This window comes from Anthonomus grandis, chromosome 15 (genome assembly GCF_022605725.1).
Source record: "Anthonomus grandis grandis chromosome 15, icAntGran1.3, whole genome shotgun sequence".
Classification (NCBI taxonomy): domain Eukaryota; kingdom Metazoa; phylum Arthropoda; class Insecta; order Coleoptera; family Curculionidae; genus Anthonomus; species Anthonomus grandis.
Window position 1 is genome coordinate 6,812,191 of NC_065560.1, and position 144,179 is coordinate 6,956,369.

Sequence of the window (144,179 nt, forward strand, 5' to 3'; positions counted from 1 at the left end):
CATTTAAAATAATAGATACTAAATTTACGCTATACGGTCTTTATAGCTAGTAGACTGCATTTTTAATATGCTGACTCGAACCGTATGTCAACATACGGTTTTTTTGCCTAGTATAAAAACATTTTACACAAGAATAAATTCACGTATCTATCATGTTTTTTTCGAATAATTTCAAAAATACATATCCCATACACAAAATTTTGGTCATTTTGAATAGAACAACTAAAAATACTTATAGTTACGGACAACATAATTGCTATAAAGCTTTTAAAACTACAAAATAACTCGAATTAAAAGCCTAAAATTTCAAACGTCATTTTTTCGAAAGTAACTTTTTTGGAGATACGGTGTTTTTAACAAGGACGGCAGTATAGTTCAGTGTTTTGTGTGTCAATAGCTGTGATTAGTTTTCATTTGTGTGTGAACATATGGGATACGGGAAATTTCTAAAAAAAACAGTTAATTATATAATAATAACTGAGATATAAGCAGTAAAAACCCAAATCCAAATGTAAACAACAAAAGTGAGAAATGGGTTCTAACAAGAAGCTGTTGTGTTAAATTTGTGGCATCAAATGACACAGATTGCCTGGTTTTTTAACAGACCCTATATGATTAATATTTCGGTTTACATTATTAGGCCTTAAAACCATGAAAATCTTAGTTATAAACAATTCTATGCAAGTTAAAATTATTTTACTGCACATTCATTCAAGCCCAATCCAACGAGGGGGTTTGAACCAGTCAACCAGATGCCATACCTTTGGTTAACCTCCCAGGTTTAATACATGGTAACTTAGAATAGGCTTCATAACCACCAAAAGTGTAAGCTGAAATTTAAATGAATTAATTAAAATCCATTGGTAAAACTAAGCTCTTTAATTAATAATTTAGTTTTTCATATTAAAAAAATATTCTACTTAACTAAGTATTATGTGTCTTAGACTGACACCAAATGTATGGCCAAATATTTTGTATTATTATTTTGAAATTAATGAGATAATATTTTTTTATTTATTTGAGTCCAAGATATATAGTACATTCCATTTAAAAATGTCTTTGTTAAGATCACAACAATAAAGAACTTTTTTGATCACATAGAGCCAACAGAACTGACGGATTAAAGGTTAAAAACTGCATAAATAGTATTATCATTAGGATCCTAGGCGGACAATATGGCAAAATAGGGTAAGATTTTATTTTTTTATATGATTTTAAAAGTTAATACTTCAAAATATGATTTCCATTTCTAGACATTGGAGTCCAAAATAAATGGCCTAGTGAAGCTCAATATGGAGCACAATTCATCTTGTTTCTGTTTATTTTTTTCAGTCTAAATGTCAAAACTTACTTAAAATGTGATGTGAGAAGAGCAATTTTAGTAAGGAATTATTTAGTAAGGAACACTACTAGTGAATTGAGTAGGGCTAATTTCTTGGTGATTTTATAAACATTTTATGAAAGTTTGTTTGTCATACAATAAAGTTCCTAATTAAAGTTATAAGCTTATACATTAAGGAATTTGGGCGAACCTTTATATTTTATTTTACCTTATAATACCTTATAATTTTATTAAGAACTTATTAAGAACTTAAGAACCTTATAATTTTATAAGTTGTGAATTTTTTTCTATATTTTTCTCTTATAATATAGTAGTACATTTTGTAAACGTTTCTTGTTTAATTTCTGAAACCCATGTGTCTAGTAGGAAATGTGAGTCTTTCAGAAATGCAAACAGAAAAAGGAATAAATCGAGAACAGAAAAAAGAGACAAAAGAAATCCAAATTTAACACTTTCAATCTGCCTGCAAATGTGTTAAATTTTGAATTTTTTGTCCCCATATTAAAAATACTCCTCAATTTGTCAATTTTTCTATTTTCGTACTATAATTTAAAAAAAAAACCTCGAATTGCCCACTAATTTTAAGCGCACGGTATAGTAAAGCAAAATTCAAATTTAGCGCCATAGTAAGCATTTAAATTATCTACCTTTTATGACCTCACAAACAAATTTTCACTTTCGGTTAGCATCATTTCTTGAAATACAGTGGGGCAACAGTAATTGACCTTAGTAGTGTTATATTGCCTTTATTGGGAGTTTCCTATCTAAGTAGTATTAATCTATGGTTCCTAACGCTGTTGTGACTGAAATGTTCTGCATTTTCCAGTTCCTTTTAAATTTTAGAAAATTTTATCCCTAGCGGTAACTTATTTTTTATAATAAATAACTGACTTTTGTCAGATTGGTACCTAATTTATGTTTAAAATGCGTATAGATGCAAAATCTTTTCATAAAAAAAAAACTATTCAAAAATCAAAGCTAACGCCCATGCAAGTAATATTTTTTTTATTTTAGGAAGACTAATAATTAACCAAAAAATGACACCAGTTACATGAACAGATATTAAGATTGAGGTTCTCATGGTTGTTGTTAAAACTTGAAAAACTAAAATCGCCTGCCTTATAATATTAAAATAAAAGTTATTTTTTCTATTCCTTTGTATAGTTTTTCTACCATCCCTTTTATATCCTGTTAATAATTCTTATCTAATGTTAATGTGTGTAATGTCTAATATTCTTATCTTATCTATGTTAATAATCTTATATAAATTCAAGCACATAAGCCAATAAATCTCCCTTACTTTAATGTATTATCTAAAGGACGTTTATGGGATCAAATTGGGATGATTCTATTTGTGGCCCATACTGTTCCAAAAGCACCTCCCTTGGATGTTCCTGGGACTCATATCACAGGGACGTGTAAGGGATGTCGACTAAGACTTAACTACTTGTTTATTAACTGTATGGATATTACTTGTAATTATTACTTTGTTGTATGGTTGAGTAGAGCAGTCTATGACTAGACTTCGCCATATAGCATACCCTGCTTAATTTTTTAAGTACAATAAATACTTAATAAAGGCTACATTTATTAATTTATTTGAAGAGAAGACTAACAATTGCATGTAGAAAACTTTAGGCAGAAGTTATGGTGGAGAAGATTTTGAGAGTAAATTTCCAATAATGAACCGACGTAGCCAAAAATTTCTTCTGCTTCAAAAAAGATATCGATACGATTTCTTAATCTGGACCGCCACCGTTGCAAGGCCTACCCTAACCGATGTTGGTGTCCTCTCTTGTCGCATATTAATAAAATATAAAAAATTAACGCCAGCAGCGAGGCCCTTAGTCATAGGTGTCACGACATAAATAATCCCGACGGGTCAGGTCCGGCGGGTAACGAACGCAACCCCCCGCGGCTCGCTACCAGCTACTTGTATTTTATCTCCAGTTTCTGAATTCCGATGTGCTGCTTTATTTAATTAATTACCCCCATATCTAGCCCATTATTATTTTGTGTCGCTTCGGATAAACATTCGTGCTTGCTCGGCAAATGTTTTTTGTCCCTTTCTTTTAATAGGCTGCTAAATAACAAATACCAAACCGGAAACCAGTTTTCAACATATATTTTGTCATAAATAATTTATATTACTTGAAAGTTTAAGTCGCATCAAAGCAATACAGCGGGCGTGACGTCACTTGTTAGTTACCCGATATTTTTGGTGCACGCATCAAGCGAAAACGCTCGGTAATCGTAAGATCTTTACGACAACTCAAGTGTTTTATTTATTTAAAAATTATTTTAATGATTTATTGTTTAAACTTTGCGATTAATATGCAATCAAAAATGGTTTATCTTAGGTGCATAGGGCCTCAACGTCGCATAAGGTACACAGTGGTAAATAAAAGAACATTTGCGTGAAGATTTGAATAGTTTTTTGAATCCAAAGGAAAGTAAATTTTGACCGGGTGGTGCGTCGCCGAGCGGAACATAGGAAAACCCATGTAAATTTTAAGGGGGTCAATTATTGGCTTCCCTGTACATCTTATAGAAAAAATGTAAGATAACTTTTTGAAGAGACCAATCTGGCAAACCCTTGTGCAAAGTTTCAAAAAATCTTAATAAGCGAATCTTGAATTATTCAATTAAATATAATTGCAAAATTAGCAAATTTTTGATTCTGAAAGGAAAAAATTGGACGAGAGTGTCATACAAAAAGCAAAAAGCCTTTTATAATACGTACATATAAACGTATATTAACAATTAGTAAATTTTGCTGAACTTTATGCTATTATTAGACTCGAATATTATTTTATGCCTGAAAAACGTCTAATTTATTATTATTTTTACTTTAAAAGTTCGCGTCAAAGCGGTACAGGGCGTGACCTCACTTAGTAGTGACCACATATTTTAGTTGCGGCAATCAAGCGTAAACCCTCGTTATTTGTGGTGTTTTTATGATAATTTATATGTTTTATTTTAAAAAAATATTTATAATATGCCATCAAAAAATGGTCCATTTAAAATGAATAGGTGCAACCACTTGCATCTTCCAATACCTACATTCACACGTAGGAAGTGATTGGAACTTCGGCGAGAACCAGAACAATGAAAATAACAATTTTTCACAGATAGTGCTTTCCTTTCAAAACAAATCACCCTTAATAACTTCTTAAAACAAAAAAAAACACGTCAATTTAGATATATAGTAGGACTCAATATACATGTATAGTAACTTCAGCTATCCTCAAATATGTCAAATGAGAACCCCCATTGTGGGACACATCTTTGAAAGCAGCATTAAAATGTCTATTGAATAGTGCCCAAAAATGTAAATCAATTGATGTACCAGCGAACCAGTGAGCTAAAATGTCTGGTAAAAATGAATATTTTATCGGTGTCATACGTTGGTATGTCATATGGGCATCCTATAGTATAATACATCATTTTAAAGCGCATACAATTTACCAACAAATGGTGTATAAAAATTGTAAGTTTATAGACTTACTAACAGAAAGGGTGTAAGAAAGTATTTAAAAATTAAGCATTTAATCAGTTCATATTAAAATGTGCTCCGGTATTCGCGAGACAATAATAAAGTCTGTTTTTAAATTCCTTACGAACATTGGCAAGTGTTGGTCCGCCAATATTTCTACATTCGCGTCTAATTCTATTCTTTAAATCATTAATATTTTCAGGTAAAGTTTTATAAACTTTGCTTTTTAAATACTCCTAAAGGAAACAATCTAGTGGTGTTAGGTCTGGCGACCGTGCGGGCCAATCGATTGCACCACGCCTGCTAATCCTCATCCCTGGAAACTGTTCATTAAGCCACTCTCGAACTGTCAAAGCGTATAAGGCAAGGAAGGTCTATCTTGTTGGAAATATTATTTTCGTTTAGTATACCAACACTATTTTCATCCAGTTGGTTTTCAAAAGATTGGACGATTTTTTGGACTCAATGAACTGTTTATTACCATACATTTTTATTGGTAAATGGCTTCAACTTGCATACATTTTTATTGGAGAAGTAAGTTGGAAAATTGTTGGCCATTTAAAATAATGTGTAACACTATGAGGCAACCATTTGACCAAGCAAAGTTTAAGTTAACTATCGAATGAAGAAATCCGTAATTCCATCGTACAAGGTGTCGCATTTTGGGTGCTTTTGCGGGATATCTTCGTTATTTGTAGAGACAGAGAGTTGCGGTGGTTTTCGCGACACATGTGCTCATAGCCATTTTATTTTTTTTAGATACAGGGCATTTTTCAAATTTTTGCATTTTGGGACCCCAGTCGTATCTCCGTTATTTTTACAGTTTTTGTAAAAGTAAAAAGTCATTCTTATAGATTTTTTTCCGTAGAGTTTAGTGGAGTAGATATGAACGCTAAATAAATTGGGTCTTGAAGTTCTATGAGATTATTGCATTGTCCTTTATACACTTGATCTTGTATTTATTTATTTATTAACGGTATTCACCAGTTTTAAAAAAATAAAATAATACAAAAGATACAAATATTAATTCAACTTAAGCTTAATAACAGAAAGACATAAATCAATGTTACCAATTAATTTAAAGAAACATGTTAATTTAATAAAAAACAATTTATTTGTAATTTTTTTGTTTCTTGTTATAAATAGCCATGGCCTCCCATTAAATTATGAATTTGATCATTTAAATTTAAAAAAATTGTAATTAATCAAAAACTATTGATCAAAAATAATATATCTACACCACTGGATTCAACGGCAAAAAATCTATAAGAATGAGTTTTTACTTTTACAAACACTTTAAAGATAACGGAGATACGACGGGCGTCCCAAAATGCAAACATTTCAAAAATGCCCTGTATCTTAGAAAATAAAAGGGATATGAAAATTTTGTTAACAGCACCTTTAGTTTTACGAAAAAGTAGCACAGTGTCGCGAAAACCGCAACTCTCTATCTCTAAAAAAAACGGAGATATCCCGCAAAAGTACTCAAAATGGGACACCCTGTACATCCTGCATATTTAGGAAACATTTTTGCCCAGAAATAAACATCCTATGTATCTATAAAAATAACCAAGCCAGTCCAGAGTCCAATAGCTTCTCAAGAAAATATATCCACAAGATTCAAGTAAACTAATTATATTTTTTACTAATTGCATTTTTTTCAATGAAATTCCATTAGACAAAGTTAGTTCAAATGTTATTTTTCTTATTTGTTATTTGGTCTCTTAGACTAGTGATCTTTACTAAGCCTCTCTGACAAACTCTGAGTTTTTCAGCATTTTTGTCTGTGATAGTCATGGTTCATCTGATGATAAGGTACAGCTATCATACACTTTTCTCTTCAAGTTTATTGCATCCCATATTAGTGCAATTCTACTTTAAATTTCTGCTATCTTATTTACCTTTCCTATTCTGATCTTATGTTCCAAATACTCTATTTGACTCGCTACGTTCTTTAGTTTTTTCGACAAGTTTGAATCTAATCTACATCGTTAGTAATGAGTACAATAGCATTAGTAAAACGAAGTTGGTTGATGTAACTCCCGTCGACATTAATTCCAAAATGTTCCCATGGGTGCTTATCTTGTGCAAAGTAAGTATCTTAGTTCTTCTCGTACATAACATGTTCTGATTTCGAGGTTGTACATTTTTTAATGTAACAACATAAGTTTGTTGTAAGTCTTGTCTTTCAAAGATCCAGCACGTCTGATTTTATATTTTCTACTTCTTTTTCTAACTTCTATTTCTTTATTAATAATTCTCATTCTACAAGTTGGTTTAAAATAAATTTGGCAACGTTGACCTATTTTATCACTAATCGACCGAATTAACAACGACATTCGATTTGACGCGACCATTAATTCGGCTATAGATCGCTTATCTTTCCCTAAAAAAATGTGGACTTTTTAAGCAAGTCATTACAGTCATGTTTCCTATTACAGACGTGTTAATACGAAACAAATTGCGGGCGTGTAAGCACGGCCGATGATGACAGATGGCGAAGGAAACTCGCGTGCCCATTACTTTTCTTCCTGAACATGCACCGCAGTTTTGTTAAAAGCGACTTGTGCGTGAATAATTTGTTTTTTCGAACGAAACGAAAAAAAAAAGAAAGATTTCGAATCATATGGCGAAGAATCTAGATTTCTGTGTTTTAATTTTAAGGTTTATTTATTAAATCACTTAAATTTACAGAGGCGAAAGAGATAGAGAAAAGAACAGGTTTTTCTAAAGTTTTACCAAAGTTTATGGAATAGAATACTAATAATAATATATATAATTCTGTTCCGTAAACTTTGGTTTTACTCAATTTTCAAAACGCCTACTACTGAAACACGAAAAAATCTGTATAGTGACAGACCGTACATTTGTATGTCTTTATCATAATTAAAACGTGCCCTTATAATAGCACTAACATTAACTAATTAATTATTTTTTTACATACATACCTGCATCCATTATCCTTCTTTTTAGTTTATTTTAATGTAATACTATTTAAATAATTCATATTTGCTCTGAATGCATTTATTTAACACAATAATTTTTAGCAATTTTTAATAAGAAATGTGTTTTTTTAACTACGAAATCTCCAGCTGTCTATACTAAACAGTTTTTTTTAAAGAACATATAATAATAGCAATAGATAGAGTCATAAGAATTAGTTGCGAAATCAGCAAATTAATTATGCACAATGGGTACCATCCATATATTCAATATACATCCTTCAATTTATTAAACCAAAAAATCTTTAAAAATTATTAATTTTTGAAACCAGACACTTTTCGACCTAAGCTAGTTGGTACTCTGATTTGGAGAAGGCTTTTGACAAGATAAGAGCATTCAGTTGTCTAAGGGAGTTATTGATCCTTAATTTTTAATTAGCTTAATCGAATCTTAACTTAATTATTTTAGGTTTTATAAGCAGGTTAATAAGCAATTTGTTACTATTAATAATTTTAAATATTAGCGCCTTTAAAATAATACAAATTGATCTTTGCAATGTTGGTTGCAAATAAGTGTAATACAATGGTTTGGACTCAAATGTTAATAAATATGCATATGTTTGTTAATATAATAAAATAAACACACTTAACAAAATAATAAAGAGCTTCTAAGAAATATATACGAGAAAACGAACTTGAGAGTTTGATCCTAAACTTGCCTCAGAATTTCGAGATAGTAGGAACTTTAAAATTGGAGATTTTAGCTATATTTCGAGCTATTAGAAATATTGGATTCAAAAGGTCGAAAAAGTGGAAAAATTTTGAGTTTTTCCAAAATTGTCCTCCAAAGTTAAACATTTCAGTGTTTTTTGGGTACTTTTGGGCATGAAAATTAAGAAGAAATCTTGTTTTTTCGATCTTTGTATAAAGACAAAGGACCTCAAGGGTTTAATTTTTTCCTATAGATTCTTATATGGAAGTTATTATCAAAGTAGAACTTTATAATTTCACTAGAGGCTTGATATTACCCTATAAATTTTATTTTTTATTTATTTTAAAATGGTGAATTTTTTGAAAATTTCAAAAATGGCCATTAATAATGACGTATTTTCGACTTGAGAATAATTAAAAAATACCACCTTTTCGATGATCTCACTAGATTTAGAAGACCGCAACTATGGGAAAATCGTTAGAATTTTAACCATTAAGACGATAATCTTCTCCAAATGGTCTTCCAAAGTTAAGGTTTTTTATTTTTTTGGTTACCTCTGTAAAAAGTTATAAATGACAAACCGTACACGCGTCTGGCACCATTATAAGCAAAGCCAACCCTTATAACAGCATCAACATTTACAAATTATATTATTATGTACTTTGGTATAGTGGAGATTCTCTCTCTATTTTAGTAGAATCTTTTTGGATCCAAAATTAGCCCCAAACGTGCTCAGATCTTGGAAACTATTGGCAGTACCACATTTTTGATATCGTTGAATTTAAAATGACAAAAATATGAAAAAATCGTCAAAATTTTCAAGATTGAGGTCACAACTTTTCTTAGACCTTCTGCCGAATATAGAATTCTTTTATTGATCTGTTACTCATTGAAATTAATCACGAATGGCCTGATATCTTCACATAATATATCAAAAGCTATTAGACAGTTTTCCAAGATGCGTATGTCTTGATTCTTAACATTAATATAAACGTTATCTTAGTTGCTACTTGACCCAAAAAGTGTTTTCGAAGTAGGTGACACAATAGGTGAAATAGGTATTTGCCGTTAACTTAACAATAGCAAAAAGCTTTATTTTCAAGAAATTCATTTTCATTGTTTTCTTTGTGATTACTATTCCTTAAATTTTCTAACCTCATTTTTAGTCAATATTACACAAACTATATTAATATATTTTATTAATAAATGATCTACAATATTATATCTAATTTAATTAGCGTTACTTAAAAATTGAAAAGTACCTAAAGTTACAAATATGATGGAGAATTTTGCGGCCCTAGAATCCTCAAGCTCAGACGGCGATTTAGATAATGCCCTGTTGTTAGAAATAATTAATTCACTTATTAATAATATAAGCCAAGTCAATATATATGGGAATTTTAATTTAAGCAATTTATCCAACATTGGATGTAAACACAATTAATGCGCATGCGATTCGCTATGTTTATGGCTCTCTATCAGGGGTACCTTTAATGATATATTATAAATAATACTTCAAATAACATACATATCAATTAGTGGTTACCGGTAATACTTTTTAATGGTTTCGAAAGCTGTCTATTGACACCAGAAGTGACTTTTGACAATCTTTTGTTTAATAACGCTAGTGTTTCTATTTCTTTCAGTCAACGTAAAAACATAGTATCTATAAGGGCTATAAATTACATGCGATTTTAAGCAACATCTTCTTTACCTTTCCAGTACATAATCTATTATGACCTTAAAATAACAAAATATATATCTAGTAGTGCTTTTGGCAAAACAAAACTTAAAAATTCTATTCTGCATACTCAAGAAATAATTTACAGGCAAACAATATCAATTCCCAATAATCCAGTCACTAAAAAATAAGTTTTACTCTTAAACTACTCTTATTCGGGCTTAGATCGTTAGCAAATACTTCTTTAGATAATAGGAACGAAACATGTTAAAATCCGTATAGTGACAAACCGTACATACGTATGGCACCAATAGGCAAAACGAACCTCCTCCCTTTTTAGTTTATTTTAATTAAACAGTATATTGTTCAGCATTTAAATGATCTATCTTTGCTTTAAATGCATTTATTTAAAAAAATAATTTTTTAGCAGTCTTTAATAAAAAAAAACGTTTTATTTTAGGTATGAAGCCACCAGCAGAGAGAGTTTTTCTGGGAAAGAAACAAACAATAATAGCAATAAAGAGAGTCACAATAGTTCTATCAGATATCACCAAATTAATTATGCACAATGGCTACCATTTACTCATTCAATTCAGGACCAATCATCCGGCAATTTAATAAGACAAAAAGTGGTTAGAGAGGAAGAGAAAAACATCAACATTTTACTGTCCATTGAAGGATGTAAATTATTATTATAAAGATAATGAATTGAAATTCTAGTCTAGAGAATCCCGAAAGTTTCACTTTTTTTTCCTTAATAGTATCTTTTCAATAAATCACATTGACTAATCCCTAAATAAAAATATTCAAAAAAAATATTCCATGGCTAAATCAATATTTTGCTTTATTATTTTACGAAAAAATAATAAAATTAAGATAGTAAAGTGTCTCAAAAATGCTTAAAAATACATAAGTATGTCGACTTCTAATACTGACCAATTTATCTGCGGTTATTTTGACGAATGTTGATTTGTCGTGTTTTTTATCGTAAACAAAATTAAAAAATAATTTAAAATAGGTAGTGTTGTGTTGTCCAGGTACTGGCTAAGTACATACAATTTTGTATTATTTATACAACTGAACACATAATGCCTTATACCGTCCGTGATGTTGTTCAATATCTGGGCTACTAACTGGTATTAACTAAAAATTCTAGACGAATTGGTAGTAAAGTATCTCCAAGAATGGCATATGGTACACGTCAGGTAGGCAAAAACAACTATATAGGTAAAATCGTGGGTCGATTTTTACGACAGACTTCGAGGAACCGCTCTTCAGGGGGCCAATTCGTCAAGGCGCATATCGACGACCCTTAAACTGTCAACTTGTCATCCGTCTATGGCCGTAGAGAAAACGCGTTTACGACTTCCCGAGAATCGTTGCCGTTTGACAATTAAATCGATTTAGAGAAGTAACAAAAAAAAAAGTGCTGGCTAAGGGTTGGACGATGACATTAAATTTCGCCAAATCGCCTTAAAATATATTCCGTAGGTTAAGGGATACGAGGTTTTCACGCAACGGTGCGGTTATGTTTTTGTGTTATTGTGATTTGCCGCAACGTGAAATAATTGATGGGTTCAAATAGGTATAGTTTGAAAGCTGGTAATTTTTGGACCTCAAAACGCCTTTCTAATTTGGGTCTTTTTTTATGTGGAACAAATCTAAAAAATATGCAGAGGACTGCTTTCTAATGATGGAGACAAATTGCCATCACTGAAAATATTAAGGATAGGAATTCATCATCCATCTTCTCCAAGAGACCAAGCAATTATTTGTGAAAAATACAAAAAAACACACAACAAATCTTTTAGCAGCACTACACAGCTTTATGTGGACCGGTTTTGAAAATCGCAAAGCTCGTATTTCTTTATATTATCATTTTCTGTTACTATACTGAGTCTAGAATATTTAACAAAAATTTTTTTTTATTAATCGACTGACGTGTTTACTCAATTCTGTTTCCAAAATGTTCAGGAAAATTTCAGACATATCTCCAAAGAACTCTTCAATATTTACTATTCTTCAAGACCTACGACCAATAAGTATGTGCAGCTGTTCATAGATTTTATCAGAAATAAAAATTAAGTCACTGCTTTGGTCTGGATGAATTACTCCTTAATCAAACAAGCTTCTAATAATAAATCGCAAAATTATGCTGATGACACCCAGGTTTATTTCTCATGTATTTCATCCAATTTTTACACATCAGTTCTAAATGTGGGAGGATTTTATGAAGGGTCTACGTACAACTAGAAAGACAGTAAGGGAATTAATTCAAGAAACCAACAAAGAAGTCTTTGGAGAGAAATATGATATAAAAAAAGGTTTGATAGTTGATACAGATTGTCACCTTAATGGGGAAATGTATAAAGCAAGAATTAGTGGAAGTAGAAATAAGTTCTATCATTTTAAATACAAAATTCCAACAGCTACATTAAGTGAAAAGAGATAGAACACATGGGAACATAAGAAAATTCTACAAACAAATGGACATACCTACATAAAAAAGGATTTCGCTCAGAAAACTACAATTTTGAGGGTGAAATTATTAACAGAAGATCCTTAATACCTGGAAGCAATACTTTATTAATCTACTTAATATAAAAGATCAAGATCAAGAAGAAGATAAACCACCTATCGCTGAAGTTTGGGTTGACCATCCAGAGAAGAAACACCTAAAACTATTAAAAAGCTAAAAGATAATAAAGCAGCAAAAACAGGTAGCATCTCCATGAAATGCCTAAAGGAAGGTGTACAGAAACTTGCAAATACTATACATCAGCTGATATAAAAGATATAGGAACAAGAAACGATTTGAAATAACTGAAAAGAAGTTAGAATAAATAAATAGAATGTCACGCACAACTATAGATGTATCATATTCCTAAACAAATCATATAAAGCTCTTTCCAACATAAGTAGGACCCAAATAACACCGTATGCCGAAGAAACTTTTGGAGAATACCAAACTGGCTTAAGAAGGAAACGATCCGCCAGTAGATTAGCTATTTCCCTTAAGACAACTGTTAGAAAAAATGCTGGGATTTCAATAGATATTTACACAATTTATTTGTAAACTTTAAACAGGAATATGATAGTATATTCACTAGAAGAACATCCAACAAACGCATAAGAAAAATTTTAACGTATGCGTAAAATTATATAGTGTAAAAGAGAAGCATTTATAAATTTCTAAAAAGGATAAAAAAAGATAGGATTGAGAGTCAACGATGTATACATACAGATTGTGTTTTCGTTCGTCATTTATAGGAAACCGCATAGAGGCGAATTTTGCAACGTCGCGCGTGTACAGAGTGCCTGCGACAGAGCACCGCCCCGGCCGGCCCGAGGACGGGATTCACGGGATTAGTAAACATCGGTTTAACCGACGGTCGGGAATAACAGTTTAAAAACGGAAGTTTTGTTTTGAAATAACAAACTCCCTTACTAAGGTTCTTATATAGATATTCAGGTTCATGATTATTAATGGTCTTATAAAAGAGGATTTAGGTAAACTTCAATTTTTTTCTGTTATATCTGTTATAGGCGGAGGTATTTTTTGTAGTTACCTTGAAATCATTTACATTTTAAGTAGGGTGGATCACCTGTTTTACGAATTCTATAAATGAGACAAAGTATAGACTGGGAGTCATCGGCATATTGTTGAAGATTAGTACAAGTAACCACATTGTGCATATCTGCTACCTACAGAGAATTGACCCAACATTGACAATTGGGATACAACTGATTTCATTGGCAAATACTCTGATTTGTGTCAAGTCAAACTATTTTTTATCGAAACACAATGAGCCCCATTGATTGAAAATGACTCTCCTAAGTTTAGATCATGATTTGGTCTATTTAACTAGTCAGTGAAAAAGGGCTTTTAGTTGCCTAAAAACCTGAAAAACTCAAAACTTCTTTACATAACAAAAATCCAAAATTAGTTAAATTCATCCATACCTATCCTTTCAAACTCATAAAAACCCAATTGACTGCTTCAAAAAACTCTAATAAAAATTCTGCATTGCATTATATAAGAAATTTCATTTATAATAATTCCCCTCGCCTTCAAAAATAAAAATCCATGACGTGACGATATAGCTGATGGTGTATCGTGTTTGCTTAAGGCATTCTTCAAACCTAATTGGTCACATATGATACTTTACCGTAGGTAAATTGCGGTGGCACGTGTCACTTTTAGCTCGCAAACAACCGCAATTTTGTCGCTGGATATGCATATGTTATAAAGGTTTTTGGTCGCCAACAGGTACAATGAGTAACATTTGCAAATTTTATAACGCATGTGATTTATATTAGATTACGGCTGAAAGAAGATATTAGAATATAATAAAACTCTTTACTCTAGATATATTGGATTAATAAAAGGGTATAGCTGTAAAATATTTAGTACAATTTAAAATAATAATGGTTCCTGTAAGAACGAACTTTTTTCTTAAATTAAATAACAAATTGTTTAGCATATTATACTAAACAGCTTATATACAAAAAATATCCAAAAATATTCTACTATACCTGGTATTTCTTAAATTTCAACAAAATATTTAAAACACCTACTCTCAAATGAAAGTTATTTACTTGTAACAATATTTACCCCACGTATTTAACAATATTATTAATAATCTATATTCCTATTCCAGATATTCGTACCTATATCCGTTCACACCAAGTCTCAGTTACGTGAAATTTTTATCGAATATCTCAAATATATAAAGGTCACACGCTTTTCGCCGTAATGGTTTTCTAAAATTTACGGCTTTTATTAATTATTACATAATATTTATTACATAACACTGACATTGGATAAATAAAAAAAAAAAACAAAGGATCATCGACCAGGAAAAAATATATATAAGGATAACAAGAATATTAGAAATAAATATCCTGAAAATCTTTTTACGTTCCGAATTTCCATATTTTCCTTTGTACTTATTTATTATAATCTTGAAGCAGGTATTAAAAATATTTTATTGTCATATAAAAATTGAATTTACGATAAAGTATTAGAATCCTTCATTTAAAATTAAAATAACTTCGTCGTCAGTAATCGTTTTCCAATGTGGTCTTTGTGAGTGAATTTTTTGTTACCAGAGCTTACATATACTCATAAAGATTTTTAATTCATATAGTTTTTTTTGTGAATATCTTTAATATCATTCTTTAAAAAATAATTAGTGCTTCAACGACTGTCTATTGAATCATCATCGCTAAGTTCATGACGCGCCAACTTTAGGAAAACATATTAATTTGATTTAAGTACTTCCATTAAACATGGAAATCTCCATGTAAAATTAACAAAAATGAGAAATAGTAATGTTTTATCTTGCTTAATTGCAGATATATTGATAAAAAACGGATTATATTTTCGTTAACTCTGTACCTACTTTCCCAAAATAATTAACTGAAATACCGCAAACATTGTCTCAGTAATGACTTTTACATAATCTCACATTATCGGCATATCCAATTTTTTTGCAAATAAAAATGTATTTTCATTAAATTTTTTGAAATAACTAGTGGTTCATCAACATAATATTATTACATTCATATTTGGAGTATTAATTGGAAATTTTAGAATTAAAATATTCCCTATTTAAACAAGTTCGTTTAGACAAATTCAAAAAGCATGTTTTGTGGTAACTGCACTTTCATTACTTTTTAACACATAGTTATAAAAACAGCAAAATTAAAAAACAAAATAATAATTGTTAATTTTAAAAACGATTGATGCGATCTATATTGATCCTCCTGACGTTAACATATTGACAGATAAAGAAGAGACTAACGATAATAATTTACAGTCTAGTTAAACCTTTGTGTGGCATATTCTACAGGAAACTGAAAATGATGCATTAGATATAAGTGATGCTAAAGACTCTACAAAGGCACTAGAGTGGGAGTCCCCAGACGGTGAATGATGTGTTTCAAGAAAAGAAGGCTGCTGGATCCTACAAATATAAAATATGTTGTTGATTGACCGAAATGAGAAGAAGGTCAGATAACCTATACACAGAAACATGTATCTACCGAATTTCAGCTTAGGGAGAATTCAAGAAACAGCCTTTTTGTAAATCTTGGAACCACCCATATTCTCAATCAACTGTATTATACCTAAATCTCATTTATTTTGCTTAAGAAGCAAAGAAGTTATACTGTTATATTTAGCAACAAACTGTTGCATTGACTAAAAATGAAAGTCTCTTGCTAGGCGCCAAAAAAATAAAATTTTCTAAATACTTATGACTCAACTGCGCGAATTTGTCTGAAGCTCGACAGTACTAAATCCAACGCGAACCATGTCCGGTATGTACGCCTCTTGAAACCAGGAATCTCGGGCCGTATTTCACAGTGACTAGAAACAGGTAGCAGCAAACTGTTTAATTAATATAAACACGCATCGTACCGGACAGTGCGCTTAATTTTACGGATATATTACTGTACGAAATCCGATATACCGACCGGTCTTGTCAGATTAGGTTGAGAGATACTAAACACGGAAAGAAGGGAGCTTATTAACAGAAACATAATATTTTGAGTGTAGGATTTTTTTTCCTTCCTGTAGTTTGAGCCGTGGGATGGCTTACGATAGGTGGACGGTTCATTGAAATGAACTTGTTAAGTACTGTAAGAAAACTGTGAAAATGTTACCTTTATTCCATGAACATTCTTAAAATGATAATAATAATAGTAATCAGAAAAGCTGATTCGCAATACAAATTAAACAAAGGTAATTGGACGCCCTATTAATATACAATATACCAGATGGTTTAAAGAAAACACTTTAACCTTTATCCTGGGTAGGGATAATCCCTTCCATCGTAAAAGTTCAAATGTGGGGTTTTAGATAATCTGGAACTGGTCCACTAGTCATAATTGATTTGCGTATGGATGCCCAAAAGTATGTTGAGATTATTAAACTTATAAAATATTAGATATATGGTTACTAAAAAATACTTTTATAAAAACAGTTCTCCAAATCATTACCCAGATGATAAAAAAGATGTAAAAAGCGTAAAATTTAATATTTCGACCTACATTTGTTAAAGTTTGTTGAAACGCCCTGTATAATATAAGTGTTTAGTTACTTCTTTTGTTGGGTGTTACCTCAGTATTATTGTAAATTTAGATAATACTAATCTCATACGCTCAAGTATTGAAAAGAAGAAGAAAAGACACTTATTCACCTATTGAAAAGATCTAGATTTTATGGTTATCAAAAATATATGATATAAATGTTCCCTAAAGACCTATAGTTAGTAGCAGAAATTGATCTACTCACCCTCTTGCAAAATATCTTTTAAATATTTTAGCTTCAGACACTAATGATTCTGACTCCCAGTTAACAAAACTTTAAATATTGTTAAAAATAATTTTAGAAATTTTAACCTATTGTGTAAAACTTAATATTAAATATTAAAATATATAATAAAAAAATTATGACGAAACAAAAACAACAAAACAACAAACAACAAAACTTTGCTATGGCTATGGGTGCTCCGCTTTCATCAATTTTAGGTAATATATTTATGGAAAATTTTTTATCTGAAATAATTGATACATTTAATAAAAAACCTAAAATATGGAGGCGACATACTATAAAAATTTACTCTCAAAAAGGCTGACCAGATAAAAAGATTTACAAAATTTAAAAACTAGAATTTATTGTAAATCAACTTATACTACTAGATATTTTTAATTTAATTCAAATTATCAAATAATGGTTAAGAGAGGAGTGATAAAAAGTTTATACGATCATGCAAAAATTATTTGTAATAATCAAAATTTAACAACTGAAAATTAATTTTTGGAAAATTGCTTTAAAGAGTTTGATAATCTGCGTATAAAAATAAATCAACCTCTTTTTCAACTGCTAAAAAAATTAACATCCGAACTATTTTTAAATCGCAAAATAGATTACGATACCTATTAACAAAAACTTAATATTTCAATGAAAATGAATTAAATAAATATGTAATATATTATACTTGTGGTAAATTTTACAGAGAGGTGAAACCTGTAGACCATGAATGACCAAAGAATTAATGAACCTGAATGACTGATTTTCAAAAATCAAAGATTACAAAAGAAGTAATCAATTTCAAAATTTATGGAAAATGCATTTATAATGTTAAATCAAGATAACTGCATTGTTCGGCTAATTTTCATAGTATATTTTTGCTAAACAGAGAAGTAGAATAGGGCATTCTTAAAATTAATTGATAATTTAAAATAAATTTTCTTCATATATCAACTACTAATAAAATAAATAAATAAAATAATAATTTAGTTAGACGATTTTCTTTGTTATTTTTCAAAACAGTTTATCAAAGTCAAACAAGCGGTAAAGAAGTACAAAAAAAATAAATAGTTTTATATTTTTATGTATTTAATGCTTTAATTTACATTCATAACGGTAGTAGACTAAACTACCGAAACGTATTGTTAAAGATTTGAGTTCATATGAGGCGTTCAGAGCTAAAGTGGATCAAGTCTAAAATTTCAAAAAATGGGTTTAGTATACAATAATACCCAATAAAAGTGTATCTTTTCAGTGCCACAGTGAATCAAGTCCCTACTGCCGTAATTTGCCAACAGAAGCCAGTAGTTTTCTTTGGTTCTGAAAAAAATTAATAAAATTTCAGAGCCAAAGTGGACCAAGTCCAAATTCATTAGAATCGTAGCACGTGGTGTTTGTTTGTGTACTTGTTTACGTGTGTTCCTGTGTAAAAAGTGACTATAATGGATTCAGATACATCATTTATGGACTTTTCTGATTCATCCTCTGATTATGAGCCCCCAGAAAACGAATATTCGATGTCAGAATCTGAAGGTATGTATAGTAGAATAATGTAGTTTATTTAGTATAATTACAAATTCTAACCTAACCTTACTTGAATGTATATATTATACATGCCTGTAGGGGTATTAGTAATAATTGGAAAATTCTTCTTTAAAATATACTGTGCGTTAAATATTTGTTGGTAACATTTTCGTTCACGGTATTTTTAAAATTTTTAAGTTTCCAAGTTTAAAATTATTCCAAAATAAGATTAAAATTATTATTCCTTATTTCTGTTAAAAAAAAATGGCAAAAGTGTTTTTTGTTTTTTTTTATTCCATTTGTAACATATAAATAAAACCTTGTTGACCAACTGTTTTATTTATATGTTACAAAAAGTAGAGTGAACCAAAAGTTTATTAAGATAAATTGAACACAGTATATAATGCTTTTCTTTTCTTTCTAGATAACTCTCACTCAAACCAGAGGGAACCAGTGACAGCTTCTGAACCTCTTCCTGAACCAAGTTGACAAAATCATGAAGGCGACCCTGCAAAGAAGGAGAGAGGTACAAAGCGAACAAAAAATGAAAAGGCTTGGAAAAAAAGAAAAAGACAGCCACTAAGAAATAGTGGACTCGCCTATAACTCAGTAAAAGGCAAAGCAATAGCTAAAAAAAACTTTAAAAACTCACCCTGCCATTGCAAAAAAAGATGTAATGAGAAATTCACAGAGGAATAGAGGAAGTGCATATTCGAATCATTTTGGAAGTTAGGGGACTTCAGCAAACAAAATGTATATATCAGGAGTTCTGTTTTGAGTCAAAGAGTGAAGCGTAAGCGAATAAGAGATGGAAGTGCTAGTGAAAAAGGTGTCTGCTACAGTTATGTTTTAAGAGACGGTGCAAATTCTCAAATAGTGTGCAAGAAATATTTTTTGGAAACTCTTCAGCTTAGTCATGGAAGAGTTTACAGGTGCATTTCAAAGCCTGAAGCCTGAAGGAGTTCCAAAGAATAAACTTGATGATACCGATATAGTAGCACATATCAACTCTTTTCCTGCCTATCAGAGCCATTACAGCAAGAAAAAAATCCGGAAAGGAAATATATTCATCCTGATTTAAATATAAGAAAATTATATGACTTGTATGTTGAGAAATGCAATAGCGAAGGGAAGCAAGCTTTGAAACAAACATTTTACTATCACGTTTTTTCTAGTAAATTTAACTTACATGTCAAAGTTCCTGCAAAAGATACCTGCAGTAGATGTGATGAATTTCAATTGAAGATAGAAGCTTCTACTGATGATCCGGAACGGCGTGGTCAATTTGAACTTGAAAAGAAATTGCACTTGGCTAAAGCCCTACAAGCCAGAGTCTCTTAAAACTGATAAAGCCTCTGCATCAAATATCTGTTATGTTGCAACATTCGATCTTCAAAAGGCTCTCCCATATCCAAAATTAACTACACCAATAGCATACTATAAGCGGAATATGTATGTATACAATTTTGGAATCCATTCTTTCAACAAAAATAATGGATACATGCACTTATGGGACGAGACAGAAGGAGGGAGAGGATCACAAGAGGTAGCGTCTATGCTTGCAAAACATATTAGGGAGGAGGCCAAACATCATTTCCATGTAATTCTTTACTCGGATTCGTGTACTCGCCAAAATCGAAATATTAAAGTGGCCTCTACATTATTGAACTTGGTCCTAGATCCCCAGTTAAGCATTAAAACAATTCATCATAAATTTTTGGTTTCTGGTCACTTATTTCCTAATGATCAAAATTTTGGAGTAATTGAATCAGCGTCACGAAAGTGTATCCAAATTTTTACACCTAAGGACTGGCTACAAGTTGTGAAGAAAGCAAAGTCAAAGAAGCCTTTTGTGGTTATCAAAGTAAATACATCCAATATTTTAACAACTAAAAACCTTGAACAAATGTTAGTTAATAAGAAGAAAACTGACGCAGGTGGTCCCGTAAAATGGCTAGAAATGAGGTGGATGAGGTACGAGCGAGAGAAACCTTGGACACTGCAGTTCAAAAATACTTTAAATCCAGATGTTGTTTTCTCAAAAGTAACCATGTCGACGAAAAATTCTAAATTTAGTGAGACCCAAGATCCATTATACAAAACTGCCAGAGTGGTCACCGAGGCAAAAAAAACGATATGTTGTCCCTTTTACCATTTCTTCCACCCAATACCCATGCACATTTTAAAAACCTACGAACAGAGAAACAAACTAGATCACAAACTGGTTTGAATGAGGAAAATATTGCAGAATCAGATGATGATGAACCTATATATTATCCTCAATGAAGTCTGATTAAACTTTCAGTGATATTTTTATATGCTGGCTAAAAAGTAATAATACATTTGATTTTTCATTGTGTTTTTTATTTAATTTATCTTTTGTCAGAAACATTTCAGAGCCAAAGTGGATCAAGTCCAATAATTTCTAATTAAAAGTGTATTATCACCTTTCATTCCTAATTTTGAATTTTCAAACCATGATGAATATTTAAGTTAGTCTTCATAACACAATTCTAAAAAGACAAATCTCATTTAACTCTCACACTTGTGTACTCTAACTTTAACTCAATTTATCTCAAAACTATGAATTATGGACTTGATCCACTTTAGCTCTGAACGCCTCATATATCTTCTAAATACGTGAATAGGTTGATATATTTTCTTCTCCTTTTCAATAATTGACTATATGAGATAGTATTTTTTTAAATTAAGTAACTATAAATAAATAATTATAAATGCGTAACAACAATATAGATTTTACTTATGACAGTGTTTATTATTAATGTAAAAATTAAATTGGAAACGTTATTTTTCTGTCAACATAAGTGATGTTAGTAGGGCCACAGGACTTACATTTTTCTTTGATCTTATTGACCTCTCTAACCACAATGAAACAATTCCATATTTTAGTCGCGGCTTGGTCACCTTCTGTCTAGAATTCATATTTGAAATTTCGATTTAATTATAGGAGATAATTCCAAATTAAGATACTATAACTAATAAATGAAAATGATAATAAAACAAAATATTGAAATCTACATATGATCTTGAAATATAATCAAAAATAACTTAAAACTATGCTTTTATCAAAGTTAAATTATTACCTACCTCCCAATTTGCTCAAAAAAGCGTTAAAAAGTTATAACGGTATTCAACCCAGAAACCGATCCATGCAGACGTTAAAACACCAACGATCGATTACGACCATGTAGACCATTACGCTTGGATCATGTGGATCCTAAACGTACGTTTAAATTAAAAAGTTTTTGACCGATTTTGAGCTGGTCAAAATATCTGTAGCCAAATTGTTGATCAAATAAAACTTAAAATAGTTTATACATTTATTTCTGGATTAATAATATAAATATTTAGGATTTTTCTGTTCTGTATTATTTGTTCAATTTATGGTACGGCTCATGTTTAGTACGAACAATTTCTATTATTAATTTCTCGATCACGTGGTCCATTTTCGGTATACCCACTAGCGCTTAGATCAACACACGATAAAATCAAAGCTCCAAATATCCTTGGCAAAAGATCGCGACAAAATACGTCTGGTCCACCCTGTAAAATGTGCTTAAAAATCAACCGTTTGGCAATGACAATAATAAAATACCAAATCGCCCGTACAACGTTATTTATTGATAACAGAAATATACAGGGGCTATCCGAGTGGTTTGTTTTTTAATAATTATTAGCTCTTACGCCGGAAAACTATTATTTTTTTTTTAATAAGAATAGTAATAGTAATAATAATTAACTATTCTGCGTTTTACGCAAACATCCTAAAAAATCGCAAATAGTAATCGTGATAGTAAGTAGGTATTACTCAAACTCTCAAAAACATAATAAGAATTATATAGTAGTAATAAATATTCCGTAAATATCAATCAATTGATATTATTATCGTCCTATATTATGTATATCATATTATTTAAAAAGAAAAATGCATCGTCGACTGGTGTAACGTAAATACAGGTTTCCTCATATTTTCCGGTGGGGGTGGGTGGGCATGTTAAAGCTTTGCTTATGTCCTGAATGCGGCGACTACCACCAGTCGTCGTGACTGTTGCCTGAGTTGTTGTAGTTGCCTCCGAAGTTGCTACCCCGGTCCATGCCACCACCTAGAACAAAGATTTTTAGCGTGACTAAATGAAGCTAGATAAATTTAACTTTTATTTAACCACAGTATAGACCCTCTTTATTTCAAATAGACCGATCCATTCGGGTAATTTTTTCCCACAACTGAAAGTAGATAGTTGCTTTTCGGCATAGTGACCGATACTTTTTGGTTTAAAAGCAAAATGATTTTTTTTCAAAAGAACGTTTTTACTTATAACAGTCGCATGCAGCTTCACAACTGTAATTGCAAAAATGATTTATAAGAACGAAGATTCGAAAAAATAGCCTTTAAAATTATATATGTTGGTCAACCGTTAATTCTACACATGAATATACTTTCAAAACGTGCAATAAATGGTGGTTAAATAAAGTTGTTTTAATTCCCCTATTCAATAATACAGTGAAAGTCGGATATAACGATGGCGAAGGGACTACTGAACATGGGTCGTTATAAACGGCCGTCGTTATTAAAGGACCTACATACACTACGTCTTTTTTTTTTAAATAAAACTATGTACATACATAATTATATATGTAATAAATATTTTTTAATTTTACAAAACCCTGAAAATACATAAATACAAAGCATAAAACCAAAAATGAAAATCCAATATAAAAAAAACTAAATTTACACTGATACAGGTAACGTAAGGTAAACCTACATAGTACATAAAATACATTTGTATGTATGTACATATAAAAAACATTAAGTAGTTAATTTAGTAAAAAATCTGTTATCTTTGTTTGTTTTTTGCAACGCGAGTTAAAGTAAATTGATTCAATTTTTTTCTCAATAAAACTGGTTGTGTCTAGAAGTTTTTCGTCACTCGCATGATTGTATAGTACAAAACTGTTTAGGGTCTTCACTGCTCGTAAAGCTTCTTCAATAGATGGTGGATTAAACTCTTCTTCGTCCTCAGACCTGCCGTCTTCACGAAGCATTGGATTCTTTAAAATTTACAGTAAATACAGGCTCATCTGCTGAAGAGATCGATTTAGGTTGTAATACACTATCTGATAGTGAATAAAAATATATAATATGTAAAATAATAAAACAAAAATTTAAGCTTATACCAATTTGTTTCTTTACACACGTCGTTTAAAATACCTAATCCTTAAAAAAAATGCGAATAAAGAATAATTTTCAGCTACCTATTTGAAGTTCTGTTTTAAAAATAATTAGCGAACTGCATCCGCCTGTAAAAAAACTATTTTTTATTAGAAATTTTATGGGCACATCACAGTGCTAAAAAATATTATTTTACATTTTTTTAAACAAATCTCGGAGCAATTAAATTCAAATATATGCATTCTTAGTTGGTATTTCAACTAAATCACTTATAATATCGCTTGCTATACCTACTAAAAATCTAGGGCTATTTAAACTCTAGTACCCAAAAATTATAATAATTTCAACAAGTGTGCCGCCTCCACTGTCTTCAGACCTCGACATAGTCATCTGACCCGATCGATAGAATAACGAGATGCGCGGATTTTGCCGCCTGTTGATGTCACCGGTTCTTTATAAACTTTTCTAACTATAAACTAGATATAATATATAATATAAAGTAAGTTTGGATTGAGTCTGGTTACATTGAGCCAAGTATATATGTAGGAAAGGGGTCTGTAGAATATAGTTTTGCTCAAAAAGGGGAATTCGAACAATTTTATTCAACCATTTATTGCACGTTTTAAAAGTATATTTCTATCTTTTTAACATAGAAAGGGTCAAAACAGCCAAATTTCTGTGATTTCTATTTTAACATTATTATTATAACAAACACGGCAACAAAATTCACCGAAAACCGCGTCAGGTGGACGTATGTTAAGATGTGCAAAATTGGCCCAACCCACAAAACTTCAGATTCAAACTCGGACTTCTGAATGTTCGTTCATTCCTCGGATAATCCAATACCATGATTTAAATCAATCAAGTCCAAACCTACGTAACAATCCAAAGTAATATTTACCGTTTCCGTATCCGTTGTTACCGTAACCGGAGTTGGACTTCTGGGAGCGTTGCGCAGACGACTGCTGACGGTAGTCACGGCTACCGAAACTGCTGCCGCCCCCGTTACCGCCTCCGTAGCGGCTCTTGTTGCCGCCCCCGCCCCGTCGCCCGGAGCTCGGCATGCGACTGTCGCACGCGACGCTTTCTAACCACGAAGGATGGTCCTATAAAATAAATATTATAAGTTAAAAATTACGCAACATAAGACACAACTATGATATACATATATTTGTAATCAGAAAGACCAGAATTGCTTAAAAACGACTATTGCCCAGCCACTACATGATATGTCTAGAAAGTTCTAAAAAATATAAAAATTTAGTAACGTGTGTCATTAATTTGCACGACCCTATTTATTTATCTATGAGACTCGCGCTATAATATATCCGTGAAGATGATAGTCGACGTCTATTGAAACGTCGGCACAAAGTGTTCCCAGACTCTTTATTCCACCACAGTTTAAGCTACTTACGAGTTTTTCTACCTCACTCGAAATCGATCACCAGAACCTGACTATTACCCTTATTTGTAAAACAAAAAAATGTGCGAGACAACATTTCCCAAATTTCTTCAACTTAAATAAAATGATTGTTAAACACATATTGTTAAAATTCTTACCTGTTTGGCCTCGACCAACAGATCCAACATTCCGTTAGCTAAGTTCCGGTTTCGGTCGTTAAAGAAAGACGTGGCCAATCCGAGATTACCCATTCTGCCCGTTCGACCGATACGGTGCACGTACTCCTCAATATCCGAAGGTAAGTCAAAATTGATCACGTGTTTTACGTGGGGTATGTCCAAGCCACGAGCCGCCACCGCGGTGGCTACCAAAATGGGGGTGTTGCCCGACCTGCAGGTTAAAATATTTATTATTTATTCGATATAAAACGCCCAATATTATCAAGAATTAATTCAATTTAAAATCACTAAAATGAAGTAAGCTCTGAATGTCAACACAAGACAAGTTATACAATACAACTTAACAACTAGGTATTAAGCTTTTACAAAAAGAAGATAAACTTAGAAAATTAGAAATTTAAAATAACAATTTTTACATGATAACATTATACATATCACCGAAGGGACCTACATCACAGGATTTATTATAACTAATATATTGCCTATTGAGAATGCATCACCAACACAACTAAAATAGATATTCTATTTTTATTCGATTTGATAGTGGTAGAACCTCAAGATTGATAATCTTGGATTTGAATAACCAGATTTCGATCGGGTTGCAGTCAGCAGCCTTCTGAATAGAAATATAGAAAGAGATTGTATTGTCTTGCTATTACATTTGTCTTTTTTTTAGTACATTGAAAAAATTATATAATATATATTTGTCGTTCTTGCGGGAATGACGTTTTTGTAGTAGATTTGAAAAGCAACCAATTCTGTTCATAAAACGATCATTTTCGAGTTTATTATAGGTCATATAGTTTATTCACTCTTATGGACGCCCCAAAAATTATGAAATTCCCAGTAATTATACTAAAGGGAATAAAATGGATTTTATTACTCTATACGGACATTTTTATTAGTTATTTCTAAAAAAAATACAAACATACAAATCAAAGTAAATAAATAGTCAGGCAATTCAAAGACCTCTTAATCAAATATAAATCCATCATAAATATCGCCGTCTTATTGATTATCTTTGTAAGAAAATCTACTTCAAAACGAATAATAAAACTATAAGAAATATTTTCCCTCGGTAAAACGAATACACCAGATAAAAACAGAAACGGTAATAATAATACAATAATAATGTGATAACTTATTACACCTATACATAATAATAACAATAATAAAACGTAGATAAAAATAAAGAATAATAATAACAATTTGTTCCCGGACTTAGGTCGTAGCTACAGGTAATTTTGGTTTTTGACGAGTTCAGTATTATTTTTTTTTTAGGATTTTGGTCATATCTGTATATGTCTTGTTCAGTGTTATTCTATGTATTATTTATTAAATTATTAAATCTTTCTCTGCCCATCTGATGTAACCAATCTCTAACATACATTTTAAAACTTTTATTATTTAATTTATCTCTAATATTTTGGGGAACAAAGTTGAAGATTTGTGAAATGCTTACTGTATCGCTGACCAATAGTTTTTATACTTCGGGGTACTAATGCATTCTGATTCTGAGCTCGAGTTGCATAGGAATTAACTACATTTTTAACAGAGATGTCTCCTTTATATAGGTTCATTAGCAATTTCTGCACATATAATTGCCGCAAATCAAATATGTCAGTATTAGCAAAAAGCTGATTAGAAGGAAACAGTTTATTTTTATCAGGTATAATTTTTATTATCCATTTTTGGACAACTTCAAGAGAATGCATTTGACAATTTCTTATTCCACCCCATCCGTTAAGTCCATAGGTTAAGTAAGCAAAATATAATGTTTTCAAGTGTTCTACATCCAAAATTCTTAAAGTCGTTTAAATTTAGATAATAGACTTCTTATTTTATTTGCCACTTTAGATGTGTGTATATCCTATTTTAAGTGTCTATCTATTGTTACGCCCAAATATTTCATTACTTCAACTTCTGGTAGTAAAATATCTGTGTCTTGCCTTTAAAATGCAATATCGCACTTGCATGTCCGATTACTCCTTCTAGTACTTACCACAAGAACTCAATGGGATTATATCAATGGGATTTGTTAACAAGTTTATCTGGGAAATTATCATCAACTCTGTTTTATATATGAACCAAAGTTATGAAATACCCTGTATTTAATTGATACATTTTCATTGAATGGGTTTAAAAAAAACTATATCAACTACAGAGTATTTTATAGCTTCAGTTTATATAAACTCAATTTATTTGGAAATCCCATTGATATATCTTTCTCTCTTGCACTCATGGAGTTCTTATGGGAAGTACTAGAAGTAGTAATCGGACATGCAACGATACCTCATTTTAAAGGCAATTAAAAATACTTTTTAAAAATGAGAAAATCCAATATGGCGCCAATAAGAAAAAATAAAGTTGATGATGATCAAAAAAAAAAAAAAACGAAACGTCGGATTAATTTTTTTTTGCATCATGTTGTAGGTCATAAAAAGTGGCAATGAAAAAGTGTTTTTAGTTTTCCGATGTCTCTTCATTTTTTTCGGATTACTCCAGAAGTATTCGGAAGGAGTTTTAAAATTTTTTAAACGTTCTTTATTAAGCTCCAAATTGCGCAACTTTGCCTTCATTTAACCGACCCTGTAACTCTTACGGTTTCCGAGATTCCAATGGTCACCCTCGAATTTGGGACACCCTGTACACATTTATTATAATTTTTTTACTGAGTATATTACGTAACTCAAAAAATGTATACATTAGTTTGTTTTGAACATATCCCATGTAACTTTGTATCGTAATTAAACATTTCACCGTTTGAGGTGAAAATGAAACAGAGTATTCCTAAAAGTTGCGTTGTCAAGCCCGCCATATTTCGAACATAAAGATGTTAATTCTTAGAAGTTCAGAATTAAGAGTCTACAAACGTTGTTGCTCAACTAAGAAGTAAACTTGAATAAGCCTAATTTTTGCTGTATTTTAATGCGTGGGGTTTTTAGCACGCAATAAAAAGATTTATCAGTCGTGTACACACAATACGTTTAAAAACTACTTACCTAAATTGTCTCAAAGCGTCCTCCCTTTCCCTCTGGGTTCTATCTCCATGGATAGAAGTTACCGGATAGCCCTCGTGATGCAGAAAATCTTCGAGAGAGTCGGCACCTTTTTTAGTTTCCACGAAAACTAATGTAAGGCTTTCGGCTGAGGGCTGGTGCAGTTCCGCGGCGTTAAGTAAATCAAGTAGGAAGGAGCGTTTGTCGTGCTCTTCCACCCATTCAACCTGAGTGGTAGAAAATATATGTATTATTATATGTGTACGTATAATTTACTTTCTTGTAGATCTACGTATTAAATACATATTTATTTTTATATAATTTATTATTACCAACGATTGACATTGAATCGATTTTTTATTTTTTTTGTATTTGTGAGGTAGAGCCCCATTGTGTATACACTATATTTCTCCTCTTCGTATCAATAGTCATTTTCGTTCTATTTCGGTGGATATCAATATTTAGAAATTCCTCGCTCAAACCTTAAAAAATTAATGAAAACTTCAATTATTGAAAAATACAATAATTTTTTTAAGGTATAATATATTTTTTTATATACCGAAGAGCTAAGGTTTTATCTGAGCTGGGTTCTTGTTTTAATATTTTAACTTTATTTTTTATTGAAATTAAAAAGAAAGAAAAACCTTTAACTTAAAAAACCGAAATTTATTGGGTAAAAAAGCTAATTTGAACCAACGTTTCGGCAGTTAAATCTAATACTATTAGCATGGTATAAAACTTAATAACTTAAATAATAACTTAGTTATAAATTAAATATATGAAAGTTCTTACCTTTTTTGTATCTCTTTGTTTCTTAGAACAATTATTCAAAGACTTTTTTTTTTTAAATTGACACTTATTTGACTTTGAGAAACCGTTTCATGAGAAGTACATAAATAAAATATAAATGCCATGTTGTACCTCTCTCTTTAGTAAAGAAATCCATATATTCTTTAAATCAATCGAACAAGTAGATATGCATTTATCTTCATTTAAAATTATAATTGCGCTTACTTTAATTTGCATAATTTTAAAATTGGTTCATTTGCTAAAATTAAAGAAGCATCTCAGTTTATTCTGTGGTTATTGCAGCATATGTCGTTTGCCAGGAACCTATTCATAGTGCGCGCCCGTTTTTATTTAATCGATATAATGCCCGTATCTCCTGAAATTCCCAAGGAATTTTAATAATTTTTTGTCCAGATATTAACAATCAATAACTAAATCGGTTTATAGTAGTTATAATCCTCTACAAACTAAAGTTTTTGTGTGAAAATGACTTGAAAAGTCGAATGTTAATGAAATGAAAAAAGACTCCCAAAGTATATGACCTTTTTAATATATAATAAATATGTAAACGCATTTAAGATGGTTGCAAAACAAAAGTTTTTTAATAAAAAATTATTGAATTATTAGAAGTTAAAAAATATAAAGGGCTATAACTCCTAATAGGCGGGTGGCGGAGCGCTCTAAAGACGTCGTTTTAATGAGAGACCCAATATTTTGGTATAACTTTATGAGACCTAAAAAATATTTTAATTTGCAATATTTTTTACAACAAATTCTTATATGCCGATTTTTAGTTTTGGTCGAGACAAAAGTTATGCAGCTTAAGCAGGAAAAACCGGTAAGAAATATTTTTTATATTTAAACATTATTTACCAAGGAACTAACTCAGGTAAGGTCGCAATATTTTAACGGGTATAAAGAATACACATTTTTCTTTAATTTAGTAAATCACATTTTAAAAATCTATTATTTTTTGTATTATTCGACATCTAAAATTATGATTAGATCTGATGACGCTGATGTTCTCATATTGTTACTTTATTATTATTGGAATAACGACAACTTAAAATTAAAGGAAATATATATGGAAAAGGGTCACAGCACAAAAGTATTAAATAAAAAAAGATATATTGCAGTTCATGCGATTGCGAATACGTTGGGAAAAAATATATGATGGTTTGCTAGCTCTCCATGCTTTGACGGGCTGTGACACAGTTCCTTTTATAAAATTGGCAAAAATTCTGCTTGGGGCATTTATTTTCGCAATATTAATAAAATTAACTTGTATGAATTTGAAACGGTTTCGTTAAGCGAAAGCTTAGAAAAGGCAAGAACATTTGTCTCGTACTTATATCACAGGGAAAACCGTCAGAACCTCATTAAGGTTGAAATTGACGCAAGAAACAAAAAAATCAGCAAAAGAGATTCCGCCAACTGAAGATGCATTTTGTCTACATATTCAAAGGTATTAACTATATTAATTCTGCATTTTTTAATCCTCTAATTGACATATTTTTCTCTTTAAGGTGTTATTTCCAGGTAAAAATTTGGATTTAAAGCCACATTGGTATGTTGAATAAAATGGATCCTACAAATTATGGCTGGGTGCGAGAAAACAATATCCTTGTGCCAAAATTTTCAAACAAAGCACCTGTTTCTGATGATATCAGATCTGTAAATGTCTAATAAATGTGCCTGTAAAAATGAAGGAATATTTTGCACCCCCGGGTGTAAATGTAACATGAACTGTCAAAATGCAGCTAATAAAACAGATAATATGGACAATGATCCGTTTGAAGATTAGGTAATTTTAGGCTGTATTAGGTAATTTTAGGGTGTTAATAATAATTTGAGCTTTACTAATTTTTTATATTTTTGTTGCAGTATTGTTATAGGTCCAGACTAGACTGTTTTTGGATGGCCCTTGTCTCCTCCATTTTCTGTGCTGGTGGCTTTTAAAAATATATGTTTAGGTTTCAAGTTTTATTCTAATATTTCTTACATAGTTAGAAAAACATAAATACCTAAATTCAAATATTATTAAAACTTTGAGATATTGAAAATATTTGGAAATTAAATTTTTGAACTTCAGTTTTTGTTTTTTGACGTAACTTTTGTCTCGACCAAAACTAAAAGTCGGCATATATAACCTCTAAAAAAATATGGATTAGGTCCCATTAAGTTATACCAAAATATTGGGTTTATGAACGCAAACGGGTCTCGGCCACCCACCTATAAGGGCTATCAAAGGGCTAGGAAAAGTTTTATCCAAATTTTTTGACAATTATAGTCGTTTATAACATCTAACTCAATAAGATTTAATCAAAAACTTGTGTTTGTAGAGGTTTGCAACCATTTCAAATCCGTTTATTATATATTACAGAAAAAACTTTAATTCCAATCTTTTGGAAATTAACCTTTTAATTAATTTTTACAAAAAAACTTTCGCTTGTCGAGGTTTATATTCGCTATAAACCAATTTAGTTATCCATTGTTAATATCTAGACAAAAAATTATTAAAACTTCTTTGGAATTCCAGGATATACGGGCATTTTATTGATTAAATAACAATGGGCGCGGACTATAAATATGTTGCTGGATATCGACCAGATACTACCTTCATTTTTGCGGCATTTCGGGTTCTAGTAAGAAATAAATTTGCTAGATTATAATAATATACTTAATTACAAATTTTCTATTAATATTTTCCTAAAAGAAATAAAGGAATAAAGCTTCATTTTGGTATGCAATACTCAATAGATACTTTCACAAATATGTCGTCTTTTATAATATTATAACCTAGAAGGATCACACCATTGATACCTGTGAAAGGAACGATTTGAAATTCCTTTTTCCCTAATATATTATGTGACTCACTTCAGACTCCTTTATCATTTTTCAGCAAAAAGGGAGTTTTTAGTTTTAATATTATTTAAAAAAACGCACTGGAACCACTCAAAACATATTTAAAATACTAATACTGTAGAAAACTGAAAAGGTGCATCATCTAAAAGAAAACAACGCGCGCAATTGCCAAATACCTTTATCGCGAGAATTATGGGCGAAATCTACAGCGTTGACGCCGTGTGTGGAAATTTGGTGATTTAAAGAATTTAAATTAAAAATATGAATTATTATTAGTGTTTACAAGAGTACAAAATAGTTTTGGTTATTAAACGAATTTCACTCTTTCTTTTGCTTTATACTAAAGAATGCAATTCAGTTTTTGCTAATTATAATAATTTACTTTATCACTTTATTTTCTTTTGTTAAAATTGTGTAATCACTGTCAACATTGAATACCAAGCATTTTTATAAATAAAATATCGCCTCTGCACCTGTGCAGATGTTGCGCTCAATCCAAAGCAGCCAATGTTTATTCTAGTGTATTCAATGTTCTAAGGTCTTTACACATCTTTATTACTTTATTATTTTAAATCCTAAATACTGTATCAAAATCTTTAAATGTCTAAAAAGCTATAAATAAAAACGCACTCCCAACAACTCACGCAAACGCGTAGAATAAATGCCGAGGTAGCTTTTTAACTAGCTAACCGTTAATAAACCTAAAATAATGCGCATCATTTCAAAAAACCTAAACGTTTCTTTGGACATATAACAACCTCCTCGCAAAACTTACCTTCTGCGTAATATTCTCGGAGGTAGATCCCACCCTACCGACGGCCAAGAATATATAATTATCCAAAAAGTCTCGGGCCAACATTTGAATCGGATGAGGGAACGTAGCGGAGAACATGAGGGTCTGTCTTTCGCCGGTACGCGGCATCGATTCCTTCTCGACGATTCTGCGGATCTGGACCTCGAAACCCATGTCCAACATGCGATCCGCCTCGTCCAACACTAAGTAGCGACAATAATCGAGTCCGATTCTGCCGCGATCGATCATGTCCAATAAACGACCGGGCGTCGCGACCAATAAGTGGCAGCCGCGGTCCAGGTCGCGCATTTGGTCGCCAATGTTGGCTCCACCATACCTGCGTATAACAGATTACAATATTTTATTGCTATTTTTTTTACTTCGGCATAACTGATTATGTGTATTTTGTTTAATAACAAAGTGCAGCATAACTGCTTTTAAGTTTACATTTATATTAGTTAAAATTGCCTATTACCATTAGAAAATTCCATCTAAATTCAAACCGACTTTTCAGATAAGGAAGACAACAAAAATTACTTGCTCAAAGAAAAACTCATCCACCTCGCAAACCCGCCCTGAAAGAAGAGTGCTAGAATTTACAAAACTCCATCACCTTAGACACCCAAGCAGCTTGCACACTATGTAAAAGAAAAACTTGGAACTACTGACTTTATTCGGTATTTTCCAAAATTCCTGAAGAATGGGGACGTTCAAATTCAAATTTTAAAATAAAACTGCAACATAAAAACATTTTAAACTGCTAAAAATCTATAAGGCCGCAGTACTGTGATAGATGGCCAAAAAGTAAATCCTGTATCGCATGACCATTGAGCTTCGAGGGTCCAAAAAGCAACACCGCCAAAATCACAGGGATACTTATATACATATAATTTTACATATATTTTTTATACAGGGTGACAATTTCAAGAGTAGCCATGGCTTATAATTTTTAAACCGTAAAAGATATAAAAAAATGCTTAAAACCGTTTCTATAGTAACAAGGGGGAACCAAAATGATGATTTTTTTAGGGATATACTATCATCCCCCTAACCCCCAGAGCCACCCCCTTAAAAATTTTAAATTGGAAGGGTAGTCGAGTGATACCTTGTTTGAAAGGTCTATTAATTCCCTATATTTTGCCGTCTTACTCATTAAAATCAGTGCAACCATTTCCGAGATATGTATGTCCTTTTAAATGTTAGTCAATTCATTTTACTATCAGAATAAAAATATTTATTCTGATACTAAAATGAATTGTTAAAAGCCAAAACAAAACTCCAATAAATAGTACACTTATACCGAAATTATTGAATTGTCGGAATGGTATTTGGCGATGTAAAAAAAAGGAAAATTTTCGATGCCTGCCATTCTCGAAATATTTGTTGTTTTTTGTTTATTTAAATTTTGCCTTAAAATGTTCAATTTTTGGTTTGGTTAGTAATATCGTGGTTCTTTTTGTGATTTAAAGTTCTCTCACTGCTCTAGTTTTATTTTTACAATGGTTTATACGATCGCCGAAAGAGTTGAAATGATATTTATTTATGGTTCTCAAAATCGCTGTTTTCGTAGAAGTGCCACAATATTTAATGAGAGGCACCCAGATAAGCAGGTTGGGCATTATTACATCCAGAAGTTGGTAAGAAAATTTGAAGAAACTGGGTTTGTAGGTAATATAATGAAAAATCAGCCAAGAATACTGGATGAAGCAACTCAGATTGAGGTTCTTGGGCATTTTGCTATGGATCCTGGTATGTCGACTCGTCAAGCAGCAGCTGCCACAGGAGTGTCTCGTGAATCAGTACGAAAGATATTAAAAATTAATAAATTCCATCCTTACAAGCTACAGATTGTTCAAGAACTTGGTGATGACGATCCAGACAGGCGGATCGAATTTTGTGAATTAATGACCCAAAAAATAATAAATGAGCCACGTTTTATAAAAAACATTTGTTTCAGTGACGAGTGCACTTTTTATTTAAACGGTAACGTTAATAAGCAAAACTGCCGTTACTAGAGTGATGAGAATCCCCATATTTTTAGGGAAGGGCACACCCAATATCCCCAAAAAATAAATGTGTGGGCCGGAATTCTAGGGAATAATATAATTGGGCCATTGTTTATTGATGATAATCTAAATGGAGAAATTCATGCTGAAATGTTAGAAACAACTGTTGAGCCTTTAGTAATAACGGAATTGGAAAACCAAAGGGATGAAAATGGAGATCTTGTTCTTGATGAAAATTTATTGCATTTTCAACAAGATGGGGCCCCACCACATTATGTATTGCCTGTTAGAGAGTGGCTAGATAATCATTATCCAGACCAATGGATTGGTAGAAGAGGACCTATTGAGTGGCCGCCAAGATCGCCAGATCTCACCCCTCTCGATTTTTTTCTTTGGGGTCACCTAAAATCGGTCGTTTTCAAAACGCAGCCTGCCACCATTGAGGAGCTAAAACAAAGAATTACACAAGAGTGCCGATTATTAACAACTGAACATTTGTCGCATAAGGAGTTGCCAGGAAAAGCATCTACTTTTAAGCTTTGCATTTCTGTCAGCCGTTTGGCAATTTGTGCTAATGGCCTTTTACCAGTACGAACTAATGATTTTAAACTAAATAAAAAATTTTCAAAAGGATATGCACTTATATCAGTTAGAGAACCAAACTTTTTAACGTTATTCAGAACATGGCACAGATTGTGCACGTTGCTCCCAATAGCATCCTTGCCATATAAATTACTAAATGTTGTAGTAAACTGAAATAACAATTTCTCAGCTACATTAATGTGTTTTAAATAAGCTGAACAACTCAAAATAGTAGTAGCACAAAATAAATAAATATAATGTTGATATACTGGACCAGCTAAAATATCTTTAAGGAGTACTGGTCCCAAGTAAAGTAAAAACGTCCGATATTAAAATCCTTTTCAAAATTTTACATTCTTTAGTGGTCTTATTGCTCTGTGAAGTTCAGTTGGCCTTCTGATGTTACATGATATTAACATTTCTAAGAGATATTCAATATCTCTCCCAGAGAATTTGGTTTTAAAATTGTAATTACCATAAACCCATCCATTAAAGCACTTCTTCATAATACCTAAAAAAATTTAAGATTTTTTAAGAAAAAATTAAAAAATTAAGAGATTATTAAATATTATATACATATTACCTAAGTCAAATAAAGTCAAAGTCAAGTCAAAAAAGTTTATTACCAAAAAAATAGTTATAAATATAATTAGCTACATGAGAAAATAAAATTGACAATTTCTGGTAAAAGGAACTGCTTCGCGATTATATAAAACCGATAGCGCAATTTGCGTGAAACAGGCCTTAAAAACATTATAAATAAACACAAAAAAAATTCCTAATTAACCTAAAAAAGAACAAAACTAAAACTAAAAAGGGTAGAAACAAAAAATGGCAAAGCAATTTGGCTGGCATGCGACGGAAGGTAACAAGAATAGACAAAAAAGAACCATAAAAGAAAAGTTGGATAGGCCAGCTTATCTTTGGTCTTAGTTGATTTTGCAGTTTATACTACTATTTATCTACTACTAGTCATACTACTAGGCATCTCGTTGGGAGTCGAGAAGAATTTGCTTAACCTTGGTGTAAAATTTATTAAATGACAAATCTTTAATATTATTTGGCAAGTTATTCCACATTGTAACTCCGACAACCGAAAATGACTTGTGGAAGTTACTTGTTCTATGTTGAGGTATCCTAAAATTTCCAACATTACGAGTATTGTGTAAATGCGAGAGAGTAGTAAATAACTTATTTAAATAAGGGGGTTGACCCGACTTTATTATTTTATATATAAAGGCATATATGTGTAATTTTCATCTCCTTTCCATATTTAAAATAGAATTGTTTAAATAAGGTGTGATATGCTCCCGATAGGCAGCGCTATAAGAAAATCTTATACAGCTATTTTGCAATTTTTGTATAGATCTAGAAAGCTCAGATGTTATAGAATTAGAATATACGATATCACCGTAGTCGAGTAAGGAGAGAATGAGGCTATTGCAGAGATAATATTTGGTTTTACTCTTTAAGACATTTTTAAATCTGTACAGATTTCTAAGACGCATATAGCCTATATTTAATTTGTTCTTAATGTGTGTCTCAAAACAAAAATTAGAATCTAAAGTCAATCCTAATATTTTCACTTCATTGACAACTGGAATTTTTTCTCCATTAATCTCAATATTTATACTTTCATATAAGTGTCTCAGAATTCCTGACTTACAGCCATATAAAATGATGTTAGATTTAGCAGGGTTAATTTTTAAGTTATGCTCATTGGAAAAATTAACTATGTTTAGTATATCCGATTTAATTTTTTGCTCAGAAATATTAAAATTTAAAAAATTTAATGGCATGTATATTTGAGAATCATCAGCATATTGTTGTAATTTACAATGTTCAATACAGTTAGGCATATCCGCAACATAAATCGAAAATAAAAGAGGTCCCAATATGGAGCCCTGAGGAACACCAACCTCCAAATCAAGATACCCTGAGTGCTCCAAACTTCCATTGTTGGTTTTTAACAACACCGAATGTGATCTATTTTTAAGATAGGAATCAAAAAAAGAAACTGTAGATTCGGAACAACCAAAATATCCCAACTTTGCAAGGAGCATTGAGTGATTTATAGTATCAAATGCTTTGCTAAAATCAAGCACCGCCATGCAAGTACTTTGTTTATGTTCTTCGTTAAGTCTTATATTATCTAACATTCCCACCAGACTAGTAGTTGTACTATAATTCCTCCTAAATCCCGATTGCGTATCTGGAAGTATACCAAATGAGTTAACAAAATTATAAAGTTGTTGGTGAATATGCTTTTCTAGAATTTTAGAAACTACTGATAAAATACTTATAGGCCTTATGTCTTTTAGTTCTTTCGGATTAGAGATTTTTGAAATAGGTCTTATAAGTGCTTTTTTCCAGATATCAGGATATACATTTGTAAGAATGCAAGTATTTAAAATGTTTAGAAGTGGTTTTTTACAAAAAGGTAGGCAAAGCTTGATATCATTTATACAAAGTCCGTCAGCTCCTATAGCATTTGATTTTATGGTCTTAATTATACTGTTAACCCTTTCTTCATCAAGAAGACTTAAATTTAATTCTTGAATACTATTATCCCATTTATTTTCATTGTAAAAATTTAATTTGGTTTGTGATATATTATTGTTAATTTGGTTAACGCATTGAGAAAAATAATTATTTAGGGCTTCTGGATTACTAAAATTACAAGGCAGATCGGTATTCTTTGATTTAGTTAGATGTAGTTTATTAGCATTTATCCAAAAATCACGATTTTTTTTTGTAGAAAGTGTGTTAAAATATGATATTTTTTCCCGCTGAATAGCATGTTTTGTATAGTTTCGCAATTGCCTATAATAGTTTAAATTTAACTCAGTTTTATTTTTTTTATATTTTCGCAGTGCTTTATCTCGGAGCTTCATAAGCAATTTAATATTGTCTGTTATCCAAGGAGTAAATGGTTTATTTTTAATATTTTTAGTCTTAATTGGCGCATGTTTATCAACTAAACAAAGTATATTGTTGTTAAAAGCCACAAGTTTATCGTTAACGGAATTTAGGTAATATATACTATCCCAATTAAGTCTTAAAGCGTCATGCTCAAATAAATCCGTATTAATAACACTATAGTTCCTATATTTCATTTTAAAATGTCCCTCTTTACTTTTAGGAAACTCAAGACAACAGAATACTAAGTTGTGATCACTAATGGTTTGTGGCAAAGACAACGAACCGACACCATTTATTGGGAAATGTTTATTTATAATAATGACATCAAGTAGGGTACTTGTATTGTTAGATATATTCCATCTTGTAGGCTCGGTTATTACTTGATTTAAATCAAATGTATTTAAGAGCGCTAAAAATCTGTCAGAAAGTCTACACTTCTTTAGTAAATTAATATTAATATCCCCCATAAAAACCACATGATCAAATAAAGGAACAATATTTGTAAATAGATCCTCAAGGGAATCAAGAAAACTGTTAATATCAGATGAAGGTGGACGATATATCACGGTAAACAAAATATTTTTGCTAGAAATCTGAGTTTTTATGCTTAAGAATTCGAAGTTCTGTGGCGGGTTTTGAATGTGATAAACTTCAAAATTAACATATTTTTTAACATAAAACCCGACCCCACCGCCACGCCCTAATCGATCTTTCCTGACGAAATTATAACCCTCAATTTGATGTGCCAAGTTATCAGTATAAGCCGTCAACCAGGTCTCAGTCAATCCCAAAATGTCAAAATTATTATCAGTTATGTAATTTACAAATTCATCGAATCCAGTATTAAGGGACCGAATATTGAGATGACCACATAAAAACTTATTATTGGATTTTAATAATTGATGCGTATTAAGACCAACCTGGCCATTTCCGCCATTATCATCCATTACAAAAAACAAGATTGTTCCTATTACCCTCCGTCAGCACTCCACGCCAATGCCATGCCCCCGAAAAATAACTAGCTAACCTAGCCATATCCATATCCAAAATAAAACTAAGAATAACATTAAAAAAAAAAAAAGTTGCCACCACACATAAAACTATGCTAGGCATATGTATATAAAAAAATAAACGAAAATGAAATTAAATCCCTAATAGAGTCGGGTATTCCGAATATAAATTTAGTTTATATATATCCCATTAAAAAATGTTAAGCTTCAACCTTATAGACTAGTAACTGTATTAAATTTTCTTTTCAACAACAGCCTTCTTACTATGCTACTTACTATGCTATTACGGATTGACAAAAAAAAAATTAACCGGTTTCTGCCAAAAAAATAAAAAAAAGTAAATAAACAATAGCATTATTCTATCATACCTGAAATGTCTTTCTACCCTAGAAACAATTAAAAAAAAAGTCACATTATTAATTCATTCTAAAATTTAACAAAAAAGAAAAAACATATCAGACCAAAAATAATGAAATTATAGAAAATTAAATTATAGAAAACTAATCGCAAGAGCACTCTTACACTGTGCCTTTCTTTAGATTAAATTTTCATAGTAGATTAAAAAGGCAAATCAAAACAGATGAGAATTAACAGCGCCTAACCGAATAATGTTTTATATAATAGGTAATGTTTTTCTTAAATTATAATTAGCATAATATGGTGTGAATCAAATAAAATATTCTTGAATAGGGGGTTTCGTTGGTCCACAATAAATAGCAATAGCCATTGGCTTTAATTTAGGGTATTCATGTACTTTGAGTAATATTGGCCAAAATTTTAAAGGAGAACTATTAAACGGAGGCAGTCCATCAATATTAAAATAAGAGAAATAGAAGAAATATCTTTATCCTTATTTAACTCGGTTAAAAATGATTGCTGATACAAGTGTTTTTTGGATCCCGTTATACCAGAAATGACCATCTCCCATTGGTACTATGGAACAGGAGATTGGTGTTGCAATTAAAGTTCTACTGTCTCTAGGTAGTTCTTCAAGCTCAAGTTCATTTTTTAATAAAACTAACAAATCCGTTAAGGCTACGTGGGGAATTGAGTATTTTAAAGCCCATTGAATTAATTCTGATTTAATGTTACTTCCAGGTTTTAAACTAATTTGATCTTCACAGGTAGAGTCACCTGAAGGAAATTCTAAAATCAACGGGATTATGTTGATCTAACAGCATTACAGTTCTTGAAATTCGCTTTCTGGCATATTCCGTTTTTGTTTAACTCTCCGGTAAAAAATACTGGAATGTCTAAACTTTTTTTTATTTACCTTTGGCATTTTACTATACTCTAAAATAATAAAATTTTATAACAAGTGTAACACTATTAGAAAATTTTGATATTTTTGTGGTTCTGATCTATTATTTTGCTCTTTTAGTGGGGTGTATTAAGTAACGGCCACTTTAAAGTACCGATTTTTAATCCGGGCGACTTTTTAGTGGCAAGGTGTATGGGGCAGCCACTTCATAGTATCCTACCATAGTGACAATAACTATCTTGGAACTATATGTGCGACTATGTTTTTAAAGATCCTAATTGTCGTAACCGGAACCACCCTGGAATTTAAATTGCTACCACAAAGTAACAAGAACTATTTCGAGGCATTACAGTAACATTTATAAGTAACTGCTACCATAAAAAGTGACTATAAAGTTTCTGGTCTTTTATCGTGGCATTTGTAAAGATTCGGGTAGTTCCAAGATACTACTTGAAAGTGAACCATTGCCACTTAATATATGGGTGCTTATCTTTCACAAATATTAGTGGCAGGAACCAGACAGCGACTTCTAAATTATACTTTAAAGTAACTATGTTCTATAAAATAACATTTTAAGTAGCAAAGTGGATTCAGGAACTATATTTTAGTAGCGAATACTTTTTAACAAGAATCAGGGCCTATTATTGCTAGTTGGGAAGTGATAATGGAATATCATGTAATTGGTAATGAGCGCGATATAGACGGCGTGCTGTCACGATTGAATTATTGTTTTGGTAAAATGCACGTACAAAAAAGCGCGTTGCTGTCCGGTAAACGACTCTATTGCAACTGAAATTCCTTGATCCCGTTTACATTTTGACTCCCACCGTAAGTGGCGGCGTTGCCACGTCTGAGATTAAATGCACAAATAAAGTGCTGATACCCTATTTCGACATCTTGTATTTGCTGCATATTACCTTGGCACTTTTGCTGTTAAAAAAACGAAATATTTTCCTGAATGCAGTTGAAACAACTACCTATTTTACTGGCCGACTTAAGCAGTTATCCTTCGTACAGCCCTGACTTAGCATCAAATGACACCTTTTTTTCCCACTTATCTTGAAGAAAAATGGTTACGACCGAGCTTATGAAAACTATGTTTTGGAGATGCCTAAATCAGTATAGGAAAAGTGAATACCAATATTCGTACCACTTTTCCTAAATACGTACAAAAACAATAAATCAATTTTTGAAAATAAATTACTGTCATTAGAAGGCATAAAATATAAATATAAACCTTCGTATTAGTCCGATAAGGATCTTTACAAGTGAATTGTTATATTTATTGAATTTTTGAAAAGGTCCTATTTTTTTTTTAAAGGAAAGTTGATTTTTGTTGTCAAAGATAAGAAGGTGTATATCCTACTAATACTTAACAACAAAAAAAGCAAGTTGCTAGCGAAAAATAATGCAGTCAATCTAGGATTCGAATTCTCAAAAAATTCCGAAGTTTTTATATTATTTTGGCTATTGTTTGCAGTTCATGTGACAAGCGTAAAATCAAAAAGAAGAGCTTCCTAGCTTCTGTCGTTTTTTGGAAAACTCAATTTTTTTTGGATAAGAGTTTCTGGCTAAACGATAGAGAATTACATTCTCTATATTTTCTGTTTAGTATATTTTTTGTAGTACTTACCGTTCGACGGACTTAACTCTCAAAGATATCCCAATTTCAAATTAATTTTGAACTGCCTTGATTCTTATATTAGGCAGCTTCATTATTTATAAACCATTTTAAACAAACACTAAGATTACAAATAATAAATTTGTTATACTTACACAACGCATGGTCGAACCCTGGCCCTGTAAGCAAACTTCTTGCTTTCGTCGTAAATCTGGGTGGCCAATTCCCTGGTAGGCGCCAGTACCAAACCTAGCGGGTACTGCTTGCGCCTGCTCCGTGCCTGTTGGATATTCGGGGGTCCACCCTCGTACATCTGGTTCAGGATGGGAACCAAAAAGGCGGCGGTTTTTCCAGAACCGGTCTGCGCGCACGCCATGACGTCGCGTCTGGACAAAATAATCGGAATCGCGTATTTTTGCACCGGGGTCGGGGTGTCGTAACGTGCTGCTGCGATGTTCGCGCGGATTATTTCTGTCAACTGTACTTCTTCAAACTGAAATAAAAATAAAAAGATTTTTTGTGGTTTTAGTTGCGGTATTTTGTAGTCTGGCTGGATCATGAATTTGAAGTAAATAACGTATTCAGTAACGAACTATCTCAGGGACTAAAAAGATTATATCAAAACATCAATTTTGACATTTCTTACAAAGCTGGAAAGCGGTTGAAGTAATGTAATATTCTTTTATGCACAGGAGTTAAAAGGAAAACTTTAAGGATAGTTTAGATTAGTGATGTAAATGAAGGAACGTTCCCTTGGTGCTATGGCGAATATTCGCGCACGTTTGCGCCCGATAAATCGATCGTGCTCGCAAGATAGATCGTTCTCTCGTGCGCGAACGTTGGCCAGAGAATTTTCAGCACGATTCCGTATTCGGCGCGCTTTATTTACAAAAACTACTGTCGGCGTCGGCAACAGCAAACAAATTGTTAAAGAAGTAACAAATTCACATGTTGTACTTGCTACGTTTAATAAATTACAAATAGAGAAAACTGGTAAGGCAGTAGCTTTAAAATTACCTGTGGTAACTCGGTGGGGATCTATCTTAAAGTGTATGGAAAGCCTATGGAGCACCAGACAAATATTAAAAATGCTAGCCATTTCGGAAGACATCAGTGACAAATTAGGCACAGCAGTGAAAAAAAATTGTCTCGATGATGGCATATATTGGATCAATGTTGAGAAGGTAATGAGAGTTTTGTCACCTATTGTTAAATGGATAACAAGGCTGGAAGGAGATAACCTGCAAATGTCTGATATCACAGAAGCCTTTTATGAACTCCATGATGTGTTTCTAAAAGAGGTACCTGGGCTACCAGTCACCAAAAAAGAGGAAGAAACGCTAATCAAAAACCTAAGTGATCGAAAGAGCAAATTCGTTTGCGGGTGCTTTTAGTTGCTAATATTTTAAACCCGAAATATCAAGAAATACATTTGTCACCTGAGGAACACTCCGATGGTAAGACATTTTTTGCAACTACTAGCACGGTATCTAATGTAATAATATGATGTATTTTTATTTTAGGGATACAATTTATTAATACACTGGCTGCCACTAATGAAAATTTTCGTCTTCAAAAAAGTGCAATCGCCGTTGAACTAGCTCAATACATAGCACATACCGAAACATTTGCGAAGCCCTATTTATGGGGCATTGTTGGCAAAATAGATCCTGTATCGTGGTGGCAGGGTTATTGCTCGAAAACAGCTGTCAAGGATTTAGCAGTAAGCATTTTGACGCTTCCGCCTTCGTCAGCCGCGACTGAGCGAACATTTAGTAGGTATTCGTTAGTCCATACTAAACGTCGAAATCGTTTGACGGTAAAGAAAGCGGGAATGCTAACCCATATTGCCTGTAACCTTAATCTGATGGCCGAAGAGTTCCAAAGACAAGGTGAATCAACGTCAATGGAGGTAAACCAACCTCAATCCTTCGTCTACACAGACAGCTCCTTCTCTGGGTGATCAGGTCCATGATTTATTAACATTAGAATCTGAGAATTCAGAGATGACGAAGAGAGCGGGGCCTACAGTGTTCACGATTTCGATTCCAATAGTAGCATTGGGCCAGAAAGTTTTGATGGGCTTGACTACTCTTGATCTTGATATTGATCCACAATTAGAGTACCTGAGTTAGGTTAAAACTGTATTTTTGGTTTATTGCAGATTGCAGTTTATTTTTTTATATAAAGCTTTTTTTCGAGTTACTTTTTACTTCTTACATCATAAAGCCTTTCTCATGTTATTTTCATGTTACTTTACCTACTTTGTATTTGTATTCACATAGCATAGCACACAAACTATGCTCAGTTTTTAAGAATATAATATGAAACCTGATCGGTAACATAAATTCTTGTATATTCTTTAAAAACCCCTTTAGATATAATATTTGGTTATTTATGATGAATATTCTTATTCTATTCGGATTTATGAATATTATGATGTTAGGGTTTTTATAAAGTTAGAACAATAATAATTCAGTGTCCGTATTTTACAAAGCATTAGGAGAATATTGAGCATTTTTCTAGGCATTTTGAGAATTTTGAGCATTTTGAGAAAAAATCATGAAAAATAAGTTTTTGAATACTTAACCACATCCCAAACATAAAGTCTCAGGTTTTTTTCGTTTATGCTTGTTTATTCTCGTTCATGCTCGTTCGTGCTTAGGGAACATTCTTTTAAATTACGTGCTCGAGAATTTTATATCACTAGGAGCATGAATGTCAAATAGGTTTAGAACAAGACAATTAAAATACTTTAGCTTATCGTCGATGTTCGGTGTGTAAAAAATGTCATCCTAAGGGCATATTAAAAGATCATGATTAAAAGCATTAAGTTTATATTTTTTAGTGGTCTGTATTTAATTATCCTAGGTTCAGATAGCGCATTTGGGCTGGTTAGCTCTAGATAAATAGAAAAATGGTCAGCTATTAGAGTGTTGTCAACTCCAGAACATTTTACATTTATTTCATTGCAGAAAATTAAATAAATAAGAGATGTAGAATAGTTTCAATATTTTCCAGTTTTTTAGCACTATTGCTATCCTATGCAGCAAGTTTCTATTAAAATCTCCTAGGCAGATAATATTTTCATACTGCGACTATACACCAGAAAATATTTAATAGAAAATGAGAAAATAATTAAAAGAAAATACAGGACAGAAAAGGCGAATAAAATACTTACAGATGTAATGTGCTTCGGCACCTCGTTACCCGTAGCCTCGACGGGTATGTCCTCGTATTTACTGAAGTTAATGCCGGTGTTGCCGGTGCCAAAAAGTTCCGCCTCGAGACGTTCGTCCCTTGGCAACGGCACCGTCCAATCGTTCTCGTTGCGACGGTTGTCGCGGTCGTTCCATCGACCGCCGCCTCCACCGCCGCCGCCGCCCCCGCCACCGCCACGTTGTTCATTATCATTGTTCCAACGATTGGAGCCGCCCCCTCCGCCGTGAGAAGAACGATCCGGTTCCTGCCAGCGGTCGTTGCGCGGGAGATCGCGTTCACTAAAGAACCAATCGCAAATTTAACTATTTATTGTTTGCTTTATTCGGTGTGTAAATAATATTTTTTTTATACTAGTTTGTTATGGTTTAAAATTTACTCGGATTATATTATAACAGCTGTGTCACCGTTTTATGGTTAAACAAGATAGGGTATTTGAGTTCTTATGACGTCAATTTCAGTGTCTTCCTTCAAATATAGCACAAAAAAAAATTAATCTTTTAAAATTCGACGCTCACTTAGAGTTCGGTAGGGTTTCCAGACCGGGAGCCCGGGGTTCCGAAATCCCGGGACATTTTTAATCTCGAAAATGCCGGGATTGCTGTATGTCCCGAAAATCCCGATTTTTTGTAATATATAAAATTTTAAACAGTTCTGTTGAAAAATGTATTTTTTATTCCCTCCATCGACGTGTTATTTAATTTCAGAGGTTATTTACGTTTACAAACGGGGATTAACCTATCTCCGAACGGGGAATCCTCTATTTGCCGGTCAGCGCCAATCGTTGCTTACTTTGTCGTTTTTGTTTCATTTAATACTTAAATAAATGTGTTGACAGTGTCAGACACTGTGTGGAGATATAGCGCTGATATTCAATTATTGTATTTAAGACCATAAATACGTTTGGTGGACGTTTACAAAGGTGCTAAGCTAACGAATAAAATTTAATAACAGGTAAATATTTACATTTATAGCGATTTATGTGTATAATGTTTTGTGTTTTTATTATTTATAGGCTTACAAAAATGGCCGATTGTCAAATTACATTCATTGTGCATCCTAATAAAAATAACGACACATCATCAATGTGGTCTAATTATTTAATGGCTGTGGATAAACAATCTGCAAAATGTAAAAACTGTGGCCTTATAATAGCAACCAAAGGGGGTTCTACAAAGGCTCTTCATGTGCATTTTAATTCTAAACATGCAAAAAGACAAGAGAAGGTAACTGATGCCTCGTACTCAATACAACCGACACAAATGTTGACAGTAAAGTTAATCAAGGTGAACCCGATGCATCCATTGGATTGCCTCCGCCTATCAAGCAGCTTAAAATATTAGATTACTTTGCTTCCCTAATGAAAATTCACTAGATGCCTTAGACTTTGTCTAGCTAAGGAAAGGTACAGCACGTGTTGTTCGGCTCGGTTGCGCAGTAAATTTGTTTACGCTGCTGCCAAAGCAACGGTATCGATCGCCCCGATTTGCATATAAACAGTGCCGTTGCGTTAATTCTTATATTTGTGTTCTGTGCCTTTAAATTAAATTAAAAAAAGGCGCGCTACTGTCGCTAATCGTGCGTTATTAGGGGAGAAAACTTGGCGCAGCTTTGAAACAGATGGTGTACCTTTCCTTAGCTAGACAAACTCTACTTCCCCGAATGACTGCCCTCGATGGATTACCATTTAGAATTTTTACTACATCGATTAATCTTAGAAAGGCAATAATGGCTAGGGGGTTCCCTGACGTACCAAGTTTCCCCACAACCATACGTGAAAGGGTTTTTGCGTACCAAAATAAAATTCTTACCTGCTATATACTAGTTTGAAAAAATTAAAAAACAAGGAAATTGTTTCAGCTTAACTTTGGATGAGTGGACATCAAACTCTAATAGGAGATACATGAATGTAAACATTCACAGTTGAATGAAAGAGTCTGGAATCTCGGTTTAATAAGAATTTTGGATTCCATGCCAGCAGAAAAATATGTTAGCTTATTAACCGAACGGTTACAAAAATGTAGTCTAAGCTTAGATAATGACATTGTCTCTATAACAACAGATGGAGCCAGTGTAATGAAAAAATTAGGAAGTTTGATAAAATGTTACCAGCAGCCGTGTTTTGCACATGGAATTCATTTAGCCGTATTGGATCTATTATACGTTGTTAAAAAAATAGGAAAAGGGCTACAAAGTCAAGACGAAGAATCACTTACTGAGGGGGAGGAACTTAAAACTAATGATACTGACAGTGAAAAGGATGAAAACAGAAGAAGGAGGAATGGAAGTTATGAATGAATTACCACCAAATAAGCAGCTTCAAATGACCACAAAGCACGATATTTATTCTATTGTCAAAAAAGTCCGCAAAGTAGTTATTTTTTATAAACAAAACTATCTGTTTAATTTAAAAGTTATTTTGTTTTTTTTTTTTTTTGAAGGACGTGTTTCTGTCTCAAGTTTGTTTTTAGACTTTTTAGTTAGGTTGTTAGGTACCTAGGTATGTAATATGTAATACGTAATGTACAAATGTACTGAAAATGTTTTTAGTTCTGAATTTTTAAATAATTTGTTTTCAGTTAATTGCATTTTTATTTGCTCGAGATACTGTTATTACTGTTAAATATTTTATTCAAAATATAATTAGGATCAGTCCCGGGATCCTGGGATTTGGATTTTTATCCCGGGATTTCAAAACGGGATCGCGATCTCGAAAACTGGAATTTCTAGAGTTTGGCGATTTAATAATTTTTGGAAAGAGAAAAATATATTAGGTGAATAATTGGCAAAAATTTTAGAACATTGAATACCTAGAATAAGCCTATTTGAGTTCACCAGAGTTCTAAGGCAATGATGTCAAATCGATTAGCCAATTTTTACAATACAATATATTTTTTTTTTAATCTACAGAACTTTTTCTTTATTGTAATATATTTTTTACCAGCCAAAAAAATTACTCCTTAAAATGTCCTTTAATTTGCGGTCTAATAATATATACTTTGAGGTAAATCAACAAACTTTTTAGAATGAAAAAATATTCTACACATAAAAAATTATAGAAAAAAAGCAACTTGGCAATGACGAATACTTAATATGTTTACAACGCAATTATCCATTGTTGCCACTTTTTATTTTCTTTCTTGAAATTGTTGCAGTGTTAACTGGTTCGAATAAGCGGAAAATATGTCAGATTATAATAATATAATTATTTACAAAATTCTATTAATATTTTCCTAAAAAAAGCAAAAAAGCCTGATTTTTGTATGCAATACCCAATAAATATTTCACAAATATTTTCTTTGCCTTTTATAAAATTATAACGTATATGATGACGGCTAACTCTCCTATGAAAGTAACGATGTAAACCTCCTTTCTCCCAATATATGTGATACACTTCACACTTCTTTACAATTTTTCCGTAAAAAAAAAAATTAATTACATATATTATTATTCAAAAGAAAATTATATAATTTTATTAATAATAAAAGGATCACACTGAAATCACTCAAAATATTCTTTTAATACCAATAATATAAAAAAGGTATGACACCATTCAGACGTAACAACAAGCGCAGTTTATCGAGAGACTGTCTCCAGGCAAAATTTAAGATGTTGCCGTTCTGTGTGGAAATTTGACGATCTTAAGAAGCCAAATATTAGTATTAGAACTATATTTATACTAATATTAATATAAATATAGTACAAAATGGTTAATAAAAGTGCTTTCATGGCAACATGCAATACTAAGGATATTTATCAACAAAATATCCAATTTGCCCACTGTGTAGATGGTGCGCTCAACCCAAAACAGCCAACGTTTATCCTAGTATAAAATAATTTTTAGGCATAATAAATATCATCCTACAAAGAAATTGTATTTTTAAAATTATATTATAATATTCTCGAGGAAGACGATAATTTTCTTACATAACTAGTCACGTCACATACTAAATGAAAATCAATACCGAAGATCATTTATTTTCTGAAGAAATATGATCAAGAACAACCTAATGGCCAAAATACTGAATGAATTCGACCCTGAATTAGTTACTAAATCATTTTAAATTCAAAATTTATTCCATATTAAGATGTTTTACAGGGTGTCCTACAATGAACTGCAGGGATCAAAACTCGAAAAATAGGCATTATTGAACTTTTTTTGAACATTTGGCAACTGGCCTCAAGTTATGTTTAGTTTCTGATAAAACATTTTTCAAAAATAATTTAATCAAATAGGAGAACAACCCTTGGACTAAATAAATCTATTCTGTAGATTTTTCAACTGAAAATAGCAAAGCTGTATATTTAACTTTAAATTGGGTACTGTAACCACATAAAAGCAAATTTCTTTTATAGCACACTTAAAGTTAGAAAATTAATTGCTAATTTATTACCGATCATCTCGATTTCCACCGCGAGACCGTCCGCCCCACTCCTCGTTCCTCTCGTAATCGCCGTTCTGATCTCTTCTTCCCCTATTGAAGTTTGAGAAATCTCCTCCGCGACTGTCTCTACTTCCAGAGCTTCTATTATAACCTGCATATAAAAAAACGACTATTCAATGTTTATTTTATTTACTCAGTTATTTATGCTAATGACAATAATTATATAAAGATTAAATGGATGTGATGAAATCAATAGTAACTGTCGAAAATTATAAAAGCAAAAATATTTATAAAAATAAAAGGGAATAATTGTTGTATAATAACAACACATAATTTAAGAATTTTGATAACTCTTTTCTAAAAAAAGTGACTAAATACTATATATTAAAGTAAGAGACCCAATGTAAATAAGTCTTTTTTGTCCAACATACTCAAAATAAAAAAATAAACCGAAAGCAATAAATGAGAACTAATAACAGAAATCACTGAATAATAGTCAGATGAAATAATGTGTCATATAGACTCTAAATTGCAGAAAGCAATTCTTTCTCTTTTGCTCCACATTTGTCACTCTTTCTGTGCATGATATTCTCAGTATTCTACTGTACATCCACATGTCAAATCTTTTTCAACGTCCATGCTTCCATTCCTTAGAAAAGAATGAACAGCACGTAACAGGTAGGGTCCTAGATAATTATATTTTATATATATCGTTTATTTAGTCAAAAACTAATACAAGATACAATTATTTCCTAGCATGTTCAAATTTTTGACCATGAAAGGTTATGTGAGGGCAAGTTTTGTAGTGATTTAGATACCACCATTATTTATGTTTTGTTCAGTGATAACCCGTATTCTTCACTGCATTACACTATACTTCTACTACTAAAAACGTCATTCTCACAATATTCCGAGATTCTTGCCTAGAAATGTTAGGTAAGTAAAAGACACTTTATTCTGTGACACTTGTGCATCCTTATGCCGGGTTATTCATAATAAAATATGTAGCTCCTAGCAAAAATAAATCCTTGTCATCTAGTCAAAAATACAAACTTTTAAAATACAAATAAAAGCTTAATCATAAATGATCTAGGCATATTTTGCTTACATGTGGATTCTTAATATTTGCAGATGAGCTAAAATTATTTATTGCAGTTGAGAATCCAAATGATATATTAAAACTGCAAAGACATATTAACATATATTTTTTTATGCAGAAAAATACAAATTTATGAGATTTAGTTGTCTAATAAGTGAGCTGCCAGTACAATATTTTATCAATAACATCATTCTTAAAGAGGTTAGTGTAATGAATGATTTGGGAGTTTATCTTTATATTTAAGTGAACAATGTCTTATATTGATATATTTTGATATGTGTTTGCATACAAGCCCTGAGTGTCTGGCACTTTTAAAATGCATGTACTGGCTCACCACACTCCCAAAACCATTCCTCTTGCATTTTCCATAAAGTAGTTTATTGATGCTAGTAACCTTACAGGCTTACAACAACTTTACACAAATCACAAAATTAAACCAAGAAAAACTGTGTATACAGAAGTTAATAATACATTTCAATAACAAAAAGGAGATTAAAAGAAAAATTACATACCTATAAGTCATCACACAAATTTAAAATCAAATACAAACAAAAACATATAAATATAGGCAAAAAATATAACAAACATACAAAGTTATGACATCTTAACACGAACATAAATACTGTTGTTAAACAAAGTTATAATAGTAATAAAAAAGTACAATAAAATCTGTCAAGATCTGAGCACATTTGTCATTAATTCAGAGGCGTGGTTATAAACTCATCAACAGAATAAAAGTTGTGTTCTAGAAGAGTATCTCTGATGAGTACTTTGAATTTTTTAGGAGATAGCTGGCGAGTAGAACATTGTAATTTGTTGTAAAGACTAAGGGGCAGTGAATTATTCTTTGATTTTTGTAGTTTTAAATAAGGGGGACATATTTGTTGTGCACCTCTTGTGCTATAAGAGTGACAAATCTACTTTTTTTTTATAATTATCTTGAAGAGTTATCCCATATGAAATGTGTAAATAAAAAAATGCATCATATGCTTTTAAAAGACCGCCTATATCCATAAAGCCTCTAAGCTGTCTCAGAAGAAATATGCTTTTTTGCATTAGCTATCTATATGGGCAAGCCATGTTAGCCCATCATCCACAATCAAACCTAGCAGTTAAACACAGTCTCCACTTTGGACTCGAGGATTACCCTTTTACGAGTATTTATTTCCCTCAAACCATTTCTTGGCCCTTGATATAGCAGAAGTCATATTGGTCTGTAATTCCTCAAAACTCTCAGATGATGAAAGCAATGTTGTATCATCGACAAATAAAAAAGAGGAATTCGGCTTTAGAAAGGTACACAGATCATTAATATAAAGTGAAAATAGTATAGACCCAATGACTGATTCCTGTGAGACTCCAAACCTTACAAGACAAATACTAGACATTACCATAGTTTCCAGTGCATTGACGTCGTAAAGGCATAAAATGCCTCCAACTTTTTCAGAAGGATCTCTGGGTTGACATAGTTGAAGGCCTTACTGAGGTCGCACAAAGTCAGAGCAGTGTGTTTGCCTCCCTCAAAGCCCTCGACTATGCCATTAACCTCGCTGATAACTGCTTGGGTTGTTAATAGACCAGTCCTAAAACCAAACTGGCCAGGGTGCAAGATGTTATGAAGATTTATGTACTTAGTCAATCTGGTCTTAAATAATATCTCAAATACCTTTCCAAAAATGGGTATAATGTATATCGGTCGATAGTTTGACGTGTCCTCTTTATCACCCCTTTTGAAGATCGGTATGACCCTGCTAACCTTGAGATTTTCTGCAAAAAGCCCTTGTTCAAAACATAAGTTGAAAATTGGTCAATGGGACAACTAGAATGTCCTTGGTATGCTTTATTATAGTTACATACAGTTATTATAGTTACACTGTTTAATTGGTAAACATCAACTGCCCTAGAATGTTTGAAACTGTTTATTGCTTCATTAACCTCACTTGGTTTAATGGGACTAAAAAAAAAAGAATTGGGGCATGAAGGCATAGGAAGTGCAAAGAAATTGACATTTAAATCTGGAATTTTTTCAATGATATTGTCAGCAATGGTGGCAAAGAGGTCGTTAAAGGTTTAAGGATCAATACAAGTACAAACCACTGTTGTTACAACCATTATTAGACTCAAAATCAGATAAGCAATTCTTTTGGTTTCCTGTAGACGCTTTCTGTATAATCTTCTGAAGTGCCGATAGGCTTATAGGCTTTCATAGATTCTTCATTACCAAAGAAACCAGCTATTGATTTGAGAGCTTGTAATTTATTCTTCATGCCATGCAGTTCTTGAATAAACCAGTTGATGGGAGCTATTTGTTCCTTGCATACTGCAGATCATCTTATTTAGTTCATCGCCGAGTCAATAGAATCTTATTCACTATTAACATGTATTGTGCAGAGCTTGATTATTTTAATTTTAGATCACTGAATAAATTTAAATCAACAGCTAAGAAAATTGTACTTTCTTGGATTTAAATTGATTATTATTGTAACTTAGATCTAAGCTTAACTCTATAAAATGTATTTTACATAAATAACAATATATAAATTCTATAAATAAGTATCTAAAAATATTCTGGCACTTCTGCGATTACAACCGTGTCGTAAGTTGATTCAAAATCTATATTTTCATATTAAATTTCTCAAAATTCCATATGTTATTTCGTTTAAGAAAAAACGAGATATTTTAGTTGTAAAGATCTTTAAAAAAAGTAGGTATTGTACTGACCTCTTCCACCACCTCCTACACCGCCCCTGGACTCTCCCCTGTTACGGTCCGAACCGTCGTATCCAGAATCTTGGTAGGAGCCGCCGCCACTGCCGCCAGTATTACCACCGGATTCGGGTGCGCTCGATTGTTTGTTACGTAAATGGGGTGGGACGTAGCGGCCGCCGCTAGATGCGCTACGGCTCTGCAAGTCCAGACCAGCAAACTAGAAGGAAATTATGAACAATATTTTAAGAAAAATATAAAGATAGTAAAAATATTATTGGGGGGGTGGAAAGGAGTTTAAGTAATTAAAAAGGGGCATCCGGTAGAAAAAAATTAAAAGGAATGTTGTAAGATAATAACAATAATAATATCCTTTATTTGCCAACAAAATCGTCTACAAGACGACAAAGCAACGTCATACAAAGGAGGATCTAGCTCCCATAGGATACATTAATATTTCTAGCCTAATATAAAGAAAATAACAATGTTTTAAATAAATATTCTAAATACCTAACATAAGTTACAATTATTATCTAAAAGTAAAATTATAAAAACATTTAATCTGCAAGCAGCGGTAAACAGTTTTTTTTAAATTGGACTGTAGATTCAATGCTTCTAATATTAACAGGTAGCATTCTGTAAGCCCTGATGGCCATATAATGAGAACCCCTTTTATAGTAAGCTAAATTATGCAATGGAATGTGGAGATCGCTTTTATGTAGTGTAATCACAGTCACATCCTCAGCGTACATTGCCCTATTCTCAACAAACAAATGATTGTGTTTTTTCGCTTAAGTAGGGCCTACAGGAAGTTCTGTAGGTCAGACCGAATAAGCAACGAATGATACGCTTTTGAATTCTAAATATATCTAGAGCTCCTCTTGCCGATCCCCAGAAACAAGAAGAGATACCTCAGACACTACATCCCTTTCCTTCTAATCAATCTAACAACCTAGCTAATCTGGAATAAAGGTTTATAATATGTTTCTCCCAATTTAAATTTGGGTCAATGTGTATTCCTAAGAATTTAATAGTGTTGGCTACCAGGGATTGACTGCCCACCAGACCACACAAGTAGAGATTCTGAGACAAAAGTGGCCTTTGAAAAATTAATCAACCCCGTTTTACTAGAGTTCAAAGACAACTTACGGTCCAGACAACAGGTTCTCCTCTTGGATAATCATTATGCAAGTCATGTATATTGGAGTTACAGGTTTGTTGATGATCAAGAGTAAAATGAAAATAGATAGAAGGGGTTCCAAAACAACAAGATACAGACGTAAATAAAATTACCAAGAAAATACTAGAATCCATGTAACTAAAATTGGATAACATTATGATAACAGAAATTTTTAGACGAGGTAAAAATGAAAGTGGACCAATACTCGCGATGAATACCATACAAGCAAAAAAGATTCTAGAGATTAAGGGAACCTCAGTAAGAAATTGTGGACTTGACATTACAGACAACAAAATTTATCTAAACAAGGACCTTCCTGTAGGTGAAAGAACTTTATTTAAAAAGGTGAGGGATGACAAGAAGTATAGGGCAGCATTTTGCATAAACGGAAATATTTTTTTGAAAAGAAAGGAGCAGGATCCACCTATAAAAATAAAATTCCAGAGTGACTTATACTAAAACAGCAGTGAATTGTAGTAATGTGAATGAAAGACTGCCCTATGGAAGTGAACAGTATTTTGCATAATTATAAAACAATGGAAACAGATGAATACCAAGACCTGGCTGGTGTAAGTTATTTTGACTATTCATAATATAATGGCTGTTATGCATGTGAATATTCGAGGTACCTATGAGCTAGATGGGATGGTGTTCTGAATAGCTCTGAGGCGAATGAGTGTAGTAATGGGTTGATAAGTAGGATTAGAAACTTTATTGATAGCTGTATATAAACCCAATAAAACTTGAAGTAAATTATTGAAATAAATTTAAAAATGAAAAATAAAGCCATGGATAACCATGGGTATATTGGGTATATAAAGGTATAATGTGCACATAATAACAATAATTTATTTATATTAAATAGATACAGAGAATAAAGGAGTATGTTATCAGGGCTTATAAAAAGTATTAAGCACTCATACTATAATTCATTAACACAAAAAAACAGTAAAGATGCAAAAAAGTTATGAGATATAAAGGAGCTACAAATGAAAGACAAACAACTAATATCAATAATATAGTTAATTCTAGGAGAATTCAATGAAATAACAAAAAAAGATATAGCAAAACAATCTAATGGTTATCTTTCATTAATAGATAGGTAGCAAGTAATATCAGAAGAAAAAGTATAGGGAGACAAAATCATTCTGGCGATGCCCAACTATACTTCAGTTGAGCTAGAAACACACATTAAAAGTTTAAGAAAAAAATGTGAAGGAAAGAATAGATTGTATATCATCAGTTATAATAAAAAAGTATAAGGAAAAGCTTAATATGCCTGTATGTGGTAAATTAATGTTGCTTTTAAGGCTGGAGTTTTCTCGGCAATTTTAGAAATTGGCACAATAACCCCAGTATATAAACAATCTGACCATAAATTTACAAATAACTACAGGTCTATAGCATTGACTAGTACCATAAGTAAAATTATTGAAAAATCCAATTATTGTCCTTTTTAGAAAAGTATAAGCTTATGGGGAAGAATCAATTCCTTTCGGGGACAGCTCGAGTACTGGAAATGCAATATGTCAGGTCACAGAAACCATATTATAGAAACTGGATAAACCAAAAAAGCTTATAGCCATATTTTGGGCTTATTGGAGGCGTTTGACACTGTGGACCACCAATTTTATTGCATCACCTCAACTTAATAATGATATCTGTCCTCTAAATTGTATGTGTTAATCCTTACACACAATTGAAAGAAATCCAACATTAAAATATCAAAGGAGTATATGTAGATACATCATTAAAATTATGTTATTCAAAAGCCAAAGATTTTAAACTCAATTTCTATTCAAAGAAAGTGGATTTTTAAACATTGGACAAATACATATTAAAGCAATAGTCAGATTTATGGTAAAAATACCATACTATAAAGAAACACTAGGACATGGGCTAAATACAATAAATGTTTCTCGCAAAAAAAAATTCTAAATGTTAAAAGCAGCCAAATAAATGAGTAATAAGTAAAGCATTTGCAGGGATTTTTTATAGAGTAGGATGGGAGTATTGTTTTATTTTTCTGATTGTGGGAATATTATTTTTTCGTTTCTGTTATTACACTGAAGAGTACTATCATAAATGAGACTGGTGCACCAACAGCAATAAAAGTACCATTCCGCGCAAGTAATTTAGTCTATTAATTTATAAAGTGTATTTTGGAGAATATATTTATGTTACTAATTATAAATATATGTACTCATATATATCAACATTTTTTAGTTCCAGTCATACATAGTTGATTAACTGAAAATGATTTTTGTTTGCTGAATAATTTGGAAAAAGTAAGTTAATTTAATAAAGTGTTTTCAAATAAAATACATTAAAAAATTTTAGGTTGTGATGTTATCCTGATGTGACGTGTTCAAGGAAATTATAATTGTTCCTCTGGGTAAAGAAGTAAAAATTAAAAACTTGTAGCCATAATTTGGCATGAAGAAGTTGCAGGAATAATAAGAAATATAACATTTTGATTGTAAGATACAATTATTATATACTAAGCTACAATAATTATTCATGGCTAGGAAATCTGAATATCTGAACAAGTATTTTAAATATAAAGCCAATATAGAACCATTGTTTTCTTTTGGTCTAATACATTACGAGTATAATTTTAAATTTATGAAAAACAAGCACATTTATACTTGATAGATTTTTATCAAAGATTAGGAAATTATATACTTGCATGTTTTTATCTAACAAAACAAAAAACAAAACCATATTATTTGAAGAGTACTAAATTATTAAAACACTGATAAGGAAAAGGAAATCAACAATTCTTGCTTCCTGCTTGGATTATTGTGTGGAATTTAATTAAAAATAAATGAGTGTGTATAAGAGTTTAATTCTAGAAGTCACGTTTTGCTTTGTTGCAAAACTTGAATAGGCGGGTGTTCTTATTATTTTCACTATTGATTACATTTTATTGAATGGTCTCCAAAAATTGAATGAAGGATAAAACAAACACATCTGCGCATTTAATTTAATGGCATAATACAATATTACTTTTACAGCAACATAAAACTACTTAAATGAATGCTTTTGAACTTTCTCATTTCTTATTAAATGTTTAAACTACCTCCATAATCCCATTAGTTTGTCAACATCATTCTTATTCAGTTTAAAAATTTTAATAAAAATACAACAAATTTACGCAAAAACATAAACTATCTATGTGGCACTGACATATGTGTTCATTTTTTATGAGCTTTTTATGCAAAATACATAAAATACCAGCATAAATAAAAATGAATATATTACAGTGAAAATTTCCGAAATTGCCATAACAATAATCTATTAACATTTTAACTTGTTTTTTAAACAAATGCATAGTAAGTGCATAATGATAATTTATCAAACAGAAGAAATTTTTACTCGCAGTATTTAATCTAGAGCTTACCCAAAGGATACTTTAATTATGCTTACATTTCTTTTTGATAAGGTTTTCATGTATAAACTATAGCAAATACCTGCAACACAAATATGTTATTGTGAAATGTTCCTAAAATTGACAATAACAAAAAGTTATTTCGCCTTAAGATAAAAATCTCATAAAAATAATTGAATTCCATCAAATTTAGGATAGTGATGTTTAATTGTTGGAAAAACGTATGAAATTATATACATATTATGTAAGTATTTAACAGGACTATATGGTTTATTTAAAATATGGTTATTCTTAAGTTTAATGTCTGAATTTAATATTAACAAGTTAATTTATAACTGTTTTTTAGCTGGGATTTTCACGGAAATGAGTTGCCAACAAGTGGATAGACATTGCACATCAAGTTTATCAAAAATAATTTTTAACTATTAAACATTTTAAATGTTGACAAATGCATTTTATTGTCATTTGTATAATATCAAATTTTTTAAGCAATAGCTTTTGAAATATCTAACTTTTTGGGTAGTAAGGTCCTAGGATGAAGTCCCACTTGATACCGAAAAACTACTCGGAGTATTTTGATGTAATAAAAAGCACAATATTCAGAAAAATATTCTTAACAGATATTGTTTGTATATAGTAAGAAGTACTGCTACTTTAAAAAATTTACTTATTATAGGATCATCCTAAACAAGTTCAAGTAATATAATAATTAACAAAAGATGCAATATAAATAAAGAGATCATTAAAAATAATAAGAAATTATTCTATTCTATAAATGGCCAGATGAAGAAATTACCCTTACTCATCTTTTAGCCTGCATATTAAACTGATACTAAACAGGGCTGCAAACTTTTGGAGTAAGTTGAAAATTCCTGGAGTATGAACTTTTACCATTGATTTCTTTAAAAAAATTTCTTAAAGCAAAATACCTTTTCAAATTCAAATTAGTCTATTCATGCCAAGAATCAAAAGAAATTACTCAAGTTAGTACCAGCAGAACGTGGCAAAAAATAAATACATAGATGGAAAAAAACCAATATTACAATAAATTAACATACATATATGCATTGCAAAATATATTAACAGTCTGTGTTAAATACATTTGTAGTACAAATAGCACAGTCAAAATAAAATGAAAAAAAAAAGATTGATAGTCATGATAGACAAACTTCCAAGATATTCATATTGAAATTATGCACCCTCAAAAACCTAACAGATTTCAAATTTATTTATGCTAATTACACTTGACATAAATGAGATTGTCATATACTCTTTATTGACAAGATAGTAAAAAATGTTTAGATTTATCCAGGGTCATCCTAGTATAAATTTGGATCTAGACAATGGTCATATACACAAGCAAAATCTATTTAAAAAATGTACTGCCCCTAAAGCTTTAGATCAGATCAGTCATGGGATCCTATTAGGGAAATTGAAGACTTTAGATATTGCAGAGCCTCTTCTTCAGTCGAGATGGGCTTTGTTGGAGGAAGAATTCAAGTGGTCAATCTTGTAAGCTCATTATCTGATACAATATCTGTGCCATCAGCGTACCACAAGGTTCCCATTGTGTACCAGTTTTATTTTGCTTATTCTGAATTGATTTGGTGAAAAAATTTTAAAATTCCTGTGTGTGTTTGTGGATGATGTCAAACAGAAGTATTGTGTCTTTCAATGATGCTGCCCTTCTACAAGAGGATTTCTTCTGATTTTTTAGTTGGCATGATTTTAGCAGGATGTCACTTAATATTAATAAATGCCATAAAATTACTTTTTTAAGGCAGAGAAAACCTATAAATTTTATTTACTCAATAGAATGCTTTAATGCTCTTTTCTTAGACCTATGTTGGAGTATGGGTCGGTTGTTTGGTCCCCATCTTACAATTGTTACATTGAGCAGTTCAAGAAAGGCCAGAATACATACTAATGAATTACTGCATTTAGAAGTTGATATTACAAAGATGAATATAACTTAATCTAATAAACTATGATCAGCAGGTGAGGGATTAAATCTAAATTTGTCTACACTGGAGTCAGGAAGAATTCTACTAGATTTGTTTTCAAAATAAAGTAATAAATGCTGTTAGACCTCACTTGTTACTTTTTAAACTAAGAATTCCTTCTTGAAATATTAGACAGTCTGAAACATCCTTGTAAGCAAAACAAATTTTGTAAATTGTTCTTTGTGAGTAATTTGTGACTGCATTAAAAGAGCTACTGTGATTTTTGTGATGTGATATGAGTAATAATATGGAGTGTGATAGTTATCACTAAACATAGAATTACAATGTAAAAGAATTCCATTGATAAATAAAGAAAATAAATAGATATGATAAGACATCTCAACACCTTTCCAGTTTGTGGAAATTTGTTACAAGATCTTCTGTCTCCCTTATGTTGAAATTATGGACTCGCTTATAGACTTGAAATTTATGAAAGTTACACTTGACATATTGTATCATATCAGGCCAATTAGTGTACTCTATATGGCAGGACTGTAACAATTCTTTACAGTCTAAACACATCTCTTGCTCCGGTACTGGTCTTACAAGAATGAATCAAATTAAATGTACTTAATTTGAATGCATTTGTCCTATTCTTATCAGAGTTCAGTAGATTAACATGTATGATAAAGTGGAGGTTTCTGACTCTTACAGAATAGTTATTGTTACTTTGACAGTGTGATATTGTTAAAATATACCATGTAGGTTATTAAATATTATGGTGTATAATGCAATGCTGTTAGAAATTAAATGTGAACATAATTCCAAACACACACAAATGGACAGCACCACTGTCCTTAGTAATGGTCGCCATATACTTGTAAGTCCAAAAAATATGTGAAGACTAGTAATTTCTTCCAATCAATGTTTTGAATTTTTTCAATTTAATTCATTTACTTAACTGAATACTGAAAAATTACATTTAAGAAAAAAAAAATAGTTCTAAAGGATCTATCATATAAATAGGTGCAAGATTCATTGTGAATAAAATAATTGTGTCATTTGTATCCAATGCCAGCAATATCACAAGTATTTTTACAGTTATAAATTGAACCTAGGTCACATCTATAGACGATACATCGGTGAAACTAGACAGAAAATCCCGAAACAAATAGTTCTATTTAAAATACGGCCTGGATCAATATAGACTTCCCTAAACGACCTTCTCGTCTATCACAAAAGACTAGAAACGGAAGCGAGCATTAGCAGGAATGTGTCTTAACATTTTCGAGCTTACCTGCTGTTCTAGACCTGATCCATTTTGATTGGGTGCATTACTCATATTAATACAAATCAGAGCGTAGATTAGAAGTTGTACTTGCACAAACTTCTAAATAAATTCCTATTTTATTTCAAGTTTTTCAAAATGAAACTCGCGAAAAGCTGAGTGCTCAGAGAGCAAAAAAGAAATGACAGAAGACCAAGGTGACAGCACTGACACTAGTGACAGCGAACGCGATGACACTAGTGACATGACATTGACAGCGGAACTGACTCAGGCAACGTCATGTTGCTAATTTGGTAATGCTATTTTGCAACATCTTTAGCGTTTTAAAAGCGTTGAGCACTTAAACTAAACACTGTAATTAATTAAAAATTTATTTATTAAGAGGAGTACTAATTTACAATATAACCTTTAACAATTAACAAAATTATCACTATAAAGAGATATAAACCAAGAAAAAAATTAATTAACATTAAACAGAATAGCTAGACCTATAAATCCTTGATAAATTACACATTCTAATTTTTAACAATACAAATTCTAGAAAAAATTATTTCTCGAGGTAGTCACAGATTTGCATTTAAAAAAAGTCCATATACACTAGATGTAGACTGGATCAACACACTATTCTATATTGATTCATTTATACCATAATTTTTACTACTTAAGTCAATTTGTTAAACCTCTGAAGTACTTGTCAACAATTACGATTCCCACTAATTCTTTTAATTCAACTGAGACTGACTTAAGAATGCTTAAAAGTTTAATATTAGAAAATCAATTGGGTAGCTAATTGGGTGGATAATTGAACCAAATTAAGACAACTAATTTGGTTACGATGTATTCTCCAATAATCTGGAAGAGAAGCACTTTTTTAAGAGCAGCTTAAATTATGAAAAGAGAGTCGAGAAAGCAAAAGCATTTAATAAAGATTGATGAAAGACCTTCAGGGCCTGGACTCTTCGTAACGTTCAGGTTGAATAGGTTTTCACAATGAATTTGTTATTAAATTCTGAGAAATTAATGTCTACATTAGGTAAGGTGTTATATTATAATGCGAAATATATTACTATAGGTTTTAGATCAATATATGGTCCTTAGTATAGCAATTTCAATTAAAAGAATTTCGTGTGCCCTATAATTTTGATGGCATCCCTTTGCTTGGATTAGAACATGAACTCTGAAAAAACATAAAAATATAATAAAAATAAGTTTTCTAAGCAACAAAATAACAATTCATGGACCTTATTGGATATTATTAATCAAGCATTAATCTTAAGAATATTAAAGGAAGGTTTTTCTTGCTTATACGCATTGATGAATCATTTTCGCTGACCAGTGTATGTTTGCAAGAGTTGACTAGGCCTTAGGTTGCTACAAAGCAACGTCAATTAAATAATGAGCACGTGGTAGTGACCTAACCTCATTTATTTGCTATGACGTTTTAGCGGAAAATAAACAAGCAATTTTTAAAACTTTTTACTTTTAGCAAGTAGTTGTTTTAAAACTTTAAGTTAGTATTCAATTAGTATAAGGACATCAAATACATGTTGGTAAGTAGCATAATGTGTCAATACCAATTTCACACTATTGTCGTTTTTTAATTTGTAGATCCCATCTTCTTAATATTACAATCAAAATCAGCTAAAATGTCGACTTCTTTGGCTGCCCAGCTGCAGAAGTTTGCAGTTCCATCTACTAACGTATTAAAAGAAACAAAAAAGCGACCTACTTTAATATTCGATCCTAAAGAAGCTGCCTCGATAAACACTGAAGTTATATATGAAATCGCTCTTGAAGGTTTGGAAAAACTAATTCAAAAAAATGATGAATTTGCACAGTTTAAGACTTCGCTGTTTCATCCCTCATCCAGGGACTTTGATAGAAATGTGCAAACGAAATTAGACAATAAGAAGCTTGATTATAAAATTAACAAGTTTCTGCTGCTTTTGGCTCCCTATGTGTTAATGAACCCTGCACACAAAGCATTGGAATGGCTTTATTTTCGATACAGAGTCAATGAATACAATAGAGACAAACTGATCTTGCTAGTGTTACCTTATTATAGCTCCAACATATTCATAAGGCTCATTCAGACATTAAAGTTTAATGAAACCAGTGACCCATTTTATTTTCTAAATATCACTAAATCTGGAGCACATTTGCAACGTCTAGATTTATTTTATCAGGCCTTGTCAAATCATGGCATAATTAAATCTTTGAGTGAGTATTTAGGTGAACTAATTGAGGTTCATTCAAATTATGGTCTTCTACAAACCCATTTCAGCTTCTATAGTACAGTTTTTTGTGGGGCTATAGAACTCTCTAATGAGTTAACGGATTCCTTTGTGACACAATTAATTCCCTTAGTGCTTAAAGGACTTAACTCTCCAATACCAGATTTTGCTGCTGGATCATACATAATTGTTGCCCGGTTACTATCTAAAGGTCATCTATCAGATAAGCTTCTTAATTGTCTAGTAGAAAAAGCCGCTGACTTTAAATGTCCCAGTTTAAAGTTAGAAGCATCTCTATTGTTAGTATTAACTTATCAGCTACAATCACAGTATAAAGAGCTTCCAGATAAGTGCTTAAAACAATGTAGCGAGTGGGTAGGTCCATGTTTGGGTTATTTGTATGCAAATGGAAACAGTGTTGGGCCATTTTTGGGGGCTGTGATTAGAAAAGCTGTTACAGAGGAAGATGGAAACCCCGGAAGGATGTTACTATGGTCTTTTGTGAAGGAAGTTAGTTCTGATGTTGAATTTTTTCAAGAGATTTTAAGGTAAGAGAAAATATAAGGGATTTTGAGATAGAGAATGTAAATGAGTAAAAATTAGATTATGCAGGGATTGAATAAGTATAGAGACTATAGTTTAAATGGGAATTATGTATTTATTTTCAGAGTCTGGTGTATTTTAAACTAAAATAATTGATTATATACAGAGGTTTAAAGGTAAAATACAGATATCACATTCCTGTTGCCTTACAATACTATTAAAAATAATAATAATACTAATAAAATACAGGAGTGGGCAACAAAAAATATGTGCTAAAAAACTATATGGATCAATTTATTTATTTTGCAAACTTGTATTCTTGGGTTTGTATTCTTGGGTCTTGTTTCACTGTATATTTTTGGGTTAATATATATAATTACTAAAGACAGTGGTAAATTTGGAAAATATCTATACATTTATTACTTTCACCGGCCATTCTACATAGTTTCTAAAGGGAATAGGGTTCAGTTGGTTTTTGTTGGAAATGACCAGTTAATGTAGCAAATTTATATTAATACAATATAATAAAATAATACTGGCTATTATGAATATTTACTGGTTATTATATACACACATAATATATATACCAAACTTCTAACTTAAAGGAACCTTAAGAATCATTTTTGAACCCTTTCAATCAGATTAACATTGAATTGAGTTTTTACTGTCTATATAATGGAGGAATTTAATTAAGGAATGGTTTGATATAGCTTATTATCTCTGAATGATGAAAAATTAAATTATATCTGCTATTCGTGACAAAAGCTGGTTCAACTTATCAAATAGTCAACTGTGATCATATGATGGAATCAGCGAAAACTGCTAAATATTTAGGGGTTTGGTTTGATGAAAATCTTAAGTGGGATTGTCACACAAGTTATGTATGTGGCAAACTTAGGATATTGTCATACAAATTTTATATGTTAAGGCTGAATTTAACTGAAGGTTCTATTATCAGAGCAGATATATACATGAGGTTGAATCTGTGATGAAAAGAGTTAGAGAAATTGTGTTATTTAGAGACAAACTCTTCGCAAGTGCTTTTGCTTAAACCCAAACAGTTAGATTACTTGTAAAAAATTACATGTATACATAGCCACTTTGTGCTACTAAAATTTTAATTAGAGCTTGCAAATGAAGCCTACACGGCAAAAACGATGAAGGTCACTTTTATTTCATTTGCCAGAAAACGAATTTTAAAGTTTAAAGACTAAATTTGGAATCATATAATTCAAAATTTAAATCAAAATGTTTTTCAACGGGTTACCATTTATCATTGAAAACGATAAAATTATTCTTAGACTGTTATGTTTTTTTTATTTTCTATCATTTAATCGAAAGTATACAAAAAAAATTACAAAAACGTTGTATGTCATTAAAAAAATTACAAAAAGTCATGGAAGTCAAAAATAAATGTTTTTGACCACCACAAGTCAAGTAGATAATACTAGGAACTATTACTGCAACAAGGTAAATAATAAACATTAATAGTAAGAAATTTGCATCATAAAAATAGGAATTATCTTTTCTATTTTATTTTTTCTTAGCGCATTTCTTCGCAGCTTTTACTTTTTGTCTACAGTTTTCCGTTCCATTTGCTTCTTAACTCTTAATCCTTTATTTGTTGCCTTGTGAGCAAGTCTCTCAAAAAAATGTTTGGCAGCGTCACCACAAAACTGCTTCAGTTGTTGCAAGTCTTCTTTTCCAGACTAATTGGCAACAAATCTGAAAAAAAAAGTAATCAAGAAAAGCTAGTAGGTATAAATATAAATTTATTACCTGTATAACTTCTGTCGGGCAAAAAAAATTCTTGGGTTCCTGCTATATCATCAGTTGGGACAATAGCGATGGTACGAATCATAGAAGTTTCGAAGGGTCCATTGTAGTTTGTTCTAAATGAAATATTTTGAGGATGAATGGCTTCACACACTATTTCGCGAATAGGTCTGACAGCTTTAAAACTTGGCGAAAGAAATTGAGTCCATTGGCGAATTAAGGACTGATCTACTTCTATGACTTTAAATGGGCTAGGTTTTGTGCGGGCTCTCCTAAATTCATCCAACCAATCTTCAACAGTTTCATCTTTGGTCCGCTGGTTAATGAGTCCCATATTCCTGTCACACTCTAAATAAGAATGGCCTCTTATTGGAAAAATCATTTTTATGCTGTCAAGTCTTCGTGTGGAAATAACTACGTAATGAATGAATTTAAAAAGATTATAGTTTTTATTTTGACCTCCACATGAGTCGAAAAATATTACTAAATCCCTTACACTGGAGTCTAACTGCGAAAATATAAAATGATGCAAAAATGTAATAACTTCCTCTGATCTCTTAGCTGCGATATTTTCGGGGGTAACAATAAAAATAGGAGTCGGCAGTAGACAGCACGTGAATATTAAACGAACAGAAAGTAAGTTGTCGTTTATAATATACATCGTTGGTTGTAAAGTTTGGTATAGGGAGGTTTTTTTGGAAATCCATCGATATTGCTTCTATTTGCTTTCTTTTTAATCTTCAATAATGCTGTTTTTTCTGCAGTATATTTATCGCAAATACTGCGTGGATATCCAAATTTGATATTGAACTCATTATTAAAAACTTTGCGATAAAATTCATATGAAACATCAGGAAGATTTAAAGCCTTATACATTTTCATATACAGTAAAGCCTCGATAGTCCGAACTAATAAAAACGACGGTGATCCGGATTAACGAAAAATTCGGATTACTGAAACATGATGTCTTTTTACATATATATATGTTTTTTATTAGGGAATATTATATGTATATAACTAAAAATTGCCTACAAATATGTGATAAACGAGAAAAACATACAAATTAAAAGGATAAACTAAATTACATGTTTGCTATGTAGTAGGTACATAATAAAGCTAATTAAAAAAGTCTATAATTTTTGCTTGCTTTACTTTTTCTTGGTTTTTCATAAAAGCCATTTCTTTAAGTCTTTGAAGAACAAGAATATCATGCAATGGCGCTCGATTTTCTTTAGCCCACTTTAAGCATAAATTGGGCTAAAGAAGCCCTTCACTGCTTCATCATTTTTGACTCCTTTCTCTCTTCCTTGATTTTCGTCATCATCTTGACATTCTTCGCTGCTGCTATAATGCATTTCGTTGCTTTCTATCTCATCTAATACCAAGTTGTCATCATTTTCAATCCAGTTATTCACTTCATTAGGATTTATCTCGTTTTCACTTAGTGTTTGGAGCATAGCCGAAACATCCGTGAAAAACTCGTAGCTTTTCCTGTAATTGCTTTAGCGAAATCAGATCATCGGCTTCGTATTCTAAATCATTACCAAAAACCGTTCCTTTTGGAATTACTTTTTCCCAACATTTTTGTAAAACCTCTACAGTAAGTTTTGACCATGCATTGCTCAGTAAGTATGTTGAAGTTTTGAGATTTAAGGTCTTTAATACCTGTATAACATTTTCTTCATTTTGTGATAAAATGTGCGCCAAAAGGCTCTTACGGTAAAACAATTTAGTCAACCTTATGGCATTTTGATCCATGGGTTGCAGCAATCCTGTGCAATTTGGCGGAAGAAAGATTGTTTGGAAATGGCCATCCTCACTTCTCAGTTCTTCTGGCGATCCATGGCTTGAGGCATTGTCAATGATTAAAAGAGCACGTTCAGTTAGATTTTGGCTTCTTAAATACTCTTTTACTTGCCTAATAAACGAATTATGAAACCACTCTTTAAATATTGCAGATGTTATCCAAGCATTGCAGGAATTTTTGTACTCTACGGGTATGGGTACATTTTTAAATGCTCAGGGATTTTTTGCTTTTCCAATGAAGAGAATTCTCAATTTGTGAGAACCATCTCCATTTACACATGCCAGGAAAGTAACCCGCTCCTTACTTATTTTTCGTCCCGGTGCTGTATTTTCTTGAGAACGAACAATTGTTTTTTCCGGTAACATTTTCCAGTACATCGCTGATTCATCAGCATTGTAAACCTGCGTAGGAATTAAATTCAGGTCTTTCATTTTCTGTGCCAACATATTTTTAAAGGCTCAACAGCAGTTTCGTCATTGGATAATTTCTCACCACAAATTTTTAAAGCTCTCAAATCATGTCTTTTTCTGAAATTTGCGATCCAACCTCGACTGGCTGCAAAATTCTCATTTCCATAAACATCGTTGTAGATTTGCTTTGCTTGGGCTGCTAAAATTTCATATGATATGGGAATGTGTCTGGAACGTTGCCTGCAAAACCATTCGAACAATCGCTTTTCCATTCTGGGATATTCAGGTTTTCTTAGTGTTTTCCTAGCTTGTGGTACGCTATCACAACCGCTAATAAAACTAAAAATAAAATACAAAACATTAATAAAAATAAAACGTCTTTATAAACCTTGGCACATACCTTTTAATGCTCAATTTGTTCTTTTTAATATCCGAAATTGTGGATGTGCCTACATCGTATTCACTAGCTAAGGCTTTTCCACTCACGCCACGTTCTAATCTGTTCAGTATATCAAGCTTTTGTTTTAAAGATAATGTTTTATGCTTTCGTCTTGGAGCCATATTTCCCAGAATTGGTGTAGGAAGGCCAGGAAGCAATAAGTGTCAACTGTAATTCCTATGTAACGTTAAAAACTAAACTTTCGCAAACTACCAATCAATTTAAACTTGTCAAAGCTTGCAAAACGGCTGCAAACAGCGCGATCCGGATTATCACGTACAAGCGAATCCGGACTATAACGTACATAATAGCGGCAAAATTCCTGTTCGGACTACTGAAGCATCCGGAGTAACGCATGTCCGGATTATCAAGGCTCTAATGTATTTACATATACCTTATACATCCTCATTCATTTTTCTTATTGTTAGAGTGTCTGGTAAATACACGACTGTAGATTTTTTTCGACTGTAGTAGCTCTGCCTGCCCCTGAAGGAGCAAATATGATCTTTTACGGCCGCAGATGTGGTTGAAGGCTTTGCACAATGTACATGTAATGTACGTGTTTATATTTACCTCTCATATCTTTAGGCGCCTTACCAGTTTTCTTTAGGGACTCCTGGATAATGGTATTTCTTTCCAAAAGTCAAATATTTTGAAAGCATTTATACCTGGAGCACGATATTGCCAAGCAGCCCGGGCCATTCGATTCTACTTTTTACGCGCAGTTTTTTGGTATTAATATTGTCTTTTACCGTAAAAATAGACTTTCGTCGTTTTTGCCGTGTAAGCTTCAAATGGTAGCCTTATTAGAATTAATAGTTTTAAATTAAAAATGTAACTCTTGAGAACACAAAAACAAATTTATCCTTTTGGCATTCAAATATATCAAAAAAAAATTTTTAGAATAAATAAATAAAATATTTTACCTCAAATTACATTTTTAAGTTGAAATTATAATTCATCTTCTCGTAACACCTTTAATACCCCAGTACAATTTACTGCACTTTAACATATTTAACTGAATGTTCAAATTGAATACAACATGTCTTTTTTTAGGTTACTATTAGATGCACTGGACGAAGAAGCTACTTTAAATTCAGACGTTAACCAATGGGCTACTTCTCTAATCCAATACTTTGAACAAACTAACCAATCAGATCTGGATTTTGCCGTAGGAACTATCCTAAGAGACCAAGGGTTAGCCGACTATAAAAAAGCATTTTTAAAAACGATCAGCAGCAATTTTTCAGCGAATTTAAAAGTTTTGGATGCTCTCGAAGGGAATATTACAGAGGAAACTTTGGAGAACTTGGAACTAAAAGGGAAATACGTCTTAACTGACGCTTTACTAAAGAAATTAAAAGATAAACAACCCAAGGTGGTGGAAAATACTTTGAAGCTAATTCTGAGGGGTGATTGGGGTGATATTGATACGTTGAAACATGGCGTCAAAGGGTTGTTTGAGAGTGGCAAAATATTACTTGAAAAATGGTTCAAGAGCTATTTGTTGGCTGCAGAGTTTTTGTTGAAAAATCAAGCGTTTGATTGGGATTTACTTCTTACTGTTGTGCCATTTGTTCTGACATTTTACAAAAAACATAATGATAAAATAAGAAGTCTGTTTAAAGTCGAACCAAATTTGAGCATAGAAAAATTCATAGCTGAGCTTATAGAAAGCTTAAATATAGAAAAGTTACCGTTATGTTTAACTATACAGCCTAGCTCAACAAAACTGTTTAGTGCTCTATATGTATTATCTCTGATTATTCCTAAATTATCTTTGTCTGATGTGCCTGAAATATTAAAGATATTCGACATGGTTACTCAAAAAGATATAAGCAAAAAGCCAACTGACACACTTGAAGCTCAACTTCAAATAGCTCTCAAAAATAAAATACCATGCAAATTAATTGAAAACTGTTTTAGAAAGTTGTGGTTATTAGACCCTAAGGCTCCTTCTATTATATCAGCACTATGCAATCTGGCTTTTAACAATGAAAAGCTTCTGAACCTTTTCACCATATTTTTAACTGAAACTTCATCTGATTGCTCCGACCAATTAAATTGCTGCATTAATATTTGCGTCTCCGGTAATTTAGATGATGCGACATGCCTCAAAGTTTTGAATTATGTTAGTGAGAACTTGGTGGAAGAAGTACTGCTACCAGATAACATTGTTCTAGGCCTATTAGCTTTGTTTTTCCATACAAATAAAGATATTAGGGTTACAACTTTTGATGTTGCTTCAAAATTAAACAAAATACGGAACGATAAGTACAAGAAACTGCTGGATCATATTAAAACTTATAAGAGGGAAATTGTAGCAGATCAAGAACAGCTTCCACTAATCTGTTTTAACTTTTTATGTAAACATAGCGACATTTTAAATATTATTGTTAATGCTTGCTGCTCAGATACTCCACTTTATATTAAAGCTAAAATTCTACAAATTCTATCCCCTATCAACAACCATAGTATCTTCGAGAAGCTTTGCAATTATTTTGTGAGAAACTTGGACTTTGCAGCGGATCTTGATCGTAACCAAGCGGAAATTATGTTAAACATGATCAGTAGGATAGATGAAACCATTGCTGCACAGCTTAAACTCAAGTCGTACACCTGGGAATTTATTTTTAAAGTTTTGAATATGAAGAAACACATTAACATTGGCACAGATAAAGTTTACTTACCAAACGCACTTTTAATGCAACTTTCTAAAGACATTCATTTGATTACGTCCATGGAAACTTTGGAGAAACTTTTGGATGTCATCTGTGAAGTGACTGCATTGGCTGAGGATCCGGAATTGATTGTCACAACTAGTAAAATATTTAAGCACATTGACTTGGATGCCAATTTGGTTATTGCACCCTTGAAAAAGATGGTCGAAGTACAATCAGCTAAATCTCCCGCGACAAAAAGGGCACGAAAACACTTTTCCCTACCTACAATAGACATTTTGGACACTCTCGAATGGAAAAAAGGGGTTTGCGTGCTGGAATTCATCCAGGGCAAAAAGAAAATACGTAACTGCCACCTGCTACTGCCAGTGCTCTTCTCCACCTTAAAAAGGTGCTTGGATTTCGAAGAACAAACCGCTGTGGAGTACCCTAAGCAGCTCATACTGTCCGCAATATTGCTGGTCTTCGGTAAAAGTGAAGAAAAACAGTTCTCAGACAACGATTTTAATGTGGAGTTAGTAATTCAGTGCATCAGGGCGTCACAGAACCCGCAAACCCACTACTACGCCCTTCTGGTGTTATCTCACGCGGCAAAGTTCATCCCCAATGAAGTTCTCAATCACATCATGACCGTGTTCACATTCATGGGTACCACCCTGGTACGACACGACGACGCGTACAGTTTTGACATTATTAGTAAACTTATTGATGGAATCGTGCCGGTGTTGGTCGACGGGAATCACGTGACCACTTTAGGTGACGTGCTGCGGGTGTTCGTGGATGCTCTGTTGGATGTACCGGAACACAGACGGGCCCCATTATATTTGAAATTGCTGGAGAAGACCAAGGTGGAGGAGACGTTTCATTTGTTTTTGTTGTTGACGTTGGAGGCGGAGGTGTTCCAGACGGGCAGGGAAAAGAGGAAAAACGAAAAAGGTAAAATGTTTCAGAGGGTTAGTAGCATGTTTTGTTAATTTTTTAGGAGGGTTGACAAATTGGATAATATTTGAGGGACACACTTTTGTATATTTGCTGGCATTCAGAAGGAATAATTTCTTCAACTTGATTTTTCAGCAACATTACGAATATATTCATTACAACACAATTATTCATTGTAATACATTATTATTTTTTTCTTATTACTTGTCTATAAAAATTTTTGTAAATTTTATCGCATGGGGCAATGGGGGTGTTTTGTGTTCTGTAATAGCAATATCAAGGTCAGAGGCATTAAAATTAAAATAATCACACATTCTATATATTGGTGAGTTGTGTATCCTCCTGGAACCCGGACATATTTTCGTTAAGTTAGGGTTGTGAGGCTTTTAAATATAATAAAAAATACATAAATAAACATTGTTTACTAATAACTTTTTTCTTACTTTGACAGATTCATTATAAATAAACATTAAATCATTCTCAGTGCGTCTCTTAAGTAAACTTCACATATTTAGCTTCATCATAACAATGGTTATTAGGAACTGTTGAACTCTGAACTGTGAAGTTTATAAAGGCAGAATCGTAAAAATCGTATTAAAAAGGAGACCATTAATATTGATCCATACTCCAACAAAGAGACAGCAAGTGATATGTCTTTACAATTGCGCAGGACAAAACCAAGGACCTTAGATGCTTTAGTTATAAGAATATTTACATGGATATTAAAATCCAATTGTTCATCAAAAAAGATACCAAGGTCTTTTACTACTTCAGTGTACCTAAGATTAACACTATCAATAGTATAGCAGGAAATTACTTGTTTGTTTCTTTTGTAGAAACTAATGTAACTGCATTTACCCACATTCAAAGCCAAACTACTGATAAGGTGTGACCTAGCATCACCAATTTGTACCTGTGCTGAAATCTGTCAGAGCCTGGAAGGAGGGATGAAAAAAACCTACAGAATAAAATAAAGAGGGGATAAAAGATGGCACATACAGATTTTCTCAAAAAATGATTAGATGAGGCCAGCACTAAGTTTAAGGGCTAATCGAAAGATCTTATCAAAAATTAATCCAACAGATAATTTAGGATTTGGAATAGTCATGTTTACACCAGTCTGCCGCGAAGGTCAGACATTATTATTTTCATTATAGGCAGTAGAAAAAAACTTGGCACATCCCTCTGCAATTTGTTCACAACCTGCAAACTCCCCATTACTATATGTCATCAAATCAGGAAGCCTATTTGTTGCTCTCCTGTTATTAAACTTCTGGGGTTTATATAAAGTAATTGGTCCAAATTTGAAATAAAGTTCTGCTAACAAGTCTCCGTTAGAGTTTTGCACCTACCTCTAAGATCTGAAAAGACTTCGTAGTCTGCAACAGTATGACTATACTGATATTTCTTATGTGAAACTTTCATTTGCTAGATCAAGTGCTTTAACTACCCTGAAAACCAACTGGGAAAAGACGAGGTTTTAAATCTCTTAAGAGGCACAAACAAAGCTATAGCCATATTTAATATATGATAGAACTCTGAAAGCGCATCGTAAATATTAATTACATTCAAAAAATGGTCCCAATTAACTCCACACTAATATTCAATAGTAGTAGTTTTTTCAAACTTATAAAAAATCTTCAAACAAGAAACTGAAGGAATAAAAAGAAAATGCAAAAACCGACATAAAACAAGAATAAAAAAAATCTGTGGCCCAAAACATGGTTCTCAAACCTTAAACTGGCATCAATCAAGCGGCTCAAAATCGACAATAATATGTAGAGTGTTCTCTCAAGGACAATTCACAAGCTAGTAGGACAATAACATAAACGATTTAAGATCTTATAAAAGGGTAAAGAATCATCATGACGCCGCCTGATTTTAAGATCAAGAATATCAAACTGCTAACTGATTACGAAAATATATACATCCTCGATGCATTCAATATGACAATCATAATGAGAGGACCAAATTACAGACGCACATTTAAGCAAGGAACGAACCAAAGAGCAATAAAGTAGTTTAAAAAAAACAGAATTTTGACACGTATTTCTGCTTGTTGCTTCTTTAGGGCAGGGCAACCAGAAAACCAAAGGGAAAAGTAGTGTAATCAGCTCTATTAATTCCGGGTTTGGAGACGAAATACATAACCACAATTTTTCTCCGTGCTAGCTTTCATTCATTGAAAGTAACTTGAAATAGTAAGGTGAGAGATATACGCTATTTCTTGTGATACTACTGCGAGTAGAAGACTACTCCTCAAAATGTGCGTAAAAATTTAGCATCGAAAGGAACATCTTCACCAGTATCAACTGACTTCAGCTCATTTTATTAGAACGGCCAAACTAAATACATACATAGTTTTAGTGTTAATAAACTTAACAAAATGCAAACCACTTATGAAAATATAAGTATATTTAAATAATTTTAGCAAAATTAAATGTAATTGAAGCGGACTAATAACTCTTATTTATTCATTTAATGGTAATACAAAGAAAACTATTTTCATTTATTATCGATGAAATAATTAAAAAACCATTTCTATGCATGTCCCTGACCCTATTAAAAAATATTTACAGTAACTATAACTAGATAAACTTAACGGAAATTGATTATATTGTTTTCCTTTATCCTTGTTCGCTTTGGTCAACTGAAATACTTTATAAATTCAGCTGTAAAAGAATTATTTATAGACCTTTCTAAATCAAGATTTTAAAAAAAGCAAAATCTACAGTTATGTACATATTTGTTTATAATTTTTATTCATATAAAGGCATCGTTAGCCCTCCCCCCAGCAAACAGAAATAAATGAAAAACACAACAATACAAAAAATGAGTTATATATGAAGGGTACAGGGAAAAACCAGATATGTCACTTTTTATTGAAAATCTCGGTAGAGGCGCCATTGAATTCTTCGAATGAAGACGCTTATTTTAGAGTACTAAAACCGGGAAACAACCACCGTAGTCTTCCGTAAATTAGTATCTAAAATATAGTGTACCGAATAAAAACCAGCTTAGTCCAAACGTCCAGGGAAAAAACCAGCGATGTCATGTAAACAAACCGGCTGGTGCAATATTCGTTTTTAAAAAACGTGCCAGTATTATTGTAACCGCAAAAGTGTTACTTCTTGTTTGTCTGTGTGATTAATAATAAACCATTATGGCTAATAGTGATTCGGAGAGATGCGTTGAGAACAAAATTAGGCCTTCAAAAAAAAGAAAGAGAACCGGTCCAAAATGTTGAAGTTATCCACTTATGAAGCTAGACAGCCTTGTAATTGCTCAAGATTAAAGTGCTTTGAGGTACTTAATGAGGCGCAAAGAGCAGAAATATTAAGACATTTTAATGCTCTGAGCTCTCACGATGAGCAAAATTATTATTTAGCCGGTTTAATTACAGTCTTACCTGTCCAGCATAGAAGACCTCGTCAAAACGAGAATACTGCCAGTTTCCATGATGCAAGTTATGCGTATCGAGTTCGAGTTCGCGATGGTGATATTCCGGTGTGTGCCAAAGCTTTTTGTTCCATTCATGGGATTACAAAAAATAAAATAAATTATATAAAGGAAAGCGTCAAACGAAGTGGTGCAGCTCCTAAGGACAGACGTGGAAAGCATAGTGCAACTCATAGGAAGCTGGACGACTTAACAAAAGGTTTGGTATGGGACCACATCAAAAGTTTTAAGGGTCGTCAGAGCCACTATAGCCTAAAAGATACAAAAAAACCTATTTACCAGAAGAACTTACAATCAAAAAGATGTTTAACCTCTTTAAGGAAAAGCATCTAAATGCTAAAGTCTCGTATGAATAAAGAATTCAATATTGCTTTTGGATACCCTAGAAGTGACACATGCGCAACGTGTGATGAATTTTAAATTAAGCTTAAAAGTTTGACTGATACTGATGAAATTAGAGAATTAACATTTATGAACGAGTTGCATAAAAGAAAGGCTAAGGCGTTTTATTCAAGGAAAAGGCAAGCCAAAAAAGCAACAAAAAGGAAGCTATCTGCATTGATTTTGCAAAAAATATTTCAATTCCTAAAATTGCCACTAACGACGTGTATTATAAACGCCAATTGTCTATGTACGCCTTTAATGTACATGTCCTTTCTTCGGGTCAATCTATTTTTTATACCTATCATGAAGGAGAGGCAAAAAGGAGGAAAAAAGGATCAAACGAAGTTGCATCTTTTCTTCTCCATTTTATCAATAATTATTTAGACGACGATGTTGAATTGACTCTGCCGGAGGACAAAATAAAAACTTTTTTGGATTTATTCATTTGGTTCATTCATAATCTGAATGAAATAAAAATCACATTCCCTATAAGAGGACACTCCTATTTGGAACGTGACAAAAATGTAGGATTGTGGGATTTGAAGAGCCCCTTTGAGGTCCCGGAAGAGTTCGAAGAAGTCATTAGGCATTCCCGCTTCAAACCATCGCCGTTTGTTGTAGTGAGTGTGTCACAAAATATGATACTGGTTTGGAAATCGTTTTTAGACACAATATATTTACAAAAATGCCCATTTAAAATCCAGATTTTGAAGGAAATAGTGGCATCATCTGATCATAGCCGCCTTATCTACTACCGTTCTTGACCAGTTTTGTCTGGATTAATACGAAAACGCTTTGACCGAAATTCAGCCTTAAGATGCGGAGAATTTTTGCTGTCCGTTCCGGTATACGATGGTCAGTTATAAGAAAGTTTTAAATAAAAATGAAATTTTTGTAATTTTTTTACAGGTTCATTACCAATTGCAAAGGCTAAGTTTAACGACCTAATGAGCCTCATGAGGTTTTGCAGTCCAAAAGCCGTGACATTTTTTCAAAACCTGGCTCATCTCTAACTTACTTTATAATAATATGTTGATAAATAAACATTAAAAATTAAATCTTCTTTTTTATTTCAAAAATAAAAGCAGCTGGTTTTTGTCGGTTTCAAATGACATTGCTGCTTTTGTTCCTGCAAAACCCTGAGTGATGCAGATTTTTTTGCAATAAAGCCGTATTCAGTTTTCTAAACCAAAAAACTATAGTCATAATACTTTATAATAATATTAACTTCTGTTTTATGTAAACTGCATGTTTATATTCGTTTTGGAAATAAAAATAATTGGATTTGAACATTAAAATTCAATTTACTCTAATGTGAAAAGAAATTACATATCTGGTTTTTTCCCTGTACCCTTCATATGTTGAATATTTTATTATTAGTAATAGTATTTCAAAAGAGTAATAAGTTCTTATTACCGGGGTTTGATGGTGCCAAAAACATGATATATATTTTTTGACTACCGAATAGTTTTTGGAAACTAAAAGCAGGTTTTTCTTAAAAAAGCGAAGTGGTTTTAGCTTATAAATAACCTCTAATTCATAACAAATCTCTTCTTTAGCTTTAAATAATAAATAGTCAATTTTATAAGTAGATTTCTTTAATTTGTTCACCTTGCCCATTTAACATAATATCTGTTTCAAGGTCAATTCGCTTTTGAATCCTCATCCTAAACAAATACACCAAAAAGTAAAATTTTTTTATTTTCATCTCATTTATTAGTTGGCCCTAAAAATACCCAACTAGCTATGTATTAAAAAAAAAAGTTGCTCGATTTACATTCTTATTAATTACACAACTTATTTTTAGGAACCATCTCTGAACGGATCGAGTTCGCTTTACTGCTATGCGAAAAATTCCCTCCGAGTGTTGCCCTTCACGCCTGCGTAAAAATGACCGAGTACCTCAAAACACTTCCCGATGAAAAAGACAATACGGTAACTGACCCATCTTTAACAAAGTTCAATGCCAAACAGTATCGACACTATAAGTACCTTATCGTCACTTACTTGAGCAAACTGCTGTGCTACCCGCCATTTGTTAACAAAATTTCATCCTTGGGCAATGAGGATACCATCAAATTAGAACAAAGTTATAAAAAAATCATCGTGAATATCTTGTCCTACATACAACGGGTGCAAAGAGTCTCAGAAAAATCTTCAGGGAGCCCTCAAGGGATGTATTGGAAAACAGTACTTTATCATAGCTACGACCTTTTGGACCATGTGAACGACTTGTTGACTCCTCACATGTTTTTGCTTGTTATTAACGGATTGTTACAACACAGCATCTTGACTGTTAGGAAGAAAGCGTTGGAACTATTAAACAACAAATTACAAAGCAATTTAAATTGGTTCACGGTTCAAGATGAAGAGCAGCTGTTTAATATTTTAAAACCGCTACTTTTGATTATTAAAAGTGTCGAAGAAGAGGAAAATTTGCAACTCGAACAAGAAACTTTAGTGCAAACTGCTCTGTTATCGTTAAAACTGATCGCCAAGCGTCTGGGAGCCGAGGAGCCTGAGAAGTTCTTACCGATTCTCGAGTTTGTGGCTGAAATTCTTAATTCTGGTAAAGCCAGAGATAACCTGTTGGCCTCGGTTATATTGTGCTTGGCGGAACTCTGTGTGGTCCTAAGAGCTCACGGAATCCAAGCCCTATCCCTTTTTATGCCAAGTTTTTTGAGTGTATTAAAATCCCAGAAGTACCAAGAGACATCCAGCATGCTTTTACTAAGTGTCTTGACCACTGTTTGTAAACTGCTTGAGAGTTTTGCGGCTTTTTTGAGCCCGTATTTGAAAAAACTCTTGGTGGAGATTTCTATTTTAAGTAGTAAATGGGATATGGACACAGCTGACCCTAAAACGCAAGCTTTAGTTGGACGATTACAGTTAATCAAGAAAAGACTAGCCTCAGTCATCCCACCCAGAATTCTCTTACCTATCATTGATGAATGTTTTGACAGTTTATTGAAAAAGAAGTATTTTAATGCCCTGGTGGCTTTAGTGGATATTTTGGAAGAGCAATTGAAGAATCTACAATCTAATGAGTTGGGAGTAGTTATGGCGGAAATGACCCAATTTTCTTTGAAAATATTACAGTTCCGTAGCGAGTATTCTGGTAATCTGGAGGTGGCGAACCTCGTGGAAGACCAAACTGTTAAAACCATAACCACGTTTGTTTTGAAGCTTTCGGAAAGTAGTTTTAGGCCGTTCTACTTGAAATTGTATGATTGGGCTGTGAGGACTCCAAGCTCCAATAGAGAGAGACAAATAACTTTCTATCACTTATCAGAGAGTATCGGAAGGTCTCTAAAGGGACTATTTGTGCTATTCGCTGGAAGTATCTTAAGTAACTTGGCAGAAATCCTACGAGATGCTAGGACGTTGTTTAAGGATAATAAGAAATCAATTTTGCTTCTGACCTACGTACTTCGCACCTTAGAAGTTATATTTACTTATGACAACAAAAAGCTGATCAATAGGGACAATTTTGAACTTCTGATGCAACCTATGGTAGATTTACTTGAAACCGAGCTGGATGGTATCGACAATCTGGTTAAAAACGCGGAGACTCTTATCATACCAACCATAGTCCAGTTTTCAGTGGCAGTAGCAGACGATACCTTGTGGAAAGAGATGAACTATCAAATACTTTTGAAGATGCGCAACTCAAACGCGGAAATTCGGTTAATTGCCTTGAAGTGTTTAGGAGAAGTGGTTGGAAAGCTTAGGGAAGATTTTCTGCCACTACTCCCTGAAACGATACCATTTTTGGCAGAATTGCTGGAAGACGAGGACGAAAGAGTGGAGAAGGCATGTCAGAAAACTATCAGGGAAATGGAGAAGATGTTAGGAGAACCGTTGCAGAAGTATTTTTAAAATAAAAATATTATAACGTTATAATATGTGTTTTATTTCTTACATTGTAACCTAATTTTTGATTATCAATAAATGTTTTGACAGTTTATTGAAAAATTGGTGGATATTTTCGAAGAGCAATTGAAGAATCTACAAACTAATGAGTTGGGCGTGTTTAAGACTGAAATTACACAATTTTAACGAGTATATCCGTAACTTGGAGATAGTAAAGCAATTTAATATCCAGAAATACTTTTTGATCGGAAATTTTCCATTCCATAACGTTAGAAGATACATTTTTTTCATTAAACTAATAAATCAGAGGCCAAAATGTAAGTTGAGTTTTCTCACTTTGCTGAGTATCAAAACCGATTTTTTCTAAAACTGTCAATATTTGGAAAAAAATAGTACCTTTTGATAGTAAATTTTCCAGCGTATAACTTTATTATGTACGATTTTTCCATTAAAGTACTAATTTTTACGTTACAGGCTAAAATGGTACTGTACTAGGCAAGGTTGAGTTTTCTTAATATGGTTTGTACTTTCTGACACTTCAAGATAAAGGCAACCACTACTTTTGATAATTAAGAGTGTCGGAAGACAAAAAACTTTATTTTTTAAAGTTAATTAAGGGAAAGATTCAAGATAGACTACTGTTACTCTGTTTACTACAACTATCTCACAGAAATGTATAAAAGTAAAATACAATTAGCTCAAAATGTGTGTGTGTGTGCATTATGCAGATGGGGTGTCATAAGTTAGGTAACATCACTTCATTATGTCAATAATAAACATTAAAATATAATGTCAAAAGCATATAAGGTTGCTATAACAAGTTGCTTTATTTCTTACATTGAAGCATAATTTTTGGCCTACAAACATTATACAAAACCGAGTACCATCAAGTTCAACACCTTATCAACCTTATGAAATCTTATAACCTGCATAAAGAGATTGTCAATTCCCCATCGAAGTTCTTTGCTCCTAAACTTTACCGAAACAATTCGCAGATCTCAAATGAAAGTTGTCTCGCTAACGGGAAGACCTCTTATGCAACTTATAACAGTTAGACGGTAAGAGGTTCGTCGACCTGCGCTTGGTCTCGCTCTTTCGCACGCTCACCTGCATATCTCGGTCTCGCTTTGTCAACCCGATGATATTGGCGAATGTATACCAATGACCTAGGAATAAAGCGCGTTCGCGGTCAAGTCTAGAAGAAATTGGTAACGTTCTTGTTCTTCTTCTGTTGTTTGTTTGATCGCTCGAGGTTACTCACTCTTTCGATGTGGATTGTGGAAGTAGGCCTGCGTACAGTTTTTTTTCGCAGTAAATTATCGTTCCTGATAGTTGATGATGATGATGGAGCCGCTCAATTTACGGGTAAAACCCATGCGAGATCATATTTTTTCGGAAACATTATTGTGGGATCTACACACACAGGTGTTTCGTCACCCGCATGATTAAGAATTAATTTTTGGATATGTTTGGCGATTCATTTTAAGAGTTCGTTAAACTTGCATAATTTTTCCGTGAAGTTCTTTTTAATTGATTTAAAGTCGACAAGTTAAGACAAATTGATCGATCTGCAGAGATGTTGAATTTTAGATCAAACCTGTAAATATTCGTCTGACCAAATGCAGGTAATGTAAAGAAGGACGTAGGCAGGAAATTATTTTGAATCGAATAGGGTGGAAGGCAATCTCATTTATACATCCAAAATATATCAATCAACATTTTGTGTATATATACCAAAGACATAGTGTATTTATATTTCTGTACAAATATCAAACGGCATTGGTCTTTATTAGCAAAACTGTTAATAAAAATAAAAAAAAATAAAAAACTGTTAATAAAATAAATTTTCCTCATTTTCTTTAACCATTTCTCCTGTACCTACACTTAACACTTTGACCCCTGCACCCGGTTTCACAAAAATGATGTACCCGAACTAAAATTTTTTTCATAAATTGTTTTGAAAATTACTTGTCAAGACATACAATAACAGGATTTTTTTTTTAAAGTAGTGATTTTAGAATGCTTGTATATTTTTGATACACGCAGTTCACAGAAGCTGACATTTACTCATTACGGTTATATTAACCTGCATGTATGAAAACCAATAGGTACACAATTTTTTTAAAGAAAGTAGAAAAACTTACATTGGACTTAAATTTACATTTTTTTGGATACATTATGTGTTTTGAAAAAGCAATTTAAACATAAAATTTTTTTGTCTGTACATCCTGAACATCTAGTGTTACATTGTTTCAAATTTTTGGATGCATGCGCTCTTCCGTATCTTTCTGAGTAATAGTTATAACAAACCACGCATCTGCCTCTCTTTGCTTGTTCTTCCAATCGATGAGTTAATGCTGGCAGGAGAGGAACATGAACATCTTCATTGTCCTTGCACAAACTCTCAACAAGGCTCTCCCTAAAAGTCGTAATATCCATTTTTTGTCTAAAGCTTTATTACACAGTTTTAGTGCATTGACAACGCTAGTACTTGCTATGACTTCTATCCCCACTTTCCGATACCATTTCAAAGAACGCCTTACGGGATTATTATAGGAAGATATTTGGTCCGAGACACGTTCGTGTTGCTCGCTTGACACAGCATTTCTCTGCGATTTAATTTTTACTCAAAGACACGTTTAGGGTTGTATTTTCTATTTTTTCGCAGTGTTCCAATTAAATGAGTCTCATTGTCGTTCAGTAGGTGAGATAAACTAACACTTGGGTAATAGTTGTCGGTGACTAAGGTCCTACTGCTGTTCAAAATAGGTTGCATTAACGTTATTACTACTTGAGTTGCTACTGGTTGATCCATGGATCGGACTTCCTTGCCAGCATAAACTTTTAAGTTGTACGTGTAACCACCTTGAGCACACAGCTTAAAATTTTTTATGCCATACTTATGGCTTTTTCCAGGTATATATTGCAAAAATGATAGCCTTCCTCGAAAAGGAACCATGAATTCATCTATATAAACGGAGTTTCCTGGCAGCCATCAGTTTTAGAAATAAAACTAGTGTTCCAAAAATGTTTTAGATGAGGTTTTGGGCTCATCCATATAGGGATTCCAATAAATTTTAACATTTCTTTGTGATTTGTGTCACTCCAGTTGGCGAGAATTGAGTTTTTTGAGATAGACTCATTGACAATACCAGCAATAATCTTTTGATGGGCGTACCGATTTGTTTCAGTTACGAGAAGGTCAAGCAATTCATCAGAAACTAATAGCCTATAAAAAGAAAGCGGGCTGTCGTCATGACGCGTTTCGACAATCGGACTTAATGTACTATCCTCTTGTGGATTTGGAAATTTATTAAGATTCTCTTCATCAACATCATTCCAAATTACGTTTGGTTGTACTCTTGCCGCTTGAACTTGGGGACCAACTAAATTTATATCTTGATCTTCGTCATCACTACTGGTACCCTAAAAATAGACATAATTTTTATTATTGAGGGTATAATATAAAAATACAAATATTACCTGTTGTGGCTGGTCTTGGTTTTTCGGTACTTGAGGTTGCTGTTATTATTTTCGGCAGATTCCTCGCTATCATATTCCGAACTCTCAGCGTACCATGGATCTGCATCTGAATCATCAAATGGCTCGTCAATATCGCTAACAACCTTCAGCTAAATTGGCAAGTTCTAACTCCGAAAGAGCACGTTTTTTTCTACCCGGAATATTTGCGTGCGAAAATCGTCACTAGCAAGACGTACAAGCACTCGATGACCGAACTGTAAACAAACACAGATCCTAAAAATAATAGTTGCCGGACTTACATAACAATTTTTAACAACCTAGGAAAAAAAACTAGTTACCAGAACCTAAAAGTATTAAAAAGCCCATACAAATACGTGGTAACTGTGTTCGGATGAAATACACAGCACGTTGAATACGCCAAATATCCGTGTATCAAAAAATATACACATAGGCTGATTTACAAATCTTTTTGCGTATTACTTTTGATACACATAGGGATTAACGTGTTAATTATAAATCTATAAAAAAGGTATGATATGAATCAATAAAACATATACTTAATTAAATTATCCATAATTTTTTTACCAGTCAAACGAGTTTCCACCATCGTTGTTCGAAGCCTTTATGCTTCTCAATGTACTGAATGTCTTTTCGATCAAACTTCTACGTGGTATAATGCGATGCCTTTGTATAGTGCTAACCTGGATGTAAATGAACTAAAGAATATGGTAACATAAGTTATCTTCGGGAAACCTTCTTTCTAGTGAATTTATGATGGAGTCTAAATAACCCGACTTCCATTGAGAAAGAAAATGACGCCCATAAATTTAGTATAAATTCACTTTAGAAGGATGTTGCAGCTTTTAAAAGGTTCAAATTATTTAAAAATTATAATAGTATTTAAAAAATTACTATTTTTCACCGTTATTTCATACCATTGTTATTAACAATCCTCCCAAGTTGCTCTTGGTCTCTGGATCTGATAAAAGCATCTATGTCTACAGGCTGGTGATATCTACAATGTCCAATGCTTTTTGAAACCTGATGGATGGATCAATTTAGAAATTGCTGGGACTGCTACGGCACTGATTTATAAGTCAAGTGATTTGTTTGTTTTGTGTTTACATGTACTTGTAAAAATCCTAATTCTCTCGTTATGACTAGCTCTTATGTGGGCTTTTTGTTGTTTTTCTTGTACTCGACTTCTATGTTGCTGTTTTTTTATATATTTGTGGCGTCAGTATTTAAACTTAAGGTATATTTTACAATTTACTTTAAGGTCTTTTTGTAATTTTATTTGTGTTGTTTACATTTTTAGGTCTGATGGTGCTCTGGAGACGAGACTTTGCGTTGTTGTCTTTTGATTTATTCAAATATTAATACACTAATGAAGTTCAAAAAAAATAATGAACTAAATAATATTAATGATAAAAATATTTAGAGCAGCAAATTACATGAATTTCTATTAAAAATTATACCTATTGAGGCTTGAAGTATTCGAATACTATTAAGACTTTACTAGTATATGTCTTAGATGTCCCCTAAAATAAATACGTAATAAATGAATAACTCTCCTTTGTAATACCGTCTTTTTAAACAAATCACCCTAGTAGAATTCGTCATTATCTTAATTAATTTTATAATTAAATAAAACTCTCATTTAAAAAAGATTCGTTTAAGGCAATGAACCAACCGACCAAACTCGCTAGAAGCGAACCCGAAACAATCGAGAGTGTATTGACTTTTTCAACAGTTTTTGATTTCGATCGTATAGTTTGCAGATGAGAAGTAGAAAATCCGTTATTTCGCCTTCGCTAGTTCAAATTAAAAGTGGTTACTAAGCGGCTGTTTTTTTTTTTTAAATAAACAGCGTTACCTGAAGGTGGTATTTCGGGTATAATGACCCAAACCATGACCATGGTTTTTTTTGCCAATTTGGTCAAAGAACTTCTCTGAAGCGAAGAAGAGGAATTTTAAGTACCTATATGGAGATGTTAAGTAATTTTTTAAACGAGGATGTATCGGCACAGCAACAATATTTAATATTTATAGCCTCTTATTTAGATACAGAAAAATATTTGATTTCAAGTCGTTATCAAGGTCAACTCTTAAAGGTTTTAAGTTTTACATGCATTATGTAATGCCTTTTTTTAAGGCCTAGCTGTGTGTAAGCAATATTTATTCAACCTTTGTGCAAAAAATGATATTTAGCTATATTTATGGTGCAAGGGTCTAATAAGCCGGTAAAACTGCAACTATCTCTACTGGAGTGTATAAAGGCGCTAGAGGAACTGGTAAAACTGACCTATAGGGTTTAGCGTGTTTGGGTATCTGGCCACTCGGTGGACTTACTTGTTAGATAGTTTCCCAACCAAATGTTGCATTACTAAAGAGTCTACTTGACTAAAAGAGTCTCCGGAGATGCACAATCTTTATAGGAGATGATAATCCTGGGAGTCTAAGGCTAGCATAGCTGGGTCCTTGTCTGTCTCACTAGAAAATGACGTGACGTGTAAAGTCCAGCACGCAAGTGCGTAATTTGAAATATCTCGAAAATACTTATGTGTTGTCTGAGTGTCAAAAAATCTGTCAGACTAGAGAGCGCATTATTGTTTTTTCCAATAATATTGGCCCCTTGTAACGATCATTGACCGTAGACCTCTATGTTCAACAGCCCTCCTAACTTCACTGTTACGTTAAATTTATTCAATTCAAGATGCAAGGGTCCAAGACTCCTGTTGTCTTCTATTTTTCTAATGTGGGATAAAAAATTTTGGATTAAATATTCCAGCCGGTATTCTTTTCCTTTCGGACCTCCATTACCACACTAGGCTCTTGTTGAAATTGCTTTTTCAACAAGAACCTATTTTATAAAAAACTATTTTACGAATAAATTGACCAAACAAGTTTAAAAGGGCAATAAATAGGATATTGAACTTGGGTGCGTAAATAGCTTAGAAGTATTTTATGATGGTGATTGAGACCTAAACTGATTTCCTGTATATATGCGTTTTAATTTGTATGCAAGTTTATTAATTTAATTTTTTTGGTACTATAAGAATGTTTTTTTTTAATAAATTTGGGTTTTATTTTTCAAGGAAGACGATCAAGATTTAAAGCATTTACATATAATGTGACAAACAATAATGCAGTAATGATTATAAAAGAATTACGCAAAAAGAAATTATCAAAAGATATGTTTTTTAAATAGAAGACCCTAATGTTAATGATCTTATCTTACTTATTGGGATTATGCAACATAACTTTCTAAGTTTTGTACCTCGATTATTTGCACCTTACGAAATATTTGACAAAAGTCTTTTTATTGTGTATACCCCAATATCATTATTTGTTAAGTATATAAATTCTATATGAATTGGGGTATAAATCGAAAATAACAATATCAGATAAAAACTATGTTTGAATTTTAAAAAATCTAAGTAAAATTGGTTCAGATTTTTTCATTCTGCAGTAATAACTCTAGCAGGTCTTCAAGATTATCTAAATGGACCAGATCTAGTCCTTTTTCAATGGCCCTAAGCATGCTCTATCGGATTTAAACCCAGAATGCATGCTGGCCAGTATAAAATTCTGATATCGACCTTTTAATGATACGCATTAACTATTATATCATTAGGAGAAAATCGTTAGCAATAAATGGGGTATAAGATACAACATGTTGTTCCTAAATATCTCTAATGTATCCTTTGGAAGTTAAATAACCCCCGCATCAAGATTGTATCAATACCATAAAATTAACAAAATTGATTAACTGCTTTTTTTAACCCAAGAATATAACCAGTAATCTTATATAGGAATGTTATTTTTACCAAAAGGAAGTAATGTAAATATTAAAGAGGAATCAAATTAAAAAAAATATTTTTTTCACAGACAAATTTTATAATTTTAATCGTGATGCTATACTTTCTTGGTTTTCTGTTTAACCATCGATGCATCAAAGGATCAGGTTGTTCATGAGAACAGATTTTTTACTAAAAACTAAACTACAAATCTTTGAGTATGATGTAAAATAAATTACTGATATTTTCTATTTGTTTAAACCTAATATAGGTTACATCTGAATTATCACTAACTAGAGCAGTAAGGGATTCAGAAAGACTGTGACTCTAGCATTTGCCCTATTGTGACTTGCAGTATTTTGACCCACTGAGTTAATTATGATCATAATAGATATTTTATTGATAGTACTACTCTATGGGTTATAGTTGTTAAAAACTTGGTGCAAGTTTAATATCTTGGGATAAATTTATCAAGTTGTTGTTGGTTCTCCTCTTAAGATTCTCTCGAAATTTTTCTTTGAAGTCCAATTTTCGTTTTGAAGAAATATAGCTCCTAGTAGTCTAAAAAATAAAAAAAATTCAATTTTAGTCAATCGTTTAAAAAAAAATTATTTGCATAAATATTTTAAATTTCCTAAGTAATAATCAAACCCTTTTCGGTTTTTTATTGCGTAGCTTGATATATTTACAAAAATAAAATTCAGTTAGGCATATCAAGATATAATATTTTAAAATATAACATGGTTATAAATAATATAAACAAAATATATTAATTATAGACATTTATAAATCATTTTTATAAATAAAAAATGTTAACGCGGAAAAAGACACCTGAATTTTAAATTTGTTCTTTTCATCGTAAATGTTTATACAATAAAAAACCGTTTTTTAATAATAACTTAAACAATATTATAGACATTTTTATGAAATTTGGTACATGTATTCTATGCATCAAGGCGCATTTTTCGATGTGCAAAAAAAGAAAATTTCCCTGCCAGTGGCCTCCCTACAGGTCTTCTATTGAATATTTTTAGTGAGAAAAATAATTTTTAAATTCCTCAATTACTTTTTAGTAAATTGAAAACTTAAAAAAATTAACAGATCCAAATTTAATATGCTATCATTTTTCTCGATTTTTTTAACAACAGATCTAATGACTGTGACGAAACTATAGAATTTTAGGAAAACAATAAATTTGGCGCGTTGGAAAAATTTAAACTTTCCATGTGTTCTATAAAAGTTGTTCATGAATTCATTGAATTTATTAAAAATATGCAAACTAATGCTTATGGCATAGATAAAATCACGTCAACTATGTTAAAATGTTGCACTCTATTACTTGATCCTTACGTAAATAATATTTTCCTCAAAGTTGGAAAACTGCAACACGAAAACTTTAAAAAAAAATTAAAAAACCGGAGACCTTTAATAACTTACGCATTATAGCAATTTTACCTGCACTTTTTAAAATAATTTTCGAGAGAATTCGAGAAAATTTTATACGGCCAGATGTACTCATATTTAAATGATAATGATTTCATTTCAGAATTGCAAAACGGGTTTCGTACAGGCTATTCCACATCCTACGTCTTGGCTGTGGTAACTGATGATATAATTAAGGCCTTGGATCATAGACCTAAAAGTATTCTATACTTTTAGACTACTACAGGGCGTTTAACACAATAAATCATCACGACTTTTGTTGGCAAAGCTAAGATATTACGAATAATTGTCACTCATTGCATTGTATTTTTTAAACAGGTCACAAAAATTGTTTGTTATTTGTTTGTATTCAGAGTCTAGTGCCATACTTTTAGGCGTACCTTAGGGTTCAATACTTGAACCCCTTTTCTTTATTATCTACACGTCTGAATGATCGTCACAATCTTCATATCGAAGAAATACAAGCTTTTGCTAATGACACCCCGACATACTATCACTTTTTTTTAAAGACTATATTACTTGCAACGAAACTAGTAATCATGAACTAAACAAGCTTAAAATTCTAAAAAATACGGCCTTTAACTGAATTTATCGAAAACTTATGCTGTTTGGCAAAAAGAAATTAAAACGACTAAATTAAAAACCTTTATTGTTCCGACATATACAGGGTGTTCCAAAAAAAAGACGGAGATATTTCAATGGGTAATTCCTTGTAAAAAAATATGAGAAAAAGTTTCTATAAACATCGGTCCGGAAATGCAGTTTTCAAGATACATATAGTATATCCCTTAAACAAAATATATACTAACATATTATACTTTTTAAGTACCAAGTTAAAGGAGATGTTATGTAAAACTCTTGTACTTTTCCACTTTAACCACGGTGATTTTATTTATGGCCCTTGTCTTAGTGAAGCGAAACAATATGATATTCAAAAGGTACAGAATACATATATTCGTTTAATTTTTATTTAAGAAAATCAGATCATCTATCATAAATTAATGAATTGAACTGGCTAAATATGTCTAAGCGTAAAACTCATCATTGGGGTATTCTTATGCATGTTTTAATTACTAATTCGAAATTCATATTTAAACCTCTAAAAAATAAATTAAAAATGTCAATGATGTAAATACCAGAAATAAATTTAAATAAACTATTTCTCGACATAATACAAAAAATCTTTTGCTTATAATGCGATTAAAACATGTAATTCCTTGTCAGACAATGATTTTTTACTTTATAATTTAATTAAGTTTAAGTCAAAATTCGGATTGTATTTATTTAGAGAACAGTTAAACTCCTATTTTTTGTCGTAGTGCTTTGAAATTTTTTGTTTGTGTGCAGTCTTGTTTTGGTACAGGTTCATACTTTCCCCATCTTAAGTATATTCGAGGATATAATTTTTTTTAGTGCAAACAATTTTTTTTAATAAATAGTGAAGAAATAGTCTATACTTGCAGTGGATTCGTAAATTAAGGTAAAATAAAAATCCTGCAGTCTCCCTCCACTCATTTATTAAAAATTTAGTTTTCTAAAATTCCCGGCATGTTTCGTACACAGTGGTGTCCATCATTAGGGGATATAAGGTTTAAAAACGTCTCAGGGTTTTCCATGTATAAAAACCCTCTATTTTTTTTTAATACTATTTATAATATTATAATTTATACAGGGTGATTTTCAACCTATGCGCATAAACTTGGGAAATGATAGCTGATGAGTAATAATGATTAATAAATTTAAAAAAATGTAGTAAAATATTTTTAGTTTTGGAGATATCCAGATTTTTTTAAATAAAAAACGTATATTTTTTAACGTGTTTAATTTAAACTAATTTAAAGCAACTGTTCGAAGTTGTTTCCATTATTTTCGATACAGACTTGAGCTCGTCGAATCCACGAAGACGTACATGCACGGGCCAAACCAGGCTGTAGGCGAATTGCATCACTGGCAGCGTTTATGCGATGTCGTAGCTCTTGCTCAGTATCAACTTCGTTTACATACACCATTGTTTTCATATGACCCCACAAATAAAAGTCTAATGGATTAAGGTCAGGCGAGCGAGGGGGCCACCCAACTGGACCATCACGGCCTATCCATCGTCCGGGAAACACACGATCTAAATGTTGTCGTACTGGTCGTGTAATATCTGGTGAAGCATCATCATGAAGAAACCATATGTTCTGCCTAACGTTGAGATCCACATTTTCAAGGAGCACTGGTAAATTGTTGCGCAAAAATTCTAAATACCGAGCACCAGTCAAACGATTTTCTAGAATAAAAGGTCCGATGAGCATCCCGTTCAGAATTCCAGCCCATACATTTACAGAAAAACGTTGTTAAAAGTATGTTCTCCGTGTAAAATGCGGATTTTCCAAAGCCCAGTAATGAGTGTTATGAAAATTGAAAATTCCATTGCTCGTAAAATTTGCCTCATCCGTAACTAAAATGTTCATGGTAAAGTTTGTGCTTAACTGCTGGTGATGTAACAACCACTCACAAAAGTGTATTCGAAGCGACAAATCTCTTGGAAGTAGGGCTTGTACCCTCTGCACATAAAACGGGTACAGGAACTCGTGCCTTAAAATTTGCCAACTTATAGATTGCGATATACCAAATCGCGCTGCAATTGTCCTAGTGCTAATTCCAGGTTGTTCTTCGATAACTTCTAAAATATCCTTCTCCAGATTTAGAATGTGCCTAGGTCTAATAGCTCCTCCAGCGGTCGCAAAAAAAAGGTTTCTCTACCCCGCTGAATAACACGTAAGAAAGCCCCACGTCTCGGGTGATATCTTCGGGGAAATCTTTGGGCATACAGATCAGCTGCTGCCACTGCATTCTGATGCGTTTCTCCGTAAACCAAAACCATGTCGACAAGTTCTTCGTTTGTAAAAATGTGCGCCATTACATTTGACGCTTTTATTTTGTTCGTGTGAAAATAACGATCGAAAACGATAACAGCCACCAATAAACTAAGTACTGCTAAAGATTCCAAACAACAAATTCCAAACATTATGACTTGTTTACTATCAGTTATTAATAAACAAAATAAGTTCGTCTGATACACGTTCTGTTGACATTGGTTTAAGTTTATTGGTTAAGTTCATTATTGATCTTCATCTACCATTTCCCAAGTTTATGCGCATAGGTTGAAAGTCACCCTGTGTATTGCCTGTTTTAACCTATGGCTCAAATGGTGAGAATTAACTAACAATAATGCAAAGGCAAATAGAGAGATCGATGCATGATCTGTCCCTGAGGGATAGAGTAAGAAGTGAAGAGATACGTCGACCTCCCACTCGATAAACGGATGACCTGAAGAGAATAGCGACAAATTGGATTGCAACAGCCAGGGACAGAGAGAACTTTAATGATGATGATGCAAGGTCCCTGGCAATGTCCAAGGTTTTCCAGTATAATTTGTCAAGCAATAGTTTCAAAATCATAATAGTTGACTATGACATTAATTCGGACTAGTTTGCAAGTATAATTTTTAATGAAGCATAATAAAAGTCTTAGTATTTATATTCAATCCTTCATTAATCGGCGCCTTAATCCAAAAATCTAATGAAATTAATTCGTTATAATTATGCAACCATTTAATATGGTAATAAGCCCTATAGCTCTAATTTATCCTAAACTTATATCAATTACGACAAGGTTCTACGAGCTGTTAAGTAACACACGAGCTTCCCGAAGCCCACATCGACAGTACCAACACATGGTACCGATACGTTTTGGAGGTCTACGACCCCGATGGTTCCGTTATACAGGCCGAGCTTCGCTTTTGTACACCTTTACCGAGCACGGTCAAGTTTATGCCGCAGTCGAACGACGTGTCGCGGTACTTCGAGGTCGTACCTGAAGTAGTAGAAGAAGAAGAAGAAGAATTCTTAGACGCGCATTTTTAGAGACTGATTTTCGTGTGATAAAAACTTTGTTGTGTATGTTTGTAGTGTGCTCTATTTTTGAGGATATTTGTTTGTATAGTATGCTGTTGTAGAGTTGGATTAGATCGGCAGTGAGGTAAGAATTATAATCTTAGATATGGCAAGTGTTTTAATGTAAAAATAGTCTTGTATTTTCTTGAGTATTACTCCAAAGCAATCCTCAAGAGATTCTAAACATTAAAATCCGAAGATATCTTTGATCATTTTTACCTAAAGTTCTCATCAATCTTAATGAGTTTCTTATGGACCTTTGCAATGCTGGTCTGCTGCGAACCATATAACTTAAGTGTGTTTAATTTTATGCCTATTTATTTATGTTAATTATAGACATTATTTTTAATAATGGTTGCTAAATTAGTGTTAATATAACTTCCTTACATAAAAATCAAATATAAAAATAATGACTGAAAAGTTGCGCTCCGTTGAATAGGTTTTTGCCCTAATCGTCTGTTGAACTCACTCGACAGGTCGGCTTTTGCGAATCTAGTTTTTTAAATTTATTATTACCAGAATTTTTGGTAATTTTAGGTAAAATATTTGTTAAATAATTATTATAAATTTGTTTATGGACTTAAAGGTTAATGTTCAAAATATATAAAGTATTAACTGTTAAAGGAGCTTATACAGATGAGATAAATATATCTCCTTTCTTAAACACCAAATTAACATCTGAGTTATGCTACTCATCTGGAATATTGTCATTTGACTCTGGACATTTGTGTACAAGAACTTGCAGAGGTTCTTCAATGACTGCTCCTCCTTTTTTGCAATTTGCATATAATTCTATTTTCACGTTGGCTTTTTTTGTTTTTCATTCTCTTAAGGGCAGCCTATATTTTCTATCTGTATTTCTTTAGAGCTTATTTTGCATATACAAATTAGTTACAATAATAGCATATACAAATTAGTTACAATATAGTTACTTGAGGAGTTTTTGGTAGAGGTGTAGAATTCTTTAATGAATTATAGATTATGTTAACGTGCTGGTCTTTCATTTTGATAATATCGATGGTAAATGAAAGAAAGTTAAATAAAATGGCTTCAAATATCTGTAGCAATATGAAAAATGACTTTAGGTGCCTGGACTAGATTGGAAAATAACTGGAGCATATAAGAAATTACCTGAAATACCAGCGAAACTTACGCTTGAAGCAAGAACTTTAATTGTCTGGAATAAAATAGGCAATAATTAAAAATGTCTGAAATAAGATAAAAAAAATTATTGCAGGTAAAGTAATTTTAAATAATGATAAAAACAATAATGAATATACAGCTTAATTTAGTTGCCTGTAAAAAGTTGAAAGAATTTAAATACCAGATAGAAATTTAAATAAAATGGTTTCAACTATCTGGATTAACTTTGAATATTACTCTAACTTCCTGGAATGGAATGGCAAAATATTTGAACTATGTAAAAAATAAAATTCCAAGTACACCAAAGAAACTGAAACTCACTTCAGATATCTGGAACAAAGTCAAAAATAACTTCAAATGCATAGAAGAAATAAACCATGATTTCAAATGCCTGGAAGTAAAGGCTTCAATTGTCTGGAATATAAATTTATTTAAAATGCTTTTAATGACATAAAAATTGCCTGGACTGAACTGAGAATAAATCCTGGACTCCTGGATTACAAGTAAAATGCATAGGAACATTTTGTATAAAAACATAGATGTATAATATAAAATTAATAAATAATAATTTTTATTCTATATTTATTAAGTTTATAATATTAAAAAAAAATACTAAAACTAAACTCATTATTTAAAATAAAAACAATAATAATAATCATAATGAAACAAAAATTATATTTACAACAAGGAATTCAAATTACCAATAGTATATATTAAAAGTATTTAACATGGTCACTTATAATTTGCATGGAACACGTTTTACGGGTTTAATATTTTAAAGAATATTATGATAAATTACCTTTTTAGAAAAAAAAAACTCAAAATTTAATTATATTTTATATTCATTGAATTTTATTATTCTAATGTTCAAAAATTATAAACTGGACAAAGTGATTTTGAGGATAAGGTTATCGCGCTACTCTACTGTTGAAGTCACTCAAGCCACGTCGAATATAAGGATACCATAAATAATTTTTTTATATTGCGTTGTTTAAAAAAAAAGTTATAGTAAGGATTACTTATGATTATTTTTTCTCTGTAGATTTATATATATAGATAGAAGCATATCATCAATCTTCTCTAAGAAACAAAACAAATAGAAGAACACAAAGTCACGTTCCTTTTAAATAAATAAAATTTTCGTAAGCTACACGTGTTTCGCTTTTATCGGAGCATCATCAGATCTAAGAATAAATTATAAATTTATTAGTGTTTTTGTCTTTATCATGTTTAGTTAATTTAAATGCTCACTTACTCACAATTTCCAAATATTTTAAAAAATGTCAAAGACTAAACTAATTACCAACTAGTGTTCTTCAAGTTTTTCAATTGTTCATTAACGACTGAGAGCGAGTGAGATGGATAAAAAGTTGTATCAAATTAATATGTATCAAAGTAATAAGAAACATACAAAAGATTAAGCATTACATTTAACTTTCATTAATTTACTAATGCAAGTGCTTGAACTCTAATGAACTCTCTGAAATATTCTAAATAACGTCAGAAAAAGTAATGCATTTCCAAAAATTGCATTATTTAAATTTATGGTAGTAACTTGGAGTTTTTCCACACTGGCTTCCTAGGTTTTCCAGAAATTCCAGGACTCGAGTATCGAAAAAGAAGGGGAGAGAAAAGAACTCTGAGGGAACACACATAACACAAGTTGTACTGAACTTCATTTTTCTTTGATTTTTTGACACAATATTTGGTACGAAAATTGATCTTGAATTTGAGAAATGTTAACAGTTTCTATATCCATTTGTAAGCTCACTTCTTGGCGGCAATTCGTAACTGTGTTACATGATCAAGATGTTAACTTGTAAAAGAAATTCTCATATCACTGACCGGAAAAATTGTACTGAATACAGTTTTTAATTTACCAAATACGCCTTAAAGAATTTGCACTATTAATTTAATGTCCATAAGGATTATTAAATGAGTTTGGTATGGGATGATTTTCAACCTCTACTCAAAGGAATACATTTTTTGGAAATAAATTCACAAAGCTATTACATGTAGGTGTGCACCCAATAATTGAAGAATTCAATAAATAGTTAGAATAATATCTGACTACAAGAATTTACATGAAAATAATAAATTATATGAACAAATATTAAATCAAAATGTCTCTTACGAAGTTCACGAGACTGCATATTGTATAATTTTAGGTTATAAAGAACGGTTGTCTGACAAAATATTAATTTACTCTGTGTACTCTGAAGGCAATAAACATACTTAAAATACATTGGGTTCCAGTATTAAACAATGATATTAGAGATTAGAACTTTGGATTGTTGAGTCTAGGTCTCTTTGAGAAAATGGACCACTTCTTTCAGTTTTCAATATGATCCTTAAACACAATCCTAGAATCCAACGCTGCATTCAAATGATTTAAATAAAGATCACATTTCAGTTGCCACTATAGACATTTTCTAGAAAACAAAATACAATTGCATTTTCTGGCTTAACAAATACTTAGACGATTCAGACGACAATAGGTCATAAACATTATACAGCTATTGCTGCAATAGAGTAAAATCGGCAACAGGGTTTATTTCTTTTGAAGTTTTAATGTTGTCTGCGTATATTATTATGTATATAACTGTACAACTGTATATTAACTAAACAGTAAAGGCCTCAGGCGCAACCCTTGTGGCACCCTAAGTAACCGGTATACAGGTAAATCTAAGCCAATTTACAACAACATATTGAGCTCTTCCACTTAAGTAGCGTTTGTGATGAACTTTATCTAAATGGCTTAGAAAAATCAGTGTGCATGGAACACGTCCCAGTGCTCCTTTCTATATTTTCACTCAGAAAGCTTTTGACTAATACCATATTAGTTACCATTGAGCTTTTCTGAACGAACCCATGTTCATTTATAAAACTAACATCGAAAAACAGTTGCTCAAACAATTTGTCTCAGAAAGGATATCAGATGCTAATTTTTATTTCTTAAATGTAAGGAATTTATTGAAATTTTTAAAATTGTAACTGTTTCTGTCTCTATCTTTAGTTTTTGTATACGCCAGCAATAGTTCATTGGCCTCACATTCACCTCTGAAGGATTGAGGTCATAATAGTCTACTTCATCTCCAATGCATTCAGCACAGGTTACCAACATAAATAGAGACTTGGGAATGGGTTTTGAAGGAAAAATAACCAAGTGTTGATTGGTCACCAGATGAGGCAATAGTCAATTAGATTTTAAATTAATTAGTCTTTGGAAGATTTATTAGAATCTAAAGAAATTAACGGATTAAATCTTTTTACAGGAATTATAAGGTTATAGTCGTGTCTGGCATTATCTTGTGTTCTTCTACAAAAGTTTTCATTTGATAATACATTTTTAATAAAAGGAAATTTGTTCTAATGAGTTTTAATTCATTTATCAGTCTTGGCCCACATATTCTAGTGAGCAAAAGGAGTCTCTCCCCACAGAGTTGGACAAAAATTAATTATATTAAAAATTACATATACATAGAAAGGTTATCCTTTGCAATCTATTGTAAATAAAGTTTTTCATATAACTTCCTTAGTGTTTAATGAAATTTCAACGCAAAGTATAGTTAATAAAAAATAAAAAATAAATGAGTTTATATCTATGTGCAGTAGTGAATTAATTAGCCATAAACCCACCAAAAAACACTATACTACTTTTGTGCTTTACTTTTATAGAACTAAAGCACAAAAGCTCTAAAAAGCTTTTCTGTGCACAATAGCTAGTCACTTTCTTTGGTAATGGTGCATGTAAAAATGAGCATTAATAAAGAAAATCTGGATCTTGGATATGAGCTCAAATAATAAAATTAAAGCTAAATAAAGCAATTACATCTTAACAAAAAATAATTTAAAAAATACATGGTTGTTTCTGTCACTTTAATCAAATTATAATTCTAATGTAGTAGAACAGGTAATAAGTCCGTTTAGCATTGGCGCTATATTATTTCGCTATTAATCTCTATTTGGAGATGACATTTATTGTAAAAGAAAACAACAGTTTAAAATAAAGAAATAAAAAAAATTAAATAATAAATGAATTAATTTAAAAAAATATCAAAACAAGAAAAAAAGACAAAAAAAGGGAGAGAAAATAGGGTAGTACAATAAATAGTTAACTTACTGAATAGTATCAATTTTAAGATATATAGATTTTATACATCTCTAAATTGTTGAAGTTTTAAACAAAATTTAATTAATTTAACCGTGTAATTGGTTTACGTGTTTTCTGTTAAATGTGGTCTAATGTCGGTAGACTTAAAATATATTTGATTTTAAATTTGATCTTAAAAAGTGTATTTACTTGTTTTTTCCTACTTTATGACAAAGAGAAAGGTTGGTTGAATTAGTACAAAATTCTAGAGAAATGTGCGAACTTGTATTCTGTTTATTTTCAAATTCTTAAAAAATCTTTTATTAGGAAGTTTTTAACAATTAAAGTAACTTTTTTATTCCTTCCAGGCACTTGCAGGCTCTAACAACTTTTAAATTAAAAAAAAATTAATTCAACACCTCCAGACACTCAGGCACTTCGTTTGTCATTTCAGTAATACGGCACCTCTTTTCTATGTTTAAAAAAAAAATCAACAGATCAAAATAACCTTTGGTGCCGAATTCAATGGCAAAATGGCAAATGAGCTCTAAATTACATTCTAGATTTTTAGCATCTGTTATTTATAACGCCCTTAAAAAATTACTAATAATAGAAAAAAATATACTTAATATCATCTCTTTTGGACAGTTTTTATAATTTTTAGGCCCTTAAGGGATATTCACTCCTTTTGTAGGTGACTTTGTACTAGTCCTTTTGGCATCTATAGCTTTATCAAATAACCTTCAGTGAATAAGGAGTTGATTTGTTCCAACTCTATCTCAATAAATATTTTGCCTATTTTTCTTATTACTGATAAAGTCGCTCCTTGCTATATAAACAATCATTTAATTTGCAAAATATTTAATTTTTCCTAACAGGCTCTTTTTATTTTTCTTTTTATTACTCCTGCTAGTTTAGGGTCCTAATATACTTAAGAGAATATTGTCTATACAGAATATATCAGTAATTAAATAAAAACCCAAGAGATATGATGTCATAAGAAAATATAATACTTATGCCTCCTGAAAGGTCGTATCTATCTATTTCCACGTATATTTTAAAAAAAATTGCGCTAAAAAAACACCTATAGTGCAAAAAGCATTAATAATTTAATTATTTAAAAAAATATATATATTTGGGCGCCCAACAATAATTTTCAAAACAATTTTGTAAAATCTACACGTCATGAACACACATTTTTTAATGAAAAACTTAGTAATTAACCATGTTAGTTCAGAGTCACGCATTTTCCTTTTCAATGATATATATGGCTTAAAAGAAAACACGCTATATTATCTAGGTTACTCATTAATATGAAAGAAATCTTATTGTTATCTTATCTTGGGTTTCATTTTTTAAACCTAAATAAAAAAATACCAATTTTTATTTATTTAATTTCAAAATATAAGAAAGCATAGAAAGTTCAACCTGTAAATGACGAAATATTTACCTGCTTAAGTTGAACCCCGGTGCTCAGCCCTACGAGACTATCTGTTCGAAACTTCCGTTATTTTTTAGATAACTCTAATAATAGCCCATATCGTTCTTACATTAGTAACACATAAGATTACCACAACAGTTATTGCTTAAGTAATGTGTAATATTATAATTAAAAATGTGTTCCTGTACTAGGTATTCCTTTGGCACAATGTAGAACAATATTCTTATGTTCTGAACTTTTGTGAACCCTTAAAGCCATAAAGCCATCTAACTTTTTAACATAAATAACAAACAAGCCTTATATGTTAACCTAGTTTTCTGCCCTACTCGACAGTTGAACATTAAAACTTCCGCTAGATCTCACGAGGGCCTTCTGCGATATTTAACCCATTTTCTAAATGTTTTTACGTATTCTCCTTAACCACATGGCGAGCCTGAAGATTGCATAATGCGTTTTTAATGTCGGTTACATATAAAATTACCTTTCTAAAATGTTCCCAAGACGTCCTACAAAACCATTTTACAGTTAGGCCCAACTGTTTGGTCCAAACACCTTTCTACCTGCTTCACCAAATTAGATGGCTGTTATGTGAAATAGAAAAAAAGGGTTGTAGTACCGTTAGGTTTTATACATAAAGGTACTTGAATATTGGGTTACACGCATTAGGCACGGATTTAGGCCATCTTTCCTAATGTAGGGTTTATTTTACGGTTATAAGGCACCTGGTCTTTTTTAATTTAAACAACCGTTGCCAAAGAGTCTATAATTAAATCTCGACGATATTAGAAATAAAAATTCAGTTTCAATTTTACAAAAATAACTAAGAGTTGGTTGACTCCTGTAAAAACTTTCTCGTTTACTCACTTTTAGCGAAAACAAATTTATTAGCACCTTTTTTTGCAACACACTACCAACGTGGTTTTCAATTTCAAATTTCTTCTAAAAACTGTTCGGATTTTTACACCTATTTCCTAATTAATTCTTCGGGTATTTATTTAAATGAAACGTTTAAGCTATATTAAATAATTATTCAGGCAAACAAGAGAAGAACAATACGCTTTAAATTATACATAGAATTATTTACTAAATAAGGTAACGTAATTCGCAAATATGTACGTCACACTGTTTGTTTCAATGGTCAGTCACCTCGTCCCAATGACCTTAATATTTAATACGTTGTCAAATCGCTTCTTAAATGTTCATCTTTAGGTTTTTTTTTAATGCAAATGCAGAAACTTGAGATTGGACGTACTTTGGGGTATAATAGCCAATTAAGTTATGCCTTTTTAAGTGGTATTTTTAAAATATCAGGCTTGTCAAGGCATTTAAAGGAAATCTGGAATAAGAAGAACCTTATATATCAAGTATTTGAGAAATGTGCTTTTTTCCAAAGGACTTTCCAGTTCCACAGGAATACTTTCTACAAACACCTTTAAAATTAAGTTTCCAACTTTATAATTTTCCTTGATAATGTAACACTGATTGGATTAAAAGCAAATTGTTCTTGGATTTAAGGAATTCGAACAGTTTCTGTCTCTAATTTTAGCTATCAAGTTCATTGGCCTCACATTCACCTGTGAAGCAGATTGAGAACATAGTGGTTTACTTTATCTGCAAAGCATCAAGCTCAGATTAACAACATAAATAGGGTTATTTGATCATCGGCTAAGTAAACAGAACTTGCTTGAATGTGGTTCTATCTAAGGGAAGTACTGTAAGGTTTGTCCAGGTCCTGGAAACAAGAGTCAAAGAGTCAAACAAAAACTTCGCTGTCATTTTACTCTTGAATAAATATGGGTTGTAGCATTAAAAGCACTCTTCTACAAACGAACTATGAGCAAAAAAAATCAGCACAAACAAAATTCTTCGGCGCGTCATAGCTGTGCAAACATACTTATTTCTTCTTGTAACTAACTCGAAGGCCAACGACCTGAACTTGCTATAATACGGTTAGAAATTTGTAGGTCATACCGTATACACACTTAAGCAAACGATTCTACCGGACCGTTTGAAAAGTAAAACTAACATTAAAAGTAAAACTTGTTGATTTGAATCAACCATTGATGAATGCGGTTGCAATTGATCATTAACCTCTGAGTTTACTCAAATAGTTTGATGGGAACCTTATGAAGACCAGGGTATCTATCTTCAAATTTAAATGGTCATTATGCTTAGAACTCAAACTCCTCTTAGAGTATTCTGATAAATAAAAATGAATACTGCTTCAAGAGTTGATAATGAAAAAACTAACTATAGTGATCAACGTTAGCAAAAAAGAACGTTTGTGCTAAAAGAGCCGAGGTTTCGCGCGGTCACTCACCTCGTTCTCCTAACCTTATTCTTACGCCCGATGTTATGTCGGATATTACACGAAGCTGATTCGTTGCTTTCTTATAAATTTTGAAAATGAAAGCCTTATAGTATTTTAGTTGTGAGAAAATAGTATGTTTTTGTAGAGGTTCTGTAAACAAACTAGTTTCACTTAGTTCATAATTGTCCTTTCATTCATTTCGCAATTTTTGCTGACGTTCATCGTAAATAGTATTAATCATTATTAATAAATAGTTTTCTTCCCAAAAAATCACTGCACTTGCTTCCTTCATGACAAGTTTTAAGTTGAAGGTGGTTGGAATGTAAAACGTTAACACCGAAATAATACTTCTTGTAGTGGGATCATTACATCACACGTGTTTTCCCGATACATCTAATAAACTCCGTGCAACATTATCATTTACTTTATATTCTCCGTAGAATTTCAGATTAATACCTTATCTAAAATGACCAGAAGGATCCAGAGGATTTTTTTTCCTTTATGTCCAGAATTTAGATTCTAAGCTCACCAGAGATCGAACTCGTTTATCCTAAAAGGTGACCACTAGAGACAATAAAGCGAATATTCATGAAACTTTATTTAGATTTTAATTCCACCACAGCTCAAAGAACTGAAAATTGCAGGACATACTAAGCTACATCCTTAGCCTCGAACATACTAAGATCCATGATAAGGTCAACTAGAGCTAGCTTTAGCTTGTAATAGGTTGAAATCTATGTCAATTGCTTTCGTTTCTGCCCAAAGCTTTTGATTGTGGGGAACATGCAGTCACGATATTTGATTGTTACAGATGTAGAAGTTATATCTGGATCATCTTAAGGAATTGCTCACCTTAAGAAAGTTGAACTTGGGGAAAAACTGAGTAAAGTAATAAGCAGGGAGGTACCAGCAATAGATAAGTCTATTAAAAGAATTTGAGTCTTCTAGGTACTCTTAAGCTTCATCTAGGCACTGACAGGTTATCGGAGAGTCTATCCTAGGAAGTTGAGTGCCTGGAAGTGTCTCCTAAATACCTTTAATACTCTTCTAGATAATTAAAGGCTATTAAAGACAGTTAGAGATTATTGGATTAGTCTATTCTTAGAATGTGAGTTCTTGGACGTATCTTTAAAATACTCCTAATACTCTTCAAGGCACTTAAGAAGAATGTGAGTGTAAGTTTAAGGAATTTAAGTAGATTTTACTGCCTGTAAGTATTTTCTAGACACCCATGCCTCTTTCAGGGACTTAAAGCTTATCGGAGAATACATTTTAGGAATTTGAGTCCTTGGAAGTATCTTTTAAGTACTCTTAGTGCTCTTCCAGACACTTGAAGCAATATGAAAGTCAATTCAAGGAACTTATTCTGCTTATACTTTTTCTGCTTATGCTAGGTCCTCCCAAATCTCTTTCTGATACTTAAATATTATTGAAGAATCTCTTCTAGGAATATGAGTTCCTAGAAATATCTTCTAAGTACTCTTATTACAATTAAATCACGTTGAATTTTGCATTACTCCTTATATGTGCAGATATCATTAAATCTCATCTCATCCAATCAGATCTGCAAATTCTTTATGCCGAAACAGCAACCAGATTTCCTAAGATCTAATGTAAATGGTATGATAACAGTTATGTGCCTTGTTGAATTTATTTTATGCCTTCTTACTCTTAGTTAAAAGAAGGATAAAATGATTAACTAATTTGAGTTTTACAACTTATTCCACTATGTTATAATAAGTTTTCTGTTTCACTGTGTTCTGAGATCTGTAGTAACACATTCCTACACCTAAGGCACTTGTAGCGCAAACAAAGCAATAAATGTGTCTAAGCAAATGGTATGAAGAAATAATGATTGAATGTATTAGACTGCCTGGAAAAAATTCAATTTGTGTTTTAAGCAGCTGATTTGGACTCTTTTTCTCTCTCTAACATAGACTCAAATGCATTTTCATCTCTCTCCACTGATTAAGTGCACTCAACTGCCTCGAAGAAATAAAAATATTCTCCTAGGCAGCTAATTTTAAGTCCTCCTTCTCTCTCTGTCACGTAATCAAATGGATTTTCATCCCTGTCCAATGGTTGACTGCACTCAACTGCCTGGAAGGAATAAAAATATTCTCTCAGGCAGTTTCCAATAATTGATTGAATTCAACTGCCTGGAAAGAATGAGAATATTCTCCTAAACAGTTGAATTAGAGTCTCTTACTTTCGTCTCTATTATTAGACACGAACTGACCTATATTCATATGAGAATTCGGGTACTTCACCTAAGGAGTAGAACCAAGACAAATACTTAACTTCCACCATTGGCTCATATCTTCCCAACCGAAATGTAAGAAAGAGACAAATACTTACACTGTATTTGCCACCAAGCTGACATTTGTCTTATGAATATCAATCAATGAGCTTTGCAGAAGAAACATACATTGACTAATTGACAGTGCTAAGCTACAGCCTAAACCCATACGAATTTGAAGATACACAGGAGCAACGGTCCTTGACAAGGTCAACTAGGAAGCTGGCTATTTAATTATATTAATCAGGCTATAATTCTGTGACAATTGCTTTTGTTAGTCATGCTGCAAGTGGCTCTTGGGAACACATAACAGCTTAAAATAGTATAATCAGATATTATTTCACGACTTAATTTTCATTACTATAATTCATTATCCAATATATATTTGTATACCTGGCCCTATTAAGTTATGCATATAAATGTTAAATATTTTCGTTAGAGCAAATAGGTAATCGGTATAATATTTATTCTGCTATGCACTTCTTGTAATGTTTTTGAACTTTTGAAGGATATTCGTACAAAATAGCTAAATTTTTACTCCTTGACGTACAAAAAGACTTCAGACATAGAGAGTGTGTTTCTAATGCACACAACAATCAAACATATATCTGTAAGTTGACCATAAAATTGCCTCTCCTCAAAAACCATAACCCACTACGAAAACACTGTAACTGTCAACCAAGTTATACCAGAATCGGACAATTCGCGAGGCCGACGACCTCTCAAATGGTATTACTGTTAGAAACGGAAGAACTACTCCTAACAGTCTGTAGGTCATTGCCGTTACGAGGTTTTGTAGGTCAAAAGGCCAACAGGCGTCGTAATCGACGCATTCTAGCGCGAGCGTTTCATTGGCCGACCGGCCACTTGACGTACCGTCCTGATTCAAGCCCATTCTCTTTACGTTGCGATGCACCGATTGTAGTACTGCCAATACTATCCGTTCCGATGATGATATCAGAGTTGTAGAATTCGATTTCTGCATTGAATCGCTGCCGATAAAGTTAAATTATTCAACAGATGAATAAGAGAATGTACCCGGGTTAGCGTACTATAAATACTAAATTATATGGATGATGTTGTAACTTTTCTTAAATAATGCTTTTTTTGCTTTTGTCAGTTGGGTTCGTCTCAAGTGTCAATTGCAACAAATGATTAGTATCTACTTTTTAGAGTGAAGGATGAAACGAGTTGTCCAATTTTATTCTCATCTTCTGTCCTTGGTTTTGTCTATTGCGTAAACACAAGCTTGTAAGTTTACGTTTGCCAAGTACCATTTTTACACTTGCTGCCTCTATCACAGACATCCCATGCTCATTTCCGCGTTTAATTATTTAATTTTTAAAAAAATAAGCCACTCAAATGACAGGAGCAGCTGTTCAATTTCTGAAAGAAAACTCAATAGTCTAGCGAGTACTCTATATTTCTAATAAGACATACCTAAAGTATTACCAAGCGTCTTACCTACACTAACAAAGTTTTAATTTTTTTCCTTATATGTGTTTTGAATTTTGTTAAATTCCCTAGCGTAACAAATAAGCGATAACTTCCGATAGCAGTTTGATTGTTATCTTGGAATACTAAAAAATAGCCTTGTACGTAAGGTGTAGGCAAAAATCAGACTCAAGTAAATTATTTACAATTTTGTAGATTTTGTTAATGTCAAAATCTACAGGTAAATTAAGGTATTTACGTCTATTTTCGACTAATTGTATGTACATCATACCACTTAAAATTATCATTTTTTATATATAATCTTGGTCTATTAAAACGGTAATTAAAAAAAAAGGCCAAATAACAGTGGTATCCTCTAATATGGGGCTTACTAAGGAATTATACAATGTTAATACCGAATACCGAGTTTTTTATAGCTCTTAAATAAATTATTTCCAGGTGCTGTTCAAATGTTAATTTTCTATCAAAGGTTGCACCTAGATCTTTGATAGTATCAACACATTTAAGTTTGGAGTTTAAGAGTTGCAGATCATATGGAGGCTCTTTAACAATTTTTCTTGAGAAGATTATACTGTGGCAATTATCTAGGTTAATAATTTGTCCCAATACTCAGAAAATGTAGTTAATCGTTTAGTAACTTCTAGATAAAATCTGAAGTGTTAGTAAGAGTTATAAATACTTTTAGATCAGCTGCAAATAAAGTATATTCAAGATATGAAATCATTTAGAAACCACAAATTAAGTTCTGTCTTTAAGGGAGATTTTCAAAAGTTCGAAAAGTGTTTTCAATGCAAATTCTCAAGCTTAGTTAGCAAAGTCGGATGATAAAACTTAACAAACGCTTTGGAAAAGTTAGTATACGTAACACCAACCTCCAGACCTCCACTGATTGCAAGTCTAATATCAAAGAAAAGTTGTTTGAAAATAAATAGTTAAAAATTTTACCAAAGTGACAACATTTTTACCAAAGTGAAGGAAGGATATGAATCTGTAATTGCAAACATTGATTTTTTCACCAGATTTATGTACTGGCACGATTTGAGTAATTTTCCACAGTTTAGTATATGTGCCTGTCAAAATACATTTATTATTTATGATAAAAAGGGGTTGACTAGGGCTTGGACATCAGGCAGGTAGCCCCTCAGGATCTTTACTTGGGTCTAGTTGGGGTAAAAGCCTCTATTATGCTGATTTCTAAAATATTTGATATACAATTCAAGTTAAAGTTTTTGGCTATATACATTTGTATTTTTCTAGTTAGCCCTTTAGACTATGATCTTGTTTTTATAAAAAATTGTAAATTTGTCATATTTTTCAAATAAATTAAAACCTTGAGACATCGTCAAATTGTAACATAACCTGATATTTCAGGCAAAAAAAATCTTATATATGCGTTAAATTGAGGAAAACTTGGAAGCTGATTGTGAAAAACTAGTGGTTTGTCCTTAATGAATCCCATGGTTAATTTGTATTGTCTTATTTACAAATGGATCTAGAAAGCGAGATTATTAAAAAGACCGAGGTGTTGGTTATTCTTGTGAATTAGAACTGGTGTGTTATTAATTACTTAAGAAAACTACTTTTTTTAGCCAATGCTCACTTCCATCTTATTAAAATTTAAACCAAAGATCGAACTATAGGCTGCAGCAATGTAGTTGATATAGAATACATGAATTTTTAAGGAATATTTGACCATATCATAGAAGCCATATAGGCTAAAGCAATTTTCTTGTTCTTGTACTGATTATTGGAACTGTATCCCAATTATTCTACATAAGCTAATACGGTGCTACCATAATCAGATTTTATCGGTTTTTTTTCGTTTCACTTAATAAGATTCAGTTAGCATCTGACAAACTTGCTTTTTGATCGATCAGTCAAATTGTTTGCTTATTAACTGAAGATGTATAAATTTATTGTGATGATAATACACTCAATATTTTTATTTCAATAGACACAACTACTTTAACGAACTATTTTTATTATTTTTGTCGTTATTTTAACCCTTAATGATAAATAAATACATGTCGAAACTTTGGCAAAAAACTCCTAAATACCTTTCGCATTTTATCCGTTGTCTTGTTTGTCTCTTTATAAGAACAAAAGTCAATATTTGCAATAATTTTTAAAATGTCAAAATTAAAAATTATCACCTGAAAAAACGGAATTCAGAACAGAGTTTTCCAATTTAAGTAATTTTCCTAAGTTTGTAAAAATAAAAATTATCCTTATTAATATTCACCTTATATCGTCCTAAAAGTATCAACAGCTTAAACAATAGCAATAAAAATTAAAGAAAAAAAATTACCAGTTATTTTTGAAAGTGCTTCGATAAAAGATAATTAATAAGCAAATATACGTCACTACTGTTTCTTTCGTAGGTCAGTAACCTCGTTCTGTTAACCTTATTCTTACGTGCGATGTTATGTCGCTTATTATACGATCCAAAGGACATTTTAACGGTTATATCCGATTAAAGTTAAGTTTTAAGAAGATTTTTTAAACATTAAGTAGTGGTTTAAGCTTTAAGGTAAGTTTTTTAAATTTCTTTGTAAAAGAAAAAAAATTATTCTGTGGACAAAAGTATTTCATCAAGTGTTTTCCATAAAAAAATAGTAACGAAAGTAACAGAAAATATTATAAATGTGATAAAAAAAATTATTTATACATTTGCATTTAATACTAACTAGAAAACACGCTAGAAGAGAGACTAAAATTAAAATTGATTTAAAATGAAGCTTACAAAACTGTATTCTTTAACTAATTAAATTTTAAATCTTAAAATTAAGTTGTCACGTTTATAAAATAATTGCGAAACTTCACCTTATACTCCGGAAAATCTTCCCTCAAATTGTAATAAAACTTAAAAAAAAAAAACGTTTATACCTAGAGGCAATCTGATACTTTATAGATCTATTGAAAATAAACTAGGGGTTCCTAATAATTCCAATGTTTTTTTTTTATACCCTTACTTACAAACTGATCTAGAAAAAGACTATTAAAAAGGTCACAGCTCTTCCATTTTTTAAGATCTGGTATTTTTGGAGGCGAACTTTGAGGTCAAAAAGATGAATTATTTTATTATAAAAATTTAATCACAAAAATATATGTATATGCTTGGAGTATTTAAATATGGGAGATTTATTTTGATTCTAATTATAGGAATTTAAGGATTGTTAAAAATTTAACCTTTTTTTCATACTTTACTCCTTATAAAGTAATGGGGCAAAAATACTGAAGACAGAAATATCTTTAGTGTCAGTTTGTATGCAGAAAATTATAATACATCTAAGAAAAACAACAAATCAATAAATATTAAAAAACAATACTTGGTAATTTATTAAATTATCACTTTTAGATCAAGCACATTTAGATAAATATTACCAATAAACCGTACATTTCTTAAGCAATCACTTTCTAACGATGATTGTACCTTCGACAAAGGGGAAAATAAGCAAGATACAAAAAATTTTTTTTTAATATTCCATGTAAGCTTTGAAAATTAAATTTAGAACTAAAACCTAATTTTTTATAAGAAAATCATTATATCTGGGGTAAATATAAGAAAAACTTGAAAGAACGTTGTGAAAAACTAGGGGTTCATCCTTAGTAATTTCAGTGATTATTTTTTATTCTCGTATATACAAACAAACCTAGAAATCGACATTATTAAAAAAACCTAAGGTGTTCACTGGCGACGAAAGGATATAAATTAGAAGTAATGTTTTATGGTCAATTGCTCAAAAAAACAACTTGTTTCTAGCAAAAGTTCACAATTTTCTTGTCTATCGATTTGTTTACATCATATATTTAATTATATTTCCTCCTGTATATAGCCGGCATTAAAACTCTGATATCTATGTTCTTATCCCTGTAATATAAACTATTTTCATTTAACACATAAGAACATCCAGATCCACACTTTCTTCTGTAGGTCACCAGGCCACTTACTATTCAACTGCCTGAAAGAATGTTTTTATTCTATAGTAGGACGCAACTGCCTTAAAGTTTATTGAAAATTTAACTCTATCTAGTTAACCTAAAAAAATTGATATCACTGGAGTCCTGAGAACTCTTATTACTAATTACAGTCTTTGCCTAACCTAAAACTATCTGATATAATGTTTATATTTAGTCCAGATAGATGAGTATATTTCATAAACCTAGAGGGGACATTAATAAGACGTATGGAACAAGGTTTCTTCCATTTTTTCACATAGGACGTGGAATAGTTTTTTCCCATTTTTCCAGGTAGACACTGCCTGGAATACATTTTTAGTTTCTTCCAGGCAGTTGAATCAGTCAGTTATTGTAGACTCACTTCTAATTGTTAAAAGAGTCGCTGTTTTTCCATTTTTAAGATCTGACATTTTTGAAAGCGAACCTTAAGGTCAAAAAACGAGGTTTTGGTAATTTTTTGTAATAAGTACTTGATAACAAATATATGCCTGGGGTGCTTACTTCTAGGTAAGTACCAATTTATACGCAGAAAGGTATAATTTATGTAAAAAATTAGAATAAACGAATACCTGCTAACCTCTTAAATTGCAGGTTTTAAGCAAATTTTAAATAAACATAATAAAAAATACATTTCTTGAAGAATGTCAACTATCTGTCATCTGGAATCATATTCTCATTATTCGCTTAGAAAAAAATAAATCTCAATTAAATACACATAAATTTAATTAATTACAATACATCCTATTTTATTAAACTATCACGTATAAATGCAAAATAAAAAAAATTCAAATTAAATTGTGGACTAAAATCTTAGGGCTTTGTCAAATTGTTTTACCATTAATGTTAATCATATTAACCCAATGTTTAAGGCAAAAAAATGAATACGAATGAGTTAAATTGAAGAAAACTTAAAAAAAACAGGGGTTCGTCCTTTATAATTTTTGTTTTACAAGGCGACCTAGACAGCAAGACATTTAAAAAAGGTCGTTTCTCCTCTGTATTTTAAGACCTCATTTTCGGATGTAAAATTTATAATTTAAATGTTCCAAGTTCCAAATAGAGGTGAACTTCACATATAGTTTCAATGGTTTATCTGTATAATTTCAAAGTATAATTTCCAAGCAAATTTTGGAACGTACTACCAATAAAACATAGATTTCTTGCACTATGTTATTTAAATACCGACTACCTGAAATCATACCTTTGTTTAGAGATAAATACGCCTAAATAAGATACACATAAATTTTATAAATTAAATTCTATTTTTATTAAACTATCAGGTATAAACTGCAAATGTAGAAAAATACAAATCAAATTAATTGAACTAAATAACACCTTGAGCCGGTTATTTAAATGTGTATATCTGAGGTAAATTGAGGAAAACTTAAAAGTTTATTGTAAAAACACTAGGGGTTCGTCCTGAATTCCAATGGCTATTTTACAAGGTGACCTAGAGAGCGAGCCTATTAAAAAGGGATATTTCTTATCTGTTTTTTAAAATTTAGGATTTTTGGAGGCAAATCTCGGGGTCAACAAAGTAAAATTCCTCATATTATGAGAATGAAAAATCCAGCTTCCGTCGAATTTCTTTAAGTAACTATGCCTGAGTTATACAGAGAACTATGATTTATCTGCATAAACAAAAAAAAAATCGAATAATTTCCAAGCAAATTTAAGTAAACACTACCATTACAGTACATGAACAGTACTTGAAAAAAAATCACCTTCTAACACCGATTATGTTTTTCGCATGTGTGCTAAAATCAATTCGGTCTACTGTATAGGTTAAGAATGAGTAGAAGCGGCGTCAGAAGACATTGAACTTGCGAGTTCGTCGAACTCGGTTGCCCCACTGTCCTACTGAGTAAAAGAAAGGCCTCGGCGCAAGTATTACATTTGCGAATAAATCGGTCTTTACATTTCCTACCTATTTATTTATATCTGTATTATCATTTTTACGTTGATTTGAAAATGAAAATTACATATATATTATTGTATATATTGATTTGTAGTTATGCGGGATGTTTGTTGCTTACGGTATCTTGAATTGTGATTATTTGTTCACTACTTAAGTTTTCATTTAAATTCTTTGAAATCAATTATCTGAGCAATAAAAATGTGTTTTTGATACACCCTGTAAGGGAGGGCCAATCGATAAGAAATGCATGTGACCGGTAACCATGGAAAGTGTTACGCGGGTCATGGAGGGTCAAATCGACGGGATGTCATTCACCCCTGGAATTTGGATATAAACAAGCCAGTTTCGGTTTATAAGAAATGATATATGAGTAATAGGGAAAGTGTTAGGGTAGCTCGGTTTTTTTCGTTTGTTCGAGGATGATTTATTGAAAATAGTTTGGGTAGTATTAGTTCTGTAAATTAATTAAAATGCATGTTTTTCAATCAATTGTGTATTTTTTTTTAAATTAATATTTTGTTGTAACCTACGTAAATAAGTTTTGTATAAAAAATGTTTAATATATTTTCATTATTATATTTTAAACAAGCATGAACTACAACTTTAAATCTTTTTACTGAAAACATGTTTAATTAATTTTGTTGTCTCTCTAGGCTCTCATCTTTAGTTAATTTTATGATTAAAACACCTTAAAGTAATTTTAGTTAATAAAAATAATTAAATTGTTACGGTATTTTGAACTAGGTTTTACTGAAACGACTATAAACAACATTTTTTGTATTCTATATTTTTTTTAATTTTTTATATCATTAAAACATTCCAAAATTACCATATGAAAATTTTAAAAATATAAATATATATAAAATTAAAAAAAATTCTCTAACAAGAGAACTAACTTAAAAATTAAATCAGTTAATAATCTTATATTTGTTATTGAAAAATGTTGTTTTCAGTAAATCATGCTTAAGATAAGTAGTATAATAAAAAAATATATATTTATATATATATATATAAATTTTAAGGCAAAGCTTTATGGAATCTAAGACTAAAAAATGAAAATATGTGTTCAAAAAATTTTAAAATGAATGAATGTTTGATTTGGTTTTTTTTGAGAGATTAAGATTTTTGTTTATTTTTTTTAATTTCTCCTATATTTTAAACTTTATTAAAGCTCATATTTAGAATCGAATAATTATCAAATGAGCATAAATGAAAAATACGAGTAACATAACTCGTACAATTTTTCTCTATTTGGGGTACGTTTACTATTTATTTTATTTTAGAAAATAGATTTAAATACTAGAATTTATAATATTCAATTTTATTAATTTAATAAATATTTATTTTAAATTCCTAATTAAAACTAAGTAAATGACAAAAGTATAGGCAGTTTTTTTTGGAATTCATTCTTTATCCATATATTTTTTTTGCCTATATTGGTACAACAGGTTTGATAATTGAATCAGTTGCTGTTAAAATTATGTTTTTTAATTTTTTTTGAAACCAATTCATTCTATTTTTTATACTTTTTTAATTTTTAAAACACTGTCAAATACAAAAGCGTGCAGATGACACTCAAATTTAACACTGTTCTCTAAAATATTTATTAAAATTTTTGCAGTAGCTGTATGTGCTATGAGTGCAAGGCAACAAAAAAAAACTTTTTTAAGCCTAATCTTTAACTTTTTCCAAGCATATTTAACCTTACATTATATAATGAAAATAAGAATAAAACTAACTGCTAAACATACAGAACATATGTGTTTGAACTTTGACCTCTAATTCGTTTTAAATCATTCTGAAAATATTAAAATAATACGATTTAGATTAATATTAATCTCAATGTATGAGATCATATTGCTAAATCGATAAACCTTCTTGCAAACAAATGAAAATCTAAATAAAACAAATTTAAGTCTAGTAAGTATTAAATTTCGTACATAGTATCATACTTTAAGGTTAAATAAAATTCAATTCGCTAAACTAAATCATCGACCCCCACAAATAACAACAAAACGAACAAAAGTGAAACTGGGAAAAATCAATGAGGGTTCAACAGCCCTTCGTTGCAAAATTGAGTCTTATATTTACAAACAAATTTCATATTAATAGAATTTTCTTAATAAAAACATTAAAAATTATAAACTTTATTTGCATTATGTAGATAGTTAACCCTGGTTAAATCTCTTTAAAAATTAACAAAAGTGAAACTGAGCTCGAAGTCGATATGAGTTCAACAACCCCAAATTAAACAATCTGGCTTAAAGTTTAGTTTTCATTATCTCCAGCAATAAATAATGAAACATAAGATAAAATGATGCTCTAAATCAATTTTCGGCTCAATTTTAATTAGAAAAGTGACACTTCCTTTATTATGGGGAAATTAACAAAAGTGAAACTGGGCAAATCGATGCAGGGAGTTCAACGACCGGATTTGCAGCGAACGCTCCCGGAGAAACTCTAAGTGCAGCGCGGATGCACCGCTCACTCTCGATTTATTATCGTAGTTTCCCCGGAAAAACTAAATTATTACTTTGCTAGAATGCTATTTAAACTTTTCGTTTAATTATGAGTTTTTCTTTTAGAAGCTATAATTACAATCAGTCTTTTATTTACTATTGTGTGTTTCTAAGGGTTTTTAATTAAAATATTTACTCGCAAATTCTAATACTAATTAATATCGACCCATTTTGCTCTTATACAATTGCAATAGAAAAAAAATTATTTAGTATTAGTAGGTATATATATTTTTTTTAAATTTTGGCCAAATATTATGCGTAGATGCGACTCACTGTGCGCCGTTCACTATGCACCTTGGCATAGACCCCTGATGCCATAAAATTCGCTTTATTGCGCACCTAATAAACAAATTGCCGGCTTATTATAAATAAGTTTTCAAGGTTGCCGACGAATTTCTATTAGAAACATTATTACTGATAACGCTTATTAAGTCAAACTTAGTTAACGATGTTACGAAATAATGGTTTGGCGTATAGATTTGCAGGATAATTAGGTCGGATTGTGAAATTAGTGTGTTTGAGTGGATAAAGAGTAAAATATTGAAAAAAGTAATAACTGAAGTCTAATAATTCTTAAATACAATAATTCACTTAAAGTATAATAGATTTTTTATATGCCCCGGAACTAAGGATTTATCTATCAACCTCATTTCCTCATTTTTTTAAGATTGTAATTAATTTTTTTTAATGAAAATTGAGGAAAAAAAAGCCAATTTATTGAATTAAACATTTTAATTTAAACTAACGTTTCGCTAGTAAATAAATTTAAACTAAATATATATACAAATATTTACTCTTTTCCGTGTATTATTCTTTTTTTTTTGAAATAGGTAAATAATTATAAATTTGTCACAAGTAACAATAGTTAGTGCTTGTGTGGGACTTACATAAAAATAATATAGAGGTTAATAATATTTCAATTTGAACTTGATACCATTTTTTTGAACAAATTTAAGCCAACCTTTAAATCCCTTAATATTTCTAAATTTTATATTCTTTTATTCTTGTCCCATCATTCTTAATATGTTTAAAATCGTTTATATGATTCAGATCTAAACTTTAAATAACATTTATGATATAATACACAAATATAGTAGTAATAATAATAATAATTCAGTTTTGAGTAATTGCTCTTAAGCGCCAGTAATATTCTTTCTTTTATTTGGCTTTCATTAATTGCTGTATTCCGTCATATTCGTCAATCCCTAGATAATATTAATAATAATAATAATAATAAGACTCTTATTTCAATAAATATACATTATAAATACAAGATTTTAAAGTAATGGCGAAGTCTAGCCCTAAAGGCTACTCTAACTTAACCACAAAAAGAAAAAATAGCATATGTTTTTTTTTTAATTACATAAACTAACAATAATAAAATTAAGATTCTATTCCATAAAACTATAATATAATACTTATAGGTTAAACATAACAATAACGAGGTTTATAGAGTCTTGGAGTCGGGAGAGATCAACAAAGTAATACGTATTTTAATTTAATATTAAGAATATATAAGGTTATAGATGCAGGAGCACATTTAAAATCAAATATGATCAAACATTAAATTTTATAAAATAATAAGAATCTTGTTTGCTCATATAAAATCTAGGGCCAAAGGACTGTATGTACAATGTACATGATGGCATGCCCTCCTACGATTGTTTTTGAAATAGATATTCCCTAAATTTGTATTTAAAAGTTTAAACTCATTAGGTATATTATTATATAATTCAATAGCATTAAACAGAAAAGATCTTTTGTAAAAAGTAGATTTAAATGTAGGCATGGTGAAGAATCCTTTATTTCTTATGTTCAAATTATGTACTTTACCCCTAGGGATAAACTTATTTTTTAGTTTTATTATTGAAGAAGTTGATACTGGTACTGTAACAATTTTGTGTACAAAATTTGCTAAATGAAGCTTGCACCTATTTGACATGTAAAGCCATTTAGTTTCTTTTATTTTATGTGATATATGTTCATTCCTTTTAATACCATATATTAATCTGGAACAAGAATTTTGCAATTCTTAGATTCTTTCTTTTTCTACTAATCGAAGACATGGCATGTATATATAATCACAGTACGAATAATGGGTCAGGACGAGACTATCACACAGTATTTTTTTTAATCTAAAATTAAGCGAATGTCTTTGGCTGTATATTAATTTAAGAAAAAGGAAAGATTTTTTACTTAAATGTTTAACGTGCTCGCTGTAACGTAAATTTTGATCGAGGATTTATCCAAGATTTTTAACTGAAGTAACATAGGGGAGTTTTGAGCCATCTAACACAATATCAACGTTTTTTCTTAATAATGGCTTGAATTAAGTTGCAGATTATGCTGATAAGATAATGTTCTAATAGTTTCCAAATCCAGATTGACCTTCTGCGCCGCATCGACATAGTTAGATGTGTCAAAATTGTATACAAGCTGTGTGTCGTCAGCAAAAGCAGTGACTGTGCAGTAACTAGTAGATTGAAGAATATCAGCGGGATATAATATATAAAGTAGCGGAGACAGAATTGATCCTTGGGGCACACCAGATCGAATTTTTATAGTTTCAGAGCAACGTGTATTGTACGAAACTTTTTGGGATCGATCACTCAGAAAAGAAAAAATAATGTTTACAGACTCATCCCTAAACCCGAATAGTGAAGTTTGGCGCAAAGAAGTGAATGGTCCAAAGTGTCGAAAGCCGTTCCATGTATTATTTTTGTAAAAGTTGATTTTTTCAGTACCTTTGGTAGAAACATTCTGTTGAAATGATCCAAAATAATTATTTATAGAATCAGGGTTGGATAGATGAGAAGGCAAGTTGTAGCTCTTGGAAGTCGTAACGCCGATATTGCATAGAGATTTTAGATGGATTATTTTGAGCACAGATGTATTCAATGTATTGTTTTTTAGCCTTTTTTACTATTTTAAATAGGTTGTTACGAAATTGGTTGTATAAGAGGCGATTTTCATTCAAAATTGGATCAATAAGGGAAATAGAAAGATACAATAAGTCAAGAGCTTACTTTACTTAAGAAGCTATATACTAGTTTAAATAAGAAGATATATAAATATTAGGCGTTTACTGGTATTAATTATGTTTTGAGAGTAACTCTGGAAAACATAATTAATTTTAACTTAAATTTTTAAATGGCACTTTTTTAAAGAAAAAATTGTGTAAACAAAAAGGTATCTTTAAAAATCAAGTAATATAGAAATTTAAGTTTAAGGTATAATAGGTAGGATAAAAGTTTTTGATTGGAAAATTCCTATTAAATAAGTTTATTATTCTAAATTATATTAATAAAGTACCAAAGAAATTAAAACAAGGCAAAATACTTAGGTGGAGTTAAATCTAAAACGCAAAAAAGGAATAAATGAAATTAGCTTTAATGAATTTTTATTTGAAAGCTGCTCTTATAAAAAAAGAGGTTCTTAAGCAAAAAACTCATTAATCTTTTTTTTATATATACAGCGATTTTTGAGTTATTAAGTAGTTTTTTAATGGATTGAAAAATCTAAATATTTTAATAACTTATATATTTTTTTGATTTTAGTTTCATATGGAAGATCATGAGTTTCTTTATATTCTTTAATAAAACATTCATTTTGGAATTAAGAACTTGTACAATAAATGAAATCTTGACACTGTCCAAGGCTTTGCAATTATACATATAAATATTTTTAAAACTTTTGTAGGTTTTATTGATTTTTAATCAGATGAAATTTCATCATATATTTATAAAGGTTTTGATGAATTTTTAGCGAAAGCTCTAGTTTATCAACTACTTCGTTATTTTATAAAACAAATAAGAAAAATTATTTGTTATATTATAAGCCTATTAACGTCGTAAACGGGTTATCTTAAACATCCCTTATAATTTATATGAACCTGTAAGTACACGGTTCTATTAGTGACAAATCCATAACTACGAATCTTTGCATCCTTTAAAAATAAATCTCTCAGGCAATCGAGTTAAAGGCTGATTTCGAGACATTTGATAAGATAAATCATTGCTTAGGTACTTACTAATAAACTGTTAATTATGGTTTTTCGGAGAATGCTTTTAATTTGCTTATTCTTCACGAGTTTTATAACGCAGAACAGTAATAAGTTTAAGATTAGCACCATCATTAAACTGTATAATGCCCACATCTAAAATATGCCTTAAACATTCAAACATGATTGAAAACATTTAAGTTTCAAATGTTCTGCACTAGAAAATAAAATCAAGCAAATATGTTCATGTATTCCGTAAATAATACTATAATATAGAGGAGCCTATGATTTTATAAAATACATTTTCTTTAAGGTACCAAGGACTTGATTAAGAATAAGTAATATAGGTCTATTTTACATACTATGTACCAATAAATAATAACTTACAGATTTGCAATAATATTTTAAATGTCTTAGAAGAGGTTGATATATTTAAGATTAAAATAAGAGAAATTAACAAGTTGCTTGCGTATCGAGAGATCTTAATTAAATTCTATTTCTAGGTTTAGAGTTAGTATTTCTTGGTTTTAGTTTTTGTGTTTAGTCTTTTTTATTTGTGAAGTCTTTTGTAAATAAATATCAAAGTAGACGAGTTTCTTCACTAAAAAGTTATCTAACAATTATTTCCTGTACTTTTCATAACCATCCATTTCTACCCAAGAAAGGAATGAGTAAAAAATTATTTTTACCTTACGGTAGTTACACGTACTTCTTAAATCAAACATAGTGACTATATCAGAAGAAGTTGATGTTTAAAGACGAGACGGCATCTCATCAATTTTAAATCACCTAAAATGAAATAGGTAGTGATAAAAGAGTTGCTCTACGTCTTGCTATTATTTTAATTTAATTAAGTCATAGTATTATAATCAAAATAAAATAAAAGTACAAATTAATCACATGGTTTTAATAGTAAATACAAAGTTAAATTTAAATAAACCTACAAGCTAAACTGACTTTTATTAAGGTCAGTAGTAATGTAATGCTGACATAATTATACTGATTTAAGTTGTGACAAGGAATATTGAAATTTTCTCAGTCTCCAGTGAGCAGCATACAGAAAACCCACAAACAAGAGTATGGGAGATGAGAATGAAATAGGGAAAAACAGACTTCTCAAAAAATACATTTATTTGATGACTCTCATCTACTGCATAATTTCAATTAGCCGGATTCTTAAATAAGCCATTTTCTTGTGTCCCAATATTTATTTTATTAAACTAAATTATTTCTCTGAAACGCATTCAAAATAAGTTTTTTGTTTTATTTGGTGTAAACTTAATATTAAATTTAAAAACCACCAGAGAACTGATATGCTTGATATATTAAAACTGAATATCCTAGGGACACAACGTATGCGATTTTCATTTATGTTTTGTTTTTAAATTGCTCAATGGTTTGATAGATTGACCTAGACTCTTATTTAAGGTTAGTTTTAATAGTGTAGCCTAGTCAATTTGCCGTATCAAGTATTTATGATATGTAAGTAATTAAAATTTAATTGTTGTTACTGAAAAGCTTTAAATGTTGTCATAAATTATTATACATATAAGTTCCCTTGTGTCTCTCCTCATATTTTTTTTCATATCCTGATCCTGTTCCCGTTAGGTATGTTCAGCTTTTTCAATAAAATAAATATGTTTGAATAATTTTTTAAATTATTATTATTATTATTATTATTATTATTATTATTATTATTATTATTATTATTATTATTATTATTATTATTATTATTATTATTATTATTATTATTATTATTATTATTATTATTATTATTATTATATAATTGCTCAAAACTCGAGTTTTTTGGCAAATAAAAAATCATATCTTTGGCTGTATGGATGACGAAAAGATGAAATTTGGCATATAGTCTCCTAATATATTGAGCATGATGGAACCCAAAAAAATAAATTTTTAGAACTTTGCAGACGGGAGCGGCACTGCTTTAAGGCCAAATTTCATAAAAAATTGCGTCGAATTTAATTTCATCGTGAGATCTCATTTTTAACGTTTTCAAATAACTTGAAATTTCTGGACCAAAAAGTCTATATCGAATAACATATTTGTATACTGTTTGAGCCAGATCGGTAATATAGGGTGAGTGTGATTATAAGCGAACAAAAGTGAGTAAAAAAAAATTCAAACTGCTTCAGAGGCTACAAGATCATTTTAAAAAAAATATATTTCGGTGAAAAGATTTAGTTTTATAAGAAAATTTACATATTTGAAGCTTTTTTTTTGAAAAAAGTTTTTTTTAAAGTTCTGGAATTTTAAGTGTTTTGAATTTTTTTGAAACAAAAAGTTTATTAAGAGAAAAAAGCTTTATTATTTCTCTTTAAAGTACCCTATAAACAAATGTTTGTGAATTTTACAGGGCGAACAATAATGAACTTTTTTCATGAAGGTCCGATCCAAAAATCATATTTTCTTTAATTAATTATTAGTGGCGCCACCTGGACAATTTAATTTTTTTGTTTTAACCACTATAATAACCCGAATGTTTACGTGTAATTAGAATCTTTTAACACTAGTAGTTTTTGAGATATTTGCAATTATGCATTTTACTCATTTGCGGAGTCCCTGTACATTTGTTTACAATACATACTAAGATTTCAGCATTCCAGCAATAGTACAAGTACGGAAAAAATACGTTTTTCTCAAACAACTGAATTTTCTCCGTTTTTTTATGGCCGCTTACAGGAGGTGCCTCGGCATGTTTTTTTTTTTTAAAGGGTGTCACAGTTTCGTTAACTTTTCAATGAAAATTATTCGGAAGTTGTTAATTAAAGGCACTGTCTAATCAGAAAAACTCTGTGCTTTTCGCATATGTGCATATCAATTGGGGAAGTTGTGTATTGTGGCCAGGAAAATTCGGCAAAGTTTTGACGTCTTCGAAAAATGCCGTATTTTTCACACATTTCAAGTTCAAACCGGGTGCAAAATAATCGCATTTATACACGGTGGATCGTATTGATCTATTTAATTTAAAATATGGATTTAGGAGTTTTATGATTTCATGATATGGAAAAATTTGATTTTGATAAAAAAATTATTTAAAGTTATGCACTTTGGGATTTGAGATTTGTTAAGGATATAATTAATTAGTTTTTAAAATTATTCATTTTAGGGTCACATGTCCATCATAACTTTTTTGCTATTGGTCCTATTGAGTTGATATTTGGATTTCCTTCCAACTTACTAACCTGTTTGATCAAGTTCTTTTGATTATATCAAACTTCTGTTTAGATACAATAATTTGTGTAACTTTTATTTACTCTAATAAAATATATAGTAAAGGAACGCAATTTAAGTTAAAACAGGGTTGACCCTACAAATTTTAATTTAAAGAAATTATCTAAAATTTTTTTTCAATAATTTGAGATTAGGTTTATCTTTATTGGATTAAATTTTCTTCTAAATCATATATACAGGCATGTACATCTTTTTCTCTTTTTGGAATTCTTAACAAAATAAAATATTGTTTTTGTTAACTGATAAAAAAAAATTACTTTTTGTGTCATCTGTCATCACTTTGATTAATTTTTTTTTCCTAGAGTTAGCTTTATTTTATCCTGGTTAAAAAGCAGTTTTATTTATTGTTAAAACATAAACTTACAACTAGCACAAGAACCCAATACAATCAACTTAAACAACTAAAACTTTACTATTTATCTTTATATGATAAAAATATTAAATATTAGGAAATATGCATAACTTAAAAGGGTATTATTTTAAAAAAGGGATGCAATTAATATATTTTGTTGTTAACATAACTGTTTTGCTATTGATCCGATTGGGTTAAAATTTAGTATTTGGGGTTTATTTGGGATACGATTATTAAATTTTGACAGATATTTGACATACAACACTACTAATACATTATGGTTCTTTGAAGCAAACAACTGGTTTTTTATTCTTGGCATATAAACTTTGGCCCTCTCGACTGACCAGATCTACCTGACTAAAGTAGACCTGATAATTTGTGTTTTTTTTTAAGAATTCCTTTATGGTTCTTCACAGACAAGACCTAAAGGTTCCAAACTAATCCGATTGGTTGAGATCATAAAAATTCAGGGATTCTGTTGTATAAGGAATATCCCTGAAAATCTGCATATTATAGTCTGTTGGTCACTTTGTATGATTAGCTTTTTTTTGTTATTGATTCATGGTCAAATACTCAATATTTAGTGGAGTTTTTGTATCATTTGATTATTATTAATTGGATGATTTATAATATTAAATAATTTTTTAATTATGTAAAAACTGAAATATATACCTTCTAAGTTTTAGACTCTGTGATTAGTAGCTGTAATTTCTTGATAACTGATAAACGTCTTACTACTTTATGAAAAATTCATTAATTATTTCTAGTAATGATAATAAATACATATATAAAAAAAAAACTATCTTTTGTCTAACCGCATTAATCGAATTCGTTTCACTGTGCGGCGCTGCACACCATCACTATCCAAAATGCAACCGATGCTCGCCTAAACACCAGGATTGTTGGGTAAGGTCGGAGTCGCGATCGCGACGCTGAATTCGACACAGTGTTATGGAAACCCGCTTTAGTTTTTCCGACCTGCTCAAACCGAACCGGATATCTCAGATTAATGCGCGAAAATTCGCCGAAAACTTTATATTATCTAACCCGAGTGCGAAAAAGTGCATCGTTTTCAAACGGCTCGAATTGTGCGTGAAAAGGTGCGTGAGTCAATGCGTAACCCACCTGTGGAGCTTTTGTTTTGTTCTTTCCCCTTATTTTATGTCTTATTTCTATGTGTGGGTTTTACTAAGAGGCGTTCATTCAGCAGTTCATTCATAAGAGGGTAATCTAACGAGTCATTGCGGTGTCAATGGTTGGCGACATTTACTCGTAGTATTTGTTTTTTTTTTTACTTTAATTGACTCGCGGAGTATCTTTTAAATAATGAGTTTTTAATAAGAGGTTCGAGAAAATTGTTTTGAACTTGGTTTACCGCAGAACAGGCTCATTATTTAAAATATATTAAAGCAGATTCATAAAATTATTTTTTAAACCTCTTCGCCAAAAAGGCTGAAATAAAAAAAAATCAATATATAGACAGACCGAGGGACAGAATTTTTAATAATTATTAATTCGTAATATAGCATGGAACTAATAAATTATTAAATAATTAATTAAGGTTAAAAAGTTAAAGCAATTTAGAGGTGCTTTTCATTTCATTTTAGCAAGGGGCTTACAGTTCTGTTCTTTAATGCTTAATTTAATTTATCTTCTGGTAATTTTTGAACTGCACTAATTTAGGTGTGGCCTATAAGATAAGCTGTTATTTGAAGTAAAAGTGCCAAGCTAAAACTATTAAAATAACTTAGAATATGCTAGGCATTTAATACAAAAACGTTATATTTTCTGTTTTTGACTTTGACTAAGCAAATGTTATTACCGGTGTTACTATCTGAACCCTTTTGACCTAATTTCTAGTGAAATTAGCACATCAACACAGACTGTCGTTATCACTTTATCATCGTTGAAAAATCTTTGACCACTCAGCCTCTTTATCAAGCTTGAAACAGAAAATGATCCTAGAGGACTAAATCTGGCAAATAGGCCGCATGAGGAGATAATTTAAACTTTAATTTTGGCAACAACTGATTTGTGAGCTGGTGCATTGTCTCGATAAAACATTTCCTTCTCAAACAAATGCGGCCGTTTTTGCTTGATTTTTTCACTCAAACTTTGCATTAAGTTGGTCTAATTTTGCTTCTTTGCCACATTTTGGCACCCACCTTGTGCCCAGCTTTTTAGATAATATCACACTTTTCGAAATGCCTACTATGCAGACCTTCAGTAACCGATCATCCAGTACAGCTTAGTCCACCATTAGGATGTTTGTCTTGGCAAAACTCGTACGATCTCATTTAAACTCTACTACCCATTATTTTACTTTTTTAAATGAAAAAGCAGACTAACCCAGAGTAAAATACAGTTCAGCTTTTCTATTAGTTAAACTAAGGCATTTCAAATAACAGTATTGTAAAACATAACGATGACCAATTTTCTCTGTTTACATAAATTCACTAAGAACGTTCACTCTATCACTATGTGGCTACCAACCAAATATTAAACAACGTGGTATCTCCAAACTTGATATTTTGATATTAATTATATTTAGTATAATTTTTAAAACTACTACCGCTATCTCTAGGTCAGACCATGTACTTTTGGAACCACTCTTTTATTAAATATAACTGCTTTAAATGCCTCACTACACTCAATACTCTGTATATAGTATTAAGTGGTGAGCTGTGCTTCGCTATCACTTTTCATTTTTTAAAGAAATGCACATTATTTGCAGAGGATAATCCACTGATTATCTGCGCAAAAATATGATTGTAGTCTTTAGAGTCAACCCTTTTTCAAGTGTAATGCAAATTCTTGCGTCACTCGCAAAAAACTACTGATCCCCGTCCATTGTCTAAAATTCCGCAACCACAAAAGCTTCCTTCTTCCTATTCTTCTCTTTCCTATTTCGATGTTACCTTAACATATAAGGAGCTGGAATTCATAGCGTTCTCCTATTATAATATATTCTAAAAATTATATTTTTCTTATATCTTCTACATATTTCTACCCTTCATTTCTTATGTGGTCTACCCATGATATTCTCAGCATTTTTCTCAGACACTACATAATGAGTGTTCCCATTTTACTTATAATACTTATTTTTAATATCAACTGACCAAACGTAACATTTTTGGGTTCTGTATCTTAGTTTGAAGTTTACATTTTTTTGAGTTTAAGCAAGGTTGCTCTTAATTGTTCTATTCTACGTCAACTCTCTTTTTCTAGATCCCAATTTTAGTTCAACATATATCTCAGATACTTCAATTGCACCATTTGTTTAATATTCTTCTCATTTACCTGAATTCTAATTTGTGGAATATTAGTCTTGCTCACGGCCATAAACTTAGTTTTTTTATATTAATTTTCAATCTTAAGCCTGTGCTTATTCCATAAGATTCAGTAATTCCTGAGCATCGTTTACTTTATCCGCAATTTTTATATTATGATTTGATTATGAGATATTCTTGATATGTATTCCGTTCATGAGTATTAATGCATAGGGTTATCTGTCTTACACTTTTTTTATATAGAACTGTTCGATTGTTGACAAGTTGCAATATGTGCTTTCTGGTTGCTAAATAGATTGCTATATTAGGAGATCATGTTTTACTTTGAGTCAAACCTACTGCCACTGAATTATCAAAGGACCAAACGTGCTTTTGATAATTATTGATTGTCATTATTAATCCCAAATGAATGTCACAAGCAACATTAATAATTTAAGTCTAAACATGGAGCTTAGGTTTACGGAATACATAGTGAGCAAACCTTGCAAGCACTGCTGACAAGTTTACGTTACCCCCTAATTGAATTCCACCTATTAGTATATCTGTTGAGAAAAAAAACTAGGGGTTCATTCATGTCCTTCTTCTCTTATTTATAAGTTCATATCTGTACTTTAGTAGATTGTGGTTTCCTGGTGATCATGACCATTTGTTGTTATATATTGTTATGCATAAAAAAATGTGTTTTTCATTTAATTAATTATTGATTTCAATCAAAATAAAAAGTTGTTTAGTGTAAAATTGTATAAAATAAGGGTTTCATAAATCAATAAGTTTTCTTCGGGAATTTTTAAAACCTACAACCACAATTTTTGATGTTTTTTAAAATTCAAGAAAAATTTTATTTAAATAATGTCTTTATGTTTTTACCTATATTATATTTCATGATAATAATGTATTTTTATGGCTAATATATTTATGTCAAAGATTTTTTTAATAATATTATTACATTAAAAAAAAGCATATTATATACCAACATAGGAATTCAATAAACAAATAAGATGATAAAAAAATTGTTAAATTCAAAAAAATTTATAAAGGCTGTAATAAAAATTAAATGAATTAAAAGGACAAACATACAAAAAAAAAAGAAATTTATAGTCTTATTCACTACATAAAGGGCCTAATTAATTTAACTCTTAAATTTTTAATAATTAATTATTTTTAAAAATAAAACGATCTAACAAAATTGGAATACGAGCAGAACGAAATTAAAAGGTTTAAGGAAAAAACTAGGAGTTCATATTCATTCATTGAGATGCTCACGGCTTGTAAATGACATAATTACTTCCTCAATATTTATACACTAGACGTCATGTCTTTTAAAATACTAAGAATTCACTTGAATGGTATTTACTTCCTGAGTCTTACGATGATATTTTAGAATAGAACAGTTCTTTTAGCATATTTCTTTAAATGAACAAATTTTACCTTGTTTATTTGTTCTTATGTGTATCATTAAAATGTGCTACTGAGGCATTGCACTTTGGTGTATTTACCAGATATCATTTTCTATTAATGCAGTTGAACTACTACCTTAGCAAAGAATTAGGCTGTAATCATTACCACTGGAATCATTATTGTAAAAAAATTAACCTCACTACTAAATTGTACACAACTGATAATGTAATTAATACTTTTCTACTATGTCAGGATTTTTGATTAGAGATGTGCAGATGACAGTCATAAAAATAATACAGTAAACATTCTCTTGCCCAAGATCCAAGTTCATATCTGTATAAGTAGATTATGGTTTTGTGGTAACCATGTCCATTTATGTTATGCATAATAAATGCGTTTTCCATTAATTAATCATTGATTTCAATCAAATAAAAAAATTGTTTAGTGTGAAAATGTTAAGAATTAGGTGCTTTATAAGCCACAGAGTTTTTCCTTCGAGAGTTTTCGAAACTACAAACCACAATTTTTGTTTTTGAAAATTGAAGAATATTCAAAATTAAATAATTTATTTATTATTTTTAATATAGTATAATATATTAAATAGTTTCATTTTCTGGCCAATAATATCTCAATCTATTTTGAAAGCCTATGTTTATGTCACAAGGTACTCTATATTTTTTCTTAATAAAATTATTTTTATATTGAAGGGGCATTGACTCGAATTTAATAAGCAAAAAAGATTTAAGAGAATTTATTAAGCAAGTAATAAACTTAAAAAATTGAAAAATGTTAAAAAAAAATATACAACTTGTAAGAAAAATTGCCAAACTAGAAGAAAACAAATTTTATTTATCTACTATTATTTACTACCAAGGATACCTTAGAGAAACTTAACAAAATCGGAAACTAGGAAGCTATAAATGAAATTTGATATAATTAAAATTTGTTTATTTAATTTAGGTTCAATATCTTAGCTAAAAATTGAAAGTAGTCGCCTATCAAAGGGACTTACTTATATTATATTATAAAGTTGAGCCAAAGTCTCGAATATATGGTAATATAAATGAATAATTGGTAACACCTGTTTCACCCTTAAGGCATCATCAGACCTGATCAACAGTTTCTAACATTTACATTCTTAGAGACATCCAACTTAAGATGACTCGCTACCGATAGATTACGCATACTGATCAAGTCTAATGATGTTATTAGGGACGAAACACGTATTACCAATTAATCATTTATCGTAATATAAGTTCGAGACTGACTAAACTTGCAGTTTTTTATAAAAAGTAAGTCTCTTTATGAGAAAATAAAGGACTACTTTAAATAAGATATTATACCTAAATTAAATAAATAAATTTTTGTTTTTTTTTTGCTAATAATGCTTGATAGTTTTATTTTTGTGTTACTTACTTTTTGTGTTAATAATTCTTGCAATTTCATTGCTACTCCAGTCTTTTTAAATAAAAAATTATATTATTCTAAATAATTATATTATTATTATTTCACTTAAAAAATTACAACCCAAAGAGGCAAATAATAATAAATTAATAATTTAAAAGAAAAAACAAAAAATATAAATCCGAGAATAAAAGCCAAACATGATTCCATAAAGAACCACAGAATCAGTTTTAAAAAAAATAGCACATTAAGACAACAATTTAAAGGGCAGCTTTTTCACTAAAGTAATAATTAAACACTCATCAAATCTGAAAATTAACTTCCGAAACTTCTTTATTTAAAGTGGCTAAATTATATAACTTCATACTTGCAACTAAATATTCTAACAAACCCTTTTTGTTAACGTGTAAATCCTTTACAAGCGGTCGAGATCTTGCATTAGTTCAATGGTAAATAAATAAAGTTTTATTATAATTATCCTAGTTAAGCTAGTTCAACTAGCACCAACGCAATGTCCCCCTTTAACCCCCCACATCGTCCATGCAGCCTTCACTTGAACGCTCGATACGATGAAAAGTGAAAATTCAAAATGGCGGCCGCAACCGAAGAGCGCATATCGGTTAAGTTTCACCGAGTTTTCTCCAGTTTTCCTGGTTTTCACTAGTTTTTTTCGTGCATTTTCTCCAGATTTTACATTTATGGTGTCCGCGGGTCATAACTGTTTAAAACAAATCGGTGCAAACACGTTTGGTGGCCTAAAAATCAGTCCCGAACTTTGACCTTTTCTAGCAAAGCTCGGGGGGGCCCAAAGAACGAAAAAAAAATGCGAAAATTCACTGGCAGTTGCATAATATCCGGGTGCATCTGAAAAAAAACTATGGAAATGTACGTGGTTTATTTATCGGAATCCGTGCTGGAAGGTAAACATCCTGTAAAATAGGTTACCGGGTATTAAAAAGTGAATTTTCAAGTTCAAGGCAAGGTTGATCCAAGTGCATGCGGAGAATAAATAGTGCTTATTTATAGAACAGACGCGGAGATGCATAATTTTTTTTTTAAATTATATTAGTTGGCTGCGTTATAACAATAAAACTGAGATATGCCAACCTAAACATAGTGCTCAAACGAGCGTTGCCATTTTGATAAAAAGTGCACAATATTTAGCCTGTATTTTAATAGTTTAACCAAATTTCTAGTATGTCCTTCATACTGAAAGAGAGACTTTCATATTTTAGATTATTTTTACATTAATAAAGTAGTTAATGGCTTTTTATTAGATCCAGAGGTTTCTTTGTAACACTTATCGATTTTGGGACCATTTTTATGTTAATAAACCAAAGTGCTCAAAAGGGTTCAATATGTATGCAATTTCCTTATCATTTTTCTATTTTAAGCATTGATGTGATATTTAGATTTTTGTGCAAAAAAAATTTCTTAAGACATTAGAAAAATATATTTTTTATAAAAATGTATTAATAGTATTCGTATTTCAATTCTTGATTATTACTGGATTATTTTCCTCAAAAAAAGGTAAGTAATACTAAGTTGTATCCATTCTTATCCATTGTCTTTAAGAGTCTTCCTTTTTTTGAGTATAGTTGCAGATTGTTTATTCCTTATTTTGAAAGATTTTTAACGAAGCTAGAACATCTTGAATTTCAATTCTTACTTACTCTTGATCTTCTCGAATAATAATTAGCTCTACAATAAATAAAATAATCAATATTTTCAATATAATATACTAAAGCCATTGCTGCTCTTTGTTTATTCTCCTATAGGAGTTTCTCCATTTAGCCTGTTGGTCCTTGATTTCCTTTAGCTTCTTGAACAGAAGCTAAAAAACATCCAAAGAAAATTTTAAAACATAAATCACGGCGATGCGAGCACTACAAGTGGAGTTATGACATTAAGTTACCTAGAACTGTCCTTTCTCTTGGACTTGATTTTTGAAAACCTGAATAAAAACGTTTCTAATAAATGGATTTTTATGATTTTTTCAGTTGAAGCTAAAGAACATTCCAAAGAAAGTTTTAAAATATCAGTCACGGCGATCCGAGCACCACAAGTGGAGTTATGATTCAAGTTACCTAGAACTGTCTTTCCCCATAGACTTGTTTTCCAAAAACTTGGATAAAAAATAGTTCTGATGCATCGGTTTTTATGATTTTTTCAATGGAAGCTAAAGAACTTTTAAGAAAAAGTTTTAAATTAAAAATCAAGTCAATCTGAATACTACAAGTAAAATTATGATTCAAGTTACCTAGAACTGTCTTTCCCCATAGAATTGTTTCCCAAAAACTTAAATAAAAATGGTTTTGATTCATCGGTTTTTATGATTTTTCCAATGAAAGCTAAAGAACTTTCCAAAGAAAGGTTTAAATCAAAAATCAAGCCAATCTGAGCACTACAAGTAGAATTATGACCCAAGTTACCTAGAACTGTCCTTTCTCTTGGACTTGATTTTCAAAAACTTTAATAAAAACGCTTTTAATACATGGATTTTTATGATTTTTTCAACTGAAGCTAAGGAACATTTCAAAGACAGTTTTAAAATATAAATCACAACGATCGGAGCACTGCAAGTGGAGTTATGATTCAAGTTACCTAGAACTGTCTTTCCCCATAAACTTGATTTCCAAAACTTGGATAAAAATAGTTCTGAAGCATGGATTTTTATGATTTTTTCAATAGAAGCTAAAGAACTTCTCAAAGAAAGTCTTAAAATAAAAATCAAGCCGATCCGAGTACTACAAGTAGAATTATAACCCAAGTTACCTAGAATTGCCCTTTCGCTTGGACTTGATTTTCAAAAACTTGAATAAAAACGCTTCTAATACATGAATTGTTATGATTTTTTCAACTAAAGCTAAAGAACATTCCAAAGAAAGTTTTAAAGCATAAATCATGATGATCCGAGCACTACAAATGGAGGTATGATTTAAGTTACCTAGAACTGCCATTCCCCATAGACTTGATTTCCAAAAACTTGGATAAAAATGGTTCTGATGCATCTGTTTTTATGATTTTTCCAACGGCAGCTAAACAACTTTCCAAAAAAAGTTCTAAATCAAAAATGAAGCCAATCCGAGCACTACAAGTAAAATTATGACCCAAGTTACCTAGAACTGTCCTTTCTCTTGGACTTGATTTTCAAAAACTTAACTCAAAAAATAAATATTATACCATTTTGTACTGCTAAATTCGGTAATGAAATAATGATTGTTGCATCTTGTTATCTTAATGCATAACATTTTGTTAAACTATATTGTTAGTCAGAGTTTTATCTTGATCATTATCGTCCTTCTTCTTTATTGCATCATCTACCATATTTTCTTTTTTATTCACTTCATTACGATCAACGCCCTTCCTTCCTTGTCTATTAAACCTTATTTAGCAAGGTTTTTAATAACGTTACATCTTCAATTTTTTGATGATATGATATGATATTTATAGAATAAATCTCAAGAAAGCCTTTAATACAATCTTTGTCAAGACATTGTGAAAAGTTTTGCAGGAAACCAATCTTAGACACTTTATTGTAAAAGTTCTCAAAAATCTGTAGAGAAGTTTCCTGCAGACAAACGCTTATGCCAATGCCGTTGTGTATCACCCACATTCTTTAAGATCTATGTAGTGCGAACTCTGTACCAATGGAAGAGAAAGGCAATGGAAAGAACGAAATGGAAGATAATTTGCTGACGACCAAGTTATTATAGCAAACGATAGAGACGACTTACAATATACGGCGCGAAAGTTGCAGGAAATGTGTAATAACTGAGGACTGGAAATCAATATACAGAAAATAAAATGTCTCTTCATAGAAGCAGAACCATAACTTATAGAACAATGACAAGGAGAATAACGAAACAAAATCGAAGAAAACGTAAAGCTAAACTAAATATCAAGAAGAGATAGAATCCAAAAGGACGATGTACGACAACGAATGAGAATAGATGGAAAAACAGCTGATATGGTACAGACATGTCCAAAAGTTGGAAGAAACTGCCCAAAATTGCAATGAAATAGTTACGACCTAATCGCAAAAAAAGAGGGAGACTGGAAAAAATTTAAACAGAAAAGCATAAAGAAAGCCATGAGTACCAGAGACCTAACAATGTAATAACAGAAGTGGAAGTTAGGTATCGGACAACAATGAAAGACCATTAATTTGAGAGATTTTCTGCAAACATACACACTCATAAAAAAGGCAGTTATCTAAAGTTTTAGTATTTTTATATCCAATGGTCTTTTTGTTAAAACAAACTCAAACACGTAGGAGATTTGAATATCTACTCCCATAAATGGGAAATTGAGTTGTATGGCATATGTATTTAATTAATTTTTCATTACAATTAATTTTTCACTTTTATTTCACTCTCTTCTTTTTCCGAATTGATCATTGAACTTAATATATTTATTCGCTTTTTATTTCTTCTTAAAGGAACTTTCTTTCTGATTGGCAGCAGGAATATTCGATTCAATTTTTCCTATGGTACATCTTATTCGCAGAAAATTGAGAAATTGACTTGTACTTTTACTGTCGACACGTGTTTCGACGTTAGCATCTTCGGGAAAAGATTAAAACTAAATTAAAACTACCTACAAAGGGCTTTATATACTAATGATGGAACTAATAGCGGAAAATTAATCATGGTCGAACAATTCTTAAACACTAACTAAATAATATAATTGACTATAAGGGAGTGGACTTTTATCCCTGTTGTATCAATGTTTTCTTGATTTCTGAATATTATAATTTTTTATTGTTAATAACTGGCTTAAGTAATTTTAAGTTGTCTATCCCTATAAAGTGACCAGTATTCAAAACATGTTCAGCCACATTTGACTTTTCAACTCTTTTATATTTCACATACATCACTTCGGGGTAGAAAGGTTATTCTCATGAATTACATGTTCTGTAAATCTGACATTAATTAATCATTCTCTAGTTTGTCCTATGCACTTTTTATCACAATTGTTGCAATTAATTTCATAGATCCCAGACTTCTCATTGGTCTTTATTTTTTCTTTTGTGTTTCCTAAAAGATTTTGTAATTTAGACGAACTTTGAGAGACCATTCTTAGACCTAAGTCTTTAAAAACCCCATCAAAGCCTCTTGTCAATATTGGAGCGTATAGTATTACAACGAAAGTTTACTTATTTTTATCTTCCTAAATTTGGTATGGTAGAGTTTTTAAGATTAACTTTAAGCAAACTTTCGTTGCAATACCATACGATATTTTCAATATTTTCATATTTTCAAAGACCTAGTAGTAAAACTGTCTCGTAATTCAAGAGAAGCTTACCAATTAGAATAGCAAATATGCCTATGAGAATGAGAAACTAGAAACTAGAGTTTAGATTAACGGATCACGATAATAAACTGCAGTTATTTTTTTAAATTAATTAGTCCAAAGAAATTCTAAATAAAAGTTAAAACATTAGTGATTAAAATAAGTAAAAGTAAAAACGATATATAGACCATACTGCAATATTATACTTGTTTCTAAAGAGTAGTAGGGTACTTTCAATTTCCATATCTTTGGCTTTTTTGTATTTTTCTCAATAATCCACCAGATCCCAAGTTTTTTCAAATAAATTGTACACTTATTTACACTGTATTTATTTTATACTGTTTATTTCAATTTAAAAGTCCCGCCAATATTCCTAGGTTTGGAAACACTGGTTTACATTTCATGTGGGCCCCGAGATGTCGCTAGTTATACTCTAGATCTATCAAGATCATTCCCGAATGCTGGAGAACAGTTGGTATATTTGCGGCGGTTAAGATCATTACAATACTTACTTTTCATCAGTTTTACTCATTTATTAATTTTCTTTTAAGTATCCTTCAACTACTTCTTCAGTTAAAATTTATCTCTGATTTTTTCTAATATTTCTTGTTCTATTTTCAGTACCACAACATTGACAACAACAAATTTGATTTGCTTTCAGTCTGATTTAATTGGTCAATTCGAGAATCGTAAACATATCGAGGCCTAATATACAGATTTTTCCAAGGCATTCCATCGTGTTGATCATCAAATTCTTTTGGAGGGTTTTCATGCTAAGTTGGTGGTTAAAAAACCATCTACCTGGTCGAAGTCATAAATGGTCAAAATTGGCTGCCATTTATCTGATACTATTATTGTCAGCTCAGGTGTTCCTCAAGGTGGCGATACATCTCTCTTAAATTTGTTTAGAAATATAGCTTGTTTTAGAAATACTAAATGCCTAATGTTGTCTGATGAAATTGCGGAGAATTGTTGATAGTTTAAAGAATCAAGCGTTGTTGCAGGCTGACTTGGATCGTCTACATATTTGGTGCAATAAAAATAAACGTCACTTAAATGAGAAAAAGTGTTTTTATACAGGTTTCTTACGTACGGTTTGTAAAATTGAGACAAACTACACACTAAACGGACCACCTTTAGAGTATATCACCTTCATTTGTGCCTTGAGGGCTATTTTAAATGAGAGACTTATTGAGCACGTTAACCTTGTTTCTGTAAAGGCATCTACATTTCTTGACTTGAGGAAATTTTTGTGTCTAGATAATGCAAGAAATTCATAATTTTGGAAAAAATTAAAAAACGAAAAATAACAAGATTTTCACAAAAAAAATTCGTGACTAAAATAGCAAAAAGTTAATTGAAATTTTTGAGGCATGGCAAAAACGAGAAAACTTAAAAATTCAAATTTTAATTAAAAATTTTCAAAAATTTCTTTAACATAATTTTTATCATCGCAAATATTCAATATTGATTAACCTATAATTGCTTACTTAGTCTAGTTAAGTGCTTATTTAAATACACTATTCCTCATTTTAATAAAGGACTTTTAATTTTTAATTATTAACTTAACCAGTCAAATATTTTGGCTGAACTACTATCGCTAACGCGGAATTTTATTATTAGAAAACCTTAAAGTGAAAAGTAAAATTGATACTTCTAACCTTTCATAACCTTGACAAATTTCCAAATGCGCATTGTCTACAGTAGTTACTAACTAGATAAGTGGTGTAGGTTAGTTTATTTAATTCATCAAAATACTACACAAACAACGATAGTAGAACATTTTTTTGAACCTTATTATCATTCGAGTAGTGTTTATAAAGCAATTAATGCGATAGCATCGAATGTTTTTCGCAGTTAGAAAATTTGAGAAGAAAAAATTACCGTAACCTTGGATCAAGTAGTGTTTACCACGTCGCCTTCGCAACAGCCTAATTTATAGGAAAAAAACAATAAATAAATAGTTTTATATAGATAAGGATCGATATGGACTGCACTGACGCTATGACGTCAGGAACCGTCAGCACATATGCATGCATCTATGGCCTTGCACTAAAATTAGTGCGGAGAGAAATTGAAATGAATTTTTTTTGTCTAGTTTTTATTCGATTGTGACACATGTATTTAGATAGAAATGTATGAACTATTTTAAAAAATGCGTTATTCGGCATAACGCATAGTTAGGCGTAAATCAGCGTCTATATTTCTGAATAAGTCGTCAAAGACTGACATATTAAAATCATATCTAAACCCAATCAGGATTTTCATAATAGGATATTAATTTTGTTAAGGCCAATAATTGTTTCTTATCACTGCTTCAAATCGTTGTATAATAATAAATTCAAGCACTGTGAGTTGATTCACATCTTTCAACTTCTTAAATTAACAGTTATAATTCTGGTGTGGACCTGGTGTTTTATCATTTTTAAAGATGAAGTGGTTTTTTCCACTTCAGACCCTAGTTCAGATCCAGTCATCTTGGTTTTTTCTCAATCTATGTTCATCATTAAAAAGTCGTTGTTTGTAATATTTCCATGTATCAATGAGCTTTAAGTCGTCTTCTAAATCTAACAGATTTCACTGCATTTTTCCTTCAGCCAGAGTTCCTTCGTTTCCTTTATCTTTGTTTTAATATTCCGAATTTTTTCTCGGTACCTCATTGGATTTTTTCATTTATGTTGTCTTCTTTCCTCCATTATATCAAGAATTTTATTCGTCATCCTTTCCTTCTTTTCTACGCGATCCTGTAACATAAATGTCTAGTTTTTCACTTCAACAGCTCCTTTTATTTCCTCTAACTTAGCAACTGTGTCTATTGCAGGTTCACTTAATTTTTTTGTCGCATTTTTTGATTTCACTGCAGTTTTTCTTCAGCCAGAGTTCCTTCGTTTCCTTTATCTTTGTTTTAATATTGCGAATTTTTTCTCGGTACCGCATTGGATTTTTGCATTTATGTTGTCTTCTTTCCTCCATCATATCAAGAATTTTATTCGTCATCCTTTCCTTCTTTTCTACGCGATCCTGTAACAGAAATGTCTAGTTTTTCACTTCAACAACTCCATTTATTTCCTCTGACTTAGCAACTATTGCAGGTTCACTTAAGTTTTTGATTTTCTTGTTTAAAAGAGCATCAGAAACTTGAGTGATAGTTGGTTCATACCAAAACGGAGTGTGTAACTCAGTTGGTCCAGTATCACCCATTAAAAACACCTTAAACCGCCTCTATTCGGTTTTGCTCGATTCTTCTCTTTACTGTTCCTCTTTCGTGGACATTATATTGCTAGACATTCTTGCAATTGCTTCCAAAATTACTTCCTGGAAGGTGTATTTTGTCTGTTATATTTTTAGTTATTGAGTGCACTCTGTTTCATCGGACTTTACACCTACGACATTGAAGGATGTGGCTTCAAGCTTCAGCTTTCAACACTTCCATGTCTTGTCAGTATCTGGGTAAAAAAAGTACTTCTTCAAGTTTGTAGGTCCGTAGGAAGAAGTCAGCTTTTCTATTAGCTATTTTTCTATGAATTCCTTCGCAAGGAGATGCAAAGACAACCATTATAGCCTCCATCGAAACTGTTCGCTGACTTATATAGCTCCACTTGACGCTGGTGTTCAATTCATTATGGTATTACTCTTCATTTTAAATCTGCTGGTCCTCTGATGTATGGTAAAATGGTGTAGGTAGATAAAGATTTCTTGGGGCCATCTACGTAAAACCCAATATATAAAAAAAATAGTTATTCTACTTCCATTAAGTCGACAGAGTTGCCACTATTGGCAAGGTCAATGTTTGGGCAGAAATCATTGGAGGTAATATCATAGGTTCTGTGTTCATCGATAGCAATTTGAATGGTGATAATTATTTAACACTGCTTCAAAAAAATAATGTTATGCCAACTTTGACAAACTTATTTCAGCTAATATTATATAATTTCAGTAATATGAAGCACCACCCCATTAGTAAATCAATGTCCGGTAGTAGCCCAACCGAATATTTCCAAATCGGTGGATAGGAAAACGAAGGTTGATGGAATGGCCAGCACGAACCCCAAACGTGACATCATTGGACTTCTTTTTACAGAGATACGTCAAGAATATTATCCACAAAACTAAACCTCAAATTGGGTTTCGCTTATCTTTGGTCATCGGAATGGCATACTAGTTTCGTTCATTTTACTACAGCGACATCTAGTAGCTTCTTTCATAACACATATTCCACAAGATTAGAGAGGACTCTTTATTTTACTCTTGACACGTGTTTCTCTAATGATGATAGCATCTTCAGGAGAATTTAATTTTTATATAAGTTGATTAAGTAGATACTTACATTCCACAGCCGTAGCTCCTTTATGGTCAGCTCCTACGATGCGCAGTTGATCGCATTTCTTACAGTCGCCAACATAAAAGCATTTTGATGAATTATTCATCTTCCTAGATTTTTTTTCTGCTTTATCCTCTCTATTCCATGCATTGTGGATCTTTCTCTCATAAACCTATACTGATTTGGGTAAAAACCGTTTTGTTTTTGCCTTATTTCATTCAAGTGAAAATTTTAGTAGTTCATCTAAACGTAATAGGTAAATATTTTTTGGATTTTTATTTGAAAATGCATCTACAATTTGAAAGAGTAAAATGAGGATAATTAAATGTTTGATCATTAAAAATCTTTTCAATCAACGTTCATTTTTTAGAGGAGGAATAAGATGAAAGTAAAAAAGATCAAATGTATGTATGCTTACATATTGACTCTGCTGGCAGAGATTTACATAATAAACTTTATACTGTTATATATTTAGTAGAGTATCACCTATATCATTTTATACTACTATATTAAATTATACCTGATTTTTTAGACTCAGTTTAGTAATCATAGATAGGAGTCAAACGATATCATATTACATATTTATGTCATAGATGACGTCTGAAACGCTCTCTTAGGGCAGTTGAAATTTAGACCTTATTTAGATAAAATAAAACTTCATTCCAACATGTTAATTGTAATTGAGTGCTAATCTTGTTTTCTTTGTTTTAGGTCTCAAATGTTCCAAAGACACGCTTAATCCCACTTGGAGAGACATGATAGGGGTAAGTACTAAAAAAAAAAATTAAAACACAATAAAGTTTCTAACAAATATATAATCTGATCGGAATCATTTAGATACAGCAAACTTCAACATCCAAAACTTCCAAACTAGATGCACAAATATCTCAAAACGTTCAAATCCAAATAAATCCTCTAAATCTTCGCCACTCAATAATACCTTCGTCCTTTTTCAGGATACGATGGTTGATCCGGCGGCAGCCAATGCCAACTCCCTTGATCCAACCTCGATCAGCGAAGAAGAATTTGAACAACATACGACTTACATTGTACCTGATCTTCCGGTTGAACCGGAATCGCTCAATAGGGCCGAGGCTACTTTACCTAGAAATTTGGTGCTAAAGCCCTCGAACGCCCTATCGGACGTAAGTAACTATATCGCCTTAAAAACATTTCGACGAATGGACTGAAGGTGTTCCAGATTAAGAACTTTAAATAAAACTGGTTTTATTTCAGAAGAAATGCCGACTTTTCGGTCTTTATTTAGGCCATCTTCAGGGCGGGAAATGACACGTTTTGTAGATTAAAATTTACAAAAAAAAGGAGGAGAAAGCTTGTATTGAATATGTACCGGGTGGCTAACTAAGAATGGACGTCAACGATATCTCAGATCCTAATAATAAACAAAAATGTTATAAAACTTCCAATCCAAATAATGCTGGAAATTATTTTGGAGTTTATTGGTCAACCGTTAGAGGGAGCTTCAGCTTCTTAAACTTTTAAAATTGCATTTTTGGCAAAAAACCTCTCATAATGTACACCTCAAAATATTATATTATTATTCTAGAAAAATTTCTGTCATATGTCAAATAATGTGGCGCGGGAAGTTTTTATTTTGAAATATAAAAACAGCTGAAAATCGGCAATGACTGGACCGTTTTTTTTATTAATTTTGTTTAAAATTGCTTTATTTCTTCTACCACAAAAAATTTCAAAATTATTTTTCCTAAAATCCGCTAGAAGGCGCTCACTTGTGACTTTTGACCGTTTCTGACGGATTATTTGAAAAACTCAAATGCAAATATATAAAAAAATTTCACGTCATTAAAAGCAGGGAATAAAGCCAAAGAAGCTATAGTGAAAACGATTTCGATATAACTTTTTAAACTAAATTTATTAAAAAAAAAGTGTCCATACGAAAATAAAAATGACAAAAATTGGCATTAAGTCCTATTTGTTTAGTCAGGCTAAATAAAATTATTTTAAATAAGTATTTTACTAAACTAATACATAAGAGGAAACAAATTAGCCTATTTAGGACAGTTTCGAAAATTTGGCACTAAGAAAACGCCAATAAAGAACACAACACTAAAATAATTTGACATTTTTGACAGTTTTATTAAGACCAGATAGAGATGTCAACTTGCTTATTTTGAACAAAAAACCAAATATATTATTCGATATTTAAATTCTTCATACAATTTTAAGAAATGTAAGCTGTATATGTTATACACATAATTGAAGCATCTTTTCTTGGGTAGACGAAACTGCAGTGTCTACTTTAGCAACTGACAGAGTCTGAATGCAATCTCTACTCCGCCCAATCATGTTGTAGGTCTTCTTTCAAATTCATATCTTTTATTCGACCCCATAAATAAAATCTATGCATGTTAGTTCTAGTGCTCTAGCCGGCCATATAAAGGTACCACCCCGTCCTATCCATCTATCAGCATAGCTATTCCCGGACATTTAGGCCAAAATGAACTTGCAGTCAACGTGCTGGAACAATTCCTCTAATAGAATGAGTAATTTTTCTCTTAAAAACAGCAAATACGAGGGCGGGTCAATAAGTCCGTGACTTTTTGGATAAAAGGCAGGTTTTTATATAAAAAGTTATTTTATTTTTCAACATAGTCTCCTTTGATTTTTTTTTCTCCTTTTCTCCAATTTTTTTATCCCTTCGGAAAAATATGATTTGTCGAGGTCATTAAAATAGGCATTTGTTTGAGAGATAATTTCGTCGTTGGAGTCAAATCTCTTTCCGCCGAGCCATTTCTGTAAGTTTGGGAATAGAAAATAGTCACTGGGGGCTAAATCTGGAGAATAGGGCGGATGAGGAAGTAATTCGTAACCTAATTCATGGATTTCTGCCATGGAAACTGCACATGTGTGGACCCTTGCATTGTCCTGGTGGAAAAGAACTTTTTTTTGGCCAAATGTGGTCCTTTTTCTTTCAGTTCCTCATTGAATCTATCCAATAAGTTGGTATAATATTCTCCATTGATTATTTTCCCCTTTTGAAGATAGTCAATGTGGATTATACCGCGTGCATCCCAAAAAACGGTCGCCATGACTTTATTGGCTGACAAACCCACCTTTACCTTCTTGGGCACCGATTCACCCCGAGAAATCCACTGTTTTGACTGCTGTTTGGTCTCCGGCGTGTTGTGGTGGATCCACGTTTCGTCCACGGTGATGAAACGACGCAAAAATTTGTCCACATTGCGGTTGAATAACACCAAACACTCCTGGGAAATTGTCACACGGTTGCGTTTGTGGTCGATTGTGAGCAAACGCGGCACCCATCTTGCGGAAAGCTTTCTCATACCCAAATGATCATTCAAAATTGAAACTACTGAACCATGTAAGATGCCTATGGCTTCCACAATCTCTCTCACTTTCAATCTCCGATCGGCTAAAACCATATCGTGAATTTTTTCGATTGTTTTGGATGTAGAGACCTCGACTGGGCGTCCAGAACGTTCGGCATCTTCTGTGCTTGTACGGCCACATCGAAATTCAGTAAACCACTTCTTTACCATGGAAATGGATTGTGCAGAGTCCCCATAATATTTATCAAGCTTAGCCTTGGTTTGAGTGATGGTTTTTTTCCGTAAAAAATAATGCTTAATGAGCACACGAAATTCACTTTTTTCCATTTTCTTTTCAAAACGAGTGGTAGTCTGCTATCAACAGCTGTCAAACACAAACTAAATGACGCAGCTTGTTCAAATTTTGACAGGCGTCAACTGACAGTTCTCTGTTGACAGGAGCAGAGTTACCATTTCCATTAAAGGACGGGAAATTCAAAATGTCACGGACTTATTGACCCGCCCTCGTAATTTCCAACATTTAGTGTGTTATTAAAAAAAAATGGAACGATAATCCGACCTCCTAATATTTTTGCCCAAAAATTTACAGACCAACGATCTTGATGCTGGACTTCTCGCATCCAGTGCGGATTGGTTGGTATCCAGTAATCTGTATTGTAGATTCAACTGATGTAAATTATGAAATAATTTATGAACTGAAAAATTATACTGGAAAGTTTTGAAAATTTTCAAGTCTGGCATAGAGTTATTTAAGAACGCACGATATATAACAGTGGTGACACTTTCAATTATTCTGTGAAAAAATTGCATTTTTTAACTCTTTTTAATTTTTTAATTAAAAAACTATTGGACCGAAGTATAACATATATATGACACCTTACATTTCTTGAAATTTTATGTTGAATCTGAAAAAATTTATCCAAGATCCAACCTTTCGAAAAATCGTAATTATGACCTAATGAAAAATGATCATGTGTCAAAGCTGTATTCTCCTTTTTGTCTTTATTGATGTTATTGCAGTCGTACTTATCACCCATTCTGCTTGTATTGTCTAGTCTGTCCAATATAACTCTTATCACAGTTACAACAGGAAACATGGAAATTAAATTAAAAGATCAGGTTTTTTAAGGATAGGGTCTTTGAATTTAGTGAAAATAGAGCCTATTAATTTTGTAACTTAAAATGCAAGTTTAGTATTGGGTGCATTTTTGATGACAGTTTTTCTTAAACTTTCACAATGTCAGTGCTGTTATGAATGAGCATGAAATCTAACAACGATATTTTGTTATTCTGTTCTCTATATTAACTCCATAGTAAATTAAAGACATATGTGGTAATTATTATTGGAAAGTCAAAAGGTGGTGAGTATTCTCTCGGAGACAGGATAAAATCGTGTTATCCACGTATAATTCTATAAACTCTAATTCAAATGGCATAGACTTTAACACTTTGATTATAAGTCCATCCATCACAATGTTGGTCAGTACTGTACTTATATAAGGTATGGTGGTAATTACAGAGATACTTCATCCAAAGAAACAAGAACATAACCCTTTGGAAAAGAAGCATGTATAAAGTTTACGAAATCGAAATTAAATTCAAAAATTGAGATTTTGTGACTGAGAAGGGACAAATCTAGAGGGTAAGCGTGAGCGTTAATGCAGCTTACAACATAGCGTAAGCTTAAATTGGTTTTATGGGTTTTTCTTGGCATACAACTTAGGAGACAAACCATTATATACCATAAGAAGTATTTTCATCTATATAATCACATGCTATTAGTGCCCTAATTTAAAAGTTGAGTCAGACTTGTGATATAGAGTGATATAGACTTGTGTAAGTTGTGAGGTCTTTGAGAATTTTCCATTTCAGTAATATATTTATCCCTAGTAGAGTTGCCCTTATCTGACCTCATCACTAAGATATTTGATTGCAAAAACGATTTACATTTTTTTTTAATTTTTAAGAACATTATTATTAGTTTTAGCAACAGTTATAATAATTATTTTTTTATAGACACTGCAGAGGGTCTAATATAATTGGATCGGTCATTTGAGAAACATCATAATTCGCAAAATTGACATATTTCAATAATGGCAAAATCCTCATCCTGGCATTTAAGCACTGCATCGAAAATTAATTTGTGTTGACAAAAAATATATTTAATGTTTTTGTTACATTTTTAATATTATATGCAGAGATGCAGAGTTGCCAGAGCCTTACAGTTTTCTGAATTAGATTTGTTTTGGTGTAAATATATATATATATATATATATATATATATATATATATATATATATATATATATATATATATATATATATATATACAGAGAAAATATCAGAAAACCTATGTATGGCTACTTGACAAATTACGGGAACAAACAAGATTTATATTTACAAGGAATGATCTTGGATGTTTCTGGAAATGCGAAAAGCATTGCAGTGATTGATGCTGTAAAACAATATATATTTAGTTTTCCAGTCGAAATTGCACATTCTAGAAGCAAAGACTATTTATATAAAAATATATATTGAAATATGTACATTATAAAACTACACATTGAAAAATTCTCGGATATTCCAGTGAAAACATTTTCCTTTATCATTTAATCATTCGCAGATTAATACGAGTTGTACATGCAAGGCATTTCAGGTCAAAAACTGAAAGTACATTTTTAAATGATGGTGCTAAAAGGGTTTTTATTACTGAAAAACGAGTGCATATTAAAAGGTCAAAGAAAACTTTTAATAAAATGAAGGAAATAAAAACCTTGCACCTTAAGCTAAAGGTAACGTTAGCGCTATTTATATTGATTTTATGCAAAATTTGTTATTGCCTAATATACCCCTACAAGAAACATTTTATCTTTATCAATACCAAAGTTAATACCACTGATTTTTATGTATATTATAAAGGCATTGTCGGTAAAGATTCTAATGAAGTTGTGTTATTTATATTGGATTACATATGAAGAAATGAGGCTAGAATTGAGCATCTTCATATTCTGCAAAATAAAAACTGGTTAAATGGTATCTCTGAACAAATATAAAATTATTGAGCAATTCCGGTAAGAGGATACTCATTTTTACCTTGCAATAAGGACTTTGTAGTATTAAAAAGAAAAATCAACAAATTTAATTTTTCTTTTTAAAACATTACTGATTTTAAAGAATATCGACTAAAAAAAATTCTTTCGGTAGAATCCGGTAAAAAAGCAGTACCCTTTTACTGGAAAAGATAAAAAGGTAGATTTTTAAATTAAGCAGTACATTTTAAACATTCTTACGAGAATCAAGGCCTTATCAAGCAGTATCTTCCTGAACGAGAAGACGTAC

General features: G+C 31.4%; 3 protein-coding genes across 7 annotated transcripts in view; 2 read left to right on the top strand and 1 right to left on the bottom strand.

Moving 5' to 3' along the window:
- Positions 1-22,635: 22,635 nt before the first annotated feature.
- Positions 22,636-62,044, bottom strand: LOC126745357 (ATP-dependent RNA helicase DDX3X). Its single transcript, XM_050453165.1, has 10 exons — positions 61,856-62,044; positions 54,060-54,264; positions 50,249-50,390; positions 45,817-46,135; positions 42,791-43,128; positions 33,216-33,570; positions 28,790-29,013; positions 25,767-25,998; positions 25,108-25,312; positions 22,636-23,139 (listed from the first exon to the last, which is right to left on the bottom strand). Exons 1-10 carry the CDS (start codon positions 61,898-61,900, stop codon positions 23,063-23,065), a joined length of 2,142 nt encoding a protein of 713 aa, XP_050309122.1. The 5' UTR covers positions 61,901-62,044; the 3' UTR covers positions 22,636-23,062.
- Positions 62,045-63,259: 1,215 nt separating this feature from the next.
- Positions 63,260-80,421, top strand: LOC126745355 (HEAT repeat-containing protein 1). Its single transcript, XM_050453159.1, has 4 exons — positions 63,260-63,396; positions 63,455-64,628; positions 70,112-72,672; positions 78,326-80,421. The coding sequence occupies exons 2-4, from the start codon at positions 63,493-63,495 to the stop codon at positions 80,395-80,397; spliced, it is 5,769 nt and encodes a 1,922-aa protein (XP_050309116.1). The 5' UTR covers positions 63,260-63,396; positions 63,455-63,492; the 3' UTR covers positions 80,398-80,421.
- Positions 80,422-92,976: 12,555 nt separating this feature from the next.
- Positions 92,977-144,179, top strand: part of LOC126745356 (PR domain zinc finger protein 1) — a 65,164-nt gene continuing 13,961 nt past the window's right edge. Inside the window, exons 1-3 of one of the 5 annotated variants that reach the window (XM_050453163.1) lie at positions 92,977-93,143; positions 138,221-138,273; positions 138,466-138,654. In XM_050453163.1, coding sequence (XP_050309120.1) covers positions 138,265-138,273; positions 138,466-138,654 — 198 coding nt within the window. In that variant the 5' untranslated portion in view covers positions 92,977-93,143; positions 138,221-138,264. Of the gene's footprint in view, positions 93,144-122,708; positions 122,902-122,943; positions 123,027-128,475; positions 128,814-138,220; positions 138,274-138,465; positions 138,655-144,179 lie in introns of those variants that run through there. The other 4 variants (XM_050453162.1, XM_050453164.1, XM_050453160.1 and 1 more) reach the window with 4 other exon arrangements.

Coding starts and splice junctions, on each gene's coding strand:
- LOC126745357 (XM_050453165.1), bottom strand. CDS start 61,900: ATGAGTAATGCACCCAATCAAAATGGATCAGGTCTAGAACAGCAG. Junction 29,014..33,215: donor CCGAGAATATTACGCAGAAG/GTAAGTTTTGCG, acceptor TCTACCACTCAG/GTTGAATGGGTGGAAGAGCA. Junction 25,999..28,789: donor GACGCTTTGAGACAATTTAG/GTAAGTAGTTTT, acceptor TTTAACCTGCAG/GTCGGGCAACACCCCCATTT.
- LOC126745355 (XM_050453159.1), top strand. CDS start 63,493: ATGTCGACTTCTTTGGCTGCCCAGCTGCAGAAGTTTGCAGTTCCATCT. Junction 64,629..70,111: donor TTTTTTCAAGAGATTTTAAG/GTAAGAGAAAAT, acceptor GTCTTTTTTTAG/GTTACTATTAGATGCACTGG. Junction 72,673..78,325: donor AAAGAGGAAAAACGAAAAAG/GTAAAATGTTTC, acceptor ACTTATTTTTAG/GAACCATCTCTGAACGGATC.